The sequence below is a fragment of the Schistocerca nitens genome, chromosome 9 (assembly GCF_023898315.1).
Source record: "Schistocerca nitens isolate TAMUIC-IGC-003100 chromosome 9, iqSchNite1.1, whole genome shotgun sequence".
Taxonomy (NCBI): domain Eukaryota; kingdom Metazoa; phylum Arthropoda; class Insecta; order Orthoptera; family Acrididae; genus Schistocerca; species Schistocerca nitens.
The window spans coordinates 487,604,222-487,748,400 of record NC_064622.1 but is presented as its reverse complement, the minus strand read 5'-3'; the positions used below and the strand labels follow the sequence as shown (position 1 = coordinate 487,748,400).

General features: G+C 41.4%; 1 protein-coding gene across 2 annotated transcripts; it reads left to right on the top strand.

Moving 5' to 3' along the window:
* The first annotated feature begins 56,837 nt into the window (after nucleotides 1–56,837).
* Nucleotides 56,838–116,922, top strand: LOC126203856 (ubiquitin fusion degradation protein 1 homolog). 2 transcript variants are annotated; one of them, XM_049938232.1, is made up of 7 exons: nucleotides 56,838–56,966; nucleotides 65,273–65,387; nucleotides 70,528–70,682; nucleotides 83,809–84,081; nucleotides 84,190–84,323; nucleotides 84,439–84,580; nucleotides 116,675–116,922. In XM_049938232.1, exons 1-7 carry the CDS (start codon nucleotides 56,964–56,966, stop codon nucleotides 116,747–116,749), a joined length of 897 nt encoding a protein of 298 aa, XP_049794189.1. In that variant the 5' UTR covers nucleotides 56,838–56,963; the 3' UTR covers nucleotides 116,750–116,922. The 2 variants fall into 2 exon arrangements, with proteins under 2 accessions (XP_049794189.1, XP_049794188.1); XM_049938231.1 differs by lacking the exon at nucleotides 56,838–56,966 and having other exon boundaries at nucleotides 65,264–65,387.
* Nucleotides 116,923–144,179: the final 27,257 nt, after the last annotated feature.

Sequence of the window (144,179 nt, the reverse complement as noted above, 5' to 3'; positions counted from 1 at the left end):
ACGTGTGCGGTGTAGCATTGTCCTGCTCGAATTTCTCAAGTCTGTCAGGACGCACAATGGATATAAATGGATGCAGGTGATCAGACAGGATGCTTGCGCACGTGTCACCTGTCAGAGTCGTATCCAGACGCATCAGGTGTCCCATATCACTCCAACCGCACACGGTTCGTACGGTGACACTTGCTGATGGCCCAGCATTGAAATCTGCAGCAATTTTCGGAACGGTTGCACTTCCGTCACGTTGAACGATTCCCGTCAGTCGTCGTTGGTTCCGTTCTTGCAAGATGTTTTTCAGGCCGCAGCGATGTCGGAGATTTGACGTTTTACCGGATTCCTGACATTTACGGTACACTGGTGAAATGGTCGTATGGAAAAATCCCCACTTCATCGCTTCCTCGGAGATGCTGTGTCCAATCGCCCGTGCACCGACTATAATACCACGCCGAAACTCACTTAAATGTTGATAACCTGCCATTGTAGTAGCAGTAAACGATCTAACAATTGTGTCAGACACTTGTCGTCTTACATAGGCGTTGCCTACCGCAGCGTCGTATTCTGGCCATTTATGTATCTTTGTACACTCCTCGAAATGGAAAAAAGAACACATTGACACCGGTGTGTCAGACCCACCATACTTGCTCCGGACACTGCGATAGGGCTGTACAAGCAATGATCACACGCACGGCACAGCGGACACACCAGGACCCGCGGTGTTGACCGTCGAATGGCGCTAGCTGCGCAGCATTTGTGCACCGCCGCCGTCAGTGTCAGCCAGTTTGCCGTGGCATACGGAGCTCCATCGCACTGGTAGCATGCCGCGACAGCGTGGACGTGAACCGTATGTGCAGTTGACGGACTTTGAGCGAGGGCGTATAGTGGGCATGCGGGAGGCCGGGTGGACGTACCGCCGAATTGCTCAACACGTGGGGCGTGAGGTCTCCACAGTACATCGATGTTGTCGCCAGTGGTCGGCGGAAGGTGCACGTGCCCGTCGACCTGGGACCGGACCGCAGCGACGCACGGATGCACGCTAAGACCGTAGGATCCTACGCAGTGCCGTAGGGGACCGCACCGCCACTTCCCAGCAAATTAGGGACACTGTTGCTCCTGGGGTATCGGCGAGGACCATTCGCAACCGTCTCCATGAAGCTGGGCTACGGTCCCGCACACCGTTAGGCCGTCTTCCGCTCACGCCCCAACATCGTGCAGCCCGCCTCCAGTGGTGTCGCGACAGGCGTGAATGGAGGGACGAATGGAGACGTGTCGTCTTCAGCGATGAGAGTCGCTTCTCCCTTGGTGCCAATGATGGTCGTATGCGTGTTTGACGCCGTGCAGGTGGGCGCCACAATCAGGACTGCATACGACCGAGGCACACAGGGCCAACACCCGGCATCATGGTGTGGGGAGCGATCTCCTACACTGGCCGTACACCACTGGTGATCGTCGAGGGGACACTGAATAGCGCACGGTACATCCAAACCGTCATCGAACCCATCGTTCTACCATTCCTATACCGGCAAGGGAACTTGCTGTTCCAACAGGACAATGCACGTCCGCATGTATCCCGTGCCACCCAACGTGCTCTAGGTGTAAGTCAACTACCCTGGCCAGCAAGATCTCCGGATCTGTCCCCCATTGAGCATGTTTGGGACTGGATGAAGCGTCGTCTCACGCGGTCTGCACGTCCAGCACGAACGCTGGTCCAACTGAGGCGCCAGGTGGAAATGGCATGGCAAGCCGTTCCACAGGACTACATCCAGCATCTCTACGATCGTCTCCATGGGAGAATAGCAGCCTGCATTGCTGCGAAAGGTGGATATACACTGTACTAGTGCCGACATTGTGCATGCTCTGTTGCCTGTGTCTATGTGCCTGTGGTTCTGTCAGTGTGATCATGTGATGTATCTGACCCCAGGAATGTGTCAATAAAGTTTCCCCTTGCTGGGACAATGAATTCACGGTGTTCTTATTTTAATTTCCAGGAGTGTATTTCAATACGAATGCCTATTCCAGTTTCTTTGGCGCTTCATTGTATAAAGGGGTTAAATTTTCGTTTGGTGTTACTTATCATTTTCAATCAGTATGGTCCAGGAGATGTGTTCATTCGGTCCCCATATACCATTATTTCCAGCATTTTCTCATCCACATTTAATACAACCTTTACTTGTACTTTATTGTGTACTCAATACGTACAGGTGAAGTGCTGCAATAAATGTGGGTGAGAAAACGCCAGAAATTGGGCATCTAGAGTACGGGGACCGAAGGAACACGTCTCCACGACTACTCACACAGAGTAGCTACTTTGAAAATCGTAAGTAATACCAAACGATAATTTAACCTCACGAAACTTTATGCTATAAAAGTTGTTTCTAATCTGTAAAAGAAGAGAAAAACATGAGAAAATGTAACATAGTAACATATTTGTAACTACTAAATAATGAATTTATTATACATATAAAAAAGAAACATGTATTACAGGCCGCCGAAGGTGCTTCGTAAATAAAAGAAGCGAAACGCGTGTGGCAGAAAACAAACTGCCTTTCATTTAGTTGCAAGGACGGAGCATACCTCCAAGAATTTTGAAGTAACTAAGAAACGACAGGAAATAAAGAAAGACGATGAAAAAATAAAATTAAATGAACATCTTTTGTTTTATTTACTTTGCTTTACCATAGTGTCTTTCCTCAGGCAACTATACATCACGTTGCAGGAATCATTTTGATACGACAGCACTGAATTTGAGCTCCTCTCAACTTCTGCCAGTGGCTAGAAACCGTAATGTAGCTAACAGCATCATCTCGCAGCTTTCAGCCCCTCTCGTGGCTTTTCTTTTTCGTTAAGAGTGGTTTGATGATGCTCAGCAGCTCCGAAATACATGTCTCATCCAGTCTTAATATGATTATTAAATTCATCTGCTACCAGGTCCTTAAGTAACAGAGCGTGGGTGAATTTCTTTCTTTGCATTAGCCACTTCTTTGTCCACAGCTTTCTCTCAGCTTTTTTTTATTTTTCGGCCTTGTTGCCTCGTTATCAAATGTTCAAATGTGTGTGAATTCCTAAGGGACCAAACTACGTAGGTCATCGGTCCCTAGACTTACACACTACTTAAACTAACTTATGCTAAGAACAACACACACACCCATGCCCGAGGGAGGACTCACGAATCTCCGCCGGGAGGACCTCGTCATCGTCCATATGTGAGGGGAGAGGAGAAGGAGGAAAGCTCAGAGTGCTGTTTTTGAGGAAATCATCCAAGTATTTACATCGAGTGATCTAGACTCTAGAGAACCGCCAAAAACCTAAATCAGAAATGCTCCGCCAGAATTCTAACATTTTTTACACCAGCAGAAAAATGCGCCTGTCGGAGCTCAAATATGTTACTCCCTAAAATCTACATCTACATCTACTCTACATTTATACTCCGCAAGCCACCCAACGGTGTGTGGCGGAGGGCACTTTACGTGCCACTGTCATTACCTCCCTTTCCTGTTCCAGTCGCGTATGGTTCGCGTGAAGAACGACTGTCTGAAAGCCTCCGTGCGCGCTCTAATCTCTCTAATTTTACATTCGTGATCTCCTCGGGAGGTATAAGTAGGGGGAAGCAATATATTCGATACCTCATCCAGAAACGCACCCTCTCGAAACCTGGCGAGCAAGCTACACCGCGATGCAGAGCGCCTCTCTTGCAGAGTCTGCCACTTGAGTGTATTAAACATCTCCGTAACGCTATCACGGTTACCAAATAACCCTGTGACGAAACGCGCCGCTCTTCTTTGGATCTTCTCTATCTCCTCCGTACGGATCCCACACTGATGAGCAATACTCAAGTATATCGAAACTCATCGACAACCCCCGGCTTATGATTTGTATCTTTAAAGAGTACAAATTATATAAGAAGTATTTTACTGAATTTGAAGTCTTTCCAATTTTATATGGTTTTTAGCATTCATTTCAAAGTTCTTTTTAGCCATTTTAAAGACCCATTCTAGCCCATTCTCTGTTACTGCCGTACCACTTTGGGCATATTTAAGTGCCCATTGGCCACTGACAGAACAACATTAAGTTTTATTGACTGAAAAATTGCTGACTAAAAACATAGTCTGGTGACCTCAAACGTCTTGAAATGACCACCAGAACGCTTACCGTGTATTCACTACGTCAGTTAAAACGAAACTTACACCTCCGGCCGCATATTACGTGTTTATTTTTCGTGTATTAGTACGGCAACTTTGAACCGCTGCTTCTCGGCAGCGAGTAATGATATTCAAGTTTCGCCCAGAACATTATTTTAGTATAAGGTAAAAATTTCGACGATTTTCTACGAACAGGAATTATATAAGGGGGCACTCCAACAATTGGTAATTTGTGTACCGAAAAATCATGGTTTTCGGAGTTTTCTTAGGAAATGCCAATGAGCAAATGGTACTTTTATATGCCGCCTAAGAGGCACCATAGACCGTACCTAATGAAAAAAAAAAAACAGATTTGCTCAATTTGCCTGGGCTGGAGAAAGTGCCTAATGTTTGAATTTTGATCCTGTACTATAGGACTGCCGCAGAATGCTCGTTCTTCCGATAGCTATACGAGGGGTGGGGAGGGGGGGGGGGGTATGGCTCGAAAAGTTTCTAGCCTAACAAATAAAGAATGACAGAAATTTTATAATGAACATTTATTTTTCCATACAGTACCTGTGTACACTAATACACTTGCGGGCACGCTAAGATAAATTTTTCAAACCATAAAAAAAAGATCTTCGATTTCGAGTCCAACCAAGCGGTCACAGCGTCAATTACTGCATCATCATTGTCAAGTCGTCGTATTTTGAGGTCCCTTTTTAGGTTAGGAATAGAAAAAAAGTCTGATGGAGCCAAATCTGGAGAATATGGCGGATGACGTAACTCAAATGTTCAAATGTGTGTGAAATCTTATGGGACTTAACTGCTAAGGTCATCAGTCCCTAAGCTTACACAGTACTTAATCCAAATTATCCTAAGGACAAACACACACCCATGCCCGAGGGAGGACTCGAACATCCGCCGGGCCCTGCCGCACAGTCCATGACTGAAGCGCCTTTTAGACCGCTCGGCTAATCCCGTGCGACGGATGACGGAACTATTCGAACCCTCAGTCACGCAGAGTTTCCAGTGTTGCCAGGGCTCTGTGCGCCGCTGCGTTGTCGCGATGCAAAAGAACTCCGCGTGCAAATTTTCCGCGTCCTTGTTTTCTTTATCTCTTCTCTCAAACGGCGAAGAAGGGTGCAACAGTATGATGCATTGGTAGTTACGCCCTTTTGCAAGTAATCCACCATAATTACGCCTTCTGCATCCCAGAAGACAGATGCCATCACCTTACCGGCTGATTTTTGCACCTGGAATTATTTTGGGGTAGGGGATGAAGTATGTTTCCACTGTTCTTACTGTTGTGTTGTCTCAGGACCAAAATGGTGAACCCACGTTTCGTCCATTGTACAAATGGCTCTGAGCACTATGGGACTCAACTTCTGAGGTCATTAGTCCCCTAGAACTTAGAACTAGTTAAACCTAACTAACCTAAGGACATCACACACATCCATGCCCGAGGCAGGATTCGAACCTGCGACCGTTGCGGTCCCACGGTTCCAGACTGTAGCGCCTTTAACCGCTTGGCCACCCCGGCCGGCCGTCCATTGTAACATACCTTGCAAGAAAGCCATCTTCATCCGCTTCAAATTGGCGGACGATTTCTTCACAAGACTCCACACGTTCCCGTCTCTGATCTGCATTCAAATCTTTCGGGACCCATCGAAATGAAACTTTCCGCATTCCCAAAATATCCGCAACAATGTCATGAGCACCCCCATGGGAGATTCCAAATGTGGTTTCGATGTGCTGCAACGTTGTTCGACGATCCTACAAAATCGTATCGTGAATTACAATCAGTGTTTCATGAGTGGCAACTGTGACAGGCCCTCCGCTCCTTTGCGCAACTTCCACACTCACGTTTGAAGTCGGTCACCCAGTTTTTCACTGTTGCATAAGACGGAGCACTGTTCGTAAGTGTATTCCGCCTCTGCAATTTCCTTGGGCATCAGTCCCTTCAAGTGAAGATATTCAATCACAGCATGGATCTTGATTCTCTCGATATTCGTCATTTTGCTTACAATACAGTATGCAACGCATGCTAGCGGCAAAACTAACGAAGCTGGAGCCGCGAAATTTCACTTGCATATCCACAAAGGGTCACCATAAAGGTAGGTGGTTTGTTTGTGCGAGACAGTGATGATGATGTTTGGTTTGTGTGGCGCTCAACTGCGCGGTCATCAGCCACCGTACGAAGTCCCAGTTTTTACACCGTCCAATTTTTTTTCACAATCCAATCTATCCACTGCCATGAATGATGATGATGATGATGATGATGACACAAACACCCAGTCCCTGGGCAGAGTAAATCCCAATCCCGTCCGGATTCGAACCCGGGAACCCATGATCCAGAGGCAGCAGCGCTATCCACTACACCACGAGCTGCGGACATACGCGAGACAGTACGGTAACTGTCGCGGGCTAGAAACTTTTCGACCGTCCTACGTAGACATGGTCGTTAGGCCAAGTGCTACCCAAAACGGTCGACCCCTCATCTCTGTGGTGAATATAATCCGAGATATGAGCGCCTGGAAAATCGTACTTACGCGCGCGGTATTTTGAAATATATTAGATAGAAAGGATATACACAGATGAGCCAAAACATTATGACCACCTACTTAAAAGTGATTCAGCGCACAGTGGCTTTGACAAGTTCTTGACAGGCTTCCACAGATTTGTGGAACGTGATGCCTACGCACATGTCACGGACTTCCCGTAATATATGGCCGGTTGGTTTGTGGGCGCGGAGCTGACGCCGCATAGCGTCCTGGTTGGGTTTCATCGGATTCAGACAAGCAGCTGATTGCAATGGAGCGCAGACGAACTTCGCCCGCAGCTCGGGCCTCCCGCTATCCGATTAGCTCAGCATGTTGGGCCGGTTATCGGTTACCGTCCAGCACTCAAGACAGCGGCGCGTCTTTGCTGCTTGTTGATGGTAATTGGGCGATAATGGGGCGGTGACCTCTTCGCGCCTCCGGACAGCTAATTTGCGTAAATTTGTCGCGACGTATCGGGGGGCGGGCATCGGCCGTGATGAGTTAATTTGTGTAATTAACCGAATAGCCGCCGGAATGCTGCGAGGGAACCTGTGATGGGGAAGGGGGGGGGGGGGGGGGGGGGGAGTGAAACCAGCCGGCCAGGTAGCGCCGGCAGGGCGACGCGCGGGTTCCCACAGGCTCCTCCAGCTGACGCAGACATGGTAGGAACACTGGACTCAAATTAACAAGGACGGCGGTTCGAGCACCCCTTCAACCATCCACATTCAGGCTTTCCGCGATTTCCATGAAGCACATGGGATGAATGTTGGGGTATGTTCTAGTAACTGCGCCGGTTAATATTTGATTTAATTCCTAAGGACGTGGGCATGTTATCAGAATTTTAATAATCACTGCTGGTTTGCGATCAAACCGTCTACAAGCGATGGTTGACACTACAGACAGAAAAATTTAACACATAACAAACGACGCACCACCATCAAATTACCCAAATAGGATGGAAATCTGTAGATGAGGGGGACATGTACAAACAAACAAATGATCACAATTTCAGGGAAATTGGATGATTTATGCAAGAGAAGGAGCTTCACGAATTGAGGAAGTCAATAACGTGTCAGAGTGAGGTGGCACAGTGGTTAGCACACTGGACTGGCCTTTGGGAGGATGACAGATGGTCTGCCCATCCTGATTTAGGTTTTCCGTGATTTCCCTAAGACCCTTCAGGCAAATGCCAGGATGGTTCCTTTGAAAGGGCACGGCCGACTTCCTTCCCCATCCTTCCCCAATGTGATGGGACCAATGACCTCGCTGTTTAGTCCTCTCCCCCGAATATGGCAAACAGCCAACCATCAATAACGGGTTGGTCCACCTGTGGCCCTTATGCAAGCAGTTATTCGGGTTGGCATTGATTGATGGAATTGTTCGATGTCCTCCTGAGGGGTATCGTACCAAATTCTGTCGAATTGGCGCGTCAGGTGGGCAGAAGCATGAGATGGTTGGAGGGCCCTGCCCATATTTCTCCAAACATTCTCTTTGGTGAGAGGTCCGCCGACCTAGTAGATCAAGGCAGGGTTAAGCAAGCAGGAAGACAAGCAGTAGAGACCTCTATGTGAACGGGCATTATCTTGCTGAAATATAAGCGCAGGAGGACAACAAAACGGGGCTTAGAATATCATCGACGTACCGCTATGCAGTAAGGGCGCAGCGGATAACAACCAAAGGGGCCCTGCTATGAAAGGAAAAGGCCCCCAGAACATCAGTCCTGGTTGTCAGGTCGTATGGCGGGCGACAGTCAAGTTGGTATCCCATCGGTGTCCAGGGCACCTGCACAGACGTCTATGCTGGTCATCGGCGCTTAGTTCCAAGCCGAAGTTATTACTGGTGGTAATTTTACTCGAGTCAGTGAGATTTCAGGCCTAAGAAGTATCTGGAGATGTCCCAGACAGCGGTGGGACACGGATCTCACTGAGGTCCGCCATACGGCACGACAACCAGGAGTGATGGTTTAGGGTGCCATTTCATTTCATAGCAAAACACCTTTGGTTATTAGCCGCGGCACCCTTACAGCATAGCGGTACGTCGACGATATTCTACGCCCCGTTTTGTTGCCCTCCATTGCAAGCCATCCTGGGCTAATATTTCAGCAAGATAGTGCCTGCTCACACATGACCCGCCAGGGTAGCCGAGAGTGTTACCACGCTGCTCCCTGGACTCAGGTAGGCGCGCCAGCTCCCGATCGAATCCACCCAGCGGATTAATGATGAGGGCCAGTGTGTCAGCCAGCCTGGATGTGATTTTTAGGCGGTTTTCCACATCCTGCTAGGTGAACACTGGGCTGGTGCCCACGTTCCGCCTTAGTTACATGGCTCGCAGGCATCTGAACACATTCGCACTGTTCCATGGATTACACTAGATGCAGACAGTTGGGGTACACTAATCCTTCCGGGGAGGTACAGGGTGGCGACAGGAAGGGCATCTGGCCTCCCCTCAAAATTAACATGCCACATCCAATTAACCAGCAGATCCCGCCAGTCGGGATTAATGGTTGGAAAAAGAGAGAGAGAGGGTGCCTGCCCGCACATGGTGAGGAATTCTACTGTACATGTTTGTCAAACCCTACCTTGGCTAGCAAGATAGCCGGATCTCACACCAATTGATAACACTTCGAGCATTATGACCAGAACCCTCCAACCCGCTCCGGATTTTGACGATCTAACGCTCCAATGAGAATAGAAGCTTTCGAAATGTGGTGCTACAGAAGAATGCTGAAGGTTAGACGGGTAGATCACATAACTAATGAGGTATTGAATAGAATTGGGAAGAAGAGGAGTTTGTGGCACAACTTGACAAGAAGAAGGGACTGGTTGGTAGAACATGTTCTGAGGCATCAAGGGATCACAAATTTAGCGTTGGAGGGCAGCGTGGAGGTTAAAAATCGTAGAGGGAGACCAAGAGATGAATACACTAAGCAGATTCAGAAGGATGTAGGTTGCAGTAGGTACTGGGAGATGAAGAAGCTTGCACAGGATAGAGTAGCATGGAGAGCTGCATCAAACCAGTCTCAGGACTGAAGACCACAACAACAACAACAACGCTCGAATGGACTGAATATTGATATTCCTCAGAAGGACATCTAACAACTCTATCAGTCAGTGTCAAGCTGAATAACTGCTTGCATAAGGGCTGGTTATGGACAAACGCGGTATTGACTTGCTCGGTTTCTGAATCTCTTTTTCTTGAATAAATCATCTAGTTTTTGTCTGTACATACACAATCTGCCGATTTCCGTCCCATTCGAATAATTCCTCCGTGGTGCATCGTATTTTTTCTTATTAGAGAATATTAGGCTGCAGAAGGCTCTCACGTGTAGAAGTCACGCTGTTTGCTAGGCGGCTGGTCGAACTATAGCAGCTCATCCTCTACAGCGTGCGCCATGACCCTGAGGCTGCAATCTGCGAGGAGTCAAAACTGAGGAAAACTGAGGAAAACGAAATGTTATATGATCCTTTTTGTTGGAACTGTATCCATGCCAAAACTATGGGCCAGCCCATGTTCAAATGGCTCTAAGCACTATGGGACTTAACATCTGAGGTCATCAGTCCCCTAGACTTAGAACTACTTAAACCTAACTGACCTAAGGATTCGAACCTGCGACCGTAGTAGCAGCACGGAACCGGACTGAAGCGCGTGCCCAGGGCTTATATTAAATTGTATTAATTGAACTCAAGCTTCGAGAAGATATTAGCGACTACAATGATTTCAAAATATATGGAGAATTCGCGAAAGTATGGGGGAGACGGGGTGGGGAGGGGAGGGGGAAGAAAAATACGGAAACACCACGAGAACTGTATGCTTCAACATAAGATGCCAGCCAGGCCTGCAGGTTGCGCTGTCGTATTTGCCCACTAACGGCACCTGTTTGATGTCCTCAGTACATCAGCAAGTGTCAGTCGTGGGCAGAATAGAGTACTGTGTAGTCGTGAGTGCGCTATGTGGGAAATAAGTGACTTCGAACGTGGGCAAAGTGTTGGTGCTCCCATGTTGCCTGCTTTCTTAACCGAGATAGCGGAAGTGTTTGGTGTTTCAAGAGGCGCCGTATACAAGACTTATACCGCATGCAGGGCAAGCGGATAAACATCATCCCCTGTCACAACTCGGACGAAATTGTGCGCGGAGTGTCTGTCGCGGGCGGTCGTTGAAAACGTTTGAATAAGAGGACGGCACATGCAGAACTGAAAGTAGCACTGCCGGCCGGGGTGGCCGAGCGGTTGTAGGTGCTACAGTCTGGAACCGCGCGACCGCTACGGTCGCAGGTTCGAATCCTGCCTCGGGCATGGGTGTGTGTGATGTCCTTAGGTTAGTTAGGTTTAAGTAGTTCTAAGTTCTAGGGGACTGATGACCTCAGAAGTTAAGTCCCTTAGTGCTCAGAGCCATTTGAAAGTAGCACTTGCGAGCCCTGTTAGAACCAAAACAACATGAAGGGTGGTCCTGGGTGTCGAACCCACAAACCCTGGACTATAGGGCAATGATAGTCATTTAGGCAGATGAGTCTTGTCCTACACTGTTTCCAATTTCTGGCCGAATTTACGTCCCAAGAGACATGGCGGAAGTTCGTGATGGTTTGGGCAGCCATATCGCGGTATTCCGTGGTTCCCATGGTTACTCTGCAAGATAGCACTACCGCCAAGGATTCTTTGACTATTTCGGCCGATCAGTTCCATTCCATGGTACAATGTTCGTCACTCAATGACGATTCTGTGTTCCGAGATGACAGGAGCCCTGTTCACACAGCTCGCATCATCCAGGGCTGGTTGTGAGCAGGAGGATTATTGTAACATCTCTCCTGGGCACCAGTCACCAGATCTCAATATTATTGACCCTCTTTGGTCTACTTTCGAGAGAATGGTGCATGTCGCTGTTCACCTTCACAATCGTTGCCTGAACTTGGCACTATTTTTCAGGAAGAATGGTATAAGATTCCCTTGAAAAAACCACACAGGACCTGTGTCTATTCATTCTGAGCCAATTGGAAGCTGTTCTGCATTCCAACGCCTTTTCTACAACGTATTAGGCATGCTAACGTGTTGTGCCTTTGTTGTTTCCACATTTTTGTCAACCCATTCCCCCCCCCCCCCAATCCCTGTACTTATGTTCCACTGACTTGTATGTTGATGTATGGCCTTTAAAAAAATGGTTCAAATGGTTCTGAGCACTATGGGACTTAACATCTGTGGTCATCAGTCCCCTAGAACTTAGAACTACTTAAGGGGCTCCGGAAAGGCTCAAAATCATGAAAAGTTCAATTTTTACTTTTTTGCGTTTTCTGAATCTGCAGACTATTACCTTTTAATAGATATATAATTTATTCAATTCCGAAGACTACAACTATTTTTAAATTTTTTTTGAAATGTGTTCTACATGGGCGTGACCCACTGTGGCGCTGTTAAACTGCTGTCAAATGGTGTTATTATTAACGTCCGTGTTCATCAGGTACATTTTAGTGATGTGAGATAAAGTATGTGTTGTGGCTAACCTGTGATGGTTCAATATATATCGCTGGTGTGATTGTCGATTGTTTCATGTTTATTTACTCTGTCGTAATTAATTATGTTTCTTGAGTCTCTGTTTTGTTGAAGTATAATAATGAGTAAAAGTAAAGTTATTAGAAATCCTCTGAAGGCTTTTAAGAAAAGGAGAAATGTTGGAACGCGAAAGGTATGTGTTATTACTGTAAACAATAAAGACGATGAAAATCCCCAACATAGCTTGTGTCCCAAAGAAGAAGACAGTTGGTGTAAATATAACAAAGGATTGCTAACTGGTGAAGTGTACACTCATAAGCATAGTCTGCCTCATGCAATAATGGAGGTGATAAAACCTATTTTCAGAGACTTAGCAGCACCTGAACTGTTGAAAAAGTGTATTCACGGAAAAACTCAAAACCCCAATGAAAGTGTAAATAGTGTTATATGGTCGAGAATCCCCAAGACTGTATTTGTTGGAATAGAAACACTTCACTTTGGTGTGTATGATGCTGTTGCGACTTTCAATGATGGCAACATTGTAAGGTGCAAGGTATTTAGAAATATGGGAATGAAGATAGGTTCTAACATGGTACGAGCGATGCTTGCTTTAGACAAGGAACGCCTTCGGGCTGCAGACAGGGCTGTAAAGAGTCTAGAAATACAAGCAAGAGTAAATAGGAGGAGGAACAAGAGGAAGCTGGAGGAGGAGTTTGCAGAGGATGAAGATAATCCATCCTATGGACCTGGAATGCACTAAAAAGTTAATCCAATCTTTGTCGCTCGATTCCCAAAACTTTTATTTTCTCATACTAATTACATGTTTTCTAAGGATCTTCCAAACATATTTGTTTCAAACTTTCAGTAAATGTTACGCAGTACCTTCTGCATAATTTAACACAGCCTTTTTCCAAAAAACTGTATATTTTTGAATATATAAATAAAAAATTGCAAAAAAATGTTGTGAATTTTCATTACAATTGAAAAAAAATCATCTTTAATAACTGAACTAAAATTTTGTAAAATCCCTGTGTTAAGTTGTAGCCCATATTCCAATAAATAATCTGTAAAAAGTTGAACTTCGTACCTCAAATACTTTGTGAGGAAAGATGTAATTTATAAGCGTTATTTTAACATTGCAAGTATAGGGCGTTCCGGAGCCCCTTAAACCTAACTAACCTAAGGACATCACACACATCCATGCCCGAGGCAGGATTCGAACCTGCGACCGTAGCAGTCGCGCGGTTCCGGACTGCGTGCCTAGAACCGCTAGACCACCGCGGCCGGCTATAGCCTTTACTCTGCTTATTTAGTAGAGTTTAATTTGAACAGATTGTTTAATTATTAGTGGAGCGAATGTTACGTTGCAGTACGTTTATTCCTTCGAAATCCCAGACGTTCCACGGGAGTTAAAATTTTAACGTTCTTGTACGTTTGTTACCACTGTCTCTAAGTCTCGCGTAGCACATTCGAATAGGTTCTCAGGGCTTACTAACCATTGGATATATCACTGTCAGGGGACTTGATTTAGACCCCTTTTTTGACCATTTGCACCTGGGTCGATTTTAGAACATTAGTGCATCCAGGTTCGGGAAGTTCGGAATGTGGACTCTCGAACAATCTACGAGTGCAATTCAAGATCTCCCGATAGGCAAAACGCCACATCCTTTGAAATGGCGCGACTGATCTCATTACTCACTGTTCCGCAATCCAAGATTGAGCACCGTCGTTAATGATCTCACAGGAGACGGGACGTTAAGCCCCAGTCCGCCGTCTTTCCTTTAATTAACCCAACTGCCGTAATTACTCATAAAGCTTCAGCTACACAGGTCAACAATGAAAATGTGACAGAGCTGAAAACAGCTATTGCTTCTATACTTTAGACTGTGAAAAACGAATATGACACTTAAAACGCTTAGTTAGCTCTTATTTCTGGGATACGGCATATAAACTGTTTTTTTATAGTAGCTAAGTGTGGGACGCTTTATTACGTCCAAATACCAATTTACATCTTATTTAGTTCATTACAAAGAACTTGTTTCATTTCATAGTGTGTTTACACGTTGCTTGTAGTGAAATTAATATGCCCTTTTGTTTTTCAGTTTGAATTCATGAGCAGACTCAGCTCAAACAGCCATAGTGTCACGTAAATGTGTAAACAATCCTGACCATTTCTGTCACATCTGTGGAAATGGGAAATTTGCTAGCCGGATGTGCCATATTACTTCACCACTTAATATAACCTCCAACAATACTTTGGTGTGAAGTTACGTGGCAAAGAGGAAGAGTAGAAACCTCATGTTTCCTGAAATTCCTGTTTGGCAAATTTACTTGCAGGAATCAATGAAACTGGGTGTTTGCCATCAGTATAATTTGGAGGGAATTCCTTACTCGTGTAGATAACTGTTATTTCTGCATATTACCTATAATTCACGAACCTGTGTCAAGAACGAAGCGGTTGAACATAACATACTCCAGCGTCCCGCCCAATTCCACATGGGAATCATCTCTGTCTGCACCAAATCCAACAGGTATTACAGTTTGGAGGCAGCTGTCATTGAAGCCAAAACGGAGCAATCATCTCATCCAATGCCTTTTGCCCCAACATCACAGAATCCTAGTTTCGCAGCTGAAGCAATAAGTGAGCCGCACAGACTAACCCATAGTGATTAATTTAAGTCCTAGGTCTACCAGAAAACAAAGCTGACCTTCTATATTTTAGGCTGAAACAGTGTAGTCTTCTAGAACTACATACTAACAGTCAATGTGCAGGACACAGGAGAAATATTTGATTCAGTGTTTCAAGAGAAAGAAAAATGTAATTTCTACTGAGACACGAACTGTTTGTTGACGGTTTTGAATGTGGTGCAGGAACCAGAGGACTGAATGCTATTCATAGACCACCAAAGCTTAGTTTAAAACCTTTGTTGTTACATAGTGGGAATTGTATGCCTTCAGTTACTGTAGAGCATATGAAGGGAACATATGCCAACATGAAATTACTTCTTGAAGCAATTAAGAGCAAAGACCACGACTGGCAGATCTGTGCAGATTGCTGTATTGTTGGGCGTGCAGCTGGGAGCTGTAAGCATATACTGGTAAAAGGGACAAAGAAGGTTGAACCGGAACGCTGGAGAATCTTACCAGAGATTGTCGCTTCCATCGTCCTGGCAAGAAAGGCCAAGTGTCGACGGAACCAACAGCAGTGTACGTGTCCGCAGTAGACCAACCGATGACATAGTTTCATGGCAAAGACTGCGTCGGTCTGTCTCACTAAGGCCAATACGAAAAAGTCGAACGTTGGTGGAGGCAAGGTTATGAACGACCGAGGACACTTCCATCGGAAGAATAGGTAGGCTGACATTCAGCCAAACAACTTTCCAATCCGTCTCTGGTGACAGGGACTCCACAGAGCAAATGCGAAGTCCGGCAACATGATAGTATTTTTACAGAGAGATGCGTCTGAGAAAGAATATCATCCTCCAAATAACTGTCATCAATAAAGAATGCCCAAATATGCTTTAACTTATTATTCATCCTAACAACGTCTATTGGGGGAGACGAGGAGGGGAGACGGGTTAAGCTCGCAAGTCGGAGATAAGCAGAAAGGCGAGCTGTAAATGACTGGAGACGTGAACACACTATAAAATAGTGCGTCTAAGAAATAAAGCAGAAGCCTTGGCCCAAACATCAGGTAGGACCAAACGTCCCATCAGCCAGGGTCTCCCCATAACCTCATAGCGCACGCGAAAAATAGTTTCGTCAAATAAACTTGCCCAGTAATCGTTTTAACTTTCGAGACATCATCGCAGGAAGGGGAAAAATTTGTGCAACAAAATGTGCTTTACTCAACACATAATTTTGCAAGGTTCTAATCTTATGAAGTAACGAGAGGGAGCAACGCTCGTGTTCGAGGATCGCTCCTTGAATCTTATACCTGACGGACTTCCCATTTAAAGCAGCCATTTTCATCGGCAAACGATCAGTGATAACGCCCAACGATAGAAGGCGGGAGACCGCTACAGCCCATGGAATGTCAACCGCTTCAAATTCCCACAGACTGAGTATCCGACGCTTCTGGTCGTTGAACTGTGCTCCTGTAAGACGACAAAATGCTTCCAAAACGTCCTTGTGTACCTGTATGTCACCGTGAGGATGAAGAAGTACCACGACGCCATCGGCAAATGCGCGGACGACAAACCTTTCTCCCAATAACGACCAGCCGCCCGATAGAGACCCAGTGCCCTTGCAGCACTGCAGGACACCTCAACACTCTCCTACTGGGGGACGACGATTCAGGTCAATACCAGTAATTAGATGGGTGTACATCCAGCCGGCCGTTGTGGCCGAGCGGTTCTAGGCGCTTTAGTCCAGAACCAGACTGCTGCTACGGTCGCGGGTTAGAATCCTGCCTCGGGCATGGATGTGTGTGCTGTCCTTGGGTTAGTAAGGTTTAAGTAGTTCTAAGTCTAGGGGACTGATGACCACAGATGTTAAGTCCCATAGTGCTCGGAGCCATTTGGACCATTTAGGTGTACATCCGTCGTGCAACGTCGTTAAAATTAACACCCGTTAACACTCGCAACAGAGAATAATGACTAACTCGGTCAAACTAAAGTCCCTACACAGGTAGCGTATCGAGAGGTTGTAACATTGCAAAATTGTACTGAAATGCAGGAGGATCTGCAGCGAATTGACGCATGGTGCAGGGAATGGCTATTGAATCTCAAATGTAGACAAGTGTAATCTGCTGCGAATACATAGACAGAAAGATCCCTTATAATTTAGCTACAATGTAGCAGGTCAGCAACTGGAAGCAGTTACTTCTATAAATTATCAGGGAGTAGGCATTAGGAGTAATTTAAAATGGAATGACCTTATAAAATTAATCGTCGGTAAGGCAGATGCCATTCATTGGAAGAATCCTAAGGAAATGCAATCCGAAAACAAAGGAAGTACACTACTGGCCAATAAAATTGCTACGCCAAGAAGAAATGCAGATGATAAACGGGTATTCATTGGACAAATAAATTATACTAGAACTGACCTGTGATTACATTTTCACGCAATTTGGGTGCATAGATCCTGAGAAATCAGTACCGAGAACAACCACCTCTAACCGTAATAACGACCTTGATACGCCTGGGCAATGAGTCAAACAGAGCTTGAATGGCGTGTACACGTACAGCTGCCCATGCAGCTTCAACACGATACCACAGTTCATCAAGAGTGGTGACTGGCATATTGTGAAGAGCCAGTTGCTCAGCCACCATTGACCACACGTTTTCAGTTGGTGAGACATCTGGAGAATGTGCTGGCCAGGGCAGCAGTCGAACATTTTCTGTATCCAGAAAGGCCTGTACAGGACCTGCAACATGCGGTCGTGCATTAACCTGCTGAAATGTAGGGTTTCGCAGGGATCGAATGAAGGGTAGAGCCACGGGTCGTAACGCAAATGTAGCGTCCACTGTTCAAAGTGCCGTCAATGCGAACAAGAGGTGACCGAGACGTGCAACCAATGGCACCCCATACCATCACGCCGGGTGATACGTCAGTATGGCGATGACGAATACACGCTTCCAATGTGCGTTCACCGCGATGTCGCCAAACACGGATGCGACCATCATGATGCTGTAAACAGAATCTGGATTCGTCCGAAAAAATGACGTTTTGCCATTCGTGCACCCAGGTTCGTCGTTGAGAATACCATCGCAGGCGCTCCTGTTGTGATGCAGCGTCAATGGTAACCGCAGATGTTTGTTGTCTTGCAAACGTCCACATCTGTTGACTCAGGGATCGAGACGTGGCTGCACGATCCGTTACAGCCATGCAGATAAGATGCATCTCATCTCGACTGCTAGTGATACGAGGCCATTGGGATCCATCACGGCGTTCCGTATTACCCTCCTGAACCCACCGATTCCATATTGTGCTAACAGTCATTGGATCTCGACCAACGCAAGCAGCAATGTCGCAATACGATAAACCGCAATCGCGATATGCTACAATCCGACCTTTATCAAAGTCGGAAACATCATGGTACGCATTTCTCCTCCTTACACGAGGCATCACAACAACGTTTCACCAGGCAACGCCGGTCAACTGCTGTTTGTGTATGAGAAATCGGTTGGAAACTCCCCTCATGTCACCACATTGTAGGTGTCACCACCGACACCAAACTTGTGTGAATGCTCTGGAAAGCTAATCTTTTGCATATCACAGCATCTTCTTCCTGTCGGTTAAATTTCGAGTCTGTAGCACATCATCTTCGTGGTGTAGCAATTTTAATGGTCAGTAGTGTAGGTTACAGTACACTTGTTCGCACACTGCTTGAATACTGCTCACCGGTGTGGGATCCGTACCAGATAGGATTGATAGAAGAGATAGAGAAGATCCAACGGAGAGCAGCGCGCTTCGTTACAGGATCATTTAGTAATCGCGAAAGCGTTACGGAGATGATAGACAAACTCCAGTGGAAGATTCTGCAAGAGAGACGCTCAGTAGCTCGGTACAGGCTTTTGTTGAAGTTTCGAGAACATACCTTCACCGAGGAGTCAAGCAGTATATTTCTCCCTCCTACGTATATCTCGCGGGGAAACCATGATGATAAAATCAGAGAGATTAGAGCCCACACAGAGGCATACCGACAATCTTTCTTTCTACGAACAATACGAGACTGGAATAGAAGGGAGAACCGATAGAGGTACTCAAAGTAGCCTCCGCCACACACCGTCAGGTGGCTTGCGGAGTATGGATGTAGATGTAGAGAACAATGGGAGCAGTTGAGATGAGATCACGACATTCAGCAACGGGGGTCAGGGTAGTACGACACAGGAGACAACTCTGTGCTACAATGTGAGCAAGCAAAACCGACAAACGGCTATTTGTTCACCGCGCTAAGATTTTATAATCAAAATTGAGAAACGTCATCGATTGGACCTGATCCCCAGACAGACGTCCCAATTTTTTGGAAGTTGAAATATTTTTTCCGTTCTTAAAGGAGGGCGAGATGTGTAACCCTTGCACCACCACATTCACCATAGATGTTATTGTACCTCCTACCACAGGCCAAAACCGAACATAAAATTCTTTGGAAGATCGTCCAAACCCAGCGATTTACGGGAAAGAGAGCGAACTACAATGTCAGATATCATATCACGGTAAAAAGGTACCAAAAACTAGTCATAGAGAGCTGGAGTAACAACTTCATCAAGGAGGGAAGTAGAAATCAGCAGACGGTATGCCGTCTGGTTCCACTCCAGTGTAAAGATCGGAAAAATACCGGGAAAGTTTACACATTATATCAGGTTGGGACGACCACTCACTTCCATCTATAAAATGAAGGGTGGTGGGACACGTCCCTTGAGATCACATTCGAAGACGAATTATATGATACGGAGACGCCAACTCATCCTGGAGAATCGGAAGTGGCTGGGAAACTAAACCAAGGCCATCCAGTTGCAGTCTTTTGAGTTGTAGGAGTTTCGCTTTCACGCACCGAATATTGATAACTCTCAAAGGGACATCTCGTGCACTATCATACAGACCACGAAGGACAGCGTGGTAAAATTCTCAAGTCTTCCTCATTTCAGCTGTTTTACCAGCGATAAAACGCATGGGTATTGTCCGAAGCCGAGGTTTGGCATTGGCAACCCACCATTCCATAAGCGAGGGATAACGCTTTTGTATATCACGTTTCGGGAAACTATTCTATGCGTTTTTCAAAAAAATGGTTCAAATGGCTCTGAGCACTACGGGACTCAACTGCGGAGGTCATTAGTCCCCTAGAACTAAGAACTAGTTAAACCTAACTAACCTAAGGACATCACAAACATCCATGCCCGAGGCAGGATTCGAACCTGCGACCGTAGCGGTCTTGCGGTTCCAGACTGCAGCGCCTTTAACCGCACGGCCACTTCGGCCGGCTATGCGTTTTTCGATGTGTGTGTTAGGTATAAATAATATGTCAGTCTATGTGATTTGTTGGTTAGTCTGAGACCCATAGTTGCATTAACATGTACCGTATGTAAGTATCTTAAACTATATTACCTAAACAATTTACCCAGCAAGGATTACGAGCATTTTACAGATCAACTGTCGCATTTACTTCCTTACAAGTGAATGAAAAAAAAGATATAGTAGTATTGTATACACAGCATTCTCCTCTTGGCATCTTCAGACTCTGAACTGGTCTTCGATATTAGCTGATTTGCGCGTCATCTTCAGTGACAATGTCGTAAACGGGACGTTTTCGGAGCTCTAACGATATTTGGGAACCAGGAGAGAGGAGGAGGATTCGTGGTAAAATCTTAACGTCCTAAACTTTACACCTGATGATTTTATTGTATCGAGCACAGTGGAAATGTACTTATAACTAAATAACGGATTTTGTTTAACACAGGACATCGACGCAACTTTGTTAATAAGACTGCAGCTCACAGATGAGCTCAACGACAAACATGAGATATGTAATAAATAAATTTTAGAACGTTTTGCGGGCGCCTGCGTCCATTGGCTGTCTCGCATCCTGAGCAGATGACATATTGTACTGCCCATCTCATCAAGCGCTGGCTTTCTCCGAGAGATTACGGGCGCCACCGGTGCGTGCGCCCTACTCAGATAGTTTTTCATTACTGGTCGCAGAAAGACCTGTCTGCTCGGGACGTTGTGATGGAGATTCACTGGCAGGCGGAAGAAATTTCTCGACCATTAACGCAAGCGACACTCACAAAGCGGGCATCCGTAGGAAGATTTCCGGCAGTTACGTGGAGCCAATGAGCTGGTGGTACTCTGGAATGGGCTAGCTGTTGCAAATGTTCAAAGTACAGTTGCTTGCGCTTCTCAGAGAGACGACAGCGTTCACTCGAGGCAGTCGCAGGAATCGAGAAGAAATGATGGTGATTCGGCTGTTATCAGGTGTGTGCAAATCATTTTTTCCAGCAGCCTTTGTGCGTGTCTTGTATGCAAGTTATTTCCTGTTTGTGACTGGTTAATTGTATTTAGGAGTGCGCGCGTTTGGTGAAACGACTCATCGACAGATGATGCCTAATCTCTGCAGCTCCTTCAAGTCACTTTTAATTGAACAGCGAGAGAGGTGTCGTGACCTCCAAAGTCGATGATGACTTCGCATGCAGAAATAGTTTATTTCTGATGTTCTGTCGCCATTCCACAGCATCATTTGAATGGCGGGGGAGTGTACATCTGTATCTATTAAGGGTCTTGGGGTAAGGTCGCATAAGAGTACGCGCCGGGTGAGAATTTGGAGTGACATTTCCTCTACACTAGCAACGCTGGCCAACAACGGAAAACTACATCCTGTTGTTCATATTCTTCACGGGTTTGCAGCCGGATCATGTAGTCGTCCAGACATAATATTTCGGGGGACCAGCTGGCCGCTTTCTTCAGGTGAGTTAATGCTCATTCACAGCCTCGCCAGGACTGAATTCCAGCCACTTTTTTTTTTCTTTCTTGTGATTTTGATCGCCTTACACAAGGCGGGCTGTCAGCAGCAGAGTACGCCGCTCTTCAGCCTTGAGTTTGACAATAAGTAATACATAGAGGTGGCACAGAAAATACAATCAAAACGGTGGGCAAAAAATGTAGACACTTGAAAAACAAAAAAACATGGAGCCGTTCACGCTGGACGAGAAACGTCACTAACACTAGTTGACACGGCGCACGTAACATGGATGATGGCGACGGCACGTGAACGGTGGTGGCGTGACGGCGAACAAACACAAACACAAACGAAGGCACACACACGAGACACTGATGAAGATGATCTCCGGCGCGCGAAAGTCCACGTAGCGTGTGCGAGTCCGGGGACCTGCCAAGAGAGGAGGACGGGGGGGTGGGAGAGCGCGAGGGGAGGACAGAGATGCCACGGGCAGTGGAGATAGGGGGAAAGGGAGGAAGGGGGAAGGGAAGCCCGGGGGAAGAGAGGTGGAGGAAGGGGGGAAAAGAGAGAGAAGGGAGGGAGGGTGCCTAAAGGAAAGGACACAGGAAGTGGGGGGGAAGATCAAAGTTGATAGGAGGGGTAGATGGAGGGGAGGAGGACATCATCAGGGAGGGGGAGCTGGCGGAAGCCACCTTGGGAGAGTGTAAGGAGGGTGGAGAGATGGAGACCGGGTGGGACGTGGGAATACAGGCGCGGCAGCGGGCGGGGGTGGGAGAGGATGGGTGAGACAAGCGGATGAAGAGGATCGAGTTTTCGGGACGTGTACAGGATCCGTATCCTTTCAAGGAAAAGGAGGAGGTGGGGGAAGGGGATGAGATCATACAGGATCCGCGTGGGGGAGGGGAGACGGATGTGATAGGCAAGGCGGAGAGCATCGCGTTCAAGGATTTGGAGGGATTTATAAAAGGTAGGGGGGCGGAGATCCAGGCTGGATGGGCGTAACAAAGGATAGGGCGGATGAGGGATGTATAGGTGTGGAGTATTGTGGAGGGGTCCAGACCCCACGTACGGCCGGAAAGGAGCTTGAGGAGACGGAATCGGGAATGTGCCTTGGCTTGGATTGTCTGGAGATGGGGAGTCCAGGAGAGGCGACGGTCGAGGGTGACGCCAAGGTACTTAAGGGTGGGAGTGAGGGCGATAGGACGGCTATAGATGGTGAGATAGAAATCAAGGAGGCGGAAAGAAGGGGTGGTTTTGCCTACAATGATCGCCTGGGTTTTGGAGGGATTGACCTTGAGCAACCACTGGTTGCACCAAGCAATGAACCGGTCAAGATGGGATTGGAGAAGGTGTTGGGAGCGCTGCAGGGTGGGGGCAAGGCAAGGAAGGCGGTGTCATTGGCAAACTGGAGGAGGTGGACGGGGGGTGACGGCGGCGGCATGTCCGCCGTATACAAAAGGTACAGAAGGGGGGAGAGGACGGAGCCTTGGGGCACACGGGCGGAGGGGAAAAAGGTGTAGGAGTCGGTGTTATGGATGGTGACGTAGGAAGGATGGTGGGACACAAAGGAGCCGATCAGATGGATGTAGTTAATGGGAAGGGCGAAGGTTTGGAGCTTGAAGAGGAGACCGGAATGCCATACGCGGTCATAAGCTCGTTCGAGGTCCAGGGAGAGGAAGATTTCGGAGCGACGGGAATTAAGCTGGTAGGAAAGGAGATGAGTGAGGTGAAGAAGAGCGTCAGAAGAGAAGGAAGGCCGAAAGCCACACTGGGTAACGGGAAGGAGGTCGTGCTGGCGGAGATGCTGGTGGATGTGGCAGGTGAGGATAGATTCCAGGACCTTGCTGAAGACTGAGGTAAGGCTGATGGGATGGTAGGAGGAGACGGCGGACGGCGGTTTGCCTGGTTTAAGGAACATCAGGATACGGGAGGTTTTCCACAGGTCAAGGTAGTAACCGGAGGACAGGACTTCATTGTAGAGCCTGGCCAGGATGGAGAGGAAAGAGACAGGAGCTTCACGAAGGTGACGGTAGGTGACATGATCGTGACCAGGAGTGGTGTTGCGTTTCGTGCGGAGTGTAGCAATGAGATCCTGTGTAGTGATAGGGGCATTGAGTTCCGTGTGTGCAATGTTGTCCAAGTACTGGAAGCCAGAGGTGTCAGTTCGATCGCGGACATCCGGGAAGAGGGAGTAATCGAACTGGGGATCATCGGGGATGGAAAAGACATCGGAGAGGTAAGAGGCAAAGTGATTGGCCTTACTAAGGGAGTCAGGGAAGGGATGATCATCATGGAGAAGAGGATAGTAGGGGGAGGGTTTAGTTCCGGTAAGGCGACGGAAGGTTGACCAGAACTTGGACGAGTTGATAGGTAGGGTAGCATTTAAATGGGTGCATGTCTGTCGCTAGTCCCGGCGTGTCTTAGCCGCGAGCAAATTACGAATGTGTCGCTGGAGTTGCCGGTGGCGTCATAGTGTGTCCGGGTCACGTGTGCGGAGGAAGGCACGGTAGAGATGGCGGGATTCACAGAGGAGGAGGACGGCCTGTGGGGGTAAGGTAGGACGGTGGGGGTGGATGGCGACAGTAGAGACGTGGGCATCCACGGCCTCAGACAAAGTCTGCTGGAGAAAGGAGGCGGCATGGGTTACATCGTCAGGATGGTGGTAGGTGAAGGGGTGGCTATCGACCTGGGTGGAAAGGGTATCCCGGTAGGCATTCCAGTTGGCAGGGGAATAGTCATAGACGTACTTAGGGGGAGGGTCATTGCGAGGGTCGGGGCGGGGACGACGACCGTCTGAAATGGTGAGGAGGACAGGGAGATGGTCGCTACCAATAGGCTCCAGGACATCCACCGTTACGCGGCCAAGGAGGTTGGGGGAGGAAAGGATAACATCGGGAGTGGAGTTGGATTCAGGACGGGTGTGCTGGGGGATGGGGATGAGGTCGCCTTGAAGGGAGGAGAGGAACCGATGCCACCGCCGTAACTGGGCGGCGGAACGACTATGGATGTTGAGGTCGGCGGCGATCACGTAGGAGGAGAAGGTACGGTCAATGTGGGAGAGGAAGTCGAAGGGAAGAGGGGCGTTAGGGCGGACATAGATGGTGGCACAGGTAACGGTAAGGCCGGGGAAGAAGAGACTAAAGATCAGGTGTTCGGTGGGGTCAGGAAGGAGAGGTTGGAGCCAAACGGGGATCTGGCAGTGGTGACCAATGGCAACTCCGCCACGCGCAATCGGGAGGGGATTATCGGAGCGGTGTAGGAGATAGGGCGAAGTGTGGACGGTGTGGTGGGGTTGGAGGAAGGTTTCATTGAGGAGGAAGGCATCCACGCAGTGGGTGGTAAGGGTGTGCAGGAAGAGGTTCTTGTTGGCGGGAAGGGAGCGGATATTGTTGAAAAGGGTACGGTGCTGTCGCGCCATGATAGGGATTTAGACGAGGATGTCAAGACGGGAGATGGTGAAATGGGCCTGGTTGTTGGAGTAGGTGGCCCACATTTTGAGTTGGAAAATGGTTCGGGCGGCGAGGGAAATCTGTTGGAGGGTGTGGGGGCGCTGAAAAGGATGAACGTTCTGAAGGACGATTGTGAGGAATCTGATGTCCTCAGCGGTAGGAGGTGGGCGAAGGGAATTGCCGGGAGGGGTGGGGGCGTCCAGAGGACGGACAGGGACGGTGAGTTCAGGAGTGGTCGGAGGGGGTCGGGCCTTACACTTTTGGGAGTGGGTGGGATGGGGGAGATTGCAGGTGTTGCAGGAGGGAGGGGATTGAAGGTTAGTTCCAGCCACAACGACGGAAGCCTTTATACACCAACGGACAGAGCACCGCGCGTGGGGGAGATGATGGGCAGCACCTCCTGGCGGCAAGTAGACACGCAGCGCACCGTTGGGAGAAGACGGCAGAAATGATAAATCGCAACAGCACTAGTTGGAAGAATCCAATGGCCGAAAAGAAGACCGTTGTTGTTTAATGTCGGCCAAAATCTGATTACATATCTTACTTAGGAGAAAACCTTTATCCCTGTTAATAAAATTACTTCATAATATAATTTCAGTAGATTCTTTAAGAACACATTCCCAATAGCGAGAATCAGGAGAGATCGATTGTGTCTTGTCATACATCATCCCGTGTCCTTCGTTAAGATAGTGTTCCGCCACTGCCGACTTCTCAAGCTGGAACAACCGAGTGTGCCGATGATGTTCCACACACTGGTCCTGAATAGTTCGAATAGTTTGACCAATATACTTCTTTCCACAATGACACGGAATTTCATAAACCCGGGGCCTCCTCAAGTCGAGAAGGGCTCTAGTCTTGGCCACCGTCGTAAAAACACTTTTAATATCATATTTTCTTAAAATTCTTGAAATTTTGGATGATATACTTCCCGCAAAGGGTAAATAAGCAACAGCTTCAAAAGTATCCTCTATTGGCTTGCGTGACGGACCGTATATCCATTCTGTTTGAAAACGATCTTCAAATGATCAAGTTCTTCTTTCAAATGTTCCTCTCAGAAATGGCATAAGCTCTTTTCACCAGAGTCCGCAAAACTCCACTACGTTGGTGTGGTGGATGACAGCTGGTCGCATGAAGATAGCGGTCAGTATGAGTACGCTTGCGATACACACTATGTCCAAAAGTCCCATCGTCCTTTCTTTGAACTAAAACATCAAGAAATGGAAGTTTATCATCACTTTCAATTTTCATAGTAAATAGAATACTCGGATGTAGACAATTAAAATGATCTAAAAAGCGCCAACCTTTTTATGGAAGACTTTGAGGACATGGCACTCAGAACTTCGTTTCTTAAATCAAAGTGATTTTTGAGATACGTTGATGACATTTTTATGGTTTGGCCACATGGAATTGATGCTTTGAATCGAGGCAGTGCACGAGCATTAACTCACCTGAAGATGGCGGCCAGCTGGTTCGCCGAAATATTGTGTCTGGACGACGACATGATCCGGCTGCAAACCCATGAAGAATATCAGCAGTTATTACGTCGGGAAAGTCTACGAAATCATATTCTGTTGTTGCTTCTCGAATCCTCGGTTGCTTCTATAACGACGCTATCGCATGCATCACATGTAATACGAGCACTGCGAGATTTATTGGTTGTAGCAAGAAATATAAGTTTTTGTTTCAAATGATATCATCTTTAAGATGTATGTCGTAAGCAATAAGCACTCTCTAGGTAAGCACTAGAAAATAAAATTATTTCCTAAAAGAATCACCTTGTGTGAGGAACAAATCATGGCACGACAAACTACAGTGACTGCCATATATGAGTGTGTGTGTGTGTGTGTGTGTGTGTGTGTGTGTGTGTGTGACCGAAAAATTTGAGTTACCTTGTATGCAGCTCTCCATGCTACTCTATCCTGTGCAAGCTTCTTCATCTCCCAATACGTACTGCAGCCTACATCCTTCTGAATCTGTTTAGTGTATTCATCTCTTGGTCTCCCTCTACGATTTTTACCCTCCACGCTGCCCTGCAATACTAAATTGGTGATCCCTTGACGCCTCAGAACATGTCCTACCAACCGATCCCTTCTTCTTGTCAAGTTGTGCCACAAACTCCTCTTCTCCCCAATCCTATTCAATACTTCCTCATTAGTTACGTGATCTACCCATCACGTAGTTACCTACATTACGCAATTAAATAGAAAATACACTGAAGAGCCAAGTAAACTAGTATAGGTTCAAATGGTTCAAATGGCTCTAAGCACTATGGGACTTAACATCTGAGGTCATCAGTCCCCTAGACTTAGAACTATTTAAAGGTATTAGATTTTGTTAACTTTTGTGCAGCCTAAATAACCTAAGGACATCACACACAGCCATGCCCGATGCAGGATTCGAACCTGCGACCGGAGCAGCAGCGCGGTTCCAGACTGCTCGGCCACAGCGGCCCGCAAACTGGTATAGGCATGCGTAATCAAATACAGAGATATGTAAGCATGCACAATACATCGCTGCGGCTGGCAACGCCTATATAAGACGACAAACGTCTGGCGCAGTTGTTAGATCGTTTACTGCTGCTCCATGGCAGGTTATCAAGATTTAAGTTGTGTCACCGCCAGACACCACACTTGCTAGGTGGTAGAATTTAAATCGGCCGCGGTCCATTAGTATACGTCGGACCCGCGTGTCGCCACTGTCAGTGATTGCAGACCGAGCGCCACCACACGGCAGGTCTAGAGAGACTTACTAGCACTCGCCCCAGTTGTACAGCCGACTTTGCTAGCGAAGCTACACTGACCAATACGCTCTCATTTGCCGAGACGATAGTTAGCTTAGCCTTCAGCTACGTCATTTGCTACGACATAGCAAGGCGCCATTACCAGTTTCTATTCAATGTAATAATGTCTAAACAAGAGCGATGTTCTCCAATTGTGGATTAAAGTTAAGTATTCCAAGAACTACGTTCTTTTCTTTATAGGATAATTACTTTACCTTGTTCCAGACCTCACGCCAATCTGCGTGAGCTTAACGCGTGCCTTTCGGCTACCTCCGAGTGGCTTGGCTTTCTTGCCACGCCACTACAGTTGGCGACGAGCTAAATCGCGTTTGTACCAATTGATCTTGCCTTACTTTACTTGTGTCATGGCTTCGCCACAATCTCCAGATGTACTGTCCGAATTTTATCGCTTGCAGAATCAGCAGACGCAGGCGTTATTGGATGCCCTTGGGCAGCTCGTCCAGGGTCAACGTGCAATGCAAAACGATGCGGCCGCCGCCGCTCCACCGCTACCGCAGCCACAACATGCAGTTGCACCACCTTTTCGTCCTTTTGATGTGGCACTGGAAAGCTGGACGGAGTGGTCACGCCAATTTGGATTCCATCTCGCCGCCTACAGAATTCAAGGTAACGAGCAGCAGCCATTTTTGTTAGCATCCGTCTGGGTGCACACGTACCGAGTGATAGTGAAATTATTTCCCCGACGTGATGTAGCAACTCTGTCCTACGACGAAATTTTGTCTGCATTAGATGCATATTTCAAAGAATCAGTCAATGTCGTTGCCAAATGGTATACGTTCTTTCGTACCAAACGTACGGCCGGTCAAACTAATCGGGAGTGGGTTGCAAGTTTGCAAGGCCTTACTAGGGATTGTGCTTTTGAGTGTGAATGTGGACTCTCTTATTCAGATACAATGGTACGTGATGCAATTGCACAGAACATTTCTGATGTTCGTATCAGGGAACAGATTTTGAACTAGTCAGTCCCTCCCTTCAACAAGTGATGGACATATTGGATAGGCAAGACACACTTGACTTTGCTCAGGAATCATTTGAAACTTCACCAGCCGTGTGTCACATTAACCGGCCCGCCGGGCGAGCTGTACGGAACGGTAAACGGCCCTCGCGCCCGTCCGCGCAGCTGCCGCCAAGCTCTCCGCTACGTGTGCCGCGCCAGCAAGCAAATGCAGTGCTAAAATCATGCCCGCGGTGTGCTACTAGACATTCGCGTGAGAATTGCCCGTCACGCCATGCTATTTGCTTTTTCTGTAATAAAAAAGGACATGTTCAGAGTGTTTACCAGAAAAGGCTCAGATCGGACACTAACAACCATTCCAGGCCCTTTGCTTCGCGCCGGAATCGGAATCGAACAAAGAATACTCAGGCTCGTGAACCTTCGCCCATGGACATTCATGTCGTTAATTCCACTCCGCCCAGTGCCACTCTCTCTAACAGTGACTGTGTTCGTCCCACAAATAGTGTGCGTCGACGTCGCAGGAAATCCCGTCAAGTCGCGAGTGCTTTTGTAACAGTGTCTGTTCACGTTGCACGAGACAGTCGCTCTTGTCGTCACCAGGACAATAAACTTTATGTAGATTTGGACTTTCATGGCAAGGTCATACCGTTCCAGCTCGATACCGGAGCTGCAGTTTCACTAATCAATAACGACACGTACAAACAACTAGGCACACCTCCGTTGGGTGCCGCAAATGTTCAGTTAAATAGTTATTCCGGTCAGAATATCCCTGTGTTAGGACAGTGCAGCCTTCTTGCAACATACAAGGGACAAACAAAACTTGTGTCATTTTACGTACTTCGTTCTTCTTCTGCAGTGAACTTGTTTGGTTTAGATTTATTTCAGTTGTTTAACTTGTCTATAGTCAATCAGGTCCTATCAGTGAACCAGACTGTGCCTTCAGCCAGTGTTTCTCGTCTATGTGAAGAATTTGCTGACATTTTTGCACCGGGCCTTGGTTGCGCTAAGAACTATGAAGCACATTTGGAACTGAAAGTAAACGCGCAACCGAAATTTTTCCGAGCGCGCAGTGTTCCCCACGCATTGCGTGATGAGGTCGCAAGAACATTACACGATTTGGAATCACAAGGTGTGATTGAATGTGTGCAGGCTTCTCTCTGGGCATCACCCTTAGTAATTTTGCCAAAACCTTCCGGAAAATTGAGACTTTGTGTGGACTTCAAGGCAACGGTGAATCCACGACTAGTGATTGCAACTTTTCCTTTATCCCGCCCGGAAGATCTTTTTGACAAACTGTGCCCGGGTAAATATTTTTCGAAGTTGGACCTCGCCGATGCGTACTTGCAAATACCAGTGGACGACGAATCCCAGCGCGTTTTAGTGGTTAACACGCATCTTGGTTTGTATAGATTTAAAAGACTGCCATTCGGGTGTGCATCCGCCCCTGCATTGTTTCAGCAATATCTGCAAACAGTTTGTGCGTCGGTCCCTACTGCAGCAAACTATCTGGACGATATTGTGATCTCCGGAAGGACTGAAGAAGAACATTTAGCCAATCTCAGAACATTATTTCAGGTCTTGCGACAAAATGGTCTTCGCTTGCGGAAGGACAAATGTGTGTTTTTTGCTCGTGATTTACCATATCTGGGACATGTAATCAATGCCCAAGGCATACATCCCAGTCCCGAGCACCTCAGTGCCATACAAGACTTGCCTTCGCCGCAGAATTTGAAGCAGCTACAGAGTGTGCTGGGAAAAATCAACTATTATCATAAATATGTTCCACATGCCTCTTCCATTTCAGCTCCGCTTCATCGCTTACGCCGTAAAGGTGTTCCGTTCGTCTGGACGACGGAATGCGAACGCGCCTTTCGCCAGTTGAAATCGGCGTTGCTTTCAAATACTTGCCTTACGCCATTCGATCCCCAGAAACCCCTTTTGTTGATGGTAGATGCATCGGATTTCGGGATCGGTGCTGTGCTTGCGTACAAAGATGGATCGCATGATCGCCCTATTGCCTTTGCGTCCAAATTGCTCTCGTCTGCGCAAAGAAATTATTCACAGATCGAGAAAGAAGCCTTGGCTCTCGTATTTGGTGTTACAAAGTTTCATGATTTCTTGTATGGTCGTCACTTTACCATCATCACAGACCACAAACCTTTGACATCGCTTTGTCATCCGAACAAGCCTGTACCTCCACGTACAGCGCAGAAATTCATTCGTTGGTCTATTTTCCTCTCGCAGTACCGCTACGATATCTTGTATCGGTCCACTGCTAAGCACGGAAACGCCGATGCGTTGTTCCATTTGCCTGTTGCTGAGGATAGAGCATCCAGTTCTTCCGAACTTGCTTGCATGTTCATTGACTCGGAAACCGATGACGTGGTCGAATCGTTTCCGATTGATTTTCGTCGTGTAGCTACAGCCACACCTGCAGACACTGTCCTTGCTACCGTTCTGCGTTTTATTGCTACGCAATGGCCCTTGTCAAAGTCACGGATCGAGGATCCGTTGGTTCGCCGATTTTTTGCTCACAAGGAGAGACCTTTTGTACGACGTGGTGTTTTGCTGTAGCGTTCTGATAATGATCAGTCCAGGGTCGTGGTCCCACGTTCGTTACAGTCCTCTATCTTACGGCTTCTCCACCAAGGACATTGGGGTATAGTGCGAACGAAACAACTTGCTCGTCAGCATTGTACTTGGTTCGGAATCGATGTTGCGATTACGAATATGTGCTCTTCTTGCATGCCGTGTGCCGCACAACAATCCGCCCCACCGCAGAAATTCTTTGCATGGCCGAAAGCCACTTCCCCTTAGCAACGCTTGCACATCGATTTTGCTGGCCCATTCTGGAATGCTAGATGGTTGGTCGTGGTCGATTCTTTCAGTAATTTTCCTTTTGCTGTCCGGATGTCTTCCACGACGTCATCTGCCACCATCCAAGCGTTATCCGCTATCTTTTGTATTGAAGGTCTTCCACAGACTATTGTTTCCGACAATGGCCCACAATTCGTGTCCGCAGAATTTCAGTCATTCTGCAAGGCCAATGGTATTCAACATCTGACATCCGCGCCGTTTTCGCCTCACTCAAACAGTGCCGCTGAACGACTGGTCCGGACTTTCAAGTCTCAGATGTTGAAGTTGAAAGAGTCGCATTCTCGGGAGGACGCTTTATTGCTCTTTTTGTCCTCGTATCGCTCTCAGCCCCGAGATGGTCGCTCGCCGGCTGAGTTGCTCCACGGTCGTCCTCATCGAACCTTGATGTCTTTGCTACATCCGCCACATCAGGTTCCTGTGCAGCGGCAGCCACCTGCTTTTGCTCCAGGCGACGTTGTATACTATCGCAACTATCGAGGTTCACGGCGTTGGCTTGCAGGGCGCATTCTTCGCTGCCACGGCCGCGCTATGTATCTAGCTTTGGGGGCCTCTGGTGAGGTGCGTCGGCATCTCAATCAGCTGCGCCTCTGTCGTCGCACGGGTTCTGCCGCTCCCCGTCTGCTTTCAGCGATGGTGCCGTCCGGTCAGCGCCCTGGGGACCCATCTACTGGCTCGCCTCATCCCCAGGTGTTACCGACGCTGCCTTCCATTTTGCCCCATGGCGACGCGCCGCCGCCGCCGCCTGTTCTCCCGCCGGCGACGCCCGCAGTGGACGCTTCGCTCCAACCGTCAAGCGCCTCCCTGGGTCACGCGCCGCCGATCGCTTCCCGTGACCAGCTGTCCTCCGCCATGGAACTCTTGCCCGGTCCGGACCACATGTCGTCTTCGCCCGTCGGCAACCCCGACGCGATGGAGGTCGAATCTTCGGCCCCTCCTGTCTCTCTACGGGCGCATCCACCGCATGTTTGCGTTCACCCTGGTCTAGGTTTTCAGGCGTTTCCTAGCTCCCGTCGGACCGAATGGCAGGGTACGGGTGGCACAGCCTCGCCTGTTGTTAGGCTCCCCACCTCGTCGCATACGTCAACATGGAGTCCTCCCCACGGCGGGCGGTAGCCTTATAACACAACCGTACGCCGATTTGCGGGGGAGGAATGTGGTGTCACCGCCAGACACCACACTTGCTAGGTGGTAGAATTTAAATCGGCCGCGGTCCATTAGTATACGTCGGACCCGCGTGTCGCCACTGTCAGTGATTGCAGACCGAGCGCCGCCACACGGCAGGTCTAGAGAGACTTACTAGCACTCGCCCCAGTTGTACAGCCGACTTTGCTAGCGAAGCTACACTGACCAATACGCTCTCATTTGCCGAGACGATAGTTAGCTTAGCCTTCAGCTACGTCATTTGCTACGACCTAGCAAGGCGCCATTACCAGTTTATATTCAGTGTAATAATGTCTAAACAAGAGCGATGTTCTCCAATTGTGGATTAAAGTTAAGTATTCCAAGAACTACGTTCTTTTCTTTATAGGATAATTACTTTACCTTGTTCCAGACCTCACGCGCCCGCATCTCGTGGTCGTGCGGTAGCGTTCTCGCTTCCCACGCCCGGGTTCCCGGGTTCGATTCCCGGCGGGGTCAGGGATTTTCTCTGCCTCGTGATGGCTGGGTGTTGTGTGCTGTCCTTAGGTTAGTTAGGTTTAAGTAGTTCTAAGTTCTAGGGGACTTATGACCACAGCAGTTGAGTCCCATAGTGCTCAGAGCCATTTGAACCATTTTGAACCAGACCTCACGCCAATCTGCGTGAGCTTAACGCGTGCCTTTCGGCTACCTCCGAGTGGCTTGGCTGTCTTGCCACGCCACTACATAAGTGAATCTGAACGTGGTGTTCTCGGCGCACAAGCGATGGGGACACACCATCTCCGAGGTAGTGATGAAGTGGGCATCTTCCCGTACGATCACTTCACGAGTGTACCGTGAATATCAGAAATCCTGTAAAGCATCAAATCTCAGACAGCGCTGCGGCCGGAAAAAGACCCTGCAAGAACGGGACCAACGACGACTGAAGAGAATCGTTCAACGTAACAGAAGTGCAACCCTAGCGCAAACTGCTGCAGATTTCAATGCTGGGCCAGTAATAAGTGTCAGCGTGCGATCCATTCAATGAACCGTCATCGATATGCGCTTTCGGAGCCGAAGGTTCACTTATGTACCCTTGACGACTGCACGACGAGAAGCTTTACACCTCGCCTGGGCCCGTCAACACCGTCATTGGACTGTTGATGACTGGAAACACGTTGCCTGATCGGACTAGTGTCGCTTCAAATTGTACCGAGCGGATGGACGTGTTCGGGTATAGAGACAACCTAATGAATCCACGTACCCTGCATGTCAGCAGGGAACTGTTCAAGCTGGTGGGGGCTCTCTAATGGTGTGGGGCGTGTGCAATTGGAGTGATATGGGACCCCTAAATCGGGTGATGCTGAGGGGATTAGATTAGGAAATGAGACACTTAAAGTAGTAAAGGAGTTTTGCTATTTAGGGAGTAAAATAACTGATGATGGTCGAAGTAGAGAGGATATAAAATGTAGACTGGCAATGGCAAGGAAATCGTTTCTGAAGAAGAGAAATTTGTTAACATCGAGTATAGATTTAAGTGTCAGGAAGTCGTCTCTGAAAGTATTTGTATGGAGTGTAGCCATGTATGGGAGTGAAACATGGACGATAACCAGTTTGGACAAGAAGAGAATAGAGGCTTTCGAAATGTGGTGCTACAGAAGAATGCTGAAGATAAGGTAGGTAGATCACGTAACTAATGAGGAGGTATTGAATAGGATTGGGGAGAAGAGAAGCTTGTGGCACAACTTGACTAGAAGAAGGGATCGGTTGGTAGGACATGTTTTGAGGTATCAAGGGATCACAAATTTAGCATTGGAGGGCAGCGTGGAGGGTAAAAATCGTAGAGGGAGACCAAGAGATCAATACACTAAGCAGATTCAGAAGGATGTAGGTTGCAGTAGGTACTGGGAGATGAAGAAGCTTGCACAGGATAGAGTAGCATGGAGAGCTGCATCAAACCAGTCTCAGGACTGAAGACCACAACAACAACAACATGGGACCCCTAATGCGTGTAGATACAACACTGACAGGTGACACGAACATAAACATCCTATCTAATTACCTGCATCTATTCATGTCCATTGCGCATTCCGACGGCAATTGCAGCAGGACAGTGCGACACTCCACTCGTCCAGAATTGCTAAAGAGTGGCTCCAGGAACACTCTTCTGAGTTTAAACACTCCCCAGACATGAAAATTATTGAGCATACCTGGGATGCCTTGCAACGTGCTGTTCGTACGCTTACGGATTTATGGACAAGCCCTCCAGAATTCATGGTGTCAATTCCCCCCAGCACTACTTCAGACATTAGTCGAGTCCACACCACGTCATGCTGCGGCACTTCTGGGTGCTCACGGGGGTCCTATACAATATTAGGCAGGTGTACCAGTTTCTTTGGCCCTTCAGTGTATGTGATGCCACTCATTATTACAGCACAAACAAGTATTGCAGTGTGCTAGCTGTCCTGCGTATATCTTTGAATTCTATAGATCAGTCGAAATGTGAGTTATAGTACAGTTGCATATATTAATAATATTGTAGAGTTTATTTTGTTTAGATATCGTGATTATAATTACATGTCTTTATTACACCTGGGAGTGATGCCTGGCTTAAAATGGTGTCATCCACGCACAAGCACTAGTTTTAAAAGCATGGCATTTGCAGGAGATCCGATTCTCATTGGACCAGAGAGAGAAAGGATGAGGGGAGGGAAGTGTTTAGCGGTTACTTGCAGTTCAGTCCACATATTTCCGCCGACGTGTTGGGACATGTTTGGCTCTTCCTGCGGTGCCTGCTCTCGTAATAGTGATTTTTCTGTCAGCAACCAGGTCATTTGCATCAGAGACAATTATGCATACATTGTGGAAGTTTCTTGGTCATTGCTAGTTTGGAGGCACTGTACTCCGAGCACTGGTATTTGCGGTCATGGCTAACTACATATCAATGTTAGAGGGCTGAGCTACCCTGCCGGCGGCATACCTTTCTCCATGGTGGCTCCAGACACTAGTCAGTTCTCTCTCTAGTTGCGCATTTCACAGTTCTGAGCTAATTCTTATACACACAGAATCCTTGCTTGGAAGGGGCATGGAAAGGGATAGAGAGAAATGGAGGAGGAGATGGAGAGAGTGTAGGCAGCAGGAATGAAGAGAGCAGGGGGAAGAATGTGATCTACAGAGAGATAGTGAAGGAGGTGGGGGACAGAGAGAGGGGGAGAGGTGAAGGTGAACAGAGAGCAGGAGGAGGAGATTAACAAAGCAAGTATGGAAGACGGAATGCACAGGTTGGAGGAAGAGATGGAATAAGAGAGGAGGAGGAGGAGGAGGAGGAGGAGATTGACAAGAGGAAGAGAAGATGGACAAAAAGAGCAGGACAGAGGACATTATGTCTAATCAAGGAAAACTGATCAAATTATTTGCGCAATGCCAGGAGTACACCACAAAGCCAATTTTCAATCTTTGTAAATTTCATGTTTGTTTATGAAGTTCAAAATCCAAACATAAAGTTATAGGACAACAGCCACCATATTAATAATACATTAAAACAATTAAAGGATGTAATTAAAAAAAACATTTAAATGCCAGAAACACATAATTTATTTTCAGTTTTATAATGTTTCATTTCAAAGAGACCACGAGTACTAATGAATTTCCAAATCTGATTTATGATATATCCTGCAATATTTTATTATTCGCTAGGTAACATTTGAGTATCTGGTTATAAAAACATGTATAACTTTACTCAAAAGTTTGCCATATGCATCGAAAATGCAATTTCTAAAACATAAACAACTTTTCTGTGTCAAATAGTTTGGACACTTTTAATGTAATTATTTAAACTTTTTATCATCACAAGTATGTTTTAAAGACTTTTAAAGCAAGTAGCACACTATGTTTATACTTTTGCACTGTTCATAATTATTGTATGTTAAATATTTAAATTAATTTGATAGCATTGTCCTAGTATGTTTTAGAACAGGTCAAAGTCAGAAACTGATGACACAGTTTTACAGTGGCTAAGGATCCTGCCATTTAAACATTGCTTTAGAAACAACAATAAATCTCTTCAAAATGCCATACACCTGAATAGTGCTGTTTTACACTGTACAGAATGAACTCATACCATATGTGATGTTTAGTATGGTCATCCTGTTCATTTTAAATACCCTGCTACTGAACACACACTTTTACTTGTCCCCTGATCAGAGGATTCAGGGAGGGTGGCTGCTAAGATAAACCCAGCTTCCTTCTCTCAAAGCAGTCAGCTTACAGCTCATAAAAGAAACAAATGCATAACACGTTAATGCAACACAGAAGTAACATGAAAGTTTATGTTGAGTCAAGGAGGATCTAGTATCAGGCCTCTTCGCTAATTTTGCTAAATAGTATTAACGATAAGTACTCACAACACTGGATACGGATCAACACTACATTCATAATGGCTACTTACTGTTACCATAAACACTACAGTTACGTAGCTAACATTGGCAACATTCATTAACATTTTGGACATGGCCCGAAGTCAGCCGACTTCCACCGATGCAGAAGGCCCAAGTAAAAGCACATTTAAATTAAATTGTTTATAGATTGAAATGTAAGCTTTTGCTGTAGTTAATATGTTGTAATATATCTGTGTTGCTGGAAATTAATGCAGACACAATTTGTCCTCATTATATACCTCTAATTATAAAAGGAATACTGTAGTGCTCTCTCATAAAAACCTGGTGTCATAATTTGCTCTGGACATGGTTGGATGTAAACTCTATCTTGGGAGTCATAGACATTACCTCCCATGGCAGTATAAAATGACTTCTATTTCTCTCTTTGCACCAAGCCTCTGACTGAGTGAACAAAGGTGTCAACTACCAGTGACAACTGGAGACACAATATCATCTACTGCTGAATGAATCACCTTGAAAGGAAGAGTTCAATATACTCATACTACTGTATATACACATGTGTGCTTAGAGCATTTTTTCTGGTACTGATTGTGTGTTTTAGATAAGTAGTCAGTCATTTTTATGAACTATGACATTTGTTACTGAGATGAAGGTTTTTATGAATAATTACTGTTTCTCAATGCACTGAAACCATCGAAACAGAACAGGAGCAGCAGAAAAATGTTTCATATGAAAGATATGCATGGCATAATTATTCTTTAACAAACTGGCTCACTTGTGCCAATGTGAGTAAATGAATTGTCAGTTCTAAAAAGTTTTTTATATACCAATTCTTCAAGTCTACATAAATCTTGTGTTTAGGTGTCATTTTCTACAGGCAATGCAATGAAGAGAATTTTACTTTGATGTAGCATTATCTTTCAGATTTAGTACTTATGTACTTCTCTATTAAAATACCTTAGTTTCAGGTCAATAATTGTAAACACTGCTGTTTAATATGCAAAATTACCTGTGATGTCAGATTACACATATATTCAAGAGTAGAAGAATCATAATGTTATATTATATAAACATGTTCCTGTACAATTCCATATTTGTAACCCTTCATTATCCTCACTGATTGTTTAATGAAAGTTTAATTTCTCCAGAGCAGTTTGTCAAATAGTAAAATACTCTGTGTAGTAAACACTTACTTCTTTGTTAAAATGATTAAGTAGTTCTGAATCATTCTTTACATGTAACAATTACTCAAAAATTTATTAAATAGTTCATGTTTTTTCCATCCTAAACAACAATGTAATTAAACTTATAGAAACTTCAAGCAAGATATTTGTTCAATCACACCCAACATTTCAAGTATTGTACTGCTTTCAGTTGGTTAGTAAACATAAGTCAATGCCAGTTCCCTCACATGTGTTACCCTGAATTCATCTCTAACTTTATACTATGGGAACATACAAAGTGTTTTGTGTATTCAATACCAATACAAATAGTAGCTGGGTTTTTTGACTGTGTATGTGTGTCTTTCATTAACTTATTCTATAGCGAAGACTACTAACACTTTGAGCAATAGTCATAAGGTGTCACTAATGCTTTATTTCAATAGCGCCCATACAATAATTTGTAGAGGGAAAGGGGCCAAACTGAGGAGTAGGAAGTATTTTTACCATTTTGGAAAACAAAAGACAACTTGTAAGTAGCCATAGTAAAAATCCAGTTCCAGCTGAATTAAAACATAAATTTTTTGGAAAAAAAAACAAAAAACACGTCTACACTATACTTTTTTCTTTTCCCTGAGAACTGAGTGGAAGGGGGGAGAGGTGGGGGGGGGTGGGTGGGCGGCTGCAGCCGCTCTTGCCCCAAGGTATGGGTGCCCTTGCCCCCAGGTGTGGCACCCTTGGTTTATTAGGTCTTAATGACATTATTAGTTTTATATTTGAATAGGCTGCAAGCATATGAAGACTGATAAGCATCATTCAGTATTACAAGTGGATCAACATTCTTTACTGCAAAATGTTTTCATTGGATACATGTTATCAGTGGAAAATTATTCCTCATGTTTACTACAACACCCAAATCAACTCTCACCAAGGCATCACCACTAGCAGTAGGAGGATCATTCTTCTATATCTGCACAAATAGAACAGTTGATTAATGGCTTGAAAGCTTCATTATCAAATAACAAAAATTTATTTTTACACTCCATCACATTATTGTACCAATAATTGTACATACAACATTTATATCACAATGTATAATTTTAATAGTAAAACTGATGAAATGTAGACTCAGTCCAGCAGCATCAGTATTACCTCATTACAATTTTTCACAAATACAGTTATTACTTTAAAGTAAATACTTCTGTGTGAGATACTGCCTTGCTTCTTGTAGCTGCATTATTAAAATATGAAACATGATAGTGTGAACATTAACAATGTTTCTGATAAGTACAATCACCTATAATCTGATGCAGGGAACAACTGCAACATAAAAGAACCTCCATTAACTTTAGAGAAAGAAAGAAAAAAATATGTTAATACTTCATAGGATTAATTAATGTAAGTGTCCCATATTTAAATATGTCTGCTTGTGTCTGTATATGTGTGGATGGATATGTGTGTGTGTGTATACCCGTCCTTTTTCCCCCTAAGGTAAGTCTTTCCGCTCCCGGGATTGGAATGACTCCTTACCCTCTCCCTTAAAACCCACATCCTTTCGTCTTTCCCTCTCCTTCACTCTTTCCTGATGAGGCAACAGTTTGTTGTGAAAGCTTGAATTTTGTGTGTATGTTTGTGTTTGTTTGTGTGTCTGTCGACCTGCCAGCACTTTCATTTGGTAAGTCCCATCATCTATGTTTTTAGATATATAATATGATAGTTGTTTTGCCATATGAAAATGCTTACTGCATATCCCATTTCTTTATTAAAGTGTCATGCACAGAATGTGGTGCTTACACATGCTCGAAATGACAGCAGTCAAGATCCCATTTGGAACATGTGCACTGAAAAAAAAGTGGTGACAAAACTATAATCGGAGTCTGTGTCAGGTAAGGAAAGTATCGAATATAATATGATTTGCTGGGATGTTGCATATATACATATAGCAATAATGTATTAGTGGCAGGTAAGATATTTACAGCACATTTTGTTGTGTTTGTATTGGTCTGCACTTTTGCGATAGGAAACTTCAATAATAGACTATGCTATAGATCGATCTCTAACTGACATCACATTCACAGACTCAAACCAATTTGCCACCTATTACCCTAACCTTGACCTCAGGGTAAACTACAGATCAGTCTGTTATCTTAACCAATATTCTGTGGGGAAGGGGGCGTGAATGGGGGGAAATGGGAAAGGGGTTGGGGGGAGTGGCAAGCACTATCACACTCTAACCACATTTTATTGACTAAAATACAGTAAGAAACAGTATTTTAAGATATGAATAGTTAACTGTTCTTCTCCTTGCATGTGGTTTGTTTAATTGGGGACAGTGTTCTGTGTTGTAAATTTTTTGTTTTTTCCTTCCCCAACTGTGGACAAAAGTGAAATGATCATTCTTCTCTCACCCCCACGCCCCAAAAAAATCATGATTCAGGAATAACTGTTAGGCTGAAGAACAAAACACAAGTTCTTATTATGATGACAAGTCTTTGCCCGGTTGTGAAGTATAATTAGGTCGATCACAGTTCAGAATTAAATATATTTACTTCTGAAAGGCAATGCAAAGTTGCTTTTAGTGACTATTAATTTATCATCTGATATGTGTAAATGTACAGTCGCCACCAGAACTCTCGACCTTATAAAAGGCAGGACATGTGCCTTAACACTTTCAACACTGCCCTCTTTAAACCCGGCACTTGGCTGTGAACTGGCATATTTAATGGATGTTTGAAATTAGATTGCAAAGAACAGAAAAATGACAGGAATATGGTTCTTACATCACTTAAAAGGAAAAAGTAAGGGCTTTACATGAATGTGAGTTTATTTTACAATATAAAACACAAATGAGTGTTATAATTTAAAAAAACACAAAAATAACGTGAATAAAGAAGGTTTACATGATCTCCCTCCTGAGTACTGTCATTATTACTGCATTTAAATTCAAAACAAAATATCACTGGACTGTCTGACTGCAGGTACCTGTAAACCAGAATATTTTAATAGTTCAAATGTAGTTAGCCTTTGTGTGAAAATCCTGGAAACACTGTGGGACGCAAAGGCCAACGCCACAGTCCTTGCACCGCCATCTACTTTCCTTCCTGATGCGCTTACCCGTCTCTTCCTTCCCCCTCTCTGAACGTACTTTGCAATACCTAGTAGTATTCACCTTGTTTGCAGTGGGTGGGACCTTCTCTGAAAGTGCCTTGCAAATGTCCTCTCAATTTGTGAGGATGAAGCAGCTTGTTGCTGAAAAATATTTCCGCCCTTCTCAGCCAATTTCTTCCCCACTCTGTGAATAAAGTCTAGTCGGGATACAATATTGCTAGTGTTCTCTTTATATAAAATAAAACTGTTGACAGTTGACACGATAAACAAGTGGAAAAACAGCTTTTACCACCACTTCAAAGTTTTTCGAGCAAACGGATAATAGCTGGAGACCTGATCTGCTCTGTCAACCCCAGCTTTACTCTTATTGTAATCAATAATAACATCTGGCTTTACAATTTCTGCTATTCCACCTTTGGCTCTCACTAGTGCTGGTAGATTTATGCTTTGTGCAAAGACAAAAAACAGCTCGTTTTGACTTCCACTTCACTTCCAAAGATGGTGTTTCCTTTGAAAAACTATCTTTTCTTTCAGTTTTAGTGTTCTGAATATTCGTCGCAAACCTTTCCTGTTTTTCATTACAGTTCCCTCTCCAAGAGCTTTATTTTCCCACTACATGCCCAAAAGAGATGGACTGGTGTTGTACCTATCCATATAAATGCAACGTCCTTTGCCAAAGTACTGTGAACACAACTATTTTACAAGGCCCTGGATACTATTGTCAACCTGTATATACATAACAGTTTAGCATATAACCAGTTGATGAATCGCAGAGAGCATACAGTTTTATTTCATACTTATTGGTTTTGTTTTTCATGTACACTCTGAAGCTTGTTCTACCACGAAAGGGACACATTGGCTCATCTATTGTCAGATTCATGCCTGGACGAAAACTAATTTTGCTTTTATTCACAAAGAAACCAAACAAAGGCCTCACTTTGTGAAGTGGGTCGTGCGTTTCTTCGCCTCTGCTAATGAACGTAGCACTGTCATTCAAGTGTAACATCGACAGTGTAGCGCAAAACAGATCGCGACGCAACAATTTACTCGCAAATCCTGCCTGGGGAAACGGGTCTGTTGACCAATAATCACTGATTTTCGGCAATTTGACGACGCACATATGCAAAATAATACTGAGAGACCAGTAAATCTCTTGCAATTTTACTGCAGACCAGTTATTCCAAACAGAGTTCATTTTCAGGCTACCTTTGCGTTTCATTGTCGTAATGACGTTACCAGCGGACAGATTCCTTTCACTTTTGATGAGCCGAATAAGGTCGTGATTAAAGAAATAACTAAAATATCGAAGCTCCTCAGTGGCATCTGAAAAATGCGATGCTACGCCGACTACTTCCTCGAAATCCGGCAGTGCTGGCTGGTCGTCTAATTCCGGCCAATCTTGCTCTTTGTGCTCAGTGAGGCACACACGGCCAGGTACCACAGATGGTGACTGATGGTCTGTACCACTCTCTGCATAGATTGTTAATAACAGGTACTAAATGCAAGTGAAGTAATGAACATTACTCACAATACAAAATGCGGTAATGAACTCTTCACTTTATGAACAATTGAGACATATACATACCTGAATCATCACGTGTACTTTCGTCTTGAGGGTACGAATCCTCTTTGTCAGAATCGTCAATTTCAGATCCTGGATCTCCATAAAGAATATCTAAGATCTCTGCCTCCGTCAACTCGCTGCGCGATATTTTCACGATCGTAAACACCTGTGAATGAACTGCAGGTAACTTCGTCTTTGCAGTGCTCACAGCCGCTCCCAGGATGAGATAGCCGATAAGTGCTTGCCTCTTGCGGAAGAAGAATGAAAGACCTCCATATTAGTTGACGAAACTGCTTCGGAGAGCCGCTAAAGGCGCTTACGGAGCCAAATAAAGGCTCGCCCGTACCGTATACGGGCGCCGTAGCCAACGTCAGGGCGGCCGCGCCCGTATGGCGTACGGGCACCATGCTGTAAGTGTTAATAGGGTGTGGGATTACCACAGACTATATAATTCACACTCTGCAGTGTGCTCCAAAGTGGGCCACAAGTTGGGTAAGGAGTTCTTGCGGTAGGGCATTCCCCTCCTCCACTGGCACGACTGACAACTGCAGGATGATTGGTTTGCACGTGGATGTGCTGCGGTATGTCTCCACAATACATCCCACACATTCTACACTGAAGAGCCAAAGAAACTGGTACACCTGCCTAATATCGTGTAGAACCCCTGCGAGCCACAACATGACGAGGCATGGACTTGACTAATGTCTGAAGTAGTGCTGGAGGGAATTGACACCACGAATCCTGCAGGGCAGGCCGTAAATCCAAAAGAGTACTAGAGGGTGGAGATCTCTTCTCAACAGCACATTGCATCCCAGATATGCTCAATAACCTTCATTTCTGGGGTGTTTGGAGGCCAGCGGAACTGTTTAAACTCAGATGAGTGTTCCTGGAGCCACTCTGTAGCAATTCTGCATGTGTGGGGTGTCACATTGTGCTGCTGGAATTGCCCAAGTCCGTCAGAATGCACAATGGACATGAATGGCTGCAGGTAATCGGACAGGATGATTACATACATGTCACATGTCAGAGTCATATCTAGATGTGTCAGGAGTCCCATATCACTCCAACTGCACATGCCTCACACCATCACAGAGCCTCTGTCAGCTTGAACAGTCTCCTGGTGACATGCAGGGTCTATGGATTCATAAGGTTGTCTGCATATCTGTGCACGTCTGTCCACTCAAAACAATTTGAAACAAGTTCCTCAGACCAGGCAATATGTTTCCAGTCATCAACAGTCCAATGTCGGTGTTGATGGGCCCAGGCAAGGTGTAAAGCTAGGTGTCGTGCAGTCATCAAGGGTACACGAATCGGCTTCTGCTCCAAACGCCCATATTGTTGATGTTTCATTGAATGGTTTGCATGCCGACACTTACTGGTGGCCCAGCATTGATATCTGCAGCAATTTGTGGAAGGGTTGCACGTTGAATGATTCTCTTCAGTCATCATTGTTCCCACTCTCGCAGGATCTTTTTCTGGATGCAGTGAGATTTGATATTTTACCTGATTTCTGATATTCATGGTACACTCGTGAAATGGTCGTATGAGAAAAACCACACTTCATCACTACCTTGGAGATGCTGTGTATCATTGCTAATGCGCCGACTATTACACCACATTCAGACTCACTTAAATCTTGATAACATGCCATTGTAGCAGCAGTAACCAATCTAACAACTGTGGCAGATACTTGTTGTCTTACATAGGTGTTGCTGACCGCAGTGCCGTATTCTTCCTGTTTACATATATCTGTATTTGAACATGCATACCTATACCAGTTTCTTTGGCTCTTCAGTGTATTTAGGAACTGAGACAAGCAAATGGGCAGACCAGTCCATTCAGTAAATGTCTTCTTGTTTTTCTACGCTGGTTAAGCATGGAATTAGATGTGAGAGAATCCGTCAAAGAAACGTCAGGAACGCCAGACAGCAGACTCACTATCGACAGAAATCGTCTGCGTTTCCCAAGCAACTCACAAATAATTCGCGTAGGAATGTAATTTAGAGCAACTAAACAGAGACAGTAAACAGATAAAAATGACGATCACAAATAATTGATCATAACGCTCGCCACGAGACTCGCGTGATCGATTTACAATCGCACGCTCGATATGTGTCGTTTGGATCTCGCGACTTCAATAAACAGTCATTCTTAGAAATTACGCGATATTCTTGGAATGTTTTATCATAATTATTGCTATAATAAAATGTCACATAATGATTTATCGACGATTAATGCCTTATAGAAGAATGCTTTGTTAGGAGTGAGCTATTTTCGTCAATAATTTACAAATTAAGAACAAAACACACTTGTATTTATGTCGGGTCTCCAGCCGGAACATATCGTCATCTGGACTTAATATTTCGGCTGTCCACCTGGCCGCCATCTTCAGGTGAGCAGGCCGTCATACTGGTGAGGCGGACAGCGAAATATTCTGTCCACATAACGATATGTTCCGGCTGGAAACCTGATATGAATGCACCCAATTAGTATGCTGGAAAAGTTCACAGAGCTACATGAAACACACTTGTTTTATGATTTGCAGTATGCCATTTCATTGTAACAGAGCATTGAAAATATATCACAAACACATTACTATTATCATTAAATATCAATAACACATCAACGATACATGCCATCAAGATAGAATATGACAACGAAGACTGGAGTTAAACACCAAGTAAGGAATGTCCCCGTATCTCGAGTCGAAAGTTGTTGGTTCACATCCCGTTACATGCATTTTTTTCATGTTAGCATTATTAACACGTTCGGTTATTTTCTTATGAATGTAATACAAGTATGTTGTGTAATACTGGGTGTTATTTACATTCAGTCTGATCTGACAATAGAGGATGAAATAAATATTTAGCAATTTCCAAGTATGTGGTTAGACAGGAACCTAAGAGGACAGCTTTAATTGCTGCGACTGAAACGAGCAACAAGAAAATTCATATTATTCCTTCTTACAAATATTTGGCTCTCTATTTCCAAATATGTGGCACCTTTAAAATGTGTGTCTAGGCAGGAACCTATCAGGACATTTTAAATTGTTGCTAGTGAAAAGAGGAGTATTAAAATTCATATTCTCCCTTGCCACAAATATTTCACTGTTTCTTCACACATGTTTTCCGAGGGTGTGGCTAGGCACCACCCTAAAAGTACAGCTTTAATTGCTGCGACTAAAACGAGCAGCAATAAAATTCATATTCTACCTATTCACTAACATTTGACTATTTATTTTCGAATATGTGGCAATTTCGAGTGTAAGATTAGGCTGGAATCTAAGAGTACAGCTTTAAATACTGTACGAAGAGCTGCGAGTGAATTAAGGAGTAATAAAATTCATATTGTCTCTTCTCACCAAGTCGATAGCCGATCATGCTGTCATCGATATTGCACATGAAGTCAAAATGAAGTCACTTTGTGGGAAGCAATGCGAAACGAGCATTACCCCATCAAGTCCACACAGAGGGCATAAATTCAAAAATTCCAGAACAAGTTATGAAAAAAACAAAAAAAAAAAAACACAAAACGCTACACTGCAATCTCTCTATATCCCTCAGTACAAAATGAAATTAACCTACATGCATAAAATATCAATTTTGATAGCGAATCTTGTTTTTGTAGGAGCATGAATACTCGTTTCATTTTTCATTGATGCACAATGTTTACGCTGCTGCAGATGTCAGTTTTCACCAGGTAATTACTTCAAATCCACAGATTTAATGGAATCCACATTAAAACATTAACAAACAAACATGAAACATTGACTGTCTCAGGGAATCGTGACTGTGTGGGGATAAAAGGAGACTGCACACGAAGTTTCGCGGGTTGCCGAACTAGCCCGAGATGTGGCTCTTGCAACTCCGAGACGTTTTGTGTCGAATATTGCTTTCTTTTCCTCGGTCATTTACTGTCACAAATGTTTTCGTAAAAGTCTAAAATTATTTTTTATTCGATTACCGCTAAACGTTTTCATTGGTTTATGGTAACTCCTTTCTTATTGGCTGACTATGCTGTCGAGACTTAGCTCTGGAATGACATGTATTTATGGTCAAAGAAATAAGTGCACATTAATTTTTTTATTTATTTATTCTACTTTTGGCCTGAAGGCCATACAGCCATCTTTTAGTGTTTTGGGATTTTACAAAGTGAGGTTACATTTATCTGAAATTTTCATTATTAATTTTAGAATTAATATATTATTTTGATGCAGGAGAGTTGGTATGGAAGTTGGTAACGCTTGATGACATCTGGTTAACTGTTGAATAAATTCAATTTGCTGGTTTTCATATTGATGTGATTGGTATCCCCCTACTGTTATTACATCACATTCATAATAAGGATTGTCTCGGATGTGTAATTGGAGAAGATGGCTTGGGAGAGATCCATAATTAAAAATCATTTGGGTTATGGAGTTAACAAATTTTTTGTTCGCCTCAACTGTGTAGACCCAGGACATTGAAGGAATGTTTGGCTGCATTTGAGAATAATATTCCCCTTTAATGCACAATGAGGTTTGATATTCGTTGTTCTGTTGTCGCCATGTTCTTCTACATAAAGTATTCTTCATGTCTCATGATGGTAATAAGATATTTATAAAAGTACTGTGTTGAGCAGCGGTTTTCACAGAGTCATCGATCATTTCATTATATTTAATGTTGGTGTGTCCTTTGGTCCACACACTTTTAAAACTTCTTCCCCACGTATTCGTTTTCCTTGGCAGCTTTCATTATGTCTATTACTAGTGGATTATATTTTTGAGAATGGTAGGTGCCTGCAAGTCTTGGGAAAAGCTTCTGCAGTTTGTTGAAATCAGAATACGCCTTGTTGTGAGGCTCTGTGAATAACTGCTGTGAGTATAAGTATAGCTTCTGCTGAAAAGCTAGAAGTTTCACTGGGAAATGATCGTTGTAGCTACCTTCTCAACCACCACATCGCCGGTCGCAGTGGCCATGCGGTTCTAGGCGCTGCAGTCTGAAACTGCGAGACCACTACGGTCGCAGGCTCGAATCCTGCCTCGGGCATGGATGTGTGTGATGTCCTTAGGTTAGTTAGGTTTAACTAGTTCTAAGTTCTAGGGGACTGGTGACCATAGAAGTTAAGTCCCATAGTGCTTAGAGCCATTTGAACCATTTGTGAAGCACTCTACCCTTAGATGGGGCTTTGTAGCCATCAGTACAAATCTGGAGATATTGCAGTACATTATCAGCAATACAGGTGTTTACTAGTTGTTCTTTAACATTATTTGTTGTTATTGGAAAGTAGAAGACATCAGCTAATGAGTGAAGTTATTTCGTTATACCATATTCTGAGGTAGGATATGTTGGCTTTTTTGGAGATTAGGTAAAATGACCTTTAGATTTATGAAGCTTGCACAGAGTTCTGATTTTAGGGCAGTGTTTATTCTCTGTCTTTTCATGTCTTCTTGAAACCATCTGTCAAGTTTCTGTTTCAATGGGTGGTCAGTTACAGCAAGTACTTTTAGAAGGAGATATCCATCATTAATTTATATTACAGGGCATTGGGCATTTCTCCAGCTTTAGCTAATGATACATTTTTCAGCATGGAGAACGAAGCTCCTAGGCAAGTTCTGATGCAGCTGAACTCGAGTTTTGCTAGTTTTCAAACTGACTTCCTGTTGCCTGTGCAGAAGAACATGATTCCACAGTCTTTTTTAGATCTTATGAGACTCGAGCGCATTACCAGTAGTACACTACAAACTCTACACCACGATACTCTTGTGACCAGGTGTGACACGTTGAGACAGTGTTGAATCCTCTCCATGAGATACGCTATATGGGTTGCCTGTGAGAGACGTGACTCCATTACCCTTCCTAGAAACTGAGTTTGACTCTTAACTGAGAAAATCTGGTTATTTAATCTCACATGTGAATCCTTGTGGAATATTTTGCCTGCAAAAATTAACAATAATTATCTTAACAGCTGAGACTTGAAAACCTCTAGGTGTCAACCAGGCTTCTAACTGGGCCACTGCTGCATTAATTTTACTCCTATCGTTCCTTCAAGGCTGGTGTCAGTAGTATATATTCCTATACTGTCAGCATACCGAAGTATTTGTGTAGCTCTTGATAGCCTAGTTCTCAAGCCTGCAGCATAAAATTAGAGAGAATAACACTCAATATCGATCCCTGTGGAAAGCCAAGAGTGGCATACCTTGGGCCTTCAGTTTTATTTTTTAAACATAAGAGGACAGTCCTTCTGACGAAAAATATGCCTATCCCATAAACTAAATTGTAGGGCAGTCTTTGTAAATGGTGAATGTAGAAAATGATGTGATATTTATTCTGGGGCACTCCGAGGTTCTGGCAGTACAGATGGGCTTGCTGTTTTATCTGTGAATGTGTCTGTGGGTGATTCATTCATCCTTTTGACATTGGTAATTCCTTGGTCTCTATGTCGAACAGCCTTAATACATCTCCATATACCTGTGACATATATTATTATTAATTAAAATTACTTTATTAAAAATGCTAACCAGCTCCCTCTCTTTTTTTTCTTAAAAAATGCTTCGCTTGAAATCTATTTTCTTATATTTTCAGTATTTGTCGAGTGACTGATTTGCCTGATATTCTCTAAGAGTGTTTTCTTACTGCAACTGCTCTTAAACATTCTACATCCCACCAAATAGTTGAATTTTTCATTGGTCTTCGATATCTTTTTCGATGGAATTGTTTCACCAGCTGCTTTGTGTATGAATTCAATAAATGTTTGTAATCATCCTCTACACTGTGGTGAATAATTTGCTCAGAAATTTGGTACTGATTCCATGTCATATATTCTTCCCATTGTGCTTCTTTTAGTCTCCATATTCCAGTGATCTCTACTTCATTGTCTATCGCAGGAGTTATTCCTAGTTTAATTTCTATTGGGAGGTGATTTGAGCACAATGTATCACTCCGAACTAACCACTGAGCTATGGTAGCTAATTCTGGTGGACATATGGTTAGGTCTACCGCTGCCTGTCGTCTATCCGGATTAGATTCCATGATTGGTGTTCCATCATTAAGTAGTACTAATCTGTCTTCTGCTATCTCTTCCAGACATCTTCTGTATACATTTGTATCTCCACAAAACACTACGTACATTAAAATCACCACACACCAGGTATGATGGCTATGTCTAGGTAAAGATATTTCTAAATGTTCTGTCGTGGATTCTAGTTCTGGGCGGGCAGTAACCAGAGATTAACGAGGAACTGTGCATATGTGAATGAATTCTCACTGCTTCAGCTTGGAGCTTTTCGTCAGGTGATATGTGTATAGGTGAAATTGTGTAATGAAGATTCTTACAGACAAGAATTGCTACACCTCCCCATCCATCCATTCTGTTCTTCCATATAACATCATATGCTGGGAACACTATACGTGATTAGGCTTAAACCACATTTCTGATGTGCTGCGATATATACTTCATTATTGTATATTTCATGTAGCAAACTTCCATTGTTGAATACTACTGATCGTGCATTCCAGCATAACATTTTAAGCGTTATCTTGTTTTGTAACGTGTTTGATAGTTTTCCTGATTTCTTGAAGTTTTGTTTTTCACCTCCTGTTGATTTTATTTACTTGATTACAGTCAATGTTACGCTGAGGATACCATCTGATGATCTATGCTCATCTGTAGTTTACGTCTTAGAAACTTTTTCCTTCGTGAGGTGTAGGCGTGTCAGATTTGAAGTTATTGGGTTTATTGGTCGCTGTAAGTGAGCTGAACGATACAGTTGCTGGTGATACTGCTTTGTGGAGAGCTTATGTTTATTTTCATGTTGAATCGAGGTGTGTAATGGTTTGCTCTCGGTGGCGATTGTTGACTTACGTTCATTTTTTGATGCATGCTACCTATTCTATTCAGTTAAGGAACTTCTGCATGTTATTCGTCACTGTATTCCAGGTACGCTATTCGCAAGATTCTGATCTACTGCGTTGTATGCTGCAGAGGAGTAGCTCCTTGAGTTTACCATGATACTTGCTTCATTATAAGATATGTTGTTATAGGTACCTACTTCTTGTATTCATTTCCTTACTGTATATTTACGGTGTACTCTGTCTGTTGCTAGGTAAGTTTCTTGGCAGTAAATACATACAATAGACAAAGATAGACTAGTCTGTGACATGTGTTGTCGACCGCAACTTTCAGATCGTGTCTGTTCCCTATAGTGATTGCTGATGTCGTGCTAATGTAGAAATTTGCACCATTGTCTTAATGCAGTAACATACAGTTCTACAGGACACCTTGTTCGATAAATATATGAGAATGCTGGTAGAGCCTGTGCATCAAATGTTGATACACAAAACTGATTTTTCCACAGCATATCAGTTCCACTTTCCATCACACGTTTTGAAAATCTTTGTATCTTTATAGCTTCAAATTCACTAATAATAAAGTTCAGTGTCTCCTCTTCACTAATTGAGAAGTGAACATCCCTGACTACACCTTGTTTGTTTGCCGTATGAGTGGAAATACACAGGTCCCATTTATTTTCTTTGAAAACCTTTTCCTCTACTGACTGGTTTGCTGATTCACTTTTTATAAGTTATATTCTTACATTGTTTTTACCAGTAGCAGAGACATTAACGATATCAGATTTCATAATCAGTACTCCTGTATAAATTTCTTAACCAACAGCCATTGGTTGGTGTCTGCCAATATTTCTGTGGAAACTTTCGAAGTACACTATATAGGGACCCAAATGTGTCTTCCTATATTTGTCCTGACGCATTTGCCTTTGTGTCAGAGTTATCTGTGATCCGCTCTGCGTGTTCGCTCTGTTGGTTTCCTCCCAGATGACACCTGTTTGTTGCCCAAGCTTTCGTGTATTTCTCTCTTGCCGTTTTCCCCAGCTATTTTATTTGTTGTACTTTTTTTTGCTTCAAAATCCATCTCCAAGTTGTCTGTCAACTCTTGAAAATTTGACCCAATTAGAGTACTTATTGTAGAATAGGATGTCTTACCTGAGCTGTGTGCAGCCGCTGATATCGTTCGCTTCTCTGGCGTCGTGTTTCCTACCTCTGCTTGTCTTTCTTGAGACGATACCGTGTCTTGGGTATCCATGTTCATGACCTCCTCCTATATGACTTATACAACATTGGCGACAGTCGCTAGAGTGTTAAGATTTTCGGAAAATCTCGTTGTTCACCCTATTCGTAACTGTTCATAGAAGATAACAAAAATACAGCCCTTTAGAGACCAAAAGATAATTTTTTTCTTTCTTTTTGCCTCATAATATACATACATTACCAATTTATTGGTCTAAGCGCACAGTGAGCAGAGATTTATTGCTATCGACCTTTCTGTCGATACAGGTAGATTACTTGAGTTTACTTACGTTTTCTGCTTGCGTTTTTGTTCTAAACTTCCCGCTGTGAGTGCGTATTTCAGCCATTTTGCATCATAAAATGACAAAAACGAGGAAGTTTAATTGCAGTCGTAAATTTTACGGTAATCAATGTGAGCTCGTTGTTGAAAATCGTAAAAATGAAGAAATTGTTGTAAGTACAAAATGAGGTTAGGCATAAAATTTCGCCAGGCAGTGCTTCAAAACACAAGTTGAAATATCTTACCGAAAATGAACTAAATGTTGGTATTGCAAATATTGAAAATAACAGTTTCATTTTAATTAGTAGTTGCAACTTTTCAGAATTGCTTTTGTCTGTTGCTAAACGTAAATGCTGTAATAGTGAAACATCCCTTACATTTAGAGAAGACATAAGTAAGAGAAGAGGCCTGTCGAGCAAAATGTAATGGAACACATATGTGTAAAGTTATGAAATGTAGAATGAGATCTCCTGTAACATGCACAAAGTATATTGAAGTAAATATTCGCCTTGCTTATGACCTGAAGTATACTGTGAAGGGAAGAATAGTAGCCCGGGTATTCTGTGTTATGATGGACCTCCCATGGCAAACTGTGAATTTTCAAAGATATTGTAAACATTTGCATAGTACCCTAACAGAAGCTAGTGAAGCATCTATGAAGAGGGCAGCAAAATAAACTATAGATATTTGTTAATCTACTGATATTTTTGCTGCATTGGTTGGTTCCTAATAGAAGAGAGGCTATACATCACACAACGGAGTTGTCACATCTGTAGATACAAGCAAGGTGCTGGACTATGAATATCTAACAAAACACTGCCAAGGTAGAGGCAATAAGGTAAATGAACACAAATGTGACAAAAACTTTGAGGGTTGCAGTGGTGGTATGGAAAGAAAGAGAGTAGTCTCTGTTTTAGTAGGACAACTGCTAAATGTGGTGTGCAATACATTCATCTCCTTGCTGGTAGTGACTCTAAACGCTTCAATAGCGTTGTGGCTGCTAAACCATATGGTGAAACTGAAATTAAAAAAAATTGAATTTGTAGGGCATGTGCTGAAGACAATGGGTCAAGACTTATGAGACTCTGCGAGGACATGACAGAAAAAAAAGCTCTCTGATAGCAAAGCAGTTGGTGACAAGGCAAACTCACCAGGTCAGTATAGAAAACCTCACAGGATCTTATGGTCTAGGGATAAGGAAAAACAGTGATAATACCAGTGTGACGAGAAAAACAATTTGGGCATGAGCATCCACAACATGTACTCCACCCAAACGAAAAAACTGTATAAGTATAATAGGTGTGAAGCAAATAGACAAAAATATACACATGCACTCCCTATACCCGGAACTATTGTGGTAGAACTAAAGCAAATATGTAGAGTTCTTTCAAATTTTAAACTCCTGGAAAAATATTTACAATCCAAATTATGGAATCTAAATGAAAGATTCAGTAATCACATTTGGGAAAACCTGCCAAAAATTGTTTCTGTTTGGTATGTCAGCTTTTCACATTGGTGTGATGGACGCCATAATATATTTTGATGATGGTGTAGCAAGCAGATTAATTAATATGAGCAAACTGGACATCAGACAGGGGCAAAGTGAGAAATGGGCTCTAGGAAGGCTAGACAATATGTCACTGAGACCGGGAAAGCTGCTGAAAGCATGACAAAGGAGGACAGAGAAACAAAAAAATAGAAAAAGCTAGAGAAGGTGGAAAGGACACTCAGAATCAACAAGATTGTGGAGCTCAAATGTTTTGACATGTTATCAATGAAAAAAATGACATGTAAGTCTTTGGTTTCAGTTTTACACAACTAACGTTTTTGCTTATTAAGGTGTCATTATCTCATCCAATATTATAGCTATAAATATAAATTTTCACATAAATAATAATATAATGCTTGTGTACACAACGAATCACATTATTCAACAATGTATTAAATATTTTAAGCTGGAGAAAAAGTCGACTTATAAAAAAACATTTTTTATTTACACAAAATGGCAGACTGATAAACATTCCTAATTTACTGTTTCAACAAGTTCATAAATAAAAGAATAAAATTAGTTTTGACCTTTTATTTTGCATGGTGTGGAAATAAAGTGTACATAAAATAAAATTACACATAATTCAATATGTAAGATAAAAATCAGTATCACTGCAATGTGTATTCCATAGTTTTAATCTTTTATTTTTTTCACCTAAGTTACACAAGATACTAATTACTTGGTTAAAGTTTCATTCCAATATGTACTAAACTTTTTGAGTTATTACATTTCAAAATAGTAGTAAAAACTACAGACCATGACGTCCAGGTCCCCTTCATGCCATAGCAAATACCATGAACGTATTAGATGATGTCAAGCCAGAATGTTTAAAAATCTGTGTAACAAAACCCATTAATAAAGAGGGCAATATACCACCACCAAATGATTACGAACCCAATTCATCCCAATAATTTTTAAGAACATTGAGTACTGTATTCAAATGCAGCTTAGTATGGTGTGTGGTGTATCAATTGCAGGAGCATTTCTTGTACCAGTAATAAATATGTAGCATGTATTTGTTTACAATTTGTTATAGCATTAAGCAGGGTTCACACATGCAACTAATGCAGTGCCAGAGCTTGTGACTTTCTGTAGTGGTATCATGAGCTACCATTCACACACAACGCCCCAAATTCTGCGTAGTTGCACATTTACAATTTGGCGTCAGTCGATATCATATGGACGGGTCCGAATGTTATAGTGCAGGTTATGGCGTTAGAACTGTGACAAGAGTTAAATACAAGAAAGGCAAACCTCAAATGCTGGGTCCAAAGATAGATTTCGCACAGGGGAAAATCAAGGGTCAGTAACACATTTAAGATGGATTCACACTTGATAAAGCGTCACCGTCACGTCAAAAGATTCTCCTCTTTAGTTCAAATGGCGGTATTCGCATGTAACATCAACGGAATGTCACCATCACGTCACGTCAGCTTAGCGTCAGTCTAGGTTTCTCAGGAAGAATGTTTCGATGGGTTATTGACGGAGTCACGTGATATTTCGCTGTTGCTGCCAGTAAGTATCACCTCCACATTTGGTTTGTTCAGCTGAGCTAATCCGCCCATGTAGACATAGCTTAGGGAAACCATGAGCTTCTGCTGTGGTGATATTGAACGCCTAAATCTTGAATTTCTCTTCCTAATTTTTGTTTGTATCTTCCTTGACGGGTAAAAAAAAAAACTGTTGTTTAGATATTCTGAAATATTTATAGACCAATGACTCCTCATCTTCCATCTTCTTGTAAAGAGTATGGAGTTCTCCACAGTCTCGATTTTTTAACATTTTTTTTTCTAGCACAGGCTCTTTTTGCTCGCTGTTCTTCTTCCTCGCCATCACGTGCAACAGCATTCACTGCAAGCTGCTTTAAACCAACTTTTGGCATTTTATGACTATTTGCCATGAACTACGAAATAGCGACTCGGGTGAGTATTTTATGAACCAGCTGTAACGTCACGACGTTCTTTCGACGTTGACGTGCCATGTAGTGTGAATGCTCAGGAATCCCTCTGACCGGCAACGCTCAAAAACGTGGCGGTTACGTGATGGTGACGTTCCGACAAGTGTGAATCCATATTCGCAGCACAAATAACAATCGGAGACGAAAATGCTGTCTGCAATGGCAAACTAAACAGCAGCCGTATACAGATACCATCTGCAACATTTTAGAATGTCATTGTATACCACTGATTTAGGCATTTCGGGCAGCTGCTACATCAAACTTGGGAACTATTTTTTGATTATAATCCACAATTTATACAATGCTTGGTCCCGCAAATCACGAAGTTGATACAATTCGCCTTTTTGGTTACATGTATTAAGTTTATTTATTTATTCATTCACCCAAAAATATTTTAAGATTGTGGGACACGTCACTGGTTACACCCACACACTTACGCATACACACACACACATACACTGATGCCGAAATTCAAGTATAAGCTGCTGTTGTAGTTCCAGAAGTTGTGAAAGTGTACCTGCCGACGACTGTTTTCACTTTCTGCAGTAATAAAATGAAAACACACTGGAATCGAATGTAGTACAGCAGCAATTACTCCACGATAAATGGGACAGAATACTGCCACCAGGGACCAGTGGTTAAAGGAAATTGGCGCAACAAAGTACAACCAAGTTGAACTTTTTGTAGCATGACAAAAGTTGCGTCTCTGAAGTTGTGCCACTTGAAACTAAGAGTTTTCACAAGCAACTGCTTTGCAACTTCAGTATGACAGTAGCTTTGGTGACACTTTTCTTGCGTGTGTGCACTCGGATTAGTCGAAGACATGTTGCATGTTACTGCAAAGTGAGATTGTTCGCAATGTGAAGAGTTTTTGTAAACCTTCAATAACGTGTCAATGACTTGGTGCGTATTGATTATTTCCGATGAAAAATGAACTAGCACAGCTGAAATTCGGCTTTGGCATGGATTTGAAGTACCGCGGGTACAGTAATGTCTTTGGTGTATGGTTTGGTGTCTGTATCGTTTAACATCTTTGAGTGATGCATGAGTTGCAGACAGCTCTTTGTTATTAGCGTGGTGCGTACGATTTGTTTACAGTTGAGATTGTGAGGATACAATAAAATTTCGTGAAGTTCCTGGATTAAAAACTCATCAGAATGGTTAGTACATTGCCCTTCCACTTGCAGTTGTAACATATTGCCAGAGATATTTTGTACTGTATTGAACATTTTTGAGTTAACGATGTAGAAGAATCATTGTGATGATCTACTTTCGTAGATATCATTTTCTGTATTGCTATTTAATTGTCAATGAGAATTTGCAGATTACTAATTGCAGTTTATCTCGTGCAGCTGTATAGTACCTGAATGTCTGATAACTCATTTATTGTGTAGGGCCTAATGCTAGGCAATTTGTATGACAGCCTCTGTGTTGTATTAAGTACCTAAGGCCTGTATATTTGTAAGTGATATGAAAGTGACACTTTATTCACACCTCCATTCTGGATTGTAAGGAATTTCTTTTCCACGCCATAATGTATACTTTCTGACGTTCATACAACTATAGTACCATTATCCAGAATTTTCATGTAAAGCTAATTACTACCCATAACAGCACATTGTACACACTTGCATATTTTTAAATGAACTGTCTTTTTGTGGAAAAATTTTTGCTGTTACGCTAGCAATCATTTGTTGTACAGTTCTTCTTCTTAACTGTATGTTGTATGAAACATTCTCAGACGATGGGTTGTCAAGCCATTGACATATTTTGTTATATGTTTCTCACACGTGATGAATGTTATTTAGTTCAGAACTACCATGACAATTATGTATTTTGTAACTTCTTCAAGAGGTGCGAACTCAGACTGAAACAGCTTTTAAGAGTTGTGGTCACAGTGAAAATAGTCTGATTTGGAGTGTAACACACTGGCTTTTGTACATGTGTTGTAAGTAGATGGTCTGCAGGAAGTTTTTGTGGTCTCCTTACTGATTTATATTAATTTCTTGTCTTCAGAGCAGCTCCTGAAGTAATTGCATCACTATATCTTGAGGCAAGAGACTACTCCTTCGAAGATACAATGTTCATACCACTTGGGAATGATATCAATACTTCTTTTTTATCATTTGTATATTATGCCTCCGTTACCATCCATACATTACATGTTATAATTGACTACAGCTCACACTTCATGTTCGTCTTTGTCATTTGTGCTCTTCTTGTCAACGCTAGCTTTTTTTTACAAGTGATATCGTGGCAATTGCCATGCCTGGTAAAGTTCCTTGGTCCGCAGTAAATCACTTAAGTGTGGGGCAGCGTTATCACACAGATGTCTCCAAGCACAGGAATACAGATGCCCATGCCCTACCTTGCTGATACACTGTGTCCACTCTTGCTCTCACATCATCTGCAAAAGACAAAAAGAGTTCAGGGCACAGTATGCATCCCAAAACGTAACACTTCATACTAAGAGAACAAGATGCTTGCCTAAGGTCACGACTGTTCTTTCTCAGTTAGAAAGCTATAGGGATTAACATATCATTTTCTCCATTGTGTTAGGTTATACATTTCAGCATTTGTTAATTTCATCGGATGGATGTTCATCATTATCATTAAATAGGTACCGTCATTAAATATATTGCTTAAAGGGCAAGGATTAGTGACAGTGGTGATGGCATGGGAGGGACAGGAGTGCTGCATAATCACACTCCAACCATGTCTAAACGTTTTCTGTAAATAGTAACTGAAGTCACTTCAAAAAGAAATATCAGGGGCCAAGGGATTACAGATGCATCCGATTCCATCTGTCTGCTTTGAGCCATGACGTCACCAATACAGCAGAAACGACCATTCTTAACATCTCCAATATGGCGCCTATGCTGTCATTTCATAAACGCGACAACAAACATGAAAATGCATATAAAACCAACAGACACATCTCTCTCCAAAAATATAATCAAAGTAATGGGACCAGTGCGGAAAATTGGGGTTTTTGGGTGGGGACAAACTAAACATAAACACAGACACATACAGACACACACCAATATTCCAAATTACACAAAACGATGACATAGAAACACCTCAAAATTCCCAAATTCCGTTAAACTACAGTATCGACAGGACTCGGTCACTTCCCTTCACCTACATAGCTCAACCGCAATTGTTGATACCACAAAATAAAAACCAACTACTACAGAAATTATAATCACACTGCAACTATCAGTACCACAAAACCAACACCTAAAATAACAAAAATTGTAATTGGACGCTTCCCATGACCTATTTAGGTCAACAACACCTCATGATACCAAAACAAACATAGCTACGACTTCCCATAACCTATACAGCTCAAATACTATACCAAAAAAATTGAAATCGAGTACTTCCCCTAAGATACATAAATCAAACACAAGTGCCGATACCAAAACATCAACCACCAATATATGCAATAAATGACACCGAGTCAACAACACATAAAAACCCCATCGAACAGCATAACACACGAACAATAGACCCAATAAAAGGACTACTTACATAAAAAAAGTTCTGGCGCTACACACTAACCCCCAACTCACATATTCTGCTTGCGTATGCCGCATTTCACTATCTCTGTAACAAGCCCAAAAAGTTGCAGAAACTGGATGACGGACATGTCATCCCCCATTTCAGCCCGCGGACTCACACTATTAAACTTAGAAGTCATATCCATATATAATAAAAGAAGCCACAAATAGAATTAAATGACTTACAACACAACGAACAGCAAACTGATAACATCAAACAACACCGCAGTAACGTAAACACAACAGAAACTTAATTCTTAACTCTCTGAAACTAATTTCTGTTCTTTTATAACAATCACGACCAATAAATGCACACTTCAAGTACCGACACCCAAATGAAATCAATACATCGCATAACACTCGGACCATACACACACCACCAGAGGACACCACCAACTGCAACAAGATGACATCTACAAACACGACACACTCATAAACTAAACTCCGTGTTGTCATGACATCACACAACACAACACCCTCATGTCACGAGGCAAAGCCGACGAGTGGGGTCGGACGCCTCTGTTGACCCGGGGCCAAGCACAGTGTCAGAGTCGTATTGCCTTAGAAAATAAATCCAGTATGTATTCTACCATTCTGCTTCAGCTCTTCTGTGAAATCTTTAAATCTCTTCAAGTAGTGTTGTAGTGGGTTCACTGCTGATTCCGTCAAATGACACTTGAACTGTTGCTTGTGAGCCAATTTCATTGCTTATTTAAATGAACAGTTTCTCATTTGGCATCATAAGGCTGACTAGATATCCCAGTCCTTCTCTACTCATGGAAGTACCACACTTGCTGATGACTAATAACCCAAGAGCTCCTCATCAGCAGGTGTTGTATTAATGTGTGGGAAATCCAGAAGCAACCGATTCCACCCTGCTTTGACCCATGACGTCACAAATATGGCGGAAACGACCATACACTACGACTCTAATATGGCACCTATGATGTCATTACGTAAACGTGACCACAAACACGAAAATACATTGAAAAACCCACACACATGTTCCACAAAAAACCTAATGAAACTAATGGGACGAGCGTGGAAAATTGGGGGTTTTTGGGTGGAGACAAAGTAAATATCAACAAATTTAGACACACACCACTATACCAAACAACACAAAATGACGAAAAAAACCGACAACACAAAACTCCCCAAATTCCACCAAACACAATATCCTCTGGAATCGGACACTTCCCTTGATGTATATAGCTCAACAGCAACTCCCAATACCGGAACACCCACAGCAACTACACATTGGAATCGAACACTTCCCATGACCTATATAGTTCAATAGAAACTACCGATACCAAATCATAAAACCCAAAACTACAACCACGTCCACAATCATCACTACCTCAAAAAATACAACAAACCAACAAAAGTGGAATCGAAGACCTGTTATCCTTATGACATCTCCACATATAGCTGTCCCTGGTCCGAGACGCCGGGACTTTAGTAAGCTTCACCTCTTCACAACACACTGAACGCTTCACGACTTCATCCAAAAGTCCAAATAGTTGAAGTAATTTTATTAGAGACAACGCACTGTCCCTCATCATCGCCGACAACCGAAAACTGTTGACCTTGCCAGCCATATCCATACCTACCAAAGACATAAACAAAGCAGTTTACCTAAATTCACATACGACAAACAGAAAAAAACTACAATAACGTCGACATAACAAAACCAAAATTGTTAACTCACTGGAAAATATTCTGCTGAAAGCACAGTCACTACCAATACCACACACGTGCAATGCTACCATGAAAATGAACCCTATACGCCACGTAACACGCTACCCATAAACACACCACCAGAGAGAACCACCGACCGCAACAATACGCCACCTATAAACATGCCACACACGCAAACTAAACCAAAAACATCACCTAACACACAACACATAAATACACCACCAGAGAGCACCACCGATCACATCAAAATGACACCTACAAACACGCCACTCTCACAAACTAAATTCTGCACCGTCGTGATGTCATACACTACAACAGCCTTACGTCACAGGTCAAAGCTGATGGGTGGGATCGGACACTTTGGTCGGCCCAATGTCTGGACTGTGGAGGCTATACCTACATCTCTAATGAAGTGTAGATGGGGTATTGACATCTAACATTCCTTCTTTTACATTTTTCACCCAAATGTAGCAAGACCTTGCAAGATGTTATGCTCACAATTGACAGTTTTATTGAGGTAACATTATATGTAGGTGTCATGCTTTCTTTCGAATTTTAGGAGTAAGAGAATGTGGGCCATGGAACTCTAAAATTTTTATGGTTTTCCATTCTTTTCTTTTGTGGGTAAGCTACTTACTGTTGTCATATCCCACAAACATTTTGTGAAGCTGTTAATTTGTGCGATTAACTATTTCTTCTATGTCTTGAGTGTGTGCAGTTTCCATTTCAGTTCTGGCGAGTTTCAATAACATTACAGCTCTAACTTTTTACTTTAATGTCAGGAAACTCATAATGACTAAAATGTTAACATCAGCTGCTGGTCAGATAATGGGCATTGTGTCCATCTTCACTGGTGAAATAATTTAAAATTATATTTACATATGTACAGTGCCTAATGAAACATTTTTTAGCACCATACGTAGCACGTTTGAAGTCTCATGTCTGTACGTACCGTTTTGGCACGTAAGCAGTGCCCTTACAGGTCAGGTACTCTTTCGATGTGAAACTGTAACATCTGTTTGACCACAGTTGTTCTGTTAACTTGTTTATGTGATTAGTCAGTGTTTTCTGATATGAGATACATGCTACCATAATGTGCCTGCAATAGAATGTGCTAAATGTACTCAATACTGTTTAGGTGTGGAAATGACATTTGCAAACAAGAGACTTAAAACATGCTGACTATGTTGCCAAAAATGCAACATTTATGGCGGTACAATGATATATATAAATGAGTAATTAAGAAAATTGTGGGTGCATTATTGACAAATATGTAAGACTTGCAGTTGTTTTGCAGCAAGTATGCATAGCTACACAAGTTGATTAATTACATTAAATCCCATTGCAAGATGATTGGAGCAGATTTTAACACAAAAGAAAAACAAAGACTTGAAACAATAGTATGAAAAGGAGTAGTCAGAAACTAAGGTCGTTTGTGTGTGTGTGTGTGTGTGTGTGTGTGTGTGTGTGTGTGTGTGTGTGTGTGTGTGTGTGTGTTGTCTATTTCTGATGAAGGCCTTGTTGGCCAAAAGCTTGCTTTCTGACAGTCTTTTTGTTGTCCCTATCTGCGACTCACCATCTCCGCTGAATGATGACTAGCAACTATCATTTTCATAATATTGTTATTTTTAAAAAAACTTTTACTGACCCAAATATTTCAGTTGTACCACTCAATAGAGCACAATTGAAACCACTTTTCTTTCTGCCTCACCACAATAAGAAGCAAGAGTACTTTGATGACACTGCTGTTAGGACGTTGCAAACAATTTCTAAGCTATTATACAGGGTGTATCAAAAAGAATCGTGATTTAAAAAAATCATTTTACAAAGACTTAAGAATAATTCTTCAGTGGGATTGATATCAGAAATGACAGAGGTCATATGAAGAGTTTTGAAGTGAAAAGAAACAAAATGTCGCAACAACTAGACTGGTTGAAATTTGCATTTACCTCTTTGGGATAACATAGTGAGACATCTCGGGATATCAATGTTATGTCTGGCATGGTTTAGTGTGTGTGTGTGTGTGTGTGTGTGTGTGTGTGTCACTTCCCCCTAACAAATTCAAAGCTGTGCCCTCAGCAGGCAAAATGATAGGCCTATCGTATTTTTCAATGTCTGCTGTATGATACTCAATGTCCGCTGTATGATACTCACTGTATTCCTCGAGCATGGAAAAACCATTAACAGTGATGTGTACTGTGAGACACTCCATAGCCTATGCAAGTCCATCAAGAACAAATGGCCTGAGCTGCTCCCGGAGGTGGTGATTCTGCATCTACATCTACGTGATTACTCTACTATTCACAATAAAGTGCCTGGCAGAGGGTTCAAAGAACCACCTTCAAGCTACTCTCTACCATTCCACTCTCGAACGAAACACGGGAAAAACGAGCACTTAAATTTTTCTGTGCGAGCCCTGATTTCTCTTATTTTATCGTGATGATCATTTCTCCCTATGTAGATGGGTGCCAACAGAATGTTTTCGCAATCGGAGGAGAAAACTGGTGATTGAAATTTCATGAGAAGATCCTATCACAATGAAAAACACCTTTGTTTTAATGATTGCCACTCCAATTCACGTATCATGTCTGTGAAACTATCCCCCCTATTTCGCGATAATACAAAACGAGCTGACCTTCTTTGTACTTTTTCGATGTCATCTGTCAGTCCCACCTGATGTGGATCCCACACCGCACAGCAATACTCCAGAATAGGGTGGACAAGTGTGGTGTAAGCAGTCTCTTTAGTAGACCTGTTGCACCTTCTAAGTGTTCTGCCAATGAATTGCAGTCTTTGGTTTGCTCTACCCACAATATTATCTATGTGATCGTTCCAGTTTAGGTTATTTGTAGTTGTAATCCCTAAGTATTTAGTTGAATTTACAGCCTTCAGATATGTGTGACTTATCGCGTAATAGAAATTTAGTGGATTTCTTTTAGTACCATGATGACAAGCACCCAAATGTCTCGAAACACACAACATGTAATGGCGAAGTTCAAGTGGGAGCAGCTTGGGCATTTGCCCTACATGGAATTCACTGCATGACTTCCATATGTTGTTCTTCTAAAAAATCATCTCAAAGGGAGGTGCTTCAACTCAGACAATGAATTGAAGGACACAGTGGAGGACTGGCTTCTGTCACAACCGCTGGAATTCTGGGAACTGGGAATCCCTCAGCTCATGAAACATTGGTATACTGGTGATTACTTTTGAATAAAGACTTCAGTTGTACCCATGAAGTTGTTTCATACATTTTCTTTTGAATACTCCTGTATAATAGTAGATCTTGCAGAGAAGACTACATGTTGATGTTCAACATATTTTTCCAAAAGAAAATAAATATGCCAAAACAGATGAAAAGACAATTATGACATTCATCAAATCATAAACAAATTGTTGAAAAGCTCTTGAGTTTCCAGTAGGGTTGTAGTGTTGAATAAGTGCGACACTTAAATGAGTCATACTCTTCATAGTCTAGTCATGTCTCTTGTTTGAAACATTACAGTTTTCCAACTCTGTAACCCTTCTGGAAACATAAGAGCTTTTCATCAGCATCTACATATTTGCTGGGAAAGTCTGCATGCAAGCCATAATAGAACTGTTAGTTGTAGATAAGCTGGAAAGAAACAGACAGGCAAGAAGTCAGACATATGCCTTATAAGAATTTGTCAGTATGTAAGGATAGGGAAATGTACCAAATTAAACTAAACAGCAAGCTCAGCATCTTAGAATATTATACAAATGTAGACATCACAATCAGTTATTGGAGATGGGTACTTCTACAAAGAGTAAAAGTTGTGAAGCAATTAAAAGAAAAGAAAACAATAAATGTAACAAGACAACAGTTACAGAGGGGTGTCTGAAGGTGATAGAATATATTGAACTAAATGAAGCCTATATATATATATATATATATTCTTGAGGATGAGTGTTCTTCATCCTTCTACAACCTGTACAAATATTCCTATATTATGCTCTACCTGTTCATAGGACATTAAACATTGCCCATAAAAAGGTTAGTCTTCTGCATGAAACTTGAAGTGTAACTTTTATTTCCAAAGTGAAGTATATGTTCTGGTTCAAGTTGGCATCTATATTATTGATTGTTGTGGACTACAGTCTTTTGCAGGAAATAACCGTTGTGGCTTATCAAACTATGTCTACTTTCTTCCCTGTAAAAGCTACACTGTATTATTATGTTTCAGTTTGGATTTAATATGTTCCCGGACATTCCTCGCCCCTTCAACACACAGTTCAGATGTTTCTCTGTGTCCATGTTGCCTGGAAATGAGAGGCATGATGTCGAAAGAGGTGGTAAAAGTAAGTATACTTCATAAAAATGTCATAGTATGGGTTCACCCTAGGTCAAATATTTGGAAATGAACTCCTGAATAAGTGATTTTTGGACATGAAATTATAATTAGTTAAATAGATTCACATGTTGTAACATTTTTTCCTAGAGATCACAGTTGGTACAATCATTAAATATATAACAACTAGCTGAGTACCCGCCATTGCCTGGGTATGTTTTTATTCCAATTCTATCAGCCCATCTCCTCTTCCCCCTCTCTCTGTCCATCTCCTCCTGTCCCTCTTTCTGTCCACCTGCTCCTCCCGCCCACCCTTCCACTCTGCCATCTTCACCTCTTCCCTTTCTGTGCCCATTTCCTCCTCCTCCACCTCACCCATATCTGCGTCCATCTTATCTCCTTCTCCCTCTCTGTATGTCCATCTTGTTATCATCCCCACCCCAATAAGAGGTTGCTAATTCTTAGGTCCGCAGTATTTCTTTCCACGTAGGGAGTAATATATATACCATGTTTGATTGGGTACATATATAGGACACATTTTGCACATATTTGTACACGTTTCACCTGTATCTGTATCGATTTTTGTTCTCTAGTTTTCTTTTTACGCTGCTCAATGTTTATGATGTCTTATCTCATAAACTATGTGTCGTACAGTGATATAATTTTGCAGGTACATTCAGTAGTGTATGCACATACTGCCTGCAAAGAATGTCATGAATCCAATTAGCAGTAAAGAAGTAATAAATTGTCATGTATTATGCAACAGTTTTACTGCATGAATAGCACAAATATAGTAGATGATAACTTTTTTCTTTTTATCATTTTATGTCAGTGGGAAAAAGTTTCATAACGGTTTGTTGCAAGTAACTGAGTGCACTCATTTTCAAATCCTGGATGCTTAAAATCTGGAAACTCACGCATTGTATGGTACACTTCTTTTTCAGCCCTACCCCTTTGATAGGTATGTGCTTCTTATCCCTTCTGCCACCCAGTGATTCTTTCCAGACCATATGTGGTATGTGTACCAAGTTTGGTTGAAATTGACCCAGTGGTTTAGGAGAGTTGGAACATCCATACATATATACATACATCCATTTTTATAATATGTACAGATAAAATGTCAGAGTAATTGCCTGAAATTGACGATGAAATAGTGCATGGGGTGGGGATCCTTCCGTGACAAGTCATGATTTTCTCAGTGCAATGATTTACATTAGCTGTTTTGAAATTTGTTCATCTTCAGGTGTTATTACAGTATATATTTCTACTGCTGATTGTACGATATATTTTATACTGCAAGTGTATATAACTGTGTGAAAATACCTTTAGTCCCAAAACAGTGAAGAGAAAAGCAAATTGTTCCTAGTAATTGTTTTTCCTTTATGTTATGAGGTCATCACAGGGGCAGAGTAATGTTTCGGGCCTGGCTTACAAAAGCTAAAACCTAAATATATTGTGTTGTCAGTGTTCAAAAATGATTTTTCTTTAATCTTTCATTGAACCTAAGTATTACCTCTTGTGTTCTAGAGCATAGCTTCGCTCTCTGCTGACCCAGGGGTACAATTCCTAGCACAACCAAAGATTGTTGCGGTTCAATCCCGTCTCCGGCCATCCTGATTTAGGTTTTCCGTGATTTCCCTAAATCGCTTGAGGCAAATGCCGGGATGGTTCCTTTGAAAGGGCACGGCCGATTTCCTTCCCCATTCTTCCTTCACCCAAGCTTGCGCTCCGTCTCTAATGACCTCGTTGTCGACGGGACATTAAACACTAATATCCTCCTCCTCCTCCTCCTCCAAAGATTGTTGTTCTACCCATTAGCTTTGAACTGTGATGTGTTCGAGATGGTGGACACCCCTATTTCAACCGTGTAAGATAGGGTGGATGTGACATCACTCATTACACACACAAATGGGTACAGATAATATGAATAATATAAAATAGCAGAAATAACATGAAACTAATGGGAAACGAGAATTAGGGGATCTTGAGTAAGGACAAACTAAATATACACTCATCGAGCAAACAGAATCATCAGCAATCAACAAAACCACAATTAGAAAATATGAAAAAATGTATCAGCAAAATTTTATATATATATATATATATATATATATATATATATATATATATATATATATATATATATAGAGAGAGAGAGAGAGAGAGAGAGAGAGAGAGAGAGAGAGAGAGAGAGGGGGGGGGGGGGGGGGGAACATTCCACGTGGGAAAAATATATGTAAAAACAAAGATGATGTGACTTACTGAACGAAAGCGCTGGCAGGTCGACAGACACACAAACAAACACATACACACAAAATTCAAGCTTTCGCAACAAACTGTTGCCTCATCAGGAAAGAGGGAAGGAGAGGGAAAGACGAAAGGATGTGGGTTTTAAGGGAGAGGGTAAGGAGTCATTCCAATCCCGGGAGCGGAAAGACTTACCTTAGGGGGAAAAAAGGACGGGTATACACTCGCACACACACACATATCCATCCACACATATACAGACACAAGCAGACATATTTAAAGACAAACTCTTTGTCTTTAAATATGTCTGCTTGTGTCTGTATATGTGTGGATGGATATGTGTGTGTGTGCGAGTGTATACCCGTCCTTTTTTCCCCCTAAGGTAAGTCTTTCCGCTCCCGGGATTGGAATGACTCCTTACCCTCTCCCTTAAAACCCACATCCTTTCGTCTTTCCCTCTCCTTCCCTCTTTCCTGATGAGGCAACAGTTTGTTGCGAAAGCTTGAATTTTGTGTGTATGTGTTTGTTTGTGTGTCTGTCGACCTGCCAGCACTTTCATTTGGTAAGTCACATCATCTTTGTTTATATATATATATATATATATATATATATATATATATATATATATATATATATATATATATATGGGGGGGGGAGAGAGAGAGACTGATCAGAAAGCTTACCTTACCAATGTACATAAAACAGATGCCACATCACCTACCCATCACAATCCAAAATAATAAACAATAACTAACAGCACAACCCAAAAATTCATAAACAGTGGTGTTAACCTTAATTTTGATCTACAAGAAAACAGCTAAGCACAAAAGACACATTCAGTACAGTACTGCAATAAGAGAATAAAACCATAACAACTGTACCCAATCTAGCAATAGCAATAATACTATGTTATCAATACAACCTCTTGAATGGCCACCTTAGACCTCTTAATCTAGGAATCCATCCAGATAGAACAGTAAGTGTTGTCTCGCCAACAGTGCCACATATAGTGGTTGCTGGTCCAAGATGCTGAAACTTTCATCAGTGTCATACCTTGTCCACAAATGTAATGTTTCACATACTCAGTAATTAAACCAATAACTGTAGAAATTTCTCAGCGTATCATATCCCAGTGTAGGATGCAACGACCTGCTGATGCACTTTGTTGTCATATCCATAAGTAACACAAAACAGAACATAAATTTAAATATCTAGCAGTAAATTACACACCACACCAACTCCAAATGCAAAAATGAATTTATTGTCAATAATTGCCTACATCCTATTGTTGATAATTGCCTACTTCAAAATAACTCACTCACAAACTGCCACGAACTCTTCCGATATTATTCTCACAAACATCACTCAAGGCTTCTAATGAATTGCTACAGCACTTGCAGACAATTTAGAAACATAAACATCCCATACCAGTGGTTTGAAAAGTTCTCGGAACGGAATAGAAAAACAGTACTTACATCACTGAAACTGTTTTTATTTTTCAATGTAGTCTCCTTGTAGACTAATGCACTTGGTCCAACAATGTTCCATTGCCTTGATCCCATCTCGAAAATAAGTTTCCTCTAGGCCTGCAAAATAGTTTGTCAACTCCGGCTATCAATTCTTCGTTTGAAGTGAAACTTCATCCACCAGGAAAAATTTTCAGTTTTGGGAAGAGATGGAAGTCTGACGGAGCTGTATCAGGTGAATAAGGTGGGTGTGGAAACAATTCATACCTTACTTCGTGTAATTTTGGCATGGCAACGGCACAAGCGTGTGGGCGCCCATTGTCTTGACAGAAGATGACTTTCTTCCTTGCTGAACCTGGCCATTTTTCATGTATCTTTTTTTATAATTTGTCCAGGAGGTTAATATAGTATTTTCCAGTGATTGTTTGCCCAGTGGGGAGATAATCTACTGACAGAATCTCCTTCGTATCCCAGAACACTGATGCCATGACCTTTCCCACTGAAGGAATTGTCTTTACTTCCTTTGGTGATGGAGAATCAACATGTTTCCACTGCTTTGATTGTTGTTTTGTCTCTAGGGTGTAGTAGTCCACCCGATAACAAATTCCTCTCCATGCTGCTGTCACATTAACACCGTTATGTATTAGTATGCTTTGCTGCTCATCACATAGAGGCGGCACCGAGCAATAGCCAGGCACAGTTAACATTGGATACTTAACTTTTGAATTCAGTTACTAATTCTGACATTCACTGTATAATTAAAATTCCTTTTTCTCTAAAGTTCTCAATGAATTTTGTTCTGGTTTCGAATGCAGCTTATTCCTGCAAGGGCTGTCCCAAGTCGAATTTTGTTTATTGTAAAGGAGGGAGCTATTTTTTGTTTTATTATTTTGATAGTTTTGATTCATGATTAGTATCTTTTGGTTTCATTGTTACACTTTTTTATCATATAGCTTTTCCCATTCAGTTATGGTTGGTTATATATGAGTATCTCTGTAATTAATATTATAGCTGCTGAAGATGGCAGCGTGTGCATGAGGTGAGCTTGCTGATGTGATTTGAATGTATGTGTGTTTCTTTGTCAGAGGAAGGCTGTGGCCGAAAGCTAATGTGTGTCTTTTAGTTGTGCCTGCCTGCAACTTAATGTTTCATCTTTACGGTAAGTAGAAATCTATGTTTTCCTTACATTGTTAATATCAGTTTAATCATCCATAGGCCCCTGTATCTGTATTGGAAATCTTTGTATTGACTCACATGGTTTGAATAGTTCAGTTGGCATGGTGAATAGTTATCCTGGTTACAGAAATACAAGTGCTAACAGTTGATGTTCAGGGTGTATGGGGAAGAAATTGCCTGTGACGATGAAGCAGAGATATTTTATGGCTTCATAGCCATAATATTATATTTGTAACATAATTTTCATTGTTTCTTTTTTAGTTATTATGCCGCCATCTGCTCTGGATACGCTCACTCGCCTCAACATAGTGTACCCAATGTTGTTTAAACTTACTAATAAGAAGACAAACAGAATAACTCATTCTGGAGTGCTAGAATTTGTGGCCGATGAAGGGAAAGTATATCTTCCATACTGGGTAAGTTTGTGTCTTGTATACTTACGAACAAAAAACAGGAAATATAGCTATTAACTGAACAGTATCCAGCATAATGATATTGCTATGTTTAATTTTTTTTTTTCACTGTGTGTGGAGGAAGGGGGAGGCACCATTCTAATGTTTTTAGTTGCTTATATCGAGTTTGTCTTACGGGACTTCCAGTGTGGTGCAGCACAGCTGACGGCAAAATTGTAGAGCAATTCTTGTTTCTTGTTTGAGAAACTATCACTCGTTAATGGTGCTGCACCAAGTGGCAGTAAACCACTGCATTGGTGGTTCATCTAAGTCCATTCAAAGGACTGGTGCTTATCCTACCAGGAGAGTGTTGCATGTAAACACTGCTTTGTTGAGTTATGGATTACGTGATGATTAGGAAGTGTTGAGCACATCTCCAGATCTAACACATACATTTTGGCTCTGGAGAATTCACCGACAGTATATTCCACTTTGGTGCAAGCTCTGAATACCTTGAGAGGTCTAGTTGATCATAGCGGCCTGTGAATCAGTCCCGTAGTAAATGGTAGCTACAGTTAGTCACTTTGTTTTACAACATTTTGTTTGCTGTACAAATGCTTATGGTGATTATTTTGAACTTGCAAATTTAATGGGTATATAAAATATGATATTCACGCATCTTTTTATTTATGATCTGTGTACTATTCAAAAGACTCTGTGCATAATTTGGAATATGCATCATTATATTTATTACACAAACAATTCCTTGACATTGTGGGATTACTTTTGTAACTATGACTTATTAATCATTATATTACTCTCATACTTCATAAATTGTATTTAAGTAGAAAGGTGAACAGAGTGACATCTACTCACTTGAGTGGATGTTACTCTTGAATGTAGTAGTTCAATTTATGAATTTGAATTCTTACTCAGTTTACTTATATACACTTGGCTACATTTTTGGAATTCTGCTTCCCTACCTGACTGCTTCTAGTGAAGTATTTTGTGTTGTACAATAGTAATACTCTTAGACAATATATAATAGCACACTCATTTGTTTGCATTATTTTATACAGAGCAATCCATTCAAAAATGTCTTGATCACATATGGTGTATGTATAACTGTTCCTTTTTTTTACATTGTGACGTTTTGTGTTGGGGGCATTGCAGTTAATTTTAAGTGATCACTATGAGTGCTAGTTGAGTATTTGTATCCCAATTCTTATAAAATTTTTGACCCCAGTGATGCGTTGATTGTTAGTTGCGTACTAGGCAATAAAGTCACATAGTTCAGTTGGACTTGTGGAGAGCTTATACCAGGCTGCAGAAATATGAATATGAGCAGTTGATGGTCAGCATATAGGGGGAAGATGTGGTCTCTGACTATGAATCAGATAAACTTTATGGCTTCATAAGCAGCCAGAATATCTGTTTTGTGTGGTGGCCAAGACCACTGTTTTTTCTCTCAGCTATTTGGAGGAAAAACCTAAGGGTTCACAAGCTCTGATGACATGCTGCCTCAGAACTACATCTACAGAATGGGCTGAAATATCTGAAAAGAGTGTCAAGGGGGCTGCAGTAACAGGATATGTGAGCAGTGCAATACCTGCTAGTCATAAGAGACACACTTTGAACACCTTCTGTTGGTCATTATTCCACATAAGAGGCATGGAAACGCACTGTGGGGGCAGCTAGGAGTGCACGGACTTCAGCAACGTGAGGTGTAATGTCGTGATAAAAGTGTATCATAGCTTGGCATCAATAATCAACATATTTTTTGCACTGTCATTGGGACTGAGTACTCTATCAGTTCCAGAGGTGGGCACGTGCTGGGAGCCTGTATCTTGAATCTGCCAAATGTCACTTCAGTTCCTTCTTATTTTTGAGTTCAGTGCTACCAGTCACTTACATTTATTTTATGTTCCAGTTCTGCTGATAATGCGTTTGTTAAAATTCTGTAGAACTGAGTAGTCAGTGAAGCTGTGGGGAAAATTCTTAAATGTTACATTCATGTTTTGATGAAAATGATGCCACCAATGAAGTTACTGTTGTGAATATGATGCCACCAGTATACATGAAACAGAAGTCTTGGCCCCATTAGCACCTCATTAGTGAACCTTTGGAAAGTCTTGCAGCTCATAGAACATGTGGAGATGTTCAAACATCCATACTGTTTTGCTATATCCATTTTATGTATGTCATCTGGGGCTACAGGCATGTGGTTGTCGGCCTGAAAGAGGCCCAGAGTGGAGAAAACCATACAACCTGAAACAAGCATCCAAAATCTCTTGCTAATGTTCAGGAATCAAATGAGACATGGGACACACGCTCAAGGATACTTTAACTCAATAAAGACAAGGCAATAATTACCAATCAAACATAAGCTCTGGCTTGTAATTTCCACCAGATTTTATTTAACAATTGCATGACAGTAGCAAACTGCTGTTACCCCAGAATAATATACATAATTGCCCTAGAATTTGAAACATTACTAAATAGACAAAATGTCTATGGGTGTCAAAGCGCACTCCAAACAATAAATAATTTTAAAACCCTCTTTCGTGATGGCTGGGTGTTGTGTGCTGTCCTTAGGTTAGTTAGGTTTAAGTAGTTCTAAGTTCTAGGGGACTTATGACCACAGCAGTTGAGTCCCATAGTGCTCAGAGCCATTTGAACCATTTTAAAACCCTCTTTACATAAACCTGGATCAAACAACAATAAATGGTTTACTGAGAAAAACTCCCGCAGAAGCAAGGACACCTCTCAAGACAAAACAGCAGGAACAACTCACAACTTCTCATTTGAATAAGATGTTAAAAACCCACTACAATGAAAGGCATCTTTCAGGTATTACCAGACTTCAGTGACAAGTAATGGCACATCAAAGGTGCGCGGAATCTACAACTCAGATCGAGCCTGGGTGAAAGCTGGATGCCTCGGCATCACCGGGAACAAATAATAAAATACTCAACTTAAATTTGCTGAAGAACTGGAGTGTACTGATGAACACAGTGACCACGCTATCACTTACAATTCACTGGCTGCCACCAAGGCATCGTCCCCCAGTTGAACCGACCAGCTACGATCACGACGCGCACTGCTGATTGTACCACTGAAACACACAGCAACTGGTCAGTATTAAGAACAACACAATCCTTAAAACATTAGAAAAATTTCAAACAGGAATACAGTTACTCTTTGTAGCCTTTGGAGAAAAGAGAACCACTTGTATGAATATCAAGAGCTCAGATGGAAACCCAGTTCTAAGCAAAGAAGAGAAAGCAGAAAGGTGGAAGGAGTATATAGAGGGTCTATACAAGGGCGATGTACTTGAGGACAATATCACGGAAATAGGAGAGTATGTATATGAAGATGAAATGAGAGATATGATACTGCGTGAAGAGTTTAACAGAGCACTGAAAGACCTGAGTCGAAACAAGGTCCCGGGAGTAGACAATATTCCATTAGAACTACTGACAGCCTTGGGAGAGCCAGTCCTGACAAAACTCTACCATCTGGTGAGCAAGATGTATGAGACAGGCGAAATACCCTCAGACTTCAAGAAGAATATAATAATTCCAATCCCTAAGAAAGCAGGTGTTGACAGATGTGAAAATTACCAAACAATCAGTTTAATAAGCCACAGCTCCAAACGTGAATTCTCTACAGATGAATGGAAAAGCTAGTAGAAGCCGACCTCGGGGAAGATCAGTTTGGATTCTGTAGAAATATTGGAACACGTGAGGCAATACTGACCCTACGACTTATCTTAGAAGCTAGATTAAAGAAAGGCAAACCTACGTTTCTAGCATTTGTAGACTTAGAGAAAGATTTTGACAATGTTGACTGGAATACTCTCTTTCAAATTCTGATGGTGGCAGGTGTAAAGTACAGGGAGCGAAAGGCTATTGCAATTTGTACAGAAACCAGATGGCAGTTATAAGAGCCGAGGGACATGAAAGGGAAGCAGTGGTTTGGAAGGGAGTGAGACAGGGTTGTAGCCTTTCCCCGATGCTATTCAATCTGTATATTGAGCAAGCAGTGAAGGAAACAAAAGAAAAATTCGGGGTAGGTATTAAAATCCACGGAGAAGAAATAAAAACTTTGAGGTTTGCCGATGACATTGTAATTCTGTCAGAGACAGCAAAGGACTTGGAAGAGCAGTTGAACGGAATGGATAGTGTCTTGAAGGGAGGATATAAGATGAACATCAACAAAAGCAAAACGAGGATAATGGAATGTGGTCGAATTAAGTCGGGTGATGCTGAGGGAATTAGATTAGGAAATGAGACACTTAAAGTAGTAAAGGAGTTTTGCTATTTGGGGAGCAAAATAAGTGATGATGGTCGAAGTAGAGAGGATATAAAATGTAGACTGGCAATGGCAAGGAAAGTGTTTCTGAACAAGAGAAATTTGTTAACACCTAGTATAGATTTAAGTGTCAGGAAGTCGTTTCTGACAGTATTTGTATGGAGTGTAGCCATGTATGGATGTGAAACATGGACGATAAATAGTTTGGGCAAGAGAATAGAAGCTTTCAAAATGTGATGCTACAGAAGAGTGCTGAAGGTTAAATGGCTAGATCACATAACTAATGAGGAGATAATAGGATTGGGGAGAAGAGAAGTTTGTGGCACAACTTGACTAGAAGAAGGGATCGGTTGGTAGGACATGTTCTGAGGCATCAAGGGATCACCAATTTAGTATTGGAGGGCAGCGTGGAGGGTAAAAATCGTAGAGGGAGACCAAGAGATGAATACACTAAGCAGATTCAGAAAGATGTAGGTTGCAGTAGGTACTGGGAGATGAAGAAGCTTGCACAGGATAGAGTAGCATGGAGAGCTGCATCAAACCAGTCTCAGGACTGAAGACCACAACAACAACAACAGCCAAACTCTGGCAGTCACTGTGTGCAACAACAGTTTACACTGCATTTGCACAGAAACCATGATACATAAACATTCATATGAGAACACTGCAGAATGTGTAGAAACCAGAACACATTCTCAGCCTTATAATCCTAAATAATAATTACATACAAGAAAAACAATGTTATAAATCTCTTAATTTTACAAAGGATGCCACTATAGGTGGATTACTCTTGATAGCGAAAGGCAGAAAGAAGTGCCAGAAAATGAAACCTGTGGTTCTTTCAGAGTGCACAAGCCCTCACTTAGATATACACGCCTTGCCAGTATCTCAAGTGTGTTCAAAACAGGCAAATCCCTGTTCAATATGTTGTGCACCAGTGGTCACGAAACAGATAACATGGGCGTCCAAACAGTGGGAGAGCCATTAACTGCAAACAGCATGAGATTTTACATACATGTACAGCAGGACTTCAAGAACCTGAATAATTCTCATGGACTCCAGACTGTACACTGGAGTGCCAACCAGCCTACTCCCCAAGGCGACGTGTGCTTAAATAGCCGAAAAGTGACCAAAGAGGAAAGCTGTGGCCATGCGATGCAGAGTCGATTGCAGAGATCTTACGTCATTACAGAGAAGTGACTGGTGTCAACGGCACCACATATGAGCAAGATTGCCTTTCAGCTGGCTTCTTACCGACCACGTGCAGTGATGACACTCGTGTGCTTTCTGACAGTCATGCTGTGCTTATGTGAACCATTATATTGACTTGAAATATGTGTGAATCAAGATACTGTGGTCGACAGGAGAAAGGAGGAACACTGTTGAGTTACCCATAAGGTCACAGACTGGCATGATCGATGGAAATTCCATTAAGAAGTGCAAGTGTGGAGGCGGTCTTGTGATGAAATGCACAGTCAGATCGCTACACTGAGATAGCTGGCCAGTCACTTTTAATGTTCATTCCAGTCCAGTACACGACTATGCTGCATGTCTGGTATGAGGTCATTGAAGCACAGAAAATCCTATGCTGTAACTGGGCGGGTGATGGTGGTGACAATAAAATGCCACTTGAAAGCTCTGTGCTGACCAAAGTTCAGAGTTATTGTCATTCAGTTGCAGGTTTATTGAGGAACCATTTGCTGCAACAAGAACAAAGTTGTTGCATGGTGTTTGCTGCCACAAGGGTGCACATGGTAATACTAAGCCTGTCTCTACTAAAGGCTGCAGCTCAGTCCTTTTCATGAAGTTTCCATTCATATGTTGTAGGCACCAAATGCGCTTGGACAATATATAGTTTTATTTGCATGATTGTGTACAGAGTAGTGTTTTCAACTGCCAACCTAGCAAATCATCGGGTAGGTGCAGACTGCCATTCTTATTGCAGATAGCCTCTTCTGGTACCTGGTAAATCCCTGCCCTGGTGTTGCTGATTTTGAGTTGTGTTTGTTTGTGGCACTCAGCTTAAAAGATGAGGCATAGGCTTGTATACACAGGCTCAGTAGAGGCAATGGATAGGAATACAACGCCAGACAAAGTTTTCCCTGAAGCAACAAGGAGTTTTTGGGATACAGCATAGAGTTGTGTGTAGGGCAGGGATGATGTGTTCATGTAAGATAAAATATAAGAGAAAAAGTGACTTCGGAAAACAGTATGGGCTGCAGCACTGTGACAATGTAACTGCATTAGTTCATAGAGGTTTCCTGAAGAAAAACTTAGATATTGTGTTCATATTATTGTTTGTGTGCATATCTCCTCATTTTCACTACAAGATAACCTATTGTCTTTTCTCATTCCATTGTTAGTATTTAACCTAGGTGTTTCAAATATTGTACCAAGCATAAAAATTGATGGGACTTTCTTTTGATCCAGTTGATTTATCCGATTTTTTTTTTTTTTTTTTTTTTACGTGGTCTTCGGGGCTTTTTGAACTAACAGTGCAGTGTTCCTTTGTTCCTTGCTTGATTATCAGTTTCTTTGTGCTGTTGCCTAACAGTTATGCACTTTTACCACTCTCAACCACTGTTATCTGTAAACACTGATTCAGTATATATTTCATCTTAGATTTCTACTGACACCAATGATTTTTATGATTTTTTACTGTAGGAGAATGTTTGAAAATCGTTCCATGCTCTCTATAGTAAACACGTTCGTCATCCACATCTCATTTTACAGTGGTGTTAGACAAGTCAGATTCATACAACAACAAAACATTAACAAAATGCAGAGTCACATTTACTTACTTGTCTTAGTAGTTAATTCCAACATTAACAGTACACTATTCGTCTCATTACGAGACATTGTGAGTGTGTGAGTGTGCACATTCCCCCCCCCCCCCCCCCACACACCTATCTTCAGAGCTCACATCAGGACTGTGATGATATATCTGACCCTCCATCATGTTCTTCATGTGTCCCCATCTGTCTTTCTGAAAAACCAAGTCAGCATCCCTAAATGATGATGATGATGATGATAACGTAGGATGAGGAGGTTAGCATTGTCCATCACAGATGTTGGTCGTGTAAGTTACCAGTAATGAGTATTACAATCTGAAACTATTGTGGAATAACAAGAATGTTTTATTTTTTTAAAACAATGGAAATCCAGGATTGAATGTAACAATATTGCGAAAATGATAGTTTCTACTCACCCTATAGTGGATATGCTGAGTCGCAGATAGGCACAACAAAAAGACTGTCACACAATAGGCTTTTGGCCACTCAGGGTCTGTCAAAAATATCGTCCGATTTTAAAAAATCGGAACTTTTATGTTATTTGAGGTATGTGTGGGAACAATGTACAATTGGAAAGACCTAACTTTTGAGTTTTACATCGTTTCTGCTTGGTAGCAGCAGCATGTGGCCACTTCAGTGCTACTAAAAATTGTGTCGGGACACCAGAAAGCGTTTTGTGTTCTATAGTTTGCGCAGTGCAGGTCGGTAATAATTGTTCAGTGTGACTTTCATACTAATTATGGTGTGGATCCTCGTACAGCACAAGGCGTTAGACTATGGCATGAACAATTCCGAGAAACAGGTTGTTTTTGTGAAGGCAAATCACCAGGCCATCCCTGAGTGTCTGCCACAGATGTTGATGAATCCGCCATAGTTTCACAAGGAGTCCACAGAAATCTGTTTGTCATGCAGCTCAACAGCCCCCCCCGTGTTCGTTTGGCATGTGTTGCATCGATGTTTACGCAAGAAACCATACAAAATTCAGCTGCTGCAAGCTCTTTGTGAAGGTGACAAACAACGTGTGGAGCTCTGTAATTTCTTTCTTGGCAAGGTGGAGGATGATAGTTTTCTTCCATGCTTAGTGTTTAGTGACGAGGCAACATTCCATTTAAATGGAAAGGTGAAGCGTGATAATGTGAGAATATGGGGTACAGAACAACCCCATGAGGTTGTTACAACATGAGAGGGAGTCTCCAAAATTTAATGTGTTTTTTGCAGTTTCACAGGAAAAAGTGTACAGTCCATTTTTCTTTGCCGAGAACACTGTGATAGGAAGCACACATCCCAATGTACTTGAGAACTTTCATTTCCCACAGTTGGACACTGCTTAGAATAACTTCATTTACCAACAGGATGGGGCACTGCCACACTGGCGTGTGGAAGTACTGGAATTTTAAAATCAAAGGGTTACTGGTATATGGATCGGTTGCACAGGACCAAATGAGTCAGCCGTACATTACTGGCCTCCAAGGTCACCGCACCTCACAGTATGTGATTATTTCTTGTGGGGGTTTATAAAAGACTGTGTTTATGTGGCTCGATTAACAAGCTGTAACTCATGCTCACTGCAGTGTGGGAATAATCAGAATTCCACATTGACATATGCTGTGTATCTCAAGAGGTGCATATTGAACAGCTATGAAAAGGTATGAGAAAAAAACAAGGCTGCAGAGCTATAAAATTATTGATGCTCACTCAGTATGTTATACCATGTAAGAGCAGTATTGCGCGTTACACTCCTGTTTCTGTGAGACTTCGTGGTTTGTGGACGTATAAACAAGTGATATGGTGATGCAGTATAGGCATCCAACCTGTTGGGATCCCAGACACTTGAATAGTACTCAAGAATGGGTCACACTACCGTTCTATGGGCAGTCTTCTTTAAGGATGAGATACAATTTCCCAAAATTCTCCAATAAAACGAAATTGAGCGTTCACCTTCCCCATTGTCACCCTGACGTGCTCATTCCTCCACTTTGCAGTGTTCTACGTAGATATTTAATTGATGTGACTGTGTCAAGTTGTACTAATTCTGTATTCGAATGTTACAGGATTGTGTTATCTACTCATCCACAGTAACTTAAATGTTCGTAAATTTACAGCAAACTGTCATTCATCACACCAACTAGAAATTTAGTCTAAGTCATATTGTATCACTCATCCTTGACATTTCCCCTTACTCCATAGCATTATCAGCAAACAGCTGTAAATTGCTGCTCACACTGTTCATCAGCCATTTATGTATACATGTAGAATATAAAAGTGGTCATATTACACTTTTGTGGGCCACTCCTGACTGTTTCTTGGTCTCTGTGAATACTCACCATTCAAGCCACTCACATATCTGGAAATCTAAACCGTATGCACGGACCTCCATCAACAGCCTGCAGTAGGACATGGTGTCAAATTCTTTCTGGAAATCTAGGTATATGCAATTTCTATGTTGCCCTCCATCCATGATGAGTACCAAGTGAGGTGGTCCAGTGATTAGCACATTGGACTCGCATTTGGGAGGATGACGGTTCAATCCTGCGTCCGGCCATTCTGATTTAGGTTTTCCATGATTTCCCTAAATCACTCCAGGCAAATGCTGGGATGGTTCCTTTGTAGGGGTATGACCAACTTCCTTCCCCATCCTTCTCGAACCCAATGAGACCAATGACCTTACTGTTTGGTCTCTTCCCCCAAAACAACCCATGGTGAGTAGGATATTGTGAAATATGACTGTGAGTATGCCAGGAAAGACAGATGAAAAGAATCATTATATTAAAGTGCATCCAGTGGAGTAGTTTGACTACATATTTAATACTTATTCAGCAACTACATGTAGAAACATTTGATGAAAGTGTTTAAGTGCAGTGCAACTGCTTATTTATTCATTTCTGAACTTGAATTACTTGTTACAGAAATGCGTAACAGTACTACCTACCAATCTTGTACAATAATGTGTCTTAATCCTTCCAAGTTGATAGATCATTTCCAGCATTGTAGATAGTGAAATCTGATGACATATGAACAGTACCTTTTCTGTGCATATGAGGTGTAACGAGATTTACCAGGTTGTTGAAAGATTCCTTGTTCATCCTTGAAATGTCCCATAGTCATCTGGCTCTGCTGCAGGTTCTCTTCTGATATTGACACGGTCATGTATAGAATGTGTTCCAAGTCACTATTTCTCTCTGTGATGCTTCCTCTTGTTTACTTTTTGCAGCACTAGCGACTACAGTCACAACACGTGCTAGTTCCATATCATCGGGCAGCGAAATGATCACTATAGGGGCAGAGTTCTAAGTGGCTTAAGCTGGGCATAAATATTCAGCAGGTTATATTGTGTTGTTCTGCATTTCCCATCTACTATGGTGCGTGTGTTGAAGGCCCCTTGACACTACACAACACAAAATTGCATTTGCTCTTAGAGGATGAGATTCCTGAATAATAGTCATCAAAATGTTAGTATCTTTTACCTTATTTAGTTCTGTTACAGGGTGACAAATTTTGAAGAAATGTTTCATTTCTGCATATTGCAGAGATAAAATATTAGAAAATTTTAATAGAAACTGGAGGAAGGATAAGTAATTTAGGCAGAAATGGTAAGGAGACATTCACCATATGGTTGAGGTAATGATGTGTCTGTAGAGTAATAATACTGTTTTTCAATGTTATGTACAAGAAAGGCAGAGCACTCCCACTTAACGGTAGGAAAATATCTATTAGAAAGAAAGTGTGATGCAACTAGTCTGCATCTGGGATACAACTAGTCTGCATCTGGTTAAATTGTAAGGAGTATCATTAGTGGATGTCCTAACAGACTGCAGTCACACATATCTTAATTTCACAACCATACATTGGTGTTTAGCTGCAACATTCCTTAAAGTATTCTGAACTAAACAGTGGAAAACTCCAGGGCAGAATAATAATAATATAATGAAAAGGGTGGATTACTGCTCACCATATAATGGAGATATTGAGTCACAGACAGGCACAACAGTAAGACTGCTAAATAAGTAAGAAGTAAGCTTTCAGCCAGAAGGTCTTCTCACTGCCTTTGGCCACTGGGACAAGACTGTGAGCAATGGCACAATATGGAAGAAGAAATCTGGATGGTGTGGATAAGGAAGGGGGTGGGGGGGGGAGTGGGGGGGATAGTAGGGTAGGGGTGGGGACAGTGAAATACTGGTTGTGGGAGCATACAGGAATGTGGTGGGGAGTGGATAGGGCAGCTAGATGCAGTGAGTAGGCTATCTGTGCATTTATGGAATAGAGGGCTGTGAAGTGTCTGAGTGGGGACAGGGAGGAAGGTAGGTGGCTGAAGGAGAATGACCAATGAAGATTGATGCCAAGAGGGTTGTGGGAATGTAGGACATATTGCATGTGCACAATTCAGGAAAGCTGGTGTAGGTAAGAAGGGTCCAGATGGCACAGGCTGTGAAGCAGTCATTGAAGTTCAGAATTTTGTATTGAGCAGCTTGCTCAGCAACTGGATGGTTCAGCTGTTTTTTGGTCACAGTTTGATGCTGGCCATTCATGAGGACAGACAGCTTGTTGGTTCTCATGTCCTCGTAGAATGCAGCACAACAGGACAGACAGACGTCCCTGTAGAATGCAGCACAGTGGTTGCAGCTTAGCTTGTAGACCACATGACTGCTTTCGCATGTTGCCCTGCCTTTGATGGTGTAGGTGATGCTTGTGAGTACACTGGAGTTGGTTGTGATGGGGATAGCTTCTGCATCTAGGTCTATTACAGGGATATGAGCCATGAAACAAGGGTTTGGGAGCAAGGGTAGGGAAAGGAGGGCGAGGATATTATGTAGATTTAGTGGGCAGTGGAATACCGTGATCTATAAGCTAAGCTTCAACCGCTATATTGGATGACAACCAACAAGCTGTCAGCCCACATGAATGGCCACTGACATATTGGGGCTGGACTACCAGTTGTGGGGCATGTTGCCCAACACAGTGTTCTGAACTTCAGTGACTGCTTCACAGCCTGTGCCATGTGAATCCTCCCTCCCATCACCAGCTTTTCTGCACAAGTGAGTACCCTCACTGCAATATATCTTATGTTGCTGTAAGTCCCCTTGTCTCAACCTTTGTTAGTCACTGTCGTATCCAACCTATCCTATACACTGTTCCCATTCCAACACTACACAGCCCCCTCTATTCCACCAGTGCACCATGCACCCACAGTCCTTTTACTTCTCTCCCATCATGTACGGTTGCTCGCAATCTGGTCTTGAATGAATGTGTGTGTATTTTGTCTACTTTGGAAGATGGTATTTTGGCCGAAAACTTACTTTGGCAGTTTTTTCGTTGTGCCTGTCTGTGACTCAACAACTCCACTATACAGTTGGTAGCAATCTATCCTTTTAATATTAAAGTATTCTGAACTATGTGTGGGGATGAAGCTGTTGTGGAAACCAACAGTGTATAATTAGGTCCTTCTTAATATTATCAACAGATACAATTCTCAGAATGCTGCAAAACAGACTGAAATTCTTACATAAAGCACTTTATCCTTCTCACCTTACCTAGTATTACAAAACCAGGATTATGCTACATTGTAATACTTTCATAATTTATGACAAAGATTCAGTATTTAACAACATAGAGACTGTCCATGAAGTAAAGCATGACATAGGTAAAAAACTACTGTGTGTCTGAAGAGTGTAGACAGAATTCAGCTTAACATAGCATTGAATGATGTGGCATTTATATAAGCAAAACTCCAGTGGCACAAAAATTGTATTAATACTTCTATAGGCATTTGAACCAAGACATTTCTAAGATCTACACACACAAATGCAACTTGGCTTAGTGAACAACATGAACAATTACTTGTTTCATTTTTCTGGTATGAACTCTGTTATTATTAAACGGTGATAGGAAGATAAAAGATCTTGCATACCTCTTTCATTAAGTACTATCACTTATGTTGACAGTCGCTACTTACTGTCCTCCCAAATTCTCATTTAACATTTTTAATCCTGATTCAGTGCACCATGATACAGAATTTAAAAATCTGATTATTGCACTTTACCTTTCAGATGATGCATAATCTGTTACTGGAAGAGGGAGACTTCTTACAGGTTGAGAGTGTTTCTCTGCCTGTTGCGACATTTTCCAGGTTCCAGCCACTGTCAGAGGACTTCCTCGACATTACAAACCCTAAAGCTGTGCTCGAAAATGGACTCCGAAGTTTTGCTTGTCTTACGACGGGTGATGTCATAGCGATAAAGTACAATCAAAGAATTTATGAACTGTGTGTTCTGGAGACAAAACCAGGTTCAGCTGTCAGCATAATAGAGTGTGACATGAATGTGAGTAAGGCCCTTCAGCTTTAATTTTGTCATAAATGCTGTTTCTCAATGACTTAGTTTTAAACCGTGTTTTGAGTGACACTACAGTTGAAAACTAATGTTTTGCAGGTTGAATTTGCACCTCCTGTTGGGTATAAAGAGCCAGAGACAAACAATAAAACTGACGAAAAGATGGCTGTTGATCCTGCAGAGCTTATGCCCGAACCCAGAGGATTTGTTGCCTTCAGTGGTGAAGGGAACAGGTATGGGGCCTGCTTATAATAGAACCTGTATATTTTATGGATTCACTTCCATGTAACACAGAGATTATTGTTAGCACATATATAAAAGTAATACTTCACATAAATTTACCATCAGGTTAGATGGAAAGAAGAAGAAAGATTCCTCTATATCTGAACCTGTTGTTGCGAGGGTGCAGTATCAGCGAGGCATACCTGATTATGACTATCACATCGGAACCATCAGATTTATACGGACATCACGACCGGCTTCCAAAGAGGTAAGCAGTTGTGCATACTTACTCATATTTCTCATTAATTATTTTACAATGTGGAAGCATGCTTGTGCATTATATTCACTCTTATAAATTAGCAGTCTTGCAGGCATGCAACATCTGTTTTACATTTCTGAATAATCTTATAAAATATGTATTGTAAATACTGTGTTTTAAGGGTCATTACACATCAGGGGGACCAGGAGTCCCCACTTGACCGTCTCCAAATGTAATGAAATTTGGTGCCAAGGTTATATATGGTCTTGGATGGTTATATACCAAATTTCAGTCCAGTATCTCCAGTGGTTGAATTCTTAGGAGTTTTAAAGAGAGGCTACCCATGTTTGCAATACATATGAGGGTACAAATGCACCATGTTTACTAGGCTTTTTTAGAAGTTCTAGAAAACATTTGGTCATTTGCTTTAATATATATAGACACCTTTTTACGCTGAATTACACCCTGGCAAAAATAAGGGTTTAGCCACACCTAAATATAGATAAAAGCCTCTAAAATATCTAAAAAGAATTTGTTGCACTATTCTGAGAGCCAAGGTTTGACTGACCACTGCTACTTTTCATATGAACCAAACACACCAAAACTTCAGAGGGTTATTCCTACATTTGATGTCTATATCTGGATCAAATTTAGTTAACATTGGATGCCTAGATGAGAAGATATGCATCTGCAAAGTAGGCCAGAATTTTCTACCTGCAAATTTTAGGGTATTTTTGGAGGGCAATATCTCAACTGTGTCTTGTTTAGTCCTTTTTCTCTTTCTGCAGTCGGAAAGATAATGCTTTAAGCTTTCAAACCTATATTGTTTAATTTTTGGATCTTGCCTATTGATGAGTAAGAATATGTTCTAAAAGTTATTATTTTAGCACTTCGTGAAGATTGAAAAGTAAAATATTTGCTCATTAAGTCCCATAATTAATTTTTTTATTCCAGTGTATGATTCATTTTCAAACATTAATTTAACATATGCCATAAAAACAAGTATAATACGCAACACAGCAAATTTACAAAACAAAAATACTAAAGAGTCAGTTCCACTTTTGGTTAAACAGTTCTACAATTTTGTCAAGGGCAGATTGTGGATAACTGTATTGTCTTCCTTATGATGATGTTGATGGTGCTTCTAAAGTCATGCAAATATGTTGCTCAGGAATCCAGCAGTCGTCTTTAGCAGAAGTTGATGAAATTTTTATTCTGAGCAGCTGAACCATCACTAAAGTAATAAATATCCTTAATGTTTTTAATCTTTGTCTTTAAAAATGCTATCAACATTATTTGGAACTCATGAACAGCAATAGTAATGTGACATGACTATTCTACTAATGAAATTCTTGTACCGCATCTTGAGCAACAAATGAATAATTCTTAGCAAAATCCAGCAATATAATTAATTCATTTTCTGCAAGATTTCTTTTTAGCTGCTTAAGGTATAAACTTTGGTGTATTGACACAAAGTGATGGCTTCTTAAATCGTAATTTTCAAAATCAGTGCCTCCATGAAATCTTCAACAGTTCTCTGGCACGTCTCTAATGTATGTCTGTCAGTATTGCTTGTATTCCATTGTTTATTCAGAGTCGTAGTCTTTAAAAGCATCTTCAAGAAAATCTTTTAGTTGCATTTTTCATGGACATTCCTCACAATGTTGCAGCATACAATCTTTTGATTCCAAACTGCATACAGTTTTTTCATGAAAGTCTTGTAGCCATATTGGATGGATGTTGCTGAAGCCACATTAATTTGACATTTCGATGAATTGCACATACACATATTAAACGTTATCCAGAAGCACCAACTGTAGTACACCATTTTGGTCTGAGCTCACAAAACTTTGAAAAACTCAGTTGATTTCCATATTGCTTACAATAAGCAATGAACATTTCTTTCAGGTTACAAAGTAGCAGGTGTTTCTGCTTGTGAATCTTTTCCCCATTTACTCTTACTGCAACACAATCCTCTTTGCCAGGGCATAAACGAGAAAACTCGTGATCTTCAAAAAAAGTGAGGTGAGGATATTTTGTTTTACTTCAACATTGAGCTTTTTCCCTTTCCGATTTCCATATGTTGCCAAAATCTGATCTTCCATCTTTAGTTTCCTAGCATTTGTCCCCATTTAGTTGAAACAGCAAATTCTTTGGCTGTTTTTTCAATTGCCCAGCTATGTCCTAAGCTTAATCTTTAAGCTCTTCAATTAAGATGTCCATATCTTTACATTTTTGGCACTCTTCCATTTGTGTTTGAGCAATATCTACTTGGCTCACACCAGCAGCTGTGGCAGTTACCTTAGTAATGCTGCCCTGGGCTTTCAGAACTTTGTGCTTTATGTATCCCATTGAATCAATTTTGCTGAAGCTTTAATGGTGGCTCTCCAAGTGATGATAGTGACATATTTGCAGTAAAGCAAGCATCAACAACATCAGTGTCTTCAATGGATGGTGATTGCTTATCCTGGTGGGATGATTCTTTTTGGGCCACTTCATGTCTACATTTGATATAAATTTTCCCACCAGGTTTAAAAACTTCATTAGTCAGTAACTTCAGTGTATCAGACATTGCAATGGTTACTGATATTAAAGCCTTCTTGATTGCATGTTTTTCTTTACCAAAAGGGTTGTAGCAAGTCTTCTGTAGGAATTGAAATTTTGTCATCAACAAGGCATTATGGTATGGACAAATTTGGGCATCTTCTGTAAAATCAAGCCCAGACCTATGCCGTAGAAGCTCCTTTTCCACTGGTGACATTTCCTTATCTGATTGTAGTTGACTTTTTCCATAATAGAATGGTGTTAACTTATGACAATCAGCTCCATCTGATACACCAAAGTAGCAGGGTGCAAAGGACTCTTGGTTCATCTACATCTACATACATACTCCGCAATCCACCATACAGAATGAGGGAAAAATGACTGCCTATATGCCTCTGTATGAGCCCTAATCTCTCTTATCTTATCTTTGTGGTCTTCCCACAAAATATAAGTTGGCGGCAGTAAAATTGTACTACAGTCAGCCTCAAATCATGGTTCTCTAAATTTCCTCAGTAGCGATTCATAGAACACCTCCTTTTCTCTAGAGACTCCCACCCGAGTTCCTGAAGCATTTCCATAACACTCGTGTGATGATCAAACCTACCAGTAACAAATCTAGCAGCCCGCCTCTGAATTGCTTCTATGTCCTCCCTCAATCCGACCTGATAGGGATCCCAAACACTCGAGCAGTACTCAAGAATAGGTCGTATTAGTGTTTTATAAGCGGTCTCCTTTACAGGTGAACCACATCTTCCCAAAATTCTACCAATGAACCGAAGACGACTATCCGCCTTCCCCACAACTGCCATTACATGCTTGTCCCACTTCATATCGCTCTGCAATGTTACACCCAAATATTTAATCGACGTGACTGTGTCAAGCGCTACACTATAATGGAGTATTCAAACATTATGGGATTATTTTTCCTATTCATCTGCATTAATTTACATTTATCTATACTTAGAGTTAACTGCCATTCTTTACACCAATCACAAATCCCGTCCAAGTCATCTTGTATCATCCTACAGTCACTCAACGATGACACCTTCCCACACACCACAGCATCATCAGCAAAACAGCTGCACATTGCTATCCACCCTATCCAAAAGATCATTTATGTAGATAGAAAACAACAGTGGACCTACCACACTTCCCTGGGGCACTCCAGTGATACCCTCACCTCCGATGAACACTCACCATCAAGGAGAACATATTGGGTTCTATTACTTAAGAAGTCCTCGAGCCACTCAAGTATTTGGGAACCAATCCTATATGCTCGTACCTTAGTTAGGAGTCTGCAGTGGGGCACCGAGTCAAATGCTTTCCGGAAATCAAGGAATATGGCATCTGTCTGATACCCTTCATCCATGGTTCGCAAGATATCATGTGAAAAAAGGGCGAGTTGCGTTTCGTAGGAGCGATGCTTTCTAAAGCCGTGCTGATGCATGGACATCAACTTCTCTGTCTCAAGGAAATTCATTATATTCGAACTGAGAATATCTTCAAGAATCCTGCAACAAACCGATGTTAAGGATATTGATCTGTAATTTTGTGGATCCGTCCTTCTACCCTTCTTATAGACAGGCGTCCCCTGCGCTTTTTTCCAGTCGCTCGGGACTTTACATTGGGCAAGAGATTCGCAATAAATGCAAGCTAAGTAAGGAGCCAATGCAGTAGAGTACTCTCTGTAAAACCGAATTGGAATCCCATCAGGACCTGGCGACTTATGTATTTTCAACCCATTCAGCTGCTTCACAACCCCAGGGATGTGTATCACTATGTCCTCCATACGGGAATCTGTATGAGACTCGAACGGCAGTATGTTTGTACAATTCTCTTGCGTGAAAGATTTCTCAAATGCTAAATTTAAAATTTCAGCTTTCGTTTTGCTGTATTCCGTTGCCAGGCCAGACTGATCAGTGAGTGAGTGGATGGAAGCCTTCGATCTGCTTACCGATTTTACGTAAGACCAGAATTTCCTTGGGTTTTCTGCAAGATCTTTTGCTAAGGTGTGACGGTGGTAGTGGTTGTATGCTTCACCCATCGCTCTTTTTACAGCAGCACGAATCTCTACTAACTTTTGCCTGTCCTCACTCTCCCGATCTTTCTTGTACCATGAGTGCAACTGTCTTTGCTTCCTGAGCATTCTCTGAATTGTGCTGTTAAGCCACGGTGGGTCTTTTCCGTCCGTAAACCACTTTTTCGGCACATACTTGTCCAATGCGTGATTTACAATATGTTTAAAATTTGCCCACAATTCTTCCATGTTTATCGTACCGGAAGTAAATGAAGTCGATTCATTTACTAAGTGGGATCCTAACAACTGCTTATCTGCTCTTTCTAGTAAGAATACTCTCCTAGCCTTCTTGACCAACTTTTAACTTTCGTAACCATAGTCATAATGACAAACATTCCCTTAACCACAGGCAAAACTTATACTGTTAAAGGACATTACAATTACACATTTTTGATGTGCAACTTCAAATTGTATTGATTTTTTTGTATTTATCAATAATCCATTTTCCCTACTTTTTATAACTATTCTTACTTATCAGTATGCAAGATCCAAAAATAAACAATACAGCTTTGAGCACTTAAAAGATGCTTTTTTCAGCTATAGCAAAAAAAAAAAAAAAAAAAAAAAAAAAAAAGGGGGATTGAAACAAGACACAGTTGAGATATTGCCCTCCAAAAATACCCTAAAATTTGCATGTAGAAAATTTTGGTCAACTTTGCAGATGCATACCTTTTCATATAGGCATCCAATGTTAATTACATTTGAGCCACATATAGACACATAGGTAGGAATAACCCTCTGAAATTTTGGTATGATTGCTTCAAATGGAAAGTAGCAGTGGTTGTTCAAATCTTGGCTCTCAGAATAGCACAACAAATTTTTTAGCTGCTTTAGAGGTTTTTATCTATATTTAGGAGTGGCTAAATCCCTAATTTTTGCTATGGTGTGATTCAGCATAAAAAGTTGTCTATGTGTATTAAAGCAGATGATAAAATGTCTGCTAGAACTTTTAAAAAAGCCTAGCAAACTTGGCACATTTGTACCTTTGTATGTGATGCAAAGATGAGTAGTCTCTCTTTAAAAGCCCCTAAAAATTCAACCACTGAAGATACTGGACAGAAATGTGGTATATAACTATCAAAGACTGTATAGAACCTTCACACCAAATTTCATTCGGTTTGGAGAAGGTCGAGTGGGGACACTTTTTAATGTTGGTCCCTTTGATGTGGAATGACCCTTAAGCAAAAATTAAAATTCTTTAGTGTGACAGATAAATCTGTTAGTTTTTATAGTGTTAATTCATAAATAATTGTGTTCCATTCACTGCCATAATGTTTTGCAGTCTGAAGTTCAGGTGATGTGAAGTTTTTGAAGCCACCCTGTATGTCTCAGCTGACGTGCTGTTTTCAATGCACTTTTGGGACATCATAGCACCATAACTGAATTGAAATCATGAAACATGGTTTATCTATTCTTAAAATTTATCATGAAATATTAAGATCAGAGGATAGACAAAACGTTTTATTGAGCCATATCTTTATTCCTAAAAAGCACCGTGTACACACTGATTTTATACATAATTTTCCGGAGTATGGTATGCTGTGGAACACTCACGCCTACAAAAGGCTACATTACTATTTGGACGTCACCAAGACGTTTCTTTTTGACACATTTTTCCCTCCTGGCTCTTGCTGACATCCAAGCACACTCTGTAGACAGATGTTGGGCACGATTTTTTTGTCAGTGGATAGTTCTTCTTGGCAAAATGTCACCCACTAAATCAGCCTGGCCCAAGAACTGCAGAAGAATTAATCTCTTGATGTACCATCAAACAGGGTGATTTTGGATGGTTTTGTCGTTACTTCGATTGTAACTTTCGTATATATTTTTAGATTAAATTGATTGTTATGGAAGTGGTAGGGTATATGTGTAACGAATAAAATATCCCAGAACCAGAAAGTGTATGTGTAGGTATATTTATCTGAGGCAGTTAAATAAAGTGTCCAAAGCCACCCCATGGATTGGGTGGTTTCGGACACATGTGTTTTTTAAATCTCTGTCCAAAGTTACAGTATATAGAGTGCGAATTCGGACGGTTACTGTTTTTTTTTCAATTCTACATGCTTTTTATTTGATTTTGGTGACATTTTACACATTTTAAGATAGCCCTTTGTTACGAATAAGTGATATGGAATGATATAATGAATTTTATATATTACAGATAAGTTTTTATTCTGCAAGAATTTAAATTAAAGTTTGTTACAGTTCTTAACTGAAATATTAGAAGCAGATAGAAACAAAAAAAGTAATTTAACTTAAAGATCAAAATAATTGTTGTTTGAGGAATAAATGCACCCATTCTTCTCCTGGCAATTTAATATGAAATTTCTTCTCTTTTCAGCCAGATTTATCAAGGTAGCCTTTAACTAAATATCTAATATCCGATGTAGTGAGGGGAAATCCCCAATGTACAGCCCTCAACATTTGTTATCTTCTTTATTTAGCACTGGCTGTCCTCCCATTTTTTTCGGATGTGCTTCCTGCACTTTATTTTGTAGGGTTGATTTAGGTATACCATACAAATCACATGCATTTCTGTGTGATAATTTACCACTCTGAATATCACGAACAGCTTTATCTAAAAGTTCCGGGTCATAATTACACCGTACTGTAGCACCTCTCCTGTTCTTATACGTTCTTGGCATTGTCCAAAATCACCCTACACAGTACACAGTTTTACAAAAAGAGTTGTTATTTTATAACTTTGCACGAGAAACTTGACAAACTTGTAAAGAAATTGTCTCAGTGCTGTTGGCTACTGAGCACGTCAACAATTAGGGTTACAATAGCTTCCCGCTCGGTGCAACAATACAAAGTTTCCACTTTACGATGATGCATGGATTTTTAACACTGAGACTGTTTGTCGATTATTCACCAAGGGAAACAATTGACACAAAATAAAAGTTGTGGACAGAGATAAATGCAATCTTGCGCTTAAAATAACTGGCGCACGGATGTTAAAATAAGTAACTCTTTGTTTCTATGCAGTGACAAAGAACCAATAAGCCATACTGTCCGAATTCGCCCTGGTGTCCAAAATCACCCCATATGATGGTACCTCTTGCCGGAAAAGAATTCTCTAACAGAACAAGAAACTGGAAGAGGGTGTATTTCTATCTTGCTCCATATTGCACGTCTCTTTATACAGCACAGATGTGCACTCATGAAGCCCACAACAAACGAATCAATTTCTCTTTCTGAACTGGAATTGTCAACTTTTTCTTCCAGAACTTTGAAAATGTCACAATCATTGAAATGCTCCACATCGAAACTATGTAGAGCATGAGCAGTGGGCCAGGAAAGATACAGATAGCAGACAGGTCAAATAGGGGGCCCATCACAGAGTGGCAGTGTACAAAGCACTGTCGTGGAATACAGATAGTTCAGAATTCAAACACCATGCAGTGGCACAGTGCTGAATGTTCATTGGGGGATGGTGGGCTGGTTCAGTAATAACTACCGTATTTACTCAACTCTAAGTTGCATCTGTAAAATGAGACTGGAAATTTGAGGGGAAAAAGTACCCAAGACAGAAGTAAAAAGACTAGTGTGATGGTGGAATTAGAACTGTATAGTGCTGGAATGGGAACAGGGAGGCTGGATGGGTGAGGACAATGGCTAACGAAGGATGAGGCCAGGAGGGGCATGGGAACGTAGGATGTACTGCAGGGAAAGTTTCCACCTGCGCAATTCAGAAAAGCTGGTGTTGGTGGGAAGGATGCATATGGCACAGGCTGTGAAGCAGTCATTGAAGTGAAGGATGTCATGCTTGGCAGCATGCTCAGCAACAGAGTGGTCCACTTGTTTCCAGGCCACACATTATCAGTGGCCATTCATGCGAATAGATAGCTTGTACAAAAACAAATCTCTTGTGCTGTATTTTTCCAGTCTCCCACCTCCCAAAGTCCCACCATTTGACCACAGAGCAGCATCCCCTCGTAACTCAGTACCACCCAGCAGCTGAATTTCATTCTCTGCCAGGGTTTCAACTACCTCTTGTTGTGCCCCGAAATGAGAAATGTCCTGCCCACTATCCTTCACAATCCTCCCACAGTGGTTTCCGCTGTCCACCGAACCTACACAATATACTCGCCAATCTCTACACAACCCCTGCTCTCAGCCCCTTACCTCATGTCTCATACCCCTGTAATAGACCTAGATGCAAGACTGTCACATACATCCTCCCACCACCACCACCACCACCACCACCACCACCACCACCACCACCTACTCCAGTCTTGTCACAAACATCACCTATCCCATCAAAGGCAGGGCTACCTATGAAAGCAGTCATCTGATCTACAAGCTAAGCTGCTGCATTTTATGTGGGCATGACCACCAACAAGCTGTCTGACGCCATGAAAGACCACTGACAAACTGTGGCCAAGCAACAAGTGGACCACACGGTTGCTGAGTACGCTGCCAAATGTGACATCCTTCACTCCAATGACTGCTTCACAGCCTATGGCATATGGATCCTTCCCACCAACACCAGCTTTTCTGAATTGTGGAGGTAGGAACTTTCCCTGCAGTATATCTTACGTTCCCATAACTCTGCTGTCCTCGACCTTCACTAGTCATTGTCCTCACCCATTCAGCTTCTCAGTTGCCTTTCCAAGACTACACAGTTCTGTTTCCACCATCGCACCCAGTCTTTTTACTTCTTTTCCGCCACCCCTCCCCCCCTTTCCCCACCTCTCCCCTGCCTGCCATCTAACCTCCAAACTAGACATAGCTGCCCTATCCTCTCTCTACCTCATCCCTGCATGCTCCCCAGCAGCACTGCACTGTCCACCACCCCTACCTTACTATCCCTCCCCCTCCCCGCCCCAGCCGCCTCCTTACCCCCACCCAGTCACACCCCATCATGCACTGGTGCTGCTGCTCGCCGTGTGGCTGCAGTTGCCTGAGACTGCAGTCGTGTGTGTGTGTGTATTTATTTTTGACGAATGCCTTACTGGGCAAAAGCTTTATTTGTGACAGACTTTTTGTTGTGTCTTTCTGTGAATTAGCATCTCTGCTATATGGTGAGTAGCAACTATCCTTTTCATAATATTGGAAAATTACATCCTGCATTTTCCATTGTTTGATTTCTGTATTTTTACTAGCACCAGTATTTATCTTAGCACCTTTAAAGCATACGTATGTAATGCTACTTATATTTGGTGGAAAAAGTTAGTTGTGGCGGCTCCTAATGCCATTTTTCAGAACTTCCATTTGCTTTGTACTTGATTCTGAGTTGCAGGCAGTTTTCTGGATCCTGAAAACTAGAAAAAATGTTTTGATTAGATTTGGGCATATACAATAGTCAAAAATTTAGTGAGGAACTGGCATATAGGACAGTGTCTTTGAGAAGGCCATGGTTAATTTCTTCCCTTGCCTGACTTTGTGCTCCATTTTGTTGCAAAGAAGTGATATTCTGATTTGCTTATTTATCTAACTTACTAGTTCGTTAGCTTCATGTTCCATGGATCATTTGCACTATAACTCATAACGACATGGAACAAGTCATTTTGTTTACATGTCATTGCATCTCCAAGTAAGATGGTGCAGAATGGGTTTTCTTCATTCAGAGCTAGGCAGTTGACTGTATTGAATTGTGCCCTGTGAGCTTATTGATTGGCTGTCATGGACTTGATAACTTTTGGTGATAAAGCAGGTTGATTGCAACCAATGTACCACTCGAACTCAGCAATTGCAATTTGTACTGTGGATTGTGGGTTATGTGTGACATAATCACATTTAAGTATTCAGTGACTCATTGTTCAAAATCTGTAAAGTTGAAAACAGTCTTGCATCGCAAAATGTGTTTCTCTTTATTTGATGACTGGTTGCAGTCTGTGAGGTCATCATCAGGCGTATCTTTTTAAAAAGGGGGAAAACAAAACAAACTTGTGAATAAGAACAATAGAATAGCACACAACAGTGTTGTTAATAACATTTACATGACTTGAGAAGCAACTAAAAGGGAGCATATCTGTCTTCCTAAACTAGTGATCAAAACATAAAGAAATTGTAGTTAAGATAGACAGTGTCAAAATATGTAAAAACATAATAAAAGTGCGATAAAATATAATTTACCCATAGTGTAGGGGCACTCTTGAGTGTGTTTCAGTGCAAGCATTGGAAAAGGGATGGCCACTAGGTGTTGCTTCCTGTACACACAGTTTACAATTTTATGTTACAAAAACAATAATACTGATATTAACATTCTGCATAAGCATATTTAACTCAAGTTACTAATATGATAAAATATAAATAAAGTGGAAACATTAAAGTGAGATCCATGGCACAATATTAGTTATAATTTTAAAACACCAACTCTTATAAGGGTATTTACAATATACTCATTGGAAACAACATACTAACCAATGAAAAAATCGAAAGGCAAAGCCAAGAATGTGAAAAATGTGGCATTGTTCATATCACCCAATGCCAAATGCGTTAATGACCAGCGAGGACACTGGTAGTATGCAGCGGGGGACAGGAAATAAAAGAACGCACATCATAAAAATTAACACTGCAGCAGATTGTTATGCAGTGAAAAATAGGCATTAGTTGTGAATTCATTTTTTTTTCATTCATAATTTAATTGGTGCAGTTTTTCTTGTGGCCATAGATCTTTATTTCTTCTAAGAGGTTCAGTGATTGCCTTTTTGTGACAGTCTATACAATTTGTCTGTCATCTATGTTCATTACAGTATGTTTGTGTTCTATAAGGTGTACTCAAAATGCTGTTTCAGGGAACACACGCAATCCCAGAACAAAACTGCTCTGTAATATACTGTGAATTCATAAATACCCTTACTGGAGCCAGTGTTTTAAAATTATAGCCCATAGTTTGCCATGGACCTCACTTTAGTGTTCAAGCTCCATTTATACTTTAATATATTAGTTACGTGAGTTCAATTTATTTGTGCATAATTTTATTATCCTTTTTTTCCCAACACACACAATTGTGAACTGTATGTGCAGGAAGTGACCCCCAGCAGATGGATCTAATGACTGTGTCTGTTTTGGCCACTTTCATGTTTTATTTACTACTTTAGAAAAATAGATATCTTACCTTTCAACAGCTTCTGAGGCCATATACGTGAATGTTACTACCAGTACACATGTATACACTCCTGGAAATTGAAATAAGAACACCGTGAATTCATTGTCCCAGGAAGGGGAAACTTTATTGACACATTCCTGGGGTCAGATACATCACATGATCACACTGACAGAACCACAGGCACATAGACACAGGCAACAGAGCATGCACAATGTCGGCACTAGTACAGTGTATATCCACCTTTCGCAGCAATGCAGGCTGCTATTCTCCCATGGAGACGATCGTAGAGATGCTGGATGTAGTCCTGTGGAACGGCTTGCCATGCCATTTCCACCTGGCGCCTCAGTTGGACCAGCGTTCGTGCTGGACATGCAGACCGCATGAGACGACGCTTCATCCAGTCCCAAACATGCTCAATGGGGGACAGATCCGGAGATCTTGCTGCCAGGGTAGTTGACTTACACCTTCTAGAGCACGTTGGGTGGCACGGGATACATGCGGACGTGCATTGTCCTGTTGGAACAGCAAGTTCCCTTGCTGGTCTAGGAATGGTAGAACGATGGGTTCGATGATGGTGTGGATGTACCGTGCACTATTCAGTGTCCCCTCGAGGATCACCGGTGGTGTACGGCCAGTGTAGGAGATCGCTCCCCACACCATGATGCCGGGTGTTGGCCCTGTGTGCCTCGGTCGTATGCAGTCCTGATTGTGGCGCTCACCTGCACGGCGCCAAACACGCATACGACCATCATTGGCACCAAGGCAGAAGCGACTCTCATCGCTGAAGACGACACGTCTCCATTCGTCCCTCCATTCACGCCTGTCGCGACACCACTGGAGGCGGGCTGCACGATGTTGGGGCGTGAGCGGAAGACGGCCTAACGGTGTGCGGGACCGTAGCCCAGCTTCATGGAGACGGTTGCGAATGGTCCTCGCCGATACCCCAGGAGCAACAGTGTCCCTAATTTGCTGGGAAGTGGCGGTGCGGTCCCCTACGGCACTGCGTAGGATCCTACGGTCTTGGTGTGCATCCGTGCGTCGCTGCGGTCCGGTCCCAGGTCGATGGGCACGTGCACCTTCCGCCGACCACTACAACATCGATGTACTGTGGAGACCTCACGCCCCACGTGTTGAGCAATTCGGCGGTACGTCCACCCGGCCTCCCGCATGCCCACTATACGCCCTCGCTCAAAGTCCGTCAACTGCACATACGGTTCACGTCCACACTGTCACGGCATGCTACCAGTGTTAAAGACTGCGATGGAGCTCCATATGCCACGGCAAATTGGCTGACACTGACGGCGGTGGTGCACAAATGCTGCGCAGCTAGCGCCATTCGACGGCCAACACCGCGGGTCTTGGTGTGTCCGCTGTGCCGTGCGTGTGATCATTGCTTGTACAGCCCTCTCGCAGTGTCCGGAGCAAGTATGGTGGGTCTGACACACCGGTGTCAATGTGTTCTTTTTTCCATTTCCAGGAGTGTATTATCATAATCCTCATATTGATAAGTTTGTACATTTTTTAAATTGTAGTTGTCTCTTTTTTGATGCATCTGTAGTCTAATAGGGTGAACCACTCATGGAGTAAAGGTGGTTGTTGTTGTTGTTGTTGTTGTTGTTGTTGTTGTTTCTCCCCCCCCTCCCCTCCACCAATAAATGCCAGTTTCAAATCCACGAATAAAGTTGTGAAGTTGCCAATATTTCATGGAAGTTGGAGATAATTTTGTAATATTTTTATTTAAGTAACTCTTAAATGTTGCAAATAAAGCACAATGAGCATTGTTCATCACTTAGTTACATCGTCTATTGACATCTAAAAAACCATGTCTGTAGTTAAAAATGCAGTCTTCTAGTGATGAAACTCAGACAATTAAAATCACTCAACAGAAAAGTGTGTCTGAAGCATATGAGATATTTTTATGATTCTATACAGATCATGTGGATGAACTTACTCCTCTTGTAGCAGCTGTCCCTTATAAGTTGCTAGAAGGAAGTAAGTTACCAAGCAGTAGAATTATGAAACACATTTTATGCTGAGCTGTTATTACTTCTTTGGGGGAGTGGTATCTCCTAACGAAGAATCAACTTTGATTCTGCAAATGGCAATCGTGTGAACTTCAGTTTACTTTATTTGTCCATGAGGGCCATGGATCCAACATCCATGTTGATACCATGTTCCTCGGCTTCCACAGAAGGTATTCACTACAGTTCTGCACTATCGTTTAGTGAATGAAAGATGGGCTTACAGAATATTGTACCAGAGTTGTGGTTATATTCAAACTTTCTAGCAGGTAGTACATTTGAGTAGTGATATTTCAAATCATACTGTGTCAAAAAAAACCAAATTTTATGATAGAAGGAAAAACTGATTACTCCTAACCCACAGAACTTTTCACAAATTTTAAAATCTGAAGTAGTTGCGTTTGAGACATACTTCTAGAAACATTTGCACCTGTGTTCTTCAAATTTAAGAAAAATGTGCAGGACTTAATTATGCTTTTATCCAGTACTTTGTGAAATATACAAATAGAAAATGATTAATGTAGTGAATACATAACTAATGATTTAGTTTTGTTACTATTATAGAATAACATCTGTTAATACAAAATTAAAGTTCTCACGAAAAAAATTCTGATGTATAGTGTATCTATAATGTACTTCTTGCAGCCAATTGACTTTGAAAACCATTTTATTACACAATAAATACATTCACATTAACCATTTTGTATTGCATTTACAATTCTTTTCTGGTAAAAATTCCGATTTATAGAATCTTCTGTGTGGCCATTCTGTTGGTTTCTCTTCAGATTTGGTACAGTCCTTCGCCTTCTTCCAAGCAACCACAAGCTGACTTACAAACTTTTTCTTCACTGTCAGATACAATAAGAACTGCATCAGTGATATTAGCACAGAAATCCAAATCTCCTATGCTCCAGTCATCCCCAAAATGTTTAGGTACGAAATTATTCTTATCAGCCTTGGTTACTTCACTCACTCTACTGTATGGTGAAATTACTGATGTTTCAGCAACAAGGGACAGTGTTTTCCCTTTTTTTAGAATGATGTTGAACATAATGGATGGATCATTACAGCAATAAGTTGACTCCATTTTTATTTTGACTGTGACATTTTCATCTTTGATTGACTTTTGTAACATAATTCATTTTATGCCACTGACAGTATCTGTCTTTTTAAAATGTTCAATGAGTGCTTTATAGTTCCTCACACTCTAATCATCATCTAAAACATGAACTGAAGCCACAGATTTATAAAAACTGTGGTAATCTTTGGGTATCACTATCTCAGATTTCTTTTGAAATTACTTTCCAAAACTCCAAAGACTCTATCAGCAGGAAGAAATGAATGGACTCTTATGTGAAAAAACAATGCTATGTTCTTAAGCTGCAGAGGAGCTGTTTTAAGTAGAAAGAAAGTCAAAGTGTTTATCATACAGGTATCCTTATTTTGCCCATCTGCAAAAAGCCTCGAGCTATCATGCTGAATAGGGAATTCAAACTTTTACAGATAATCACAGAGACATGAAGCAACCTCTGCAGAATCTCTACCAGCTTGATGTTCTGTGTGGACATAGAAGTGTGGATTTTTATTATTCATGTCTGTTACTCAGAGAGTGATAGTTTATTTGACATGAATAATATGCTTCATTGATTGATAGTTTTGTAAGCACATGTATATGCTGCTTATCAAAGCAAAGAATTTTGCGCAGAGCATGACTTAATCATAGCTAACACTTGGTTCAAGAATCATAAAAGAAGGTTGTATACCAGGAATAATCCTGGAGATACTAAAAGGTATCAGATAGATTATATAATGGTAAGACAGAGATTTAGGAACCAGGTTTTAAATTGTAAGACATTTCCAGGGGCAGATGTGGACTCTGACCACAATCTATTGGTTATGAACTGCAGATTGAAACTGAAGAAATTGCAAAAAGGTGGGAATTTAAGGAGATTGGACCTGGATAAACTGAAAGAACCAGAGGCTGTAGAGAGTTTCAGGGAGAGCATAAGGGAACAATTGACAGGAATGGGGGAAAGAAATACAGTAGAAGAAGAATGGGTAGCTCTGAGGGATGAAGTAGTGAAGGCAGCAGACAATCAAGTAGGTAAAAAGACGAGGGCTAATAGAAATCCTTGGGTAACAGAAGAAACATTGAATAATTGATGAAAGGAGAAAATATAAAAATGCAGTAAATGAAGCAGCCAAAAAGGAATACAAACGTCTCAAAAATGAGATTGACAAGAAGTGCAAAATGGCTAAGCAGGGATGGCTAGAGGACAAATGTAAGGATGTAGAGGCTTGTCTTACTAGGGGTAAGATAGATATTGCCTACAGGAAAATTAAAGAGACCTTTGGAGAAAGGAGAACCACTTGCATGAATATCAAGAGATTTGATGGAAACCCAGTTCTAAGCAAAGAAGGGAAAGCAGAAAGGTGGAAGGAGTATATAGAGGGTTTATACAAGGGTGATGTACTTGAGGACAATATTATGGAAAGGGAAGAGGATGTAGATGAAGACGAAATGGGAGATAAGATACTGCGTGAAGAGTTTGACAGAGCACTGAAAGACCTGAGTCGAAACAAGGCCCCGGGAGTAGACAACATTCCATTAGAACTACTGATGGCCTTGGGAGAGCCAGTCATGACAAAACTCTACCATCTGGTGAGCAAGATGTATGAGACAGGCGAAATACCCTCAGACTTCAAGAAGAATATAATAATTCCAATCCCAAAGAAAGCAGGTGTTGACAGATGTGAAAATTACCGAACTATCAGTTTAATAAGTCATGGCTGCAAAATACTAACGCGAATTCTTTACAGATGAATGGAAAAACTGGTAGAAGCGGACCTCGGGGAAGATCAGTTTGGATTCCGTAGAAATGTTGGAACACGTGAGGCAATACTAACCTTACGACTTATCTTAGAAGAAAGATTAAGAAAAGGCAAACCTACGTTTCTAGCATTTGTAGACTTAGAGAAAGCTTTTGACAATGTTAACTAGAATACTCTCTTTTAAATTCTGAAGGTGGCAGGGGTAAAATACAGGGAGCGAAAGGCTATTTACAATTTGAACAGAAACCAGGTGGCGGTTATAAGAGTCGAGGGGTATGAAAGGGAAGCAGTGGTTGGGAAAGGAGTGAGACAGGGTTGTAGCCTCGCCCCGATGTTATTCAATCTGTATATTGAGCAAGCAGTACAGGAAACAAAAGAAAAATTTGGAGTAGGTATTAAAATTCATGGAGAAGAAGTAAAAACTTTGAGGTTCGCCGATGACATTGTAATTCTGTCAGAGACAGCAAAGGACTTGGAAGAGCAGTTGAACGGAATGGACCGTGTCTTGAAAGGAGGATATAAGATGAACATCAACAAAAGCAAAATGAGGATAATGGAATGTAGTCAAATTAAATCGGGTGATGCTGAGGGAATTAAATTAGGAAATGAGACACTTAAAGTAGTAAAGGAGTTTTGCTATTTAGGGAGTAAAATAACTGATGATGGTCGAAGTAGAGAGGATATAAAATGTAGACTGGCAATGGCAAGGAAATCGTTTCTGAAGAAGAGAAATTTGTTAACGTCGAGTATAGATTTAAGTGTCAGGAAGTCGTTTCTGAAAGTATTTGTATGGCGTGTAGCCATGTATGGAAGTGAAACATGGACGATAACTAGTTTGGACAAGAAGAGAATAGAAGGTTTCGAAATGTAGTGCTACAGAAGAATGCTGAAGATAAGGTGGGTAGATCACGTAACTAATGAGGAGGTATTGAATAGGATTGGGGAGAAGAGAAGTTTGTGGCACAACTTGACTAGAAGAAGGGATCGGTTGGTAGGACATGTTTTGAGGCATCAAGGGATCACAAATTTAACATTGGAGGGCAGCGTGGAGGGTAAAAATCGTAGAGGGAGACCAAGAGATGAATACACTAAGCAGATTCAGAAGGATGTAGGTTGCAGTAGGTACTGGGAGATGAAGAAGCTTGCACAGGATAGAGTAGCATGGAGAGCTGCATCAAACCAGTCTCAGGACTGAAGACCACAACAACAACAAAGCATAGGGTTGTTGAATAATGGGGGTTCTACTTCACGAGTTGATGAATAATCTGTGAGCATCCGAGATAGTCAGAATTTGTGATTTTTCATTTTGGGCAGCTGTAGCCAGTCTGTGAAACATCTTAAGGCAGTAGCTACAGGTACCTGAGGCAGATCTTCCAAAACCTAAGTTAAATTTTGAGCTGAATGTTTTCAGAAAGTACCACTTTTTTCGTGTAATTCACTTCATACACTTGCATAATACATTTTGAACAACTTATTGATGCCCAATTTTGAAGAAAGGTACAATCGTTGGCTCATCTTCCTAGAATAATGGCAATCCCTACCATTTAGGCTCAAGATGAAACTAATAACCTTTTATCTCTTTTCTGCACACTTCTTTTTCTTTGCTGCACACTTCTCTTTCTTTTGATCACCCCCTTCTGCATTTTTTACATCATAACCACGTATAACTGATTTAGCAATAGTATTTCTACAACTCTACACAAATCCATATACCCTTGCAAAAAATGTTTACATGCATTGGTTCCAAATCTCTATTTACTGGAATGTGATACTTAATTATCATTGCTGCAGGTTTCCTGGTATCACCTCTTGGGTGGCATCTTTTTAATGAAAAAACATGAATCATCACTGAAATGAGTCGATACTGTTCACTATTGTTTAGAACTCCAAGTATGTTGTTTTTAGTCTCATAAACCTGAATGTTAACTTAGTACTGTATTACATCACAGAATTTCAATGCTCATTAAATTTTGACAGAGTTGGATTAACATTTGTAGAAAGATTTGTAATCCCGGTATCCTCTACTAAATTTTATTTTTGCATACCTTGCCTCAGATTTAAGCTGCTGGGTATGTTTGGTCTTCTTTTCCCTCTTTGGCTTCCTCTTGAATTATCACAAACACCAATTTCTTCCTCCATAATTGAAGAAACTGCTCCCATACACATAATTCACAAGATAACTGTCAGTACTGAACATGTAGCATTGTTGAGAAAAGCACACTAGTTGTCAGTATGGCAAGCTGAGCAAAGTGACAAAACTGCTTCATGTAGAATTGTGATGTGAAATACATACCATAGAGCACTAAACACAATTTGAAGCAACTGCTGGCTTTCAGACATTATTTACAATCTTAGTGAATCCAGTTTGTTACATTCTAATTCCACAGCATGGAAGATTGCTATGGAAACTACACTCCTGGAAATTGAAATAAGAACACCGTGAATTCATTGTCCCAGGAAGGGGAAACTTTATTGACACATTCCTGGGGTCAGATACATCACATGATCACACTGACAGAACCACAGGCACATAGACACAGGCAACAGAGCATGCACAATGTCGGCACTAGTACAGTGTATATCCACCTTTCGCAGCAATGCAGGCTGCTATTCTCCCATGGAGACGATCGTAGAGATGCTGGATGTAGTCCTGTGGAACGGCTTGCCATGCCATTTCCACCTGGCGCCTCAGTTGGACCAGCGTTCGTGCTGGACGTGCAGACCGCGTGAGACGACGCTTCATCCAGTCCCAAACATGCTCAATGGGGGACAGATCCAGAGATCTTGCTGGCCAGGGTAGTTGACTTACACCTTCTAGAGCACGTTGGGTGGCACGGGATACATGCGGACGTGCATTGTCCTGTTGGAACAGCAAGTTCCCTTGCCGGTCTAGGAATGGTAGAACGATGGGTTTGATGACGGTTTGGATGTACCGTGCACTATTCAGTGTCCCCTCGACGATCACCAGTGGTGTACGGCCAGTGTAGGAGATCGCTCCCCACACCATGATGCCGGGTGTTGGCCCTGTGTGCCTCGGTCGTATGCAGTCCTGATTGTGGCGCTCACCTGCACGGCGCCAAACACGCATACGACCATCATTGGCACCAAGGCAGAAGCGACTCTCATCGCTGAAGACGACACGTCTCCATTCGTCCCTCCATTCACGCCTGTCGCGACACCACTGGAGGCGGGCTGCACGATGTTGGGGCGTGAGCGGAAGACGGCCTAACGGTGTGCGGGACCGTAGCCCAGCTTCATGGAGACGGTTGCGAATGGTCCTCGCCGATACCCCAGGAGCAACAGTGTCCCTAATTTGCTGGGAAGTGGCGGTGCGGTCCCCTACGGCACTGCGTAGGATCCTACGGTCGGTCTTGGCGTGCATCCGTGCGTCGCTGCGGTCCGGTCCCAGGTCGACGGGCACGTGCACCTTCCGCCGACCACTGGCGACAACATCGATGTACTGTGGAGACCTCACGCCCCACGTGTTGAGCAATTCGGCGGTACGTCCACCCGGCCTCCCGCATGCCCACTATACGCCCTCGCTCAAAGTCCGTCAACTGCACATACGGTTCACGTCCACGCTGTCGCGGCATGCTACCAGTGTTAAAGACTGCGATGGAGCTCCGTATGCCACGGCAAACTGGCTGACACTGACGGCGGCGGTGCACAAATGCTGCGCAGCTAGCGCCATTCGACGGCCAACACCGCGGTTCCTGGTGTGTCCGCTGTGCCGTGCGTGTGATCATTGCTTGTACAGCCCTCTCGCAGTGTCCGGAGCAAGTATGGTGGGTCTGACACACCGGTGTCAATGTGTTCTTTTTTCCATTTCCAGAAGTGTATAAGATTTGAAATTATGCTCTCCATTTCCCCCTTACCCAGATGAAATTGTAAGATAAAAAAGTAACTTTGGGAGTACCGTACATGAATGTTATAGTGCTATAACTGGTCATGATATATGCGTGGGGACTCCATATATAACGTTGCACACTATGTCAAAGTGACACAGATATGTAACACTATTTTTCAACAATGTCACCAAATCTGTAAACAATTATTGGAAAGATCTACCAATCATTCAATTCCTTGAGACAAGGAAATTCCACTATTTGGCCATGGGGCAATTTGAGCACCACTGTGCGATTGTCCTCAGTCGTGGAAGCAGATGTTCTTTCAGCTTGCTGAAAAAGTGGAAATCATATGGTGTGAGATCTGGACTTCATGATCAGTACTGCCCATTTCTATGTGGCCTTGGTCAAATTGTTGGCACCATTTCATTACACCTGGATGCACAATTGTATTTTGCCCATATACCGTCAGAATTTCATGGTGCATCTGTGTGCAGTGTAGACATTTTTCCCACAAAAATTGTACTGTCTTGTGTACTTCAGCTTTGGAGTACATTTCCAGTTACCATACCATTTCAAACACACACGTTGATCCACCTGTTATGTGTACCACAGCAAAATGGCATCTCCAGGAAACCTGTGACATGTACTCTTTGAAAATGAACCACTTTTGTTGTATAGTGGTCTTAGCATGGAACGACATGGACATGTATGGCTCTGTCTCTGAAGTCTCGAAGTATAAATGATCTGCTCGATAATGTTGGAAACTCGGTGATGACGTTTGTTGATAATGCTGTAGTATATAGGAAATTCACACTGCTAGTAAACTGAATTGAAATGCAGGGAGACCTGCAGAGTGTTGGCACTCGGTGCAGGGACTGACAGTCGACCCTCAAAGTAAGTAAGAGAAATATACTGAACATAAATAGGATAAATATCTAGTGCTGTTCAGGTACAGCATTGGTAATTAATCACTGGAAACTGGAACATCAATAGAATATCTGTGAATCAGAGTCCGATGTGACATAAAATGGAACAAAGGTATAAACTAGTTGTAGGAGAAGTTGATGCCAGGCCAAGAAATGTAATTCACCCATTAAAGAAGTGGCTTACAGAACACTTACCCACCCTCTTCTTGATTGGTTATTTGGGAATTTAACAGTTAGGATTAGTAGTGGATGTAGGAAAGACCCAAAGTTAAGTGGCATCTTTTGTCAGTTCTATTAAGCAAGAAGAAGAGTGTTATGGAGGTGCTCTTCAAACTTAAGTGATGGACACTAAATGAGAGGAATTGCGCAATAAGATGAGCTTGCAAGAGTCTATGTCCCAAGAAGAGTTGGACAAGATATTACTTCCCGCCTCATATGTTTCATAAAATGACACACAACAGCGAAATCGGACAAATTGTAGCTCATTCCGAGACCTACTGACGATTTGTGATTGGAACAGGAAAGGGGGAAAATGATCTTTGGGTAGATGTTTCACATTCTCCTTCTTAATTCATATAATTTATGCAAACCATATTCTTTCCAACGAGAGTGCAAGGGGACAGTAGAACAACCGTAGACAACATTTTTGTTCATTCCTCATTACAAGAAGGGCATTCTGTTAGCAAAAAGGTGAATGGCCTTTCAGATCATGATGCACAAATTTTAACTCTAAAAGATTTTTGTGCTGCAACACATGTTAAATATAGTTATCAACTGTTCATGAAAGCTGATCCAGTTGCTGTAGAGACCTTTGTAAACCCTATCAAGGAACAAGAGTGGCAAGATGTTTATAGTGCTGATACAGTAGACAATAAATATAATGCATTCCTCAAGACTTTTCTCGTGCTCTTTGAAAGTGCTTTCCGTTAGAACGTTCAAAACAGGGTACTAGCACAAACAGGCAGCCTGGGTGGCTGACTAGAGGGATAAGAATATCTTGTAGAACAAAGTGGCAATTATATCAAAACCTTAGAAACAGTCAAAATCTAAATACAGCAACCCATTACAAACAGTATTGTAAGGTGCTTAAAAATGTTATTAAGAAGGCAAAAAGTATGTGGTATGCAGATAGAATAGCTAAGTCTCAGGATAAAATTAAAACCATATGGTCAGTCGTAAAGGAAGTGGCTAGTCTGCAGAGACAGGTCGAGGATATAGAATCAGTGCGTACTGGGAATGTCCGTGTTACTGATAAGTCGCATATATGTACCGTATTTAATAATCACTTTCTGAATATAGCAGGTGAACTAAATAGAAACCTAGTCCCAACAGGGAATCATGTAGCACTCTTATAAAAAAGTGTTCCGAGACTGTTACCTGAAATGCTCCTCCATGATACTGACAAGAGGGAGATTGAGTTAATAATTAAATCACTAAAGACCAAGAACTCTCATGGATATGACGGGGTATCTAGCAGAATACTGAAGTTTTGTTCTATGTATGTTAGCCCAGTACTTAGCCATATCTGTAACTTTTCCTTTAGGAGTGGTCGGTTTCCTGACTGATTAAAGTACTCGGTAGCAAAGCCACTTTACAAAAAGGAAGACAGGGATAATGTTGACAATTTTAGACCTATTTCTATGCCATCGGTGTTTGCTAAAGTTATCGAGAAGGTTGTACCGGGTGATCAAAAAGTCAGTATAAATTTGAAAACTGAATAAATCACGGAATAATGTAGATAGAGAGGTACAAATTGACACACATGCTTGGAATGACATGGGGTTATTAGAACAAAAAAAAAAAAAAAAAAAAAAAAAGTTCAAAAAATGTCCGACAGATGCCGCTTCATCTGATCAGAATATAGCAATAATTAGCATAACAAACTAAGACAAAGCAAAGATGATGTTCTTTACAGGAAATACTCAATAATGTCCACCATCATTCCTCAACAGTAGCTGTAGTTGAGGAATAATCTTGTGAATAGCACTGTAAAGCATATCCGGAGTCATGGTGAGGCATTGGCATCGGATGTTGTCTTTCAGCTTCCCTAGAGATGTTGTTCGATCACGATACACTTGCGACTTCAGGTAACCCTAAAGCCAATAATCGCACGGACTGAGGTCTGGGGACCTGGGAGGCCAAGCATGACGAAAGTGGCGGCTGAGCACACGATCGTCACCAAACGATGCGCTCAAGAGATCTTTCACGCGTCTAATAATATGAGGGTTTGTTTTTTCCTAATAAAACCCCATGTCATTCCAAGCATGTGTGTCAATTTTTACCTCTCTATCTACATTATTCCGTGGTTTATTAAGTTTTCAAATTTATACTGACTTTTTGATCACCCGGTATATACAAGGTTACTGGAGCATTTAAATTCACATAATTTGCTGTCAAATGTACAGTTTGGTTTTAGAAATGGTTTAACAACTGAAAATACTATATTCTCTTTTCTCTGTGAGGTTTTGGATGGATTAAATAAAACGTAGCGAATGCTAGGTGTTTTCTTTGATTTAACGAAGGCTTTTGACTGTGTTGACCACAAAATATTACTGCAGAAGTTGGACCATTATGGAGTAAGGGGAGTAGCTTACATTTGGTTCACCTCTTACTTTAAGAACAGAAAGCAGAAGGTAAATCTCCGCAACATTGAGAGTGGTAGTGATGTTCAGTCCCAATGGGGCACTGTTAAATGGGGCGTTCCCCAAGGGTCGATGCTGGGGCCACTGCTGTTTCTTATTTATATAAATAATATGCCTTCTAGTATTACAGGTGCTTCAAAAATATTTTTGTTTGCTGATGACACCAGCTTGGTAGTGAAGGATCTTGTGTGTAATATTGAAACAGTATCAAATAATATAGTTCATGAAATAAGTTCGTTGCTTATGGAAAATAATTTGATGCTAAATCACAGTAAGACTCAGTTTTTACAGTTTCTAATTCACAATTCAACAAGAACCGATATTTTGATCAGACAGAATGGGCATATAATAAGCAAAACAGAACAGTTCAAGTTTCTAGGCGTTCGGATAGATAGTAAGCTGTTGTGGAAAGCCCATGTTCAGGATCTTGTTCAGAAACTAAATGCTGCTGTGTTTACCATTAGAACAGTGTCTGAAATAAGTGACAATTGAACACGAAAAGTAGTCTACTTTGCATATTTTCATACGCTTATGTCGTATGGTATTCTTTTTGGGGTAATTCTTCTGATTCAAAAAGGGTATTTTTGGCTCAAAAACAGGCTGTTCAAGCTATATGTGGTGTAAGTTCGAGAACCTCTTGTTGACCCCTATTCAATAGTCTGGGAATTCTGACATTGCCCTCACAGTATATATTTTCTTTAATGTCGTTTGTTGTTAGCAATATTAGCTTATTCCCAAGAGTTGGCAGCTTTCACTCAGTTAATACTAGGCAGAAATCAAATCTGCATGTGGGATGCACTCCCTTGACTCTTATGCAGAAAGGAGTGCAGTATTGTGCTGCATCCATTTTCAATAAGCTACCACAAGAACTCAAAAATCTTAGCAGTAGCCCAAACACTTTTAAGTCTGAAGAGTTTCCTCATGGCTCCTCCTTCTATTCTGTCGAGGAGCTCCTGGAAGAGCTGAAAAATTAAGCAAATTCCAGTGTTACACTGTTGATTTTCTTTATTTAAACTTACAACTTGTCGCCTGAATATGTTTCTTATACTTCATTTTATCTGTTTCTACTATCGTGTTACAATTTCATGTATTGACTCGTTCCATGACCATGGAGACTTCTCCTTAATTTGGTCCCACAGAACAATAAATAAAAAATAAAAAGCACAGTACTGTAACTGTTTCAAAATAACGAAGTGAGTGACAGTTGAGCATCGAGTGGGGGAGGGGACATGATGACCTTTCACCATTACATGCAAGCACACTATGGCTCTGCAGCAGTAGCCGTGCTCCATAATAAGCACATCTGTGCGTCCGTCATTAATGTATGGTATTGACTTCACTGTCCACAGTCCTAAAAGTCTTATAACTTCCCTAAGCAATTTCACAGTTAGCATCAGACATTACGTAAAATAAACATACTGTACTGAGAGAAACAAAGCACTTAAGAACAAATTACAATAGTTACGTTACAGACTGCAATTGCTGCCTGCACCTGATTGGCAGTTGGCAGCTGAGGTAGCAAATATACATGACAACTGTGCACAGGACAGAATGTATGACCAAACTAATGCTCTAATTGCTTGTTACTATTGCAGTTGTCCTGTAAACAACAGGTGATCAGTCATTTCATTATTCTTATCCAGGTATAGCAACTTAATTTTGAGCAGTGTTCCACACATTGACACTGTCACTGTACCAAAATTTGCTATGGCAGTGTCAGAACAGCAGTGCATCTGATTTAAGAGATCTGCTATGACAGCTCTGTAGCTACAAGATTTGCCTGACATCTGATACCAAAATGAAATATCTCTTGCTTTGAGTCATGACCATGGTGACATCATCTTTTATTAACTGCAGTAAACAGACAAAGTAAAAGGACAGGGCTCCCTTGTATGCAAGATGTTTGAGCCACAGGTCATGAAAAGTAGTAGTAATTTTCATTTTTTTTCCTGAAAAGCACATTGGGGGTGCACAGTATTAATTTAGATAGATACCAATATGGAAAACATATATTGAAACCTAAGCTTTATCTAGACGAGAAGTGGTTTTATATTATCTCCAGAATGATTTGTTGTTATTTTAATTAGATTCAGAATCTCAGTAAACACACTGCAAAAGAGAACATATGTTGATACGAATTGATAGCCCCCATAACATCACTGATCAGTACCTTGTTGCCTCCGGCACAGAAACCAAATGTGCTTGAAGCCACTTTTAATTGATTCATCTATAAGTTAAATGCACGGAAGTTCACAATAAAAAAGATAACAAAGAGTGTTTAAAAGAGGACTGAAAAAGACAAATTATGAACTGCTAGTAATTTATATTAAGCAATTGGAAACATAATGCAGCAGATGCTGCACTAGGACATATTTCTGTGTCTTTGGAGAGCAAAATTAATGGTAGCTCATTTCTGATGTTGTGCAGCATAATCTGAAACTAATAATGTTACACTGTTAGTGTTATTTGCTGTCAGTGTCTCAATTTCCTCCAGGTGAAAAGAATCTTGCTCATTTATGAAGTGTCATTTTTATTTTTAGACTTCCAGAAGGCTTTCTGTTCTGTTCCTCACAAGTGTCTTCTAACCAAACTGTGTGCCTATGGAATATCGCCTCAGTTGTGCGACTGTACTTGTGATTTCCTGTCGGAAAGATCACAGTTTGTAGTAATAGATGGAAAGTCATCGAGTAAAACAGAAGTAATATCCGGCATTCCCCAAGGAAGTGTTATAGGCCCTTTATTGTTCCTGACCTATATTAACGATATAGGAGACAATCTTAGTAGCCATCTTAGATTGTTTGCAGATGATGCTGTCATTTACTGTCTTGTAAAGTCATCAGTTGACCAAAATGAATTGCGAAATGATTTAGATAAGGTATCTGTATGGTGCAAAAAATTGCAGTTTACCCTGAATAAAGAAAAGTGTACTTAACATCACAAAGATGGTACCCCAGGCGGCAGACAACAGTGATTGGTATCCTCTTGGCCTGGTGACCGAATCCTCGCGCCCACATCGGCGATCCCAGTGTGAAGTGGCCGGGCGAACCTGACTGTGACAGGTGTGTCACAGGCAACTGAAGGTGGAGCAGCATGCGCAGCTGCTGGCTGTGAAGCAATTTAGCCGGGCTCCGCTCCCTTGTAGGTGTGAAGTGATAGGTGCTCAGAAAACAGAGAAGGGCATCGTCCGGGAAAGATTTCGCAAAAAGACTTTTTGTATTTGGGACATGAATGTATGCACTAGTTGTTTTGCCTCGCCATTTGATTGAGGGTGGAATGGCAGAGCCATAATGTGACAAATGGTATGACAGGAACAAAGCAATTGAAAAGTGTGAGTAACGAATTGGGGCCCGTTATCAAAAACTGTGGTACAAGGCCACCACTCAATAGAGAAAACCCTCAAAAGTGTACAAATTTTGACCACAGCCGATGTCGACACACACCGGAGAATGTAAGGAAACTGGGAAAATGCATCCGCAACTAAGAGCTGACAGGATTTCAAGAAGGGACCCACAAAGTCTTCAAGAAGGGACCCACAAAGTCTTCGTGAATGTGTTCCCTTGGCTTGCATGGAGCAGGCCAGGGGGATAGAGGTGCCCTGGAAGCTGTCTGTTGTTGGCAACACTGCTCACTGTGACATAATGGACAGTTTCGCTATAAATCCCTGGCCAAAAAAACAGGTGTCCTAGCTTATAGTTAGCACAAAACTCCCCAGTGGCCGTGGTGGAGAAGATGTAGAACCTTGCACCATGACGTGGCAGGAATGACTACTCTGGGAGAGAGGTCTTCTGTGAACAACAGCAAAACACTGTCAAAAACAGAGAGGTGATACTGTAAGAAAAAATAGTTGCAGAGAGAGTGCAAAGCCCGACCTGGTGGTTTATCTGGATAGCCCTGTTGAACAAACCGAACCACCTGGCAGAGAACTGGGTTGGTGGCAACGGCAGCTGCTATGTGCGACCTTGTAATTGGGAAACCCTCCACGACGGCCTGCTTTTCAGTATTTCCATGGAAGCAAAGTTGGGATCAGGACCCACAGGAAAGCAGGACAAGGTGTCCGCATTGATGTGTTTAGAAAAATGGATTTCGTAATTGTAGCAAGACAAGAACAGTGCCTAGTGTTGTTGGCTTATCAGGCAAGGAAGATTGATGGTTAAACAAGGAAACGAATGTTTTGTGGTCAGCAGTAAGGTGAAACTTGGAGCAATACAAAAAACATAAACTTTCTGGAGAGCATAGGCTATGGGAAGAGCTTCTTTTTCTACCTGATAGTAACATTGCTGGGCCAAAGTGAGGGATTTATAGGCAAAAGCAACAGGTCATTCAGAACCGACAGTATATCACTGTGCTAGGACCACGTTGAGTCTGTACTGTGAGGCATTGGTTCCCAAAACAATGTGCTGATCTGGAGAGAACAAAGCTAAATGAGGGGCCAAGAGTAGTTTGGATTTCAACATTTGAAAAGCGCATTCATAATCTGGGTTCCAGCAGAAAGGTACATTCTTGAGTAGCAAGGCATGCAACAGGGGGACCAATGTGGTCACCGTCAACAGGAATTTGTAGTAGTTGGCTATCTACTCTAGGAAGGCCTGAAGCTATTTTGTTGACGAGGGATGAGGTATAGACATAATAGCAGAGATGCAGTCTGGCAGAGGACGAACCCCATCCCATGAGACTTTGAAAACCAAATAAACAATAGAGGGTTGAAAAATATTGAGATTTCAGGAGGTTGCACTGTAACTCTGTGGACTGTAAGACAGAAAACAAAGTGCTCAGATTTTTCAAGTGATTGGCTGTGGAGGGACCCGTGACGACAATATCATCCAAATAATTAATTCAATCCAGGTCAGGTGTAGTTAGTTCCTCCAAAATCATTGTAAAATAGTAGGGGGACTAGCCACACCAAAAGGAAGATGCAAATATTGAGAGAGACCAAAAGGAGTATTCAAAATCAGAAATCGTCGAGACTCTTCATCCACAGGAACCTAAAGATACCCTACAGACATATCAATTTTAGAAAAGTACCTGCAGTGTGATACTTTTGGCAATGCTTCCTCGTAGTGAGGGAGAGGATACATAATGTGATCGACTGCGCAATGACAGTACTACTGAAATGAAATGAAATGTCGTGTGACGAGGGCCTCCCGTCGGGTAGACCGTTCGCCTGGTGCAAGGCTTTCGATTTGACGCCACTTCGGCGACTTGCGCGTCGGCGACTTGCGCGTCGATGGGATGAAATGATGATGATTAGGACAACACAACACCCAGTCCCTGAGCGGAGAAAATCTCCGACCCAGCCGGGAATCGAACCCGGGCCCTTTGGATTGACAGTCTGTCGCACTGACCACTCGGCTACCGGGGGCGGACACAGTAGTACTGAAATTACCACAGAGGCGAAGTTTTACCGATGGCTTCCATTGCATCAGTGGGGACAACCATTCACTAGCTATAAAGAGTGAACCACTTCTAGAGACTGAAATCTGTCCAATTCTACATTCACTCAATCTTTCAGGGCAATGGGAATAGAATATGCATGACAAAACTGAACCCAAGCCATGGATTTCAAAGAAATACGAGCAGAAAAATTCATAACACACCATATACCTTCCAAAAACAAGTCCAAAAACTCCTCACACAGTGTTTCCAACTGAGAATATGTCATGTGATCAGACACAAGATGAACTGTGTCATTGATAAAAAATCCGAATGCCTGAAATGCATCCATCCCAACAAGTTCTCAACACCAGCATCAGTAACCACCAAAAACGTAATGGAACATTACACTGACTTGTAAGGGGCAGATGCTGTAAATTGTCCCATCAGCACAATGTTCTGTTTGTTATGACTGACCAGCTTCCGCATGACCAGTGAGACTAAACTCACATAGGTTGAGAATTCAATAATGACACAGCAGCACATGTGTCAACCTGTAGCCAGAGCAGTTGGTGAAAAATGCTTAACTCAGTAAACGATTTGGGAGATGTCGCAAGCATTACAGTCACACAGTTTACATCCGTGTCCATATCCTGAGCAACGTTTGGCGAATGACATACGGAGGCGATGTGGCCTTTCTTCTGGCAAGCATTACTAGTAGCCTAGCACACTCCAAACGTTTGTGATGGACAAGCCGACAACAGAGAACACTGACGCTGGCATTGTGGCGGTTGTGGCTGCTTGGGTTGGCGTTGGTCTACTCAGAGCTTGGCCTGCATGTTTATCACCGCCACTGTCACTTCTCAGTGGGCACAGCTTGTGACACTACTGCCACATCACCTCATGCTTCAATATGGTCACCTGCTGCCTGAGAAACTTCAAAAGATATTAGCAAAACTTCTGACTCTGACTGCTGGGGGGTTTCTTAGTAAATCATTCTGATGCACTTTCTTGTCTAGAGCTAAACAGATGATTGTATCATGCACCAGAGAGTCTATATAAGAGTCATTACGGGCATCAGTAACAAATTGACACTTGATGGCTAAGACCGTGAATTTCAGCTGCCCAGGCCCTGTATGACTGTTTGGTTTCTTGCTGCAGCGTTAGATTTCAACTCGTAGTGCTCTGAAATGCATTCGTTTGCAATAGTAGTTGGACAATAAACTGCACATTATCAAAAGTAAGAGCTGCTGTTTCTTGTAAAGAGACAAGCTGACATTGTAATTGATACACCTTAGGTGAAATCTACAAGAGGCTTTGCACAAATTCAAGTCTGTCACACTGAAACACATGAAATGCCGTCTGAGGTTTTTTGTTTGGGTTAGACTCCCAGTCGTCAGCTGAATAATCGTATGGAGGAAAAGTGGGTGGATAGACCATTCAAACAGTACCATGCCCGTTAATGGAAGCCGACAAAATGGTCACAGCCGAAGTAAGCAATTCAGTAATGGCCAGTAGCATGGCGTCCATAATGACAAAACCTTATGAAAGCACACTTAAAGATTTCACACACAGAAACTGTTCCGAACTCTTCGCCAATCTTGTAGTTACCAAGTATTATATGAAACCAATTCAAACAACACAAATATGACTTTAGTCATAAACCACTGAACAGTTACGAAGGTAAGCCTCTGGTGACTCCACACGTAAAAAGACATACAGAAGGTGCAACATAAGCGACACATTGAGCATCTGATGTGAGCTGTACAAACTAAAAGAACATAATGACAGTGAGTCAGTTGATTTAAGTACACATGTGCGGTGGCACTTCACTCGATGCATTCACACTCACATGCACAAGTTGGAGGATACAGAACATGGGAACTCGTATGTTACAAAAAATTGTGTTCTGTTATTTAGTTATGAACTGTATTGATTCCATATAAATGATGTTAATAAAATACAAATTCCTCTTTGTTCCTCTCTTTTAAAATCACTAAAAGAAATAGAATGTGATATGTTCATCTCAGATTAAATAGTGCGTATATTGAAAGTATTTTCCATCTTTGTAAACTGATGATGGGAGTACTTTGTATAATGGTGTACCAATAAACCCAGTTTTTGTATGTGTTGTTTGTGTGCCCTGAGATGCTCTTTTTTTTTTAAATTGTTGGTTGGTCTAATGTCCAAGAGATTTGAAACTAAAAGTGTACAGAACATACAGTGTTAACTAAATGGCTAATTAATGTATTAAAATTGCTTCATCCCCCCTCCCTCTTGTATCAGATCTTCTTCATGTAACAATTCCTATCAATCATTGATTGAGCCATTCGTTCATCATGATCTGTGGATCCTATCAAGGAGACCCTTCAAGGGCATGGATTCTTTCACATTGAAAGATGTAATGTTAATTAAATTGCATGCCCTTTCTTTATTGCTTTTTTTTGTTTTCTGTAGACTTAGAGCACTTTGATGTCTTAACCATTTTTTGTCCATAAATAATTATTACTCAGTTTCACAAAGCAGTAGTACAGTAAAGAAACACAGTTAAAAGTGTGGAGGAGTTGCAGATGTTTTTCTAACTAAGGAGGTAGTGATTGTTCAAGTTTCAGAATTTCTGACACTGTTATTTTTCCTTCATGGGCTTAGAAATTATTTTTAGGACACTTTTTGCTTAAGCAGTTAGTAATAATATTGAAGTTCATCTGTAGTATGATTATTAGAAAAAAAATACATTTTACTTTCTTCTTAATGATTTTATATTTTCACATATCCTTTCTTTTCAGAGCAAGGAACTTAGTGAAGAATTTAAACCATTTACTGGAGAGGGGTATTCATTACGAGAAGCAAGAAAGAAGTGATGACCACATTGTGTGCTGCTGTTTCAAAGACTGACCTGCTCACATGTATATTTTATCTATTTATGATTTGGAACTCAGTGTGTGTATGCTGAATGTCTCTTGATGAATATCTATTTATATGTCTGTGATAATTTTCTGTAAATAGCAGAAATAAATGATATTCATTAGTTTTAGACAGCTTATTAAGCTACTGAATTTCCATGATGTGATGTATACTAGCAGAATGCTGATAAAAGGTTTCACAATTATATACTTAAATAAAAGAGGAAAAAATAGGAAATTTTATTTGATATTGTGTCCTCATATATTTTTTGAAAAAGGAACAAAGCTAAGGTCTGTTGCTGAGTTACCTGATCCTCTTGCAGTGCACTATAGTTAAAGATTTGGTCACTAAATACTTCATTTTATATGCGTGATTGCAAACCATGTGTTTTTACAAGTGCTGCTTTCTTATGAAGTTAGGAGATTTTAGTGAATGTAACATGTTTCATGATTAAAATATACTGTGGTATATAATTCAGCAACATTTAGAATATCCTATTGTTAAAATACATTACTTGCAATTTATAGAATCAAATTTACTATGCACCTGCCTGTATAAGGTGCATTACAGGTGGCTAATGTTGGACCCACGGTGACAGAAATGCTTATAGATGTGTGTAAATACACTCCTTAAGAATGATGTTAAATTACGATGTACATCCAGAAAGTAAGTTCCGATCATGTGCAGACACGGTGTGTGTAGTCAGATAGGGATGTGCATACACAGGAGTAGAGAGGAGGGGGTTTGGGAATAATTCAGTGCAGTTTTAGTCCTGTCTTGGCAGTGGTTACTGCACAGTGCTAGGATAAAATTCCTGCTCTGATATTGTTTCTCACCAATTGCGAGGTTCGTGCAGTTATCCACTTTTTTGCATGCTCAGACACAATTTCCAGCAGAGATCCATCGCCAGTTGTGTCACGTGTGGAGATCGTCAATCATTCACCCTTCAGCTCAGCCTCAACCTCACCCAAAGTGACTTTCATTTCTTCCAACTTATGACGTGTTTTATGGCAGGAAAACATTTCCACAGCAACACTGAGATGCAGATTGAAGTGACTTTGTGGCTCTGGACGTCGGCAACAGACTCCAGTGACATGGGCATACAACTGCAGGTGCACCATTACGATAAATGCCTCAACAATGTGGTGACTCTGCTGGGAAGTAGTCAGTGAATGTATATAAATATTCAATTAAATATTTCTTACTTAGTGATGGTTTTTTTCTTTATCAGTTATTGGAATTACTTTCTGGTTGCACCTATTAATTTGTTTCTGGTGCAGCAGCCATAATAAAAATATAGAAGATTTCACAGGATTGAAGACCACAACAAATGTAATATGAAAATGTAAAGGGCTAATACTACATCAGCAGCAATAACAGTACAATGGTATCTGTTTAAATAGTGAAACAAATGAAGCACAGTTTTAAGGAAACTATACAAAAAATTTGGTTACCAGTGTACTAATGGTCCGCAGACCAGTATCCAAAAATAAAAGAAGAGTTTGCTGTTAGAAAGTTAATCATCAGTGAAGTCTTTTACAATCTGTTTCATGAAAATATATATTGTGTGCCCCTCTGACAAAGCAGTCTGAAAATAGTGTGATATGTGTTTTATCTGTATTTGTTGTCAAGAAAGAGTACTTAACGCAGTGACTAAGTAGTTCTGATGCTGCATGACGGTAGCAGACAGTTAGGGCCAGTGTGATACATGAGTCACTGCTGGAGTTCCGCTTATTCACCCTGTCCATATCAACACGTATTAATGAAAACACACAAAGACTGTGCATGAAACTCGCTAATACTCCCCAGGGAAGAACTACACATAAAGTGTTACCTGGCACTTGCCTCCCTAGTGGAGAATTTTCTTCGGCATATGTGGAGTTAAAATAAGTCATATTATCAGTTACAGTATATTATTTTTTGAGACAGTAATCCATTCTGAAAAAATAGGATTCCTCTTTCTTTCATATTAAGTTACTTTTTTCTTCCTTTCAAAGTTAAATATTAGTTTTGCAGTAGATGGGTCATTTATTATATTTAATGTCATTGTTCAATATCTACTATCTGTGTTAATCTATCTGCTAGGTATAAATACCATCTTTGCATGCAATGTATTATTCCTCTCAATAAGCTAGAAAATACATACAAAAGAAAGTGAAGCACTCGGTCGAATGTCACTATAACTTTATACACATACACACCACTGGCAGTTAAATATATTATTAGAGTTGCAATTCCCTGTGATAAGTAGAACAGTCACAAAATAGCATTAGTGTTGCTTGTGTTTAGTGTTAACAAGCCTGGTAAGGGCACGAACAGTGACAGGTGTTGAGTGATCAATGTCGAGGATGTGGATGCTGCATACTTGTGTGTGTCAGTGCTGTTAGCATATGACAGTTTGAAAGGGACCTTATTGTGGATCTCTAATTGCTGATCAAATCATGCATTATGCATATTTTTAGTGCATTCAAATGTGATGTTAGAGGGCATGAGAATGTGATGGTAGGAACCCATGTTGTTAAGGTTGTGTTGACTGCATCTGACCACCTTATTGTGTACAAAACACATCGTAACTCCTTCACATACACATCTGTCATTTGGGAACAAATGATGGCCTCCCTGCAACATCCTGTGTCATCCTGCACTGTTGATGCAAGATGAGCAACAGCTGGACTAGGAAATTGCTGTCCCATGGGTAATTTGCCATTTAGGGCCACAACACAAAATACTGTGTTTCGAGTGGGGGCGTGACTGGAAGCATGGACTGCTGGTGAGTAATGTCACAGTGCAGGAATGTTCCATGCTTTTGCTCTACCGTTGTCACTGAGTATAGTAGCAACCAGGTAAGAGATCACATTCTTCCATTGTTTTGGAGAGGCAGAAAAGTGTTACACGTGGTGTCTTGCTGTAGGGAGCCAATGGGTATGGCTTCATATCACGGCTGGTGACGTCACAATGGTGTTTCACGGACATACTGCATCCTCATGTGTTACCTCTCATGCAGCAGTGTTGTGGTGCCATTTGTCAACAAGACAATGCTTGTGCACATAAGACGTGTCTCATCGAACTCTCTTTGTGATGTTGAGATACTTTCGTAACTAGCACCCTCCCCCCAGTCTGGCCCCTGACAGCACATGGGTGGGACCATCTCAGATGTCAATTCCATTCTGGTACCAGTATCCAGGATATCAAGCATCAGTTACAACAGTTGTGGGCCATCTTTTGCCTCAGGAGAGGATACAATGGCCTTATGACACCCTTCCAAACCAAATCAGCGCATGCATCCCAGCTGGAAGGCGGGAGGCGGGTGCAGCATCAAACTGATAAGTGAGCCTGTGCTTCCAAGTTCTTTTGTAATTGACTTGATTTTGTAATTGCTGAAATAATATCACATACCCGCTCAACATGTGAAAATTTTGTTTCCCCCTCCCCTTTCAGGCACTTCTCTCTCTTCCCCCCCCCACCCCCCCCACCCCCCGACAGTGTATACAGTCACACAGTAGTGTTTTATCCCAATGTTTGTGCATTTTCCTATATGTCACTGAATTCGTGTCAGTCTACATGTCAAGAAAAAGTATGAATTCTCACAGAACACTTCTTTAGTCAATGCAGTTGCTGTCACAGACAACAATTGGTATGTAAAAGTCACATTAGTGGAGAGATGAAAGGCATCACATTCATGTACTCCTTTCATATTTGCTACAGCTTCTACGCCTCATTTTTTCTAATAGTACAAACAGTTCATTATACATCACTTACACAATGAGTAAATACGCTGTTCTTTCCATAAATGAGAGTTACCTCTTCCTCTTTTAACAACACTTAGAAGCAGTACTCACTTCTTACTATCAAACATGCACTGTAGGACACACAATATTGAAATTTTACCTTCAAACAAAATAAACTCACTAATGTTGTCACCTGCGAATAAAAATCTTGTGCCTGTGCTTTTCCTTGCATGTCATTTCATAGGTTTCAGTAATCTAAACTTCACTAAAAATCCTTCTCTTTCATGTTTTCTTGTTGATTCATTTAAGGAAAACCCTTCAAAATTTATCTACCCACTTATTCACATGACTTTATTTGCAGTGTGCATGGTGTATAGAGTTCAAACTACGCAAATGTTCAGAATATATCTCTTCATCACTGTACACTAGATAAAAAATAATAATCAATCCAATACTAAAACTAAATGACATATTGTAGGATGATAAAGTTTTCACACACACTGGATATAAGGTGCAGTCAAATGAAAACAAGACAGGTGGGAAAAAAGTAAGTAAACTGTTTATTATTTCAAAAGTGATTGCCGTCACTGTTAATACATTTATCCCATTGTGAGATAAGATGGAAAAACGTCTGCAGTTGCCTACAGAACCATGATTATACCCAGGTGTGCGGCTCTTCATCTGAAGCATATTGATGGCCACAAAAATCTTCCTCCAGGGCCCCCAAAATATGGAAATCCCATGGTGAGAGATTGAGACTGTGTGGACGTTCTGTAAGGACTTCCCTGTGAAACTTCTGCAGCATAGTTAAAACAACCTTGTGAACATGAGAGCCTTTAAAAATCACCCGTGCAGTCCCGATCTCTCTCCATGGGATTTCCATATTTTTGGAACCCTGAAAAAAGATGTTTGTAGCTGTTGATTTGCATTGGATGACGGTACAATCATGGTTCTGTGGGCAGTCACAAATGTTTATCCAAGAAGGCATTAGCTGTCTTGCCTCACAGTTGGGATAAATACATTAACAGTTATGGCAACTATTTTTGAAATAATAAACAGTTTACTTACTTTTTTATCATCTTTCTCACTTTCATTTGACTGCCTGTTACTCATATTTTACACTTAACTTCTTTGTTCATCTCTCTTCCTATTTTCTGGAAAGACGTCTCTGTCATCTGTGCTGGTATTTGTTTTTCAAATTGTCTTGAGCACTGCATAAATTTACTCCAGTTTTTCCCAACCAACCCTTTCCCAACATAATTTCCTCATTCATGTTATCAAAAACTTAACTATGACAGCATAAACAAAATCTTTTAATAGAAAATTCCACTAGTGCTTCCTGCTTGATTTTAACTTTGTTCCTTCCAGTAATACCCTTAATATGGACTCCAGCTACTGGAAATAATGACTCCTCTGTCCTTAGTTCTTTCCCATACTTCTTCCCGAATAAGACTAACAGTACTTCCTGAATCCAATTTAAGACAGCTTTCATCCCAATAATTTCTCCCATTTGCCCATAATTTTCCCTCAAAAACACTCTCTGTTACCAAAATCTCTCCTCATTCATTAATAGACTTAGTTTTGTGTTAAAAATTAATTTTTTACAAATCTTGTATATTGTCCAAACCTATAATTTTCCCAGATATAGTATCTTTTAGCACAAATGCACTTCCATGGTTCACCTCTGTGACTAAAAAAGGCCTTTTGTACAAATGAAAAAACTTGTTTGTTTTCCAGTTTTGTCACAGTTTTTATGTGATCTCCTCCTTTGAAACATAGTACATCTCCTTCCTCATTTCTCGAACATTTGTAATACACTGCTCTGCATTTTAATTTTTGTTAACAATAATGGCGATTGCTACCTTCTCTTCACTTGGAACCGCATGCGGTACTGAGGCACCTTGTCACAGTTTGCACGGCTCCCCCCGTTGGAGGTTCAAGTCCTCCCTTGGGCATGTGGCTTTGTGTGTGTGTGTGTGTGTGTGTGTGTGTGTGTGTGTGTGTGTGTGTGTGTTGTCCTTAGCATAAGTTAGTTTAAGTTAGATTAAGTAGTGTGTAAGCTTAGGTACTGATGACCTCAGCAGTTTGGTCCCACAGAACTTAACACCACTACTCTCCTCACTTGGCTAACTAATTTCCTTCAAAATTGGTTCTCCTCACATACCTCCTCCAAAGGTTTCTTTATCTGTTGCCGTGCAGTGAGAGACACAATGTCACAGATTGCACGGTCCCTCCCACCAGAGGTTCGAGTCCTCCCTCGGGTATGGGTGTGTGTGTTGTTCTTGGCATAAGTTAGTTTAAGTAGTGAGTAAGTCTAGGGACCAATGACCTCAGCAGTTTGGTCCCTTAGGAATTCACACACATTTTTTTGTGTGTTAGTGTTTTACTATCAAGAGGTTGTTCATATACAATAACTTCAAATACTTCCCAACTCCTGCATACTTTTTCACATGGATTTCCCTGTGCTTGGGACTTAACAATCAACATGGGCTTTACTCCCTTATCCCATATGAATTCCGGAAATATTTGAGCCATAAACTGTGTACCATTTGTCAGATAATAGTTTTACAGGCTTCTCCACTTTAACAAAATATTCCTCTCTGAAGGTAAATATTGTTTTGCCAGTAGCTCCCACTATCGGACATAGTTTTGTAAGTTTTGTCCACATCTCTAATACTACCAAGTATTAATGTACTACTCCTTGTCCCTATGGTAATGGTGCGTACAAATCAGCCACAGAACTTTTTTCGCACAATTGATTATCAGAGATAATTAATTTTTAAGTCTTCCACTCCTCTTCGCAATATAGCTCACATACCAGGATAACTATTCACACTCTTCTACTAATCCCTTTAAAGTTATAATATTTCTCAAAAGGTTAACACATTTATGTGCACCAAAATGGCCAAGCCCTGTGTAAACACATTAGATTAAAGAATATTTGCTGGAATACTTAGTGTGGCAATGCTGATAAGGAAAAGGATACACACAGCCAAGGTTCTGACATTATTTTTAGAAAGCAATAAAATTTTAATTTATTCTTTTAAAACAATACCTCCTGCAGAATAAGACTTCTTATTACAAATTTATCAGGACTGATTTTTAAAAGGACAAGAACCTTGCTGACATTTAACTAGTGAAATATATATAATTAGCAGTTTACCAGAATTTGTTTTTAAAGAGAGGAAGAATATTGATGAAACTTTGTTCCTTTTTTTTTTAAAAAAAAAAGGAACAAAGTAAATCAACTATACACAAGAACATAATCAAGATATTATTTACACCAATCAGTGTCTTTAAAATATCTTTTAATTAAAACTCAATGAACCGTGATTTTACTTTCAAAGCTTCTTCTTAAGAATTTACTTTATTTACTAGCGATTCATCAAGAACATTAACACATTTAATCACACTATGTGAGCATGGAAGGAAATGGTACAAAACACTAAAATTAAAAGATTACCTTGCCTCCGAAGGAGCAACTTGATTTTAACTTCTAAGAAAAGTCTTACGGTGGCAGGGTGGCAACTTTATATACCAAAATGACAATTTAAATAAAAGCCCATGAAATGCAGTCTTACATAAAATTATATAAGGTTGGCCAAACTTGCTCTACAGTACATATATACCGCCTCTCAAGATGATAGGCAAGATAAAAACATATTTCAGGAATTAGGCCATTACACTTCAGGCAATAAATTCGTTCACACACCGAATCCGACAAACATGACAGAGGCAGCTATTAATGTACGGCAGATTGATAGGGCTATTAGCGAACAACCCGAACCACAGATTGCTCTAACCCACCCCCCTACTCCACAAGGGAAAAACGGACCACCCAATTCCTAAATAACCACCTTCCCACGGGTGGGCAAACGGAGATGAATGGTGGGACGACCCCAAAACAAAGTGGCTGGTGACATCACCAAGGAAACAAGTAGAATTTAACAAGTAAATGAAACAACATATCACCAATCACTTAACTTCTAATAAACTGCGATTTCTGATGAAGACTTAACGCAGCATCCCCAAAACGCTCTCCTGAATCGTCCGCTGCCAGCCGCTTCAACGGATGCAGGAAGGCGCGCCGATCTCCTGTCTCACAGCGTTGCAGCTTGCACCGGCCAGACTGATGTCGTGGGTTGACTCCTGTTGCTCTCGTGTCGGCCGTGAAGCTCCTACCCCGCTCCTACCCCTCGCTATACGGCGTGGCCCACTGGACTCCTCGTGGTGCCCTCACATGTGCTGACGCTCAAGGCGGACAAGTCATCTTGTGTCTCAGTGCGTGACCGACCAACCGATCGATCCAACCGCCAATGACCATTGCCTGAGCAACTCGAGCAGACTGGCGGCCTAATGCACAGACTCAGATGCAGGAACTAATCCCCTGACCGGACGGCCACTCATTGAGTTCTCTCTCAGCACCACAAATTCGGACAAGAGACAGACTAGCAAGCTGGGGACAAAAGACTGACCCCAGACTGATGCCAGACTCACCCAGACTGACTCCGACTGACCAACTGACCCCTGGCGAGCTCATAGCGCCCCTTAAATGCACATGAACAGGCAACCTTTCCGCTTTTCCACCAGAGGGAGACACCAAAGCTGCAAACGCCACAGCGGCGCCACTGCCAGAAACAGAGGGCGACTGCTTCACACTACGTGCTGCGGCACACTCTTCAAAAGAGCAATTTTTACCACGGCTCACCCAAACTTTCCAGAATGAATAAAAAATCACATTAGTTACACTACAATACATAAAAGCATTAACCTAATCAACAACAAAAGTGTAGTAGCTCTCCCTACTACAGCAATTAGGCCAAATTTACATTGGGAGCTTTCTAGGTCAGGATCTTTTAGTTTCAGCTATCCACACCAGCAAGTAGTTGGTCCTATGCCCATGCTCTTTATACACATCAACAAGATTGCTTTCTTATTTCTGTGCAGAGCATTCCCTGAAACATGGATACATTAGGGACATTTCAAGTTATTGGTTTTCACACCCCCACGACACTGTTTCGTGGCCAGTACTCTCAAACAAGATCCTGCTATTTACGAGAACAAAACCAGCTAGATCGTTTTAACCTTTCACCAGTGTGGTGACTTTACATTCCAAATTTGGTGAGGCCTGTCTCTCAGACCAACACAATAAACAATCAAATAACATAGTTATTAGTATTTCAGTTACAAACAAGAATAGATCTGCTCTTCAATCTTTTCCTTTATCTTGGGAACTGTTTATATGTAAATGTGGCAGTAAATAAATGTTAAACACTATGCAGCTCTTTGGTTAAATAATTAATATGTACCAAATGCTAGCATATAACCAAAGAGCTAATGAGAAATGCACTCAGTGCAGGCCATCACAAAAAACTGAAGCTAGCTACACAGTCAGTTGTTGACTAGTATTCATGATGGCACCATGTACTCACTGCTTCAGCTTAAGTGAAAACATAATTCAGTCTCAGAAAATGTTTATGTGGGAGCTTTCATGAGTGTGATCTTGTGTGGTCATTAAAGTCATATAGAGATTTCTGTGAGTTTGCAATGGTGCTTGATAAGTGAAGATTAGACTCTACGTCTTCTGCATGAGAGAATTTCTGAGGTCTGCAAAGTAGATCAAAGGTTGCGATAAGACCATAAACCAGTTGGCATCTTCGGCAGATGCTGTATATTAACATCAAAACAAAACACGAGAATGAAATATCACTGCAGAAAGTGAAAAAAGTACATGTGTCTTGAAGACATTGAAGTTTTGTGCAAGTGCAAAGTGTGAAATAATTAGTAACTATAAAAGCTATTTTTCTGTTTTCTTCAAAGTTTCTTTAATTTATTTATTACATAGTCTGATGCGTATTGTATGCAGATGCTTGAAAGTAGACACCTAAGGCTTCATTCAAGGGCAGATACTCTTAGAAGTCACACCATTATATGTGTCAATCATGCTGTTCCACCCAGACAAACTCACACTCCATACCGTATTTCTGCAACATAAGTTACTCATACAAACAATTACACACCCACTGCAGTACAGAATGTCAACAATACTGTTCAGCCGATAAAAAGTAACTGCTTTTTAGAGCAAAGAACCAGCACTGTGTGCCATCCAGACATTTCTGAAATGTGGGTAACTCATAAGTAATTGCCCAGCTGCCATAGTCAAATGTGTCGATTGTGTCGTCTGACTTCCTGTAAGTAAATGCCTTTTGGTTCATGCCACACACAAGTTCACTCCAATCACATAACCCAGTCCATGTCTTTGCTTCAGCAATACCATTCAGTAATGGTGCAAACCTTTGACACTTACATCCCCCGGCGCCCTCCAATTGTCGATCCTGGAGGACAGTTGCTTACCTCATGTCTCTAAGTACCAATTGGTTTTCTTCTCTGTTGTCTCTGCCATGCATGCAATCAACCATGAGTAATGGAATGGCTACAATACTTCAATGAAAGTTTCAAAAGGAAAGAATTCCATCTTATATTTTTATTAATAATTAGGGAAAAAAACAGTCTTTAGGGCCATTTAAATGACAATACTTGAATCATATGCCAAATGTAGTGGTTCCTGTAATTCAGCATTTAAAATATTTTCTTCACTGTTTAACGGCAGAACTTGAATTAAAGTTTGCATAGTCTAATCTTCACTTATCAAGCACCATTGCGAATTCTCAGAAATTTCCATATGACTTTAATGGTCACACGAGATCACACTCATGAAAGATCCCACATAAACAGTTTCTGAGACCAAATTATGCTTTCACTTAAGCTGAAGCAGTAAGCACATGGTGGTGTCCTGAACACTAGTCAACAACTGACTGTCTAGCTAGTTTCGGTGTTTTCTGCTGGCTTGCACTGAGTACATATCTGATTGGTTGGTTTAGTCGGCCAATGATTGACATTACAGAAAATTCTAATTACAATGCAGTCTTAATTTTGGAGCTTCTGTAATCATGGTTAGGTAGCTATCAGTGTGGATAATGCCACCAGCCTAGTTGCTGATGTATCTAGACATTTAAACAGTTAATATTAAGAAACAAAGTTATGCACTTGCCATCTAGCCTGGCACTGTGAATCGCTGCATTCTCTGCACACTTCGGTACAACATGGCTGCTACTCACACCTCCCATCTCATGCCTCATGACCATCTGTTGCTTAGGGGAGTGGAAAGTGCTAGCACTCTTAACTGATTGTGGGCTTACAGCAGCACAAACCAATCTATTTCATACAATGAAATCTAACAGAATGTGGTTGGACATGGAGACATGAATGCAATGCCAGCCCACAAGGAGTGAGAAGTCTACTAGTGCAAGCTATTGTTATTCATATTATTTCATTTTCCCTGTCATCAATGTCATAGCTCTTTTCTGATATCTTATTTCCTGAAGCATGAGAATTGACATGAAAGTCTTTTGACAAATGTAGATAACTAAACATTTCTGAGTTCTGCAATGCTTGTTTTAATTTTTCAAGCTCTCTGTTACATACTTGTCCCCTTATCCAAAGTACTCCTTTCTTTAAAAGTTTCTTCATGTGCAGTTTCATTTGTGTTTCCATTTTGGGGGATAGACACTGAAAAGTCTCCCCAGAACTGAGAACAGGAAGCACTGTCACCCAACATGTTTATTTGTGCACAGTTTGAAAGGACTTTGAACAAAATTGATCTGATGCTTGAATTGAAAAAGGAAACAAAATTCTTCTAAATGTTCAACAAAAGTTTTCTTTCTTCTTGCAGGTCAGAATGCGGTCTTGAATTCTGGCTGCTCGAACAACTGCTACTTTCTTATTGGCTGGTTACCTTGTCGCAGATGCTTAACATATTCAATCGGTGTGTGCTGCTGGCTAGTGTGCGTGTCAATTGCTACCTTGGTGTGGCCTTTAGTATGACCCTATGATGGCCTGCTGGCTGTCTTCTTGTTAGAGTCTGAATGTTGGCTGCTGGTAGTGCAGAGTCACAGAAGTTTAAACGCTGCAGCTACAGACAGTTGGCTGTCTGTACTTTACAGAGGGAGCACTACAGCATGCATTACTTAATTGCCTCCATCTTTTGCATGTTTGGTTAATCTCCCATTACTTCTTATCACATATCTTAAGAAATTTAATCTTCTACAGGCAAAATTTGCCTTTCCAAACTTATTAGTCAAGTTCTTCTCCACTATTAACTTAAGAACTAACTCCAAAATACTGATGTGTTCTTCCCATATCTTAATTGCCATTAATAAGTCATCCAGATTCCAAACTATTCTATCTAGAATCTGCTCCCCAAGCACTTGGTCCAGAGCTAGCATGGACTCTGGCATGTTCAAGACAAATGGCAGGGCCCTAAATTGATAACTTTTCCAGTAACTTTCAGTTCGGTCCATAGTACTGAAGTACATCACTCCAGAAAATTTTGCTAATAACTCCTCAGTACTTAATGGTTTCTCTCTCTATTTCAGTACCTTGGTTTAGCATTCTCTCATCTATTATGAACTGCGTCTCAGTGTCTACTTTCATTACTTCAATAATGTGAGGAGGGCCATGCGAGAGGTGTTCAATGAATTCGAAAGTAAAGTTCTATGTACTGACTTGGCAGAAAATCCTAAGAAATTTTGGTCTTATGTCAAAGCGGTAGGTGGATCAAAACAAAATGTCCAGACATTCTGTGACCAAAATGGTACTGAAACAGAGGATGACAGACTAAAGGCTGAAATACTAAATGTCTTTTTCCAAAGCTGTTTCATAGAGGAAGACTGCACTGTAGTTCCTTCTCTAGGTTGTCGCACAGATGACAAAATGGTAGATATCGAAATAGACGACAGAGGGATAGAGAAACAATAAAAATCGCTCGAACGAGGAAAGGCCGCTGGACCTGATGGGATACCAGTTCGATTTTACACAGAGTACGCGAAGGAACTTGCCCCCCTTCTTGCAGCGGTGTACCGTAGGTCTCTAGAAGAGCGTAGCGTTCCAAAGGGTTGGAAAAGGGCACAGGTCATCCCCGATTTCAAGAAGGGATGTCGATCAGTTGTAGAATTTTGGAACACATATTATGTTTGAGTATAATGACTTTTCTGGAAACTAGAATCTACTCTGTAGGAATCAGCATGGGTTTCAAAAAAGACGATCATGTGAAACCCAGCTCACGCTATTCGTCCACGAGACTCAGAGGGCCATAGACACAGGTTCCCAGGTAGATACTGTTTCTTGACTTCCGCAAGGTGTTCGATACAGTTCCCCACAGTCATTTAATGAACAAAGTAAGAGCATATGGACTATCAGACCAATTGTGTGATTGGATTGAAGAGTTACTAGATAACAGAACACAGCATGTCATTCTCAATGGAGAGAAGTCTTCCGAAGTAAGAGTGATTTCAGGTGTGCCACAGGGGAGTGTCGTAGGGCCATTGCTATTCACAATATACATAAATGAACTTGTGGATGACATCGGAAGTTCACTGAGGCTTTTTGCGGATGATGCTGTGGTATATCGAGAGGTTTTAACAATGGAAAATTGTACTGAAATGCAGGAGGATCTGCAGCAAATTGACGCATGGTGCAGGGAATGGCAATTTAATCTCAATGTAGACAAGTGTAATGTGCTGCGAATACATATAAAGATAGATCCCATATCATTTAGCTACAATATAGCAGGTCAGCAATTGGAAGCAGTTAATTCAATAAATTATCTGGGAGTACGCATGGAATGATCATATTAAGTTGATCGTTGGTAAAGCAGATGCCAGACTGAGATTCATTGGAAGAATCCTAAGGAAATGCAATCCAAAAACAAAGGAAGTAGGTTACAGTACGCTTTTTCGCCCACTGCTTGAATACTGCTCAGCAGTGTTGGATCCGTACCAGAAAGGGTTGATAGAGGAGATAGAGAAGATCCAATGGAGAGCAGTGTGCTTCATTACAGGATCATTTAGTAATCGTGAAAGTGTTTCGGAGATGATAGATAAACTCCAGTGGAAGACTCTGCAAGAGAGATGCTCAGTAGCTCGGTACAGGCTTTTGTGAAGTTTCGAGAACATACCTTCACTGAGGAGTCAAGTAGTATATTGCTCCCTCCTACGTATATTTCGCGAAGAGACCATGAGGATAAAATCAGAGAGATTAGAGCCCACACAGAGGCATACCGACAATCCTCCTTTCCATGAACAATACGAGACTGGAATAGAAGGGAGAACCGATAGAGGTACTCAAGGTACCCTCCGCCACAAACCGTCAGGTGGCTTGCGGAGTATGGATGTAGACGTAGATGTAGATTGTGTGAGAATTCTCAGTAATACCCCATCTTATTTATTTCTCCTTTTACTCACTCTCTAATATTTAAAAGGTATAGGATATGGAGATTTGTAAAGTATTATATTCTCTTTCATTTTCAGTTTGCATTCATGCTCTCTGATAATTCCAGGCCTATCCAAAAATACTTGTTTATCTGGCCTAACGGTTTATCAGTTGCTGCCTCTGTACTCAATCTAAGTTCTCACATTACTCAAGTTTTGTCAACAACTCTTCCCCTGCAGTTATTCCATTTACAAGCTGCTCCCCCTTCTTATTTACTAAATGATTATGCTGGTCTGGTGCTGCTACAGCATCCTTCCATATATTTTTCTCTGAGTCCTTCAATGGCAGCTGATCACACAGAATTTTCACTTCCATTTTCTCTCTCTCATAACACAAACTCATTTCCCATTCCCCAAATAAGATAATGACCTCTTTTCCCAAGGCAGTTCATTCCCAGCAAAATTTCCTCTCCTACTGCCCCTACTATATACAATTTTTGTGGTAAATTCATTCCTTCTACACAAAATTTTATGGTAGATTTTCCCTTTACAGTCCTACTGTGACCTTCAGACATGCTACATAAAATGACAGTTTTTTTAAGGATGAGGTAACTGCCTCCACATGTTCCTTAAACACATCACAACATTTCTGTCAACTGAAGCTATTAATTTCAAAATGGCACAAGTCCAGCTTTTGACACTCGACATATTACTGCTATCAGCATATTTATCCTACAATAGGCTAGTCACTGACAACACAGAATACTCAACCTAAGGGTATTTTAAAGAGGAATGACTTTCATAACATCTCAGATTCATGTACTAATGCCTCTCATACCTTTCTTGTCACAATGATTTTGCCCGTGTAGAGCTGAAGAAAAGGATGCAAGATACCATTTACACACCAAATCACTGGATTAAGATAATCCAGAAAAATGCTAGTAATATAAAACAGTTTGTGCTGATTGTGTTCCACAGTTTTGATAAATCAGAGAAATGACGTGATGTTTGAAGCTGCTGCATAATTTATTTTTAATCAACACTCCTTGTGTCTGTCTTTGCATAACAAACATTATATTTATATAATAGAGGGAAACATTCCACGTCGGAAAAATATATCTAAAAACAAAGATGATGTGACTTACCGAACGAAAGCGCTGGCAGGTCGATAGACACACAAACAAACACAAACACACACACAAAATTCAAGCTTTCACAACAAACTGTTGCCTCATCAGAAAAGAGGGAAGGAGAGGGAAAGACGAAAGGATGTGGGTTTTAAGGGAGAGGGTAAGGAGTCATTCCAATCCCGGGAGCGGAAAGACTTACCTTAGGGGGAAAAAAGGACAGGTATACACTCGCACACACACACACACACACATATCCATCCACACATATACAGACACAAGCAGACTTATGAAAGAAGCAGGAGAATACTTGTCACCCACTGGTGACTGATGGTAAGTGTTGTAACTATAAGACTGTCCATCTTTCATTCCTTCTTAGTATCAAATGTAGAAACTTAAGGACGAAACAGCAGACTCTGTCTTGCTCACTACCAAATAAGGTACATGGTGCTACTGTGAAAATGTCTGTTTGTTTCCACTGAATATTAAATTGAAAAATTACGAAACAAGGAGCAGAACGTTTCTTTCTCACTGGCGACTGTTGGTAAATGGTATAATACAAAACTGTCCTTTCATTCCTTCTTTATGGTAAATGGAAAAACTTCTGAAAGAAGCTTTGCACTCAGTGGCTACAGATTTTAACTGGTGTTACTATAGAACTATCCTTGCTTCCTGTGGCTCTTAATAGTAAAAGGAAAAATCTTATGAAAGGAATAGCACAATGCTTCTCTCTCACTAGCAACTGATGGTAAACAGTGTTGCTATAAAACCATGTTCCTTTGTTCCTTCTAAATATGACATGGAAAAACCTGAGAAAGAAGCAGTAGGAAACTTCTGACTCACTGTCTACTGATGGTAGAAGGTATTACTATAATACCAATCTTCTTTCATTCCTTCTTAGTACTACAAGCACAACCTTACGAGAGAATCAGCTCAGTACTTCTGGCTTACTGCCGAGAGATCGTAAATGCTGTTACTATAAAAAATGTCCTCCTTTCATTCCTTCTTAATACTAAATAGAATAACTAAATAGAAGCAGCAGCAGAATACTTCATGCTTACTGTAAGGTATGATAAATGGTATTACTATAAAACTGTTATTTTTCATTATTTCTTAATAGTAAACTGAGAAACTTATGAATACTATACTGAAAAACTAATGAAAGAAGCATCAGAATGCTCGCTCACTGGTGAGTGAGGGTAATGGTGTCACTAGAAAACTGTCTTTCTTTCATTTGCTTTTTATACTAAGTGGAAAAACTTATGAAAGAAGCAGCAGAATGCATTTCACTCACTGGCTACTGATGGTAAACAGTGTTACTGTAAAACCATCCTTCTTTCCTTTTTTCTTGACAATAAATCGAAAAACTGATGGAAGAAGGAGTAAATACATTATGGGCATTGAAATCACTCAGTAGGAAAAATGGGTAAGAGAGTTGTTCAGTAAGGCCTGTGAGAGCTATAGCATCCTCCAGAGGTAAGTACAGGGAACAGATAGTGATCTTCTCACCCACATGGATGGTGATAGCTACTGCTTGTAGGTCAATAACCAAGGAGAGAGCAGAGGAGTGGTGTGTGTTATTGACAAACACAGCAAACACCTCCCTTGGCTCTTTCCCCAGTCAGGTCATCCTTTTGGTGGAGGGTATATCCCAGAAACAGCGCCATCAATGGATTTGAAATCTGTTTCCTGTAAACACAAGCTCTGGGGCTGTACCTGTACCAGGAGTTTCAGTACCTCCACATGAGTCCTGAACCTATTCATGTTCTGCTGTAGTATGGGAGCCATTTATCACATAGGTTATAATTTTGCCCTGTTTTCTCACTGGATTGGGGAGCCCACAGTGCACTGAGGTTCAGCCTTTGGGCAAAATGGTTACCCCGGGGCAGACTTCAAATTCCATTGGCTCTGAAGCAGAAGAAGCAGCATACATGTTTTGTCAAATGACATCAGCATGGCCTGACAGTCTACCAACTGTTTTTGCCTGTGGTGGAAGTTTACCATTTGCTTTCTTGGCCTGGGAGGACTTTGTGGGAACTACTGCAGCAGCAGCAGAGGTTCTGCCTTTGGAGGTAATGGGAGCTCCAAAATGGTGGCAACTGTGGCGTTCTCTGATGTTCACAGGTGGAAGGTGGGGGTTGCTATGGCCCCTAAGACAACAGTGGCTTGACAGGTACACAGACAAACACAGGTACTAGTGCTGTCACTAGCAACCTCCATTTGTGTAGAAGAACTGGCTGTCGAAATAGGGTTCTTACGAGCCAAAGCAAAAGATGTAGTGAACATGGGAGGTTGCATGGCCTTATAGATCTTCTTGGCCTCACCATATGGGCTGTGTTTCAATGTTGTAATTTCCTGTGCCTTCATTTCTTCAAGGAAGACACTGCAGTCCCTGCTCCAGACAGGATGAGCCCCAGCACAATTTACAAACTTCAGAGGTGAGGAGCAACTAACTCCGTCATAGGTGTCCTTGCCACAATTGCCACAAATACTTTCACTCTTATATTCTAAGATGGTGCACCCAAAGTGCTGTCATTTAAAACAATGTATATGGTTAGAGACATAAGGGTTGTTCACTTAGGTAAAGGAAACCTGCCTTGATATGCTCTGGGAGTTTGATGCTATTGAAGATAAGGATCAAGGAGTCAGATTTTACTAGACTCCCAACCATCCATTTCAGTATATTTTGCACATCAAAGATCTCTTCTTGAGTCTACTCATCTTTCATTTCCTCCTTGGGATGTCTACCAGAGCTATACATGACACAACACCTTTGCTGTAGTTCAACGTGTTGTGGAATTCCATTTCAATGGCGTATTCTCCAAGGTATTTAGCTTTCCAGATGTTTATCACTTGTTGGGAAGTAGCAGTTTCAACAAACAGTGTGCTGTTATGCAATCGATTGATGGATTCCAGTGTACCTGCAATGCCCTCCAAACATTTTTGAATATAAAAAGGCAAAATCTTCTCAAAAGTGCCCCTCTTTCTGTTTCACAATCAAAACACATTTTGACCAGTGGCATGCATTCTGTTAGTGTTCATGGACAAATTCTGTATAGCACCTGTGTCTCAAGGACTGGCTATATGAGACCTCTTATTTGATTGGATGTTAGAAAATACTAGCAGCCCACTCTTTCTCCTGGGAGGTGAAGGAAAAAACTTCAGGGGTTTCATTTCAGACCCCTGAGCAGCTATATAAATACAGGTCCACTCAGACAGAGCCATGCATGCCTGAGTAAGCCTTATACAACTTAGGTGTGGAACATTCTCAGAGGTTGCCTGCAAATGACTGTTCCACCTCAACAGCTATGCATCTCATCGGTGTACAGCACACCTTGAGATTAAGTGGTTTTTCTTATAAAGGTGTTGACCATCCCTACAATCTGGGTGGTCAAGGCAAGACCAAGGTTCCCAGTGGCACACAATGTTCCATTGCCATGCCATACAGTGCTTGCTGATGGATGCCCAGAATTTACAATGATAGGCAACTGTCAGAGCTTAACAGTTCCCAGCTCTGGGATCCTAAATTCGCCAAGCTGGTACTCAGGAAATGAATGTTGAGTGCCTGAGGGTGTTAAATATAAACTGTCTTCTTTCATTACTTCTTAGTACTAAATGGATAAACACATGAAAGGAGCAGCAGAATGCTCCTAACTCACTGATGACTGATGGTAAATAGTGTCACTAGAAAACTGTCATTATCTCATTCACTTCTTTATACTACGTGGAAGAACTCATGAAAGAAGCAACAGAATACTTCTTGTTTAGTGATGTCTAATCATAAATAGTGTTGCAAAAAACTGCCATCATTTTGTCTTTCTTAAACCAAAACAGAAAAACTTACGAAAAAAGGAGTAGAATATTCTTGGCATTTGGTGACGAATGGTAAACAGTGTTACTGTAGAACTTTCCTTCCCTCATTCACATCTTAGTGCCAAATGGAAAAGCATATAAAAAAAAGCAGCAGAATGTTTGTCGTCCAGTGGTGACTGACACAAAATGGTGTTACTAGAAAACCTTCTTCCTCTCATTCCATCCCAATAGTAAAAAGGAAAAACTTATGGAAGAAGCAGCAGAATGCTTCTAATCCACAGGCGACTCATGGCAAATGATGTTATTATAAGGCTTCCCTCCTTCCATTCACTCCTTAACACTAAATGAAAAAAACTTATGAAAAAAGCAGCAGAAAGTTTCTTGCCCGCTGGCGACTGATGATAAATGGTGCTACTTTGAAACCATCCTTCTTTCATTCCTCCTTAATGCAACATTAAAAAGCTTATCAAACAAGCAGCAGAGTACTTCTCACTCTCTGGCATCTGATGGTAAACGGTCTTACTAAAAAACTGTATTTTCTTCATTCCGTCATAACACTAACTTATGACAGGACAAGACGAATGCTTATCACCCACTGGCAACTGTTGGGAAACTGTCTTACTATAAGACCGCTCATCTTTCATTCCTTCTTAATACTAAATGGACAAACTTATGATCGGTGCAGTAGAATACTTCTTGCTCACTGGCCACTTATGGGAAATAGTGTACCAATAAAACTGTCCTTCTTTCATAACTCTTTAATACTAAATGAAAAACCTTATGAAAGGAGCAGCTGGGTGCTTCTCTCCCACTGGCAACTGATAACAAATTGTGTTACTATAAAACCATCCTTCTCCCATTCTCTTCTGAATTTTAAATGGAAAAACTTAAGAAAGAAGCAGCAGAATGTTTCTTGAACTCTGGCAGCTGGTGAAATGGCATTTCTGTAAGACTACTCCCTTTTGTTCCTTCTTAATACTGTATGGAGAAACTTATGAAAGAAACTGCAGAATGCATCTTGCTCACTTGGGAATGATGATGAACAGCATTATTAAGCATTATTATATTCTGCCCTTCTTTCATTCCTTCTAAAAAAATTGTTAAACGTATAAAAGAAGGAGCAAAATGTTTCTCACTCACTGGTGACTCTTGGCAAAGAGTGTTACTATAAAACTGTCATTCTTTCATTCCTTCATTCCTTGTTAACACTAAATGAAAAAAAAAAACTTATGAAAGAAGCAGCAGAGAGCTTCTCACCCATGGGCAACATATGGTACATGGTGCTACTGTAAAACCATCCTCCTTTCATTCTTTCTTAATACTAAATGGAAAAACCTTATGAAAGTAGCAGCAGAATGCTTCTCACTCACTGGCTACTGATGGTAAAAGGTGTAACCATAAAATCATCCTTCTTTCATTCCTTCTAAATACAACACGCAAAAACTTATGAAAGATGCAACAGAATGCTTGCGCTCACTGTTGACTGATGGTAGGTAAATGGTGTCACTATAAAACTGTCCTCCTCTGATTCACTTCTTAGTACTAAAAGGAAAAATTTATGAAACAGGCAGAATGCTTCTCACTCACTGGCTACTGATTGTAACTGGTGTTACTACAGGACTGTCCTTCCTCGTGCAGTTCTTATTTCAAATGGAAAATATTATGAAAGAAGCAGCAGAATGCTTCTTGTTCACTGTCAACTAATGGTAAACAGTTTTACTATTATATCACCCATCTTTCATTCCTTCATAATACTAAATGGAAAACATTATGAGAGAAACAGCAGAAATTTTCTCACTTAGTGGCAACTGTAGTAAATGGTGTTACTATAAAATGATACATCTTTCGTGCCTCCTTAATACTAACTGGAAAAAACACATGAAAGAAGCTGCAGAATGCTTCTCACTCATTAGCAGCTGATGGTTAATGATGTTACTGTAAAACCATCTTTTCATTCCTTCTGAAAACCATTTGGAGAGATTTATGAAAGAAGCAGCAGAATGCTTCTCATTCAGTGGAGCCTGTGGTAAATGATGTTACTATAAAACTGTCCTCCTTCATTTCCTTCTTAATACTAAATGGAGAAACACACAAAAGACACAATAGGATCCATAGGAAACAGTGTTATTATGAACTGTCGTTCTTTTGTTACTTCTAAATACTAAGTTGAAAAATTTATGAAAGAAGAACCAGACTGCTTCTCACTCACTAGTTACTCTTGGTGAACAGTGTTACTATAAAACTGTCCTTCTGTCATTCTACTAAATGAAAAGACTTATGAAAGAAGCAGCTGAATGCTCCTCACTTACTGGCATCTGATAGTAAACAGTGTTACTGTAATACTGTCCTCCTCTTATTCCCTTCCTGTCAGTAATTGGAAAATCTTATAAAGAAGCAGTAGAATCTTTCTCGCACAATGGAGACTGATGGTAAGTGGTGTTACTATAAAACCACCCTTCTTTCATTCCTTCTTAACGAAAAAACGTGTGAAAGAAGCAACGGAATGCTTCTTGCTCACTGGCATCTTATGGTCTGGCCTTGGCAGAGCGACTGTGGTCATGTGTGTGTGTGTGTGTGAATTGTGTTTGTGTGAATGAATATGTCTGTGCTGTCTAATTTCAATGAAGGGCTTTTTGACTAAAAGCTAACTTGTTTGACTGTCTTTTTGTAGTACCTGTGTGTGACTCAGAATCTCCTCTATATGTTGACTAACAGTTATTCTCTTCATAATATTATTATTAAAATTTACTTATTTATTTACAATATGAAGTGTTTTAAAAACGTGGTTTTGGTGTGTGTATGTGTGAGATATGTAGCACAATTTCTGAGACATGTAGCACAATTTCCATAATTTAAATTTGTGATTTTTCTGTAGCTAATGAATAAAAGACAACAGTTGTGACATAAATTCTAAACTTAGAAAAAAAGAAAACTCTCCTAAAAGCAAACAAGATAAAAATGATTCCTACAAAATAAAATACTGAATTATTTTCATCACCTAAATTGCTACACTAAGTACAAGATTTAGTCATGTGTAATTTATGATTCCCCGTTGCTGTCTAGTTCAGATCAACACTGAGAGTGGCAAACAGCCAATTTTAGATCTTTGACAAGACAACCAAGAACTTGTGCCCTTCAATGGCTTTCAGTTTTGTTTTAAACTTGTTTTGTGAAATTATTTCTGCGACACTGATATAGAGAAAAATATCACCACTGACCACCTAGTATTTCTAACAATGCTTCATGTTGCGCATGTTTTATTAATTAACCTATCCTTGTCTTGGTTAGATCATAGAAACTAATTATGTCTGATTACTTTTTATTTTTACATCTCCTCTTCAATTTTTGCCATTTTTTTTAATTGCTTCCATTTTCCCAAAATATGGTTTCTGTTTTAATTTATGAGATCCCTGCCATAATAGGGCAACAATGTTGTTGAGCTAAAGATGATAAAAGTGAAACTTTTTTGAACAAATTACAGGATGTGTTTTACATATTCCGATTTACGTATTGGTATATCATCTCCATTTATTTATTGCTCAAGGTGTAAGGCTTCACAGGCTGTTCATCTACATAAAATGTAATATTAAAAGAAAAAGAATATGAATAATAAAACACTTACATGTAACATCCTAGAGTGGTAATAAAAATGGAAACTGTAATAATACTGATAATAATAAACATACAGCCTTAGGATTAAATCCATTTAACAAATTTCAGTTATAGGCAAGAAAGGGGGATATCTGCCATCTATAACTCAAGTAGGGAATTCTTAAATGATGTTCTCCTTTCTATTGCTCAACATCCCCTTAACTTAGCTACTTTTGTGGTGTCATCAAATACTGAAGCCCACAGCATCAGATGGACAACAGGAAAGATCCCATAAGCCAGCACTGCATCAACAGTGGGCCCAATCTGAGCAGCTCTTAGGCCGTGGCCCTCGGAGTTCCCAGCTGCCATCGTCACATGGCCTTATTACAGCAACAGCCACAGTAGACAAGTAGGGCTAGTCTATTGTGCTGTCTTCAAAGTATTTGTTATATCTAAATCAGTACAATGCACCTTCTCATCAGTCACAGTTGGGTGGGTTTGTCAGACCATTGTCACCTCACAGTACAGCTAATATTTGATTGCTGTATACTTGAAACAGTTTGGCCACTAAAATATCAAACAGAACCATGCACTACTGTAAACTATCACAGCTGGGGTGATTAATAAAAGTTAAGTTGTTCCTTAATTAGCAAAGTGTTTGTGCTTTACTTGTGTTAATTGTGTACTCTGATTTCTTAGCTCATACACAGCAGTTTTTTTGTCTGCTATGTATGCTGTCCATTCCACTCAACAGTTCTTTTACATCACCCTGAGGGACATTAAACTTGTCTATCACTTTTGAAGTTTCACTTGTTGCTAACAGAACAAATCAAACAACAATGACAATCAGCTGTGCAGATGCACACAAAACAATAATATTTGCTGATGACACAACTGTACTCCTCAAAGGGGAGAATACAGAGGCGGTGCAAAAAGCTGTGAACGTGGCTACTGATCAACTCAGCAATTGGGAAAAAATCAACAGATTAACCATCAACACCAAAAAGACAGCTTCCATGAATTTCCACACAACACAAAATGCAAATTACTCTCAGCCATCTGTCACTATAAATAACCAGTCAATAGATACCAACACTGTTTTCAAATTCCTAGGTCTGTGGGTTCAAGATAACTTGAAATGGAATACACATACAGGAAAGGTAAATGCCAGGATCTGTACTGGCTGTTATGCATTGAGTGTGCTGAAAACATGTACTAGCCTGAAAACATTAACCAGTGCATACTACGCTTATATACAAGCCCACCTAAAATATGGTGTAATATTCTGGGGAAATGCTCCAACTGCTCTGAGCACATTCAGAATCCAGAAGAGAGCATTAAGGATTATTAATGGGAGCAAACCCAGAGACTCCTGCAAACCCATCTTCAGAAAGTTAGAAATCCTAACACTGCCTTGCCTCTACATTCTTGAGACTCTAAAATTCTTCAGAAAATATATAGTGCCAACTGACCCCAGAGTCGTAAAAAAAATAATCAAATACATGAACACAACACCAGGAAAAACGCAAACCTGCATGTTATACGAACAAATACTCAACTGTGTCAAAAGGGAGTTTTCCACATGGGCCTCCAACTGTTCGACAATCTTCCCACTAATATTAAGTCCATTGAAGATAACATAGAATTTAGCAAAGCCGTGAAGTCATATTTGTTGTGTCACTGTTTTTACTCTGTAAATGAATACTTAGACAAGTAATCTTGCTGTTTGTGCTAAATTGAAAACATTGAGCAATATAATACATTAGAATACTATAGGCTTACATTAATACATGTTAACAATGTTAAATGACATTTTCCGACATCTGCAACACACTGTGTACCAACAGATCACATGGAATAAATAAATAAATAAATAAATAAATAAATAAATACAGTACATTCTTATTTCTTGAGCTCCCCTTTTTATTCCTCTTATATGGCATTTTCAGTTGTAGATTATTCATCTGTCTTGCTTAGGATTGCAAACATCTTGTTCCTCCTCCTTACCATGCCACAGGTTTACTTTAGATCCACAAACATTAGGATGAAATCATGACTCTTCATTACTTTTCATCCTGCCACAATACACAGAGTAAGAAGTGTGTCTCTTATACCTTGTCCAAACCTGAACTAATCTTCATTTAGTACTTCTTCAATTTTTCTTTCTGTTTTTCTACAAGGTGGGCAAAGTGAAACAGGACCAGAAAATATTTACTATAAGACTCAAGCAGTGTTTTCTGGTGTTCAAACTCTGTTCAGATAGTTATAGGTTCTGTTCACTACAGAGCTCATTTTGTGCCATCTTGCTTTCACTCACTCATTAAAACATAATGACATTGTGTAGTACTCGGGACAGAACACATGGGAAATATGCACATGCAGGCAAGGGACAACAACCATCTGGTGTATCAAAATTAGGTTTCCAGCATTTTCTGTGATGAGCGGTTCTCCTGTTCATTAACAAGCATCAGTTCTGCATCAGTGTTATAAATATTGTGCAGACCACTTTTGTTTCACCTCCTCTGTATATACTATTCTGTTCACAGGGTTGTGGCAGATTCTGGAAATCAGGGAACATCAGGAAATTTCAAACACATGATGGAAATCAGGGAAATTTGGAAAAAATACTGGAAAAATCTTGTTTTTGTTTCAGTAGATGAAATGCTTTGTTTACTGAGGTGTCATGCATTGTCGGTGGCTGGGTGCAGCTGAGTATGTGTGCCGCTTCCCTACTCCCTCATTCCTACTGCTTCTCTCCTTCCTACCACTCCCCTCAGCTTACAGTCAGTGCTGCCACCACTTCTTGGCACTAGCCTAGCAGCTGCCACTGAGAGGCAGGGAGGCATGAGGAGTAGTCTGGATCTGATTCTCAAAGACTATAGACACAGTGGTTATGTGTGCATGAGTTGTGTCTGAGTGGTTGTGTGATGTGTGTGTGTGTTCTTGTTTTATAACAAAAGCTGTAGCTGAAAATTTAGTTCTGAGAGTGTGATTGCCTTTTCTACATGCAGTCGTATTTACAGTGAGTTGCTAACTGTCCTCATTATTATTGATTCTCAGAGTATTTGAATAAGTTATCTGTTACATGGATTGATCACCGTGGTCTCATTTCATCAACATGTTGTCTGTGGATTTCCGGGATGGGCCAAATCCACGGCTTGTTTCTGTGGGTATCTATAATGGATCAGTCCTGCTGATCTGAAGCCATTAGGTTCCCACTAACATGCAGGCTCTGTCCAGTGGATCTAGTCTCACCAATCTGCCTGCAGGCCGGGTCTGTTTGCGTGTGGCATAATGCAGCAGATTTTCATGGTTTATTCATGGACCTGGACTGCGATGCTCCTCAGAAGGCCAGAGGCCATGGACAACGAATTTCAGGAATTGCGACTGTCTCACCACAGGTACGTTGTGAAGTGTGGTGATGTGTAGACTTTTATTTGTTCTAGTACATGTTGTCATTTCAAAAGTAGTTTATATGTTAGACAGTGTGGATGAGAAGACGAAGAAAATTGTTTCAGTCACTGGGGGTTTGTATGCTATGTACTCATCTGTTTCTTGAAAGAAAAGTCACAAAATACCTGTAAAGTAATAGATATAACACAGTGGGTAAAAACCAAGAATAACAAACATAGTAGTACCAACATTTTAGTGGCAGTCATGTACAGTGTCGGTTTACACAATTCTTCCTTACTTTATACACTTCTTTCAAGAGGCCTATTTTTTGTGAAGTTGTTTCTGAAATCAGTGAATGTATTTTTAATCTGTCTTGTGATTCCAAGGAAATGCATATTTTTGTCAGTAAATGTGTTTTGTTTTATTGAAATAAAATAACATCAGTGGTCTTAATGAAATGTATACCATTTGGCTTGGTTTCACCATCTAAAAACACTTCATTACAGGAAATGTTGATGTTGGTACTTATGATTTTTGCTCACATCAGGAAATGCCATCTGCTTGCAAGCTTTTTTTAGGTATTTACTCATTTGCACTATTGTTTCTTGTACTGTAGCTGCAAAGGGAGATTGTCAACTTACATCTTAACTTCCCCTTGATATCTCAAAATTTGTAGGGAAAAATGCTAAAACTTGTCTGGAAGTCAAGGAAAATATCAGGGAATTTGGCTTGGGGAAACTTGTCAACCATGGTTCAGCTATTAATGATCATGACATGTCAAACTACAATAATTGTAACATTTATCCACTCATGCATTCTTCTGGTAATGTTTTTTCTGAAAATCTGAAGAAAGTCACATGTTTCATTGACTTCAAACAAAATTTCAACTTCCTGGCAGATTTTAATCAGCGCACACTCCGCTGCAGAGTGAAAATCTCATTCTGAAAATTTCAACTAATCTTTTGGTTCCAATAGGCCTACCCCAGATTTCACTAACATTGAAGATATTTAATCAACTTGTCATGATCTTCAGGGAGAAACTGAAGGACTTAATATAGAAACATAGTTTTCATTATGGTGATAAGAACATGAAGGCAAACTTGCATTAACTACTCAACCCTATCCTCTCCCACAGTGCTTATAATTGCTGTTTCTGTTTGCCTCTCACCCAAGGCAGCTCATAAGGCATGAACCTCCACCGGTGATACATCAGGAGGTTTGTAAGTTGCATATTTAGGTTTCTGCTTGTGATTTCATAGTCAGTTCTTAAGTTAGTAACACTGGGGTGGGTAGGATGTGTGCATGCTGTGTGCAGATGCAGGAACAGCTGGCCACAGTTTGCGAACAACTGAATGTGCTTTTGACTATGGTCAGTTGTTTTCAGGCTTCTGCTTCAGGGTGCAGTGATGATGGATAATCTGATGTGTTGTGTGGGACACCTCAGGCATTGCTTATTTCACACATGGG

Excerpts from the sequence above, each read along its gene's own strand:
- LOC126203856 (XM_049938231.1), top strand. The coding sequence starts at position 65,264 with ATGTTTCAGTTTGGATTTAATATGTTCCCGGACATTCCTCGCCCCTTC. Across the intron at positions 70,683-83,808 it reads AAGTATATCTTCCATACTGG|ATGATGCATAATCTGTTACT; the intron begins GTAAGTTTGTGT and ends TTTACCTTTCAG. Across the intron at positions 84,324-84,438 it reads TTCAGTGGTGAAGGGAACAG|GTTAGATGGAAAGAAGAAGA; the intron begins GTATGGGGCCTG and ends ATTTACCATCAG.